The 144,179-nt window shown below is 41.6% G+C and overlaps 2 protein-coding genes across 4 annotated transcripts; both read right to left on the reverse strand.

Annotated features, from left to right (window-relative positions):
* Positions 1-3,778: 3,778 nt before the first annotated feature.
* On the reverse strand, positions 3,779-86,495 carry VGLL4 (vestigial like family member 4). Of its 3 annotated transcripts, none has more exons than XM_086618878.1 (5): positions 86,426-86,495; positions 29,476-29,665; positions 11,786-12,008; positions 8,505-8,625; positions 3,779-6,606 (listed from the first exon to the last, which is right to left on the reverse strand). In XM_086618878.1, the coding sequence occupies exons 1-5, from the start codon at positions 86,487-86,489 to the stop codon at positions 6,338-6,340; spliced, it is 867 nt and encodes a 288-aa protein (XP_086475004.1). In that variant the 5' UTR covers positions 86,490-86,495; the 3' UTR covers positions 3,779-6,337. The 3 variants fall into 3 exon arrangements, with proteins under 3 accessions (XP_086475004.1, XP_086475002.1, XP_086475003.1); XM_086618876.1 differs by lacking the exon at positions 86,426-86,495 and adding an exon at positions 50,574-50,917; XM_086618877.1 differs by lacking the exon at positions 86,426-86,495 and adding an exon at positions 32,533-32,671.
* A 21,695-nt stretch (positions 86,496-108,190) lies between these two features.
* On the reverse strand, positions 108,191-131,948 carry TAMM41 (TAM41 mitochondrial translocator assembly and maintenance homolog). The gene is made up of 8 exons (XM_086619076.1): positions 131,863-131,948; positions 130,267-130,446; positions 128,409-128,501; positions 123,519-123,669; positions 121,018-121,163; positions 118,655-118,820; positions 116,394-116,456; positions 108,191-108,294 (listed from the first exon to the last, which is right to left on the reverse strand). Exons 2-8 carry the CDS (start codon positions 130,438-130,440, stop codon positions 108,218-108,220), a joined length of 870 nt encoding a protein of 289 aa, XP_086475202.1. The 5' UTR covers positions 130,441-130,446; positions 131,863-131,948; the 3' UTR covers positions 108,191-108,217.
* Between the last annotated feature and the right edge of the window lie 12,231 nt (positions 131,949-144,179).

Genomic DNA, 144,179 nt, shown 5'->3' on the forward strand with positions numbered 1-144,179 from the left:
ACAAACACAGAGGAAGCGCATCACCTGATTAAGATTTTTTGTGGAAGACTAAAGACTTGGGAATTCAAACTGTAGCTTTGAACTAAAAGCTCCAGAGCTCCGTGGAAGATTCCGAGCTGCTGCGAGGTGCTCCTCCTACCAGTTTTGTGTCAGATAAAAGGTACCAGGACCAAATTTGTCCTTGGGGTTTTAATTTAAAAACAAAGTTTAGTTTATTGTCTTGCAGTTCGACCACTGCTTTTGCAATGGCTGTTCTACACTGGACTTAGTCTTCTGCTGCACCTTTCTTTCAGCCCGTGCTGAGGGTGCTATTAAAACACCTGAGTTTGCTGTAAACTATTAAATGTCTCAGAGAAAGTCTGAAATTAGAGAGCTGGAGAAAGAAGTGATGGCTGTGGCTTTAGATCAAAGATGAATGATCCAAGGTCCCTTCCAACCCTAACCATTCTATGATTCTATGAAATGACTTGCTCTCCCCTTAGCTTTTCTGACAGCATCTCCCTGGGACAATGGTTGGGCAGGATTAGGCTTGAATGCACTTGGGAAATTCCCTACAGTCAAGAAGATTCTAAGACTGAAGGTTGAGCACCAGCGGGAAGGCCGTGCGCTGAAGGGGTTACATTCCTGGTTTTGCTGTACATGCAAAGGTAAGTCACAGCGGCGCAGGTCTGCTGGTCTCTTTCAAGGCTTGTGCCCCGCTAGTGGAGAAAAAAAACCCCTATGTGTATTGAATGGCACTCGGTGAGAAGTGCTGCCTCCGTGAGCCTCCCAGCACCAGCCTTGGGTGTAAAAGCCATAGAAAACCTCTCTTCCCCGGGAGGTGAACATACTCCTGAGACAGAGCAGGAGCTCTCCCTCCTGCACCTCTGGAGACTCGTAGGGCTGTCGCCTTGTGTGCTGCGTCGGGAGAGCACCACAGGGAAACAGGAGAGCTTTGTCTGAAGCACAAGGCAGCTGCTGTAGCACTATATGTCACTGCAGTTTAAAAAGAAGCAATTAAATTATCTATCTTGGCTATCTTATACCCAAGAAATGCACTTGAGATAGCTGTTCCACTGAGAGCGGCAGAATGTTGCCATTAAAGGTTAAAAAATTATTTCTTTATGAAATTGGTGTATTTTCTGTCATGGGCCCTTCAGGGATAAAGTGTGCTTCACCACACAACATAACCCAGCTGTGCAGTAACTGTCTGCTGAGGGAAGAGAGCTGGAGACACCCTTCAGACGCTGCACCTAACGGACTCGGCTCCGTACCCACACCAGACGAAATGGAAGCTCCTGTACATCAGGAAGATGCAGACTGGTTTCTTATTTCACTCTTCCTCAAGAAGGATCTAAAGATAGTGCTGAGCGTTCCCCTCAGCCAAGCGTAAGCCTGCCAACTCTGGTGAGTAGAGCTCCTACACAAATAACATTTAAAATACTTCTGAGGTGTTTTGCCAGGGTATCACGTTAAGCAACAAGCCATACTGGCATGGTGTTTGGATACTGGAGAAGTCTTCATTCACACAGCCATTGTGGATCACCTCTTCTGTAATGTAAGTAGTTAGCACAGTGTAAGCAGCGAGCTCTCCTAACTCTGCTGTTGCACAGGCTTCTGAGTGAGGCTCAAAGACAATTTTACATCTTTTCTCTGTTGATTTGGCCTCCTAGGAACAGCTGGATTTGTTCCCACCCCCAGCAGTCCCCTGCGCCCCTCGGGGAGCGTTCAGCCCAGCTGCAGTGACAGTTCAGCAGCTTCTGAACTGGTGCAGTTACAGCTCCGATCTGCCATGGTGAACTGGTTACAATTTTGAGTTTTGTGCGTGTGCCAGTTTTAAAGTCTAACAGTTCAGTTACACTGTGCAGTGGTGTAGCTGCTTCATGAGCAGCCGAGCAGCCGCAGTAGTTGCGTGCTGAGCTCCCTGCAGCAGTGGCAGGAACCCCTACAGCCATCTGAGAGCAGTATGCCAGCGTGTGGGATCCAGGCTGAGCTCCGCACTGCCTAGGAACTCCCTTTGCTGCTTCACGTGTTTGTAGCTTTAAAGGAAACAAACGTGCTGGGTCCCTTCAGCCCTACTGGGTAAGCACAGGCTGCTGGAGAGCTCACTGGTTATTTACCAATAATGCTGTTTTAGTACAGGTTGATGTACTGCCTCTGTACTCCTGTTGTACTGCTCGTGCGTCACACTGTCGCTGGCCTCCCCTCCTGTTTGTACGTAAAGAAGTTCATTTTCACAACTAAAGCACCTTGAAATACATAGAAACTGTATTTGGGAGAGGGCACTCACTGAGCTATGCAGAAAGCGCCAAACTCAGTCTCTAGTATTTTTGTGATGTCAGGTCTGTTATCTAAAATTTAAATTCTCTTTGAATTAAATTAGCAAAAATAATGGGGGTGGGGGGAGGAGTGTGGTGAGATTACAGCTGCGTAGCTGGAAGTTGCCTTTAATTTAGCTAATTCAGCTCGCAGAAGGCGGCCATCCCAAAGAGCATCGAACTTCATACGAAATATGTGTGCACGGTCCAGTTTTTCTAGGCTGCAGCACTACCCCTTTGTGCAAAATTACTGCTTGCTGCTAATTGGAAAAATCGTGGTAGGAAGAAAAAAACTCTGTGTTTTTCCTTTACCATGTAGAAGAATAGAACACTCTGTAAGTTACTGCTTTCAGGTCACTGCTGCTGGTCCTGTTTCGTGTAGTCCCCAAAATGTTGATGTAGGGATGACTTTTTCCTAAAAGGAAACCAGCTCCCTTCAGAAAGCAGACTGAGAGGCGTGTGAGGCTTGTTGTAGTTGGCCTCCCTCCCAAAAGCTCTTAAAGCATGTATTTAGGCTTCTTTCCACGGGTAGTGGGAGAGGGATGTTTTTCAGATGTGTTAAACTAATCATTCTACGTGTGTTCTCCTGGAATCCCCCCCGCCCCAAAATGGCCGTTCCCTTCAACAATGTACATGCAGGTCCTGCCGCCTTTGTTTTTCAAACCATTTCAGCACTTCTAATACAATACTTGTACCTCTTTATTTTTAGGGGTTCCTTTTTTAATTTTGGCGACACCTCTACTACATTGAGTTGAAATTCCTCTGAAGGCTCTTGCCTGGTTCACCGAACTTTCTCAAAATCAGGTAATTAGAACACTTGTTTTTAAGGATTAACCATCGCCAGTCAAATGAGTGAATGACCTTCTGTTGAAATGCTGCCCACCCCAAACACAAGAGCGTGGGCGGCTGCATTTGAAACACAGCTGTCATTTGAAATACAGCTGTCTTCTTTGGGGAGTAATTTCTGTTCTCTAGGCAAAACTTGAAGTTGAGGGACAGAACAAAAGGAAAGAAAGTTTAGATATTGGTCTTTTCCTAAACAAACAGTACAGAAATGCTTGAGTAGCTGCTATTTTCCAATACAGTCACTGTTCAGGAGCTGCTACTGGTGAGCTACAGTCGGAACAGCTGCTTCATCCCTCTGCGGAGAGCAAAGACCTGGTCAGTGTGCTCAGTGAGCGGCCCAAGATGGCCTTCCTCCTAAAGCCAGAGGTACTTCTGCCCATCTCTGCCGCGGCAGCAACAAGTTCTCCGTATAAACACTGTTTCTTGACAAACTCCTGAACTCGTAGGGAAAAAAAACCCAACAGACTATTGCTATGCCAGCCCCTTCCGTGGGGTACCAGTCCTAAACAAGAAGGGTTCCCTCAGAAGGAAAACATGGCGTGAACAGAAGTTTGTTCCTGCTTCCAGCTGATGAAGTATAGAAACCAGCGTCTTCCTCTCTTACCAAACAATACAGAAGAGTATGTACACACCTGTGATTTAAGAGCACTTTATTGTTCTTTAAGGCTACTTTTAAGTACAAAAAAAAAGATGGCCTGCCAAACCTTTTTTTTTCCCAGGTGAAACAAGGCCACAAAAGAATGGTATATTACAGATTTACAAACACAGAGAGAATCTTTCAAACTGAACTGTAGAGAACCTGGCTCTGTGAAGAAACTTCACCACGTCTCATGATGGTGAGTTCGGTTTAGTTTCCTTCCACCTCCCCCCAACCCTTTGGCTTTCAGGACATTATTGTGTCTCATATATGTTTCACTGGACATATCACATTAAATCTTTATTGCCCTCGAATCCATTTACCTATCTCAGATAAGTAAATGTAACCTTGTAAAACAGCTATTATTGAAAATATTAGCTTTAAAAACATTATTTGTGTTTACAAAGAAATATAGGAGTCACATTTTCCACAGAGTCCATCTACAGTATTAGTATTTTACTGTTATACTGCTCAGTAGCCTGTAGCAATAACAAACTAGTGGCTATTAATGCTAATGCAGTGTCCTCATAGAATAACTGTGTTCCTGCACTTTTACTGTATTACAGACAAATCTACAACAAAAAAAAAGATCAACTTTTTTCTCCAAACAAAAAAATGAATGATTACAATAAAGGAAAGGGAAAAATTAAATAGCTACATATCATTAACAAATTAATTGTTCCTCAAAAAATACCTACAAATTTCTCTGTACATTCTTTACGCACAGCGTAACGATGGTCTTAAAGTTACCTATATAAAAAAGTGTTCTTTTAACAATCTTCCTACAGAGAGTAGGGTACTGAATGCCAAAGCAAGTAAGCGTTGACTACCCAGTAAGATGGTAGTGAAATGTGTAAAACTGGGGGCTTAGGTGGTTTGTTTTTTGTGGTTTTTTAAATTTTTTTTTAAAGAAAATTGAGCAGCCACCTTCCCAACAAGAGTAAGAGCCAATCTCCCGATCTCTTTCTACCCTGCACCTTTTCCAAATTAAATAGCTTACCTTTAAAAAAAAAACAACATAAAATAAAAGCCACAATGGACCCAATACTGTAACATAGTCCATAATACATCACGTGTAGTTCATCTTCCAACTAGTTCTAACTTTCTACACTGAACCAATCGTTTCAGGTAACCCAGTATAAAAAAAAAAGCCCTAGTTGCAACTGTACTGGGAAGATGGAATGTATGGGGGAGAGTAGTTACACTTAACAAGAAGAAGAGAAGCTCTTAGTACTAGCACAGCTGTGGTTTTACGCCTGCCTCTATTGCCTAATTTCTAGTTAGTAGCTATTAATATAGCAAATGATAATAAATGCAGTAATACCTGTATAAAGTTTTCTAATGGAGGAATGTATGCTGCAACTTGGCGTAGCTTTATGAATAAGCTTAAAAAAATTAAAGGTCGTATTTCACAAACTGTAACAATCTGTTGTCCAGCCAAGATACGTAACGGTAGCAGTTTCTGCAGCGAGTTAAAGGTGGATTACACAGTTTTAGGAAGCAAATTCCTGCTAAGCAGACAGTGCTGCAGACAGAAACAATTACTCAGTCATGCGCAAAGCTATAGCATCCTGTACCACGCATCGTGTAGCTCTAAACTGCGTCGTTTGAGGCCTGTCCTGAGGCTGTCCTCTTTTGCTGGCTGCTACTAAAGTGAATATCAAATACAAATATCGTAGAGTACAACTGTACCAGCAGTAAGTATATCTAGGATTGTTACTGACAAAAATAAACTAATTCTGAAGAAAAGCTAATAAGTATTATGATTCTTACTGTCTATACATTAATAGATACCAGCTATTTTTCATAAAACATGCATCGTTAAGCACTATTGAACCCTCCAACCTCAGCTCTATTCTAACAAACTGCAGTGTTTAGGAAGAAATGCCCGTGTTCTGTAAATTATGCAGTCCAGTTGCAAGCACTAAGCACCTGAAATCTAAAGAGAGAAAGACCTATAACCTGTATGAGACTTCCCCTTCCAAAGCTGTTTTGCTTTAAGAAAAATCAAACTGATAGAAATGTCATCCTTAAACCCTTTTTTCAGCAGTTTGCCCTCAAAAATATTAGCGTCTTCCAGAAAGTTGCTATGCAACTTCAGTCCTCCTCCAATAGTGCAAATCATACATGACAGTTCTTTTCAAGTATATACATACAAAATTACTTCACAGAGAGGGAGGGAAAAAAAAAAAAAAGGCGTTGTAAGCAAACCAGACAAATTCTAGTCTCGAGAAGCTAATAAAAGCAAAAAGCATTTGGGTCAACCAACTAAGTGTAATGGCTTTTGTGGATTAGCGTGCATTATTTTTTTTTTCAGGGGCAGCAGATTTGCATCAGAGGTTTCTTTGGTAATTGAGGCAGGAAAAAAAGGATGCTACATCATATGAATCTTTATGAAATAGTTCCTGCTATCGTCGTTAAGGGCACCCTTTTACAAATAAAACGTGAGTACACGAAAACATGTGTGAAAACTAATCTCCCCTCCCCCAACACTACTTTAAGCACTGTTCAAAGCTCAGTCAAACCATGCAAATTCACCAACGTAACGGTCCTCTCCTCAGGAGACTACAGAGGGCGAGTGATTATGATTGACCATATGAGAGGAAGGGGAAGACTGGCCCCGCCGTGACGCAGACTCGGGACTGCTGGAGACCCCGTCCTTCGCAGCTTTGATCTGCAGCCACGTATCCCCAAGTGCTTTGGCAAAGTGGTCGTCGACTGATCCTGTGATGGACACAGAGTTTGCCACTGGCTCAGGCTCCTTGTAGTTCTTGCCAAGGCTTCGGCGGAAGTGCTCTTCCACCACGGGGTCGCAGGCAGTGGTAGCTAGACGGGAAAGGAGGCAGAAGGTGCGTTATTTCCGTGCAGAGTCCTGGCACCAAGCAACCCACTCGGAACCTGCACTTTCTCCCTTTTTCCTACCGTGTCAGCAGAACGCAAGCCTTCTTTACAACACTACAGAACTAGCAGTGAACAAGGTGGGGAAGATGGGAGGAGTTTAAATTTAAAAAAAAAAATGTAATAAATGGAGTTAAATATTTTTGCATTTCTGTGACCTGCAGCAGGTAAGCATTTTATATACAATTACAGTTCTCCCTCTGGCTCATAACAGCTAGAGCTCTGATTCTGTGGAAAACCTCTCCCGAAACAATCACCTAGAACTTACATTTAGGCTTAAATAGAATTAAGGATGGAAAGAGTTCCTTAAAATCAGCTCCCAAGCCTGCGGATACCAGTCAGATGTGAGGAGACCCCACTCTAAATTCCAGCATGCCAAACGCTGATTTCAGGGTTTCATCTTACTGGACATAATTGTGCCAGGAGCTGGTCGGAAAACTAAATGGATCATTACCTCTGCATTGGGTGCTACAAGCACTAAAATGGTGTAATACTAATACAAGAGGAACGAAGAACCCTAAAAATCAGGTTTTGAATGATAATAGTAAAAATTGCTCAGACTAAAGATGACGGAGTTGCAGTTTTACAATTTAGAAACAGCATCTGTGTGTCTGAAGGAGATTTATCTTTCAAAAACACTTAAAAGTGTCGGGATCCATGCCATTGTCCTTCATGATACAGAAAGGCTTGATGGATCCCAAAATCCATGTAAGTGTCATGCACAAAGACCTCTTCAAGTGACAAAGGACAAGTATTTTCTGAAAACATTTACCACTGTTCCAAAGCCCACGTAAATACAGCTGGGCTCTCCATGTAGTGGCTCTCCTTAGAGAAGTAACAGCGGTTTTTTTTAGAAAACATCTAACATCTTAGATCCTTAACTATTGATTTCTCCGAAAGTGTAAATATATCCTCCAGGGTCTTGCTTCAGCGTCTAACTCTAGTTTTCTGCAATGTACTGCTCTTTTAAAAATAATGATAAATAAATAAATAAATACCCTACACTATGGACTTCCTACCGCCGTCATACTGGTATTGTTACACTGACACATTCTGGGTGACGACGCCTCACTGCCCTGCACCTTGGGAAATGCCGTGTATTAAAGCTGTGCAGCAGCAGGTGTATGACCTGAAATGCAAGGTCTGTGTTTTCCCCTGCTCACACAGCGAGGGAAAGCGAAGAGAAACATCCCAAGGTTTCCCAGCAAGTACTGCATGAAAAGATTTCATGAAAAGTACTAATTGCACAGAAGGTAGAAAGCTAAAGCTCCCTGCTTGGGTTGCTATAGCAACTGCCCTCCCAAAGCTCTTTGTGTTATCCATGCAGAGAAAGGTGGAGGGCATGTGCTTTGGGAGAGCATTTGTATCTGCAGGAAAAGATTTTCGTGACTGCAGCTGAATCATAAAAGTCCACTGGCTACTGAAAGACTGGAGAAACTACAGCTCCTAAAACGAGAGCAGGGTTGGATCCGCTGGCCCTGTCTGCTGTTTGTCAGTTAGACTAAAATAAATATAATGACTTATTTGTCTGTGTGGGGTGTTTGTTTTTTTAAAGCAGCTTTTCAAAACAAGGAAAAAGAACACCCCTCTCTCCCTAATCTTGAATTGGTATTTTCTACTGTGGCACAGGACTGATGGCTAAAAAGACTGCAGCGGGGATCTGTGCCAGCACGTCTCTGGGCAGACGGGATACAAAGAGGTGTCTGTTGTTTCACCTCCTTTTATTCCTGTTCATACATCAGTGCCTACACAGAGAAGGTCAGCGAGAGGATTTTGCTCCCCTCAAATTCCAACCAGGCAGTGAAGAGCGCGGCCGCGTCACTTACTGCTGGAGGGTCGCCGGTAGGCGGGCATCGCCGCGCCGCAGCCGCTGTGCGCCACGGGGCAGTGGGAGAGGTTACAGTTCCGGTTGTTGGCAGAAGCACAGGTGATTACGGATGGACGGTTCTGATGGGGAAGGAAAAAGACAACTGTCACTCACGAAGGCAGTCGGCCAAAGCCACATGAGCAGCAATTCACTGCGTAATCACTCGAGATGTACAGCGAAATACCCCACGACCTGCCCCATTCAATAAAGCACGTTAAACCCCCAAACATTCAGACACACGCATGGCATTTCCATAATGGCTCTTAGTTATTTCAGGGGCAAGCAACTGTACAGAAAAAGGGCAGTTTAAAAGCAAATCATCAAAAGCATTGAAGTGATTTTACAGTGACTGTTACAGTGACTGTTTCGACTTCACAGGCATTACATATGCAGAACTAAATGTCAACACATGAAATGGTGGTTTCATTCTATGTCCACATATCCTTGTGATTCCAGGACTCAAAAGGGCTTTACGAATTTTACAGATATTTGTCGTCTTAGTGTTAATCAAGTTTTAATGTTATCGTTTTCCAGTGGGAAGTGAAGTTTTCCTTGCCTGATGACCTCTGTATTCTGTACTCCCGCCACAAAACAATAAGCCCTTAAGATGTAAAATACAAAGAGCTCCTGAGCGAGTCTTGACCACAAGCACTTTTCTGTTGTAATTCATCTGCCTTTCCAGCACTACGTAATAAACATCGTCCTTCTTCATTCTCAACACCTGCAAATTCCTCCAAATCTCTATTCACATATTCTTAACTCCGCAATGGATACTGTGTACAAAGTATAAACACAAAACACTCTAGTTGTTTATGATGAAATGTTACATTGGAACAAGGCCTTAGGAATCCCAGCTTCTCCAGGTGGCTGAAGGGAAGTAACACTGGTACTGAACTACTTTTGGTTTGTGTTTTGGCTATATTTTATGATGCAGGGAGTCCCTTTTGCTACACTCAATGCAAGTTAAGTGTCCAAAAGATTAACAGAATCACTGTAACTAACACAATTTAAACGTCTTGTCCATTTTACAAATCTGTGCAGCAATCTCACAAAAATCACTACTTTACCTACCACCACACAAAGTCAACGAGGAACGGAAGAGTTTTCATTGTTTAGTGGCACGTCAGTCTAGACAGGGTAAGAGCAAGACCAAAGTAAAGAGATGAGCTTGCAAGGGGAGGTTTAACAGTTTCTCTAGACACAACAGGAATGATGCCATTTACATCTTTCTTATTTTTTTTTACTTTGCTGTCAGCGCAGCTAAGAAAAAAAGCGAACTATTCGATTTTTGTGGAGGTATTTATTTTCTTTTTTATAGGGGCCAAGTTTTTTTGAGTCTGTGAAGCAGTTTTTGAGTAGTGTATACAGCCTTATTGCCTCAGAAGAGTATTTTAGACACGCGAGAGGCGGGAATTAGAGAGAGATGGGTCATAAGAGAGCGTGTCTCAAGAATGCACGTACCAACACCACAAAGGATCTGAGAGGCAGGATGAGGCCCTGGTATGCTTCTGTGGCTACAGCTGCACTGAGCACACTATACATATTTATATGAAAATACTGAGATAACCTGAGAGTTTAATAACAGTGACTACAGCAGCTGAATAACCTTACACTGCCTAAAAAACAAAGGTATTTTTTCCCACCTCTTCACAAGAAACAGAGTAAGATGGAATCCCATTCAATACATTAAGGTTAAAAAAAAACCAAACCAAAAACAAACAAAACACCAAAAGAAAAGAACAAACCATCAAGCTAGGGTTTCTTATTTTCAAGACACTTTTTTCTTTGTATGATTTCTACTCTGCTCTTAGCAAGGTCTTACCTCAACATTCTATTTTCCCAAGAAAACAGATTGTAATCTAGCTCGAAACATCAACGATAACAAAAGTGAGAGGATTCCAGTAATGGGCAACAGGAATCAGCCCAAGTCAAACACACCGAACAGAAGAGTGCCAGTGGTGGTCGCTGCTAAGCTGAGCTGCAGCCGAAACGTTATCAGAGGGCACCGGTGTCGTCAGTGGAAGCCTGTCCCTTCCTGCTCTGTCATCACTGAACGCTGACAGCAAAGAAGAGCCGTTGTGCACAGAACAATAACTCTTCAATCTGCCTGCCAAATGATGCAAGATACCAGCAACGCTCGTGTAGAGCCGGGCGTTTTGGCGTAGCCAAATGTAAAAGACTGGCGCACGTCGCCAACCACCGTGACAATCTGCACGGTGCATGTAAAGTGTACGGCTCCAGTGGAAAAAAAGCTTTCATATACTGCATATGAAAAATCCCAACCTCTGAAAGATCACCTGCTCCAAGTGTTTACCCTTTGCAAGGCATCGCAGTAGGGAGGAAGGAAGGACGGAAGGAAGGAAGGGCAAGCTTGGGTACATGGGCCAGTTTAATTTCTCAACGCTACAGCTCATCATAACTCAGTTATCTGGCTTTGTCTCTCCACTTGAGAGAGGGATAAAGGTGACTCTGACACATAAGAAAACTTATTCCATAGAGATGGCTCACCTTCAGCAGTTCTGAGGGAAAACAAATACAACTTCCAAGATAGCAAGCCAAAACCCAAACAATCAGCCAAAACCAAACCAAACCAACAACAACAACAAAAAACATTCCAGCGTATGGAAGTCAACTATAGAATAATCAAAAATCATTACTTTGCTTTAGGAAAAGTAATTATGAAGCAGTGATACAACATCGCTTTGAACAGCACACTGAATGCTTTTGGCTGGCTAAAACAAGTAGGTCACTCTGGCTTCTTTCACCTGGAAAATTCTGTACAAAATTCTCCCTTACGCCCTTTGTGCTGTACCTCTTCTTCAGCAGTCCCAGCGGGAGCCAGCTGGGACAGAGAAGCACACACTGATTGCCAAGAGGAGCGCGGATGAACGCCCTCTTCCCTGTGAACTGCATCAGTTGTTGCCTAGCAGGTACCAGAGGTTCACTCAACCACACACTTTGCACTCCCAGTTACAGCACATGCATTCACAAAGCACCAGAAAAAGCAGAAGCCCAAGAAACCTCTGACAGATACATTTAAACATCAGCAATTTAGTCACATGAACCACAACGAGCTGTGACATTCACTGTGTGTTTTTAAAACACATTTTGCCAGAAGGATGGTTATCGCCTACCCACTGTAACTCAATCCATTCTGCTTACATCTGGGAAGTCCTCGCTGTGCCTACAGCAAGGTTCCTACAACCACCCCGAGTTTCTCGTCAGCCTGGAAGCCAGTACCTGCTGCCGTTCCACAGAAGTCAGTGTAGGTGCGATGCCAACTGTCCGGGTTGCATCCATGCTGTTTTTGGTCAGTGCTAGAGGTTGATCCATGGTCAAGCTGGGGATTGAGGCATACATGTGATTGGCATGAAGGCTCATTGTTGGGGCAGCCGCCCTCTCTATTGGGCTGCGACTCCTCTCTCTGTGCTCCTTCCGGTAATCTCCGTTGGCAGTCTTGTTTCTAATGCATGAAAGAAAAAAGGTCAAAGGACTTAGTATTGTTACAAGGTGTAATGACACATGGAACATTCAGTCCCTTTCAGAAACATGAGGCCAGGCCTTTCGCTTGGTTGTGAGAAGGGGTACAGGATCCCTCAGGGAGGCACCCCTGGGATCTCCAGCCACCTCCCTGGCAAAGACAGGCCAATGATTTACAGTTGCAACCTCTGGCAACCAACATTTTTCTTCAGCCTAGAATTTCTTCAGCTACTTACCTAAGTTAAAGTAACAACTGATCGTGCTTCATTAAGATCAGACACCTCCTCATGTAACATACTATTAATCCCACTCTGTCTCCTAACACCACAATATTCTCTATGCGTTGCTGAAGCCCAAGAAAAGTTTATTTACTCGAAAGACATGGTTGATACTGGCAAAACGCAGTGAGCCAAAGCAGGCTGCAAAATCTTCAGAGCAGAAAACAAAGGAAAAGCAAACTACACCGCACTTGTCTCAGAATCATTGAATTGCAGCTGTTCTTTATAGGAGTAATTTCGAACTGCTACTGAGCAGTACGTCTCAGTGGATGCACTCACGTAATTAACCTATCATTCACCGCAGCTAAAATAACACCCAGTTTGTACTTAAGTACGAGCTATTTCAGTTTCCATACAGCAAAATAATGGTGATTAGAGGGAATACAGAGAATCAAAGGACAGGTACTTCATTCACACCGGTGACAGCAGTCATCCTCACCGCTCACCCAGGTAAGCGTGGGCACCAGCGGCAGTCTGGAACGCACCGGCATGACACGCGTTCACACGCTGCCATACCTGGTGCCTGCGTGCGAGACAGCCAGCTCGGGCTGCCTGTCATGTGAGAGGGAGCTGAGGGAAAAGCTGGTTCTGTGGGACATTCTGTCTGCAGAACATTCTTGAAGTAACAGTGAAATGTCCTATATGTCCTGTGTGTAGGTGGGTAAAATCCATTTACGAGGGTTGTTCCCCAACTTTTTAAGCATATCATAGGATCTGATGTGCAGGAGCAATCTTTAAAAGTGCTCTGATGAATATTAGGCAGAAACAGAAAAGGAATAATGTTTTCTCTAATACCAGAAATTAAGATGTACAAATAGTATTCAGCATTGACATAAATTACAACTCCAAGAAGCTACTGCCTATTTTAATATCTGAGAAAGTCTCTCGAAAAGGAATGCTAACAGCTAAGGGGAAAAAAAAAGCCCTGCCAACAGAGGAAGATAAAGAACCCCAAAGCTCATCAACAAAAATGCTATAGGAAAACCTTGCAGGTTTATACAAATGAAATAATTACTTACATTTATCTAACGTTTACTTTCTGATAGTTAAAAGCAGACAATAACATGATGCTGTCTTGGAGTTGATTTCTCCCTATCATCTAAAATCCACCAGCACTGGTGCTCACATTGCCCCTCCGACACCACCCCGCTACCTCCCCTGCTCACACCCCACAGCTTGGCCATGGGGCCGTGCTGGCAGCCGCAAGGAGAAGCTAAAACCCCAACAGGGAGCGGTGCGGCGCAGGGATGCTCTGCCATAACCCTGCCCCGGGAGCCAGGGCTGGTCGCTGTGTTGCTCAGCATCTATTTAAGTGCCCCTTCAGACCACTTGAGCATCCTGTGGCAATGGATTCCACGGTTTAAACTGCATGCTTTCTTAGTACCTTTTCTTGACAGGCTCTTTTTTATTTAGTTTTAACGTAAAATCTAATGGCTTGGTCTGCTATTGCCCCAGTTCTTACCTTAGGAGAGAGAGAAAGCCATCGCTCCCTGCTCATCATCCTCGTGGCACTCCTGAGTTTGTCTCTCTGTTCAACCTTTCTTCCCCGGGGTACTACTTTCCTCAGAAAAAAACTGTTCCCATACCTTTGTCACCCTTGTGGCCTCTCTCACGTGAGAGATAGAAAAGTTGTAACCTTTCTTGAGATGGGGGTGCAGATGTCTGTGTTCAGGAACAGGACCTTTGCTGAAATAATCCCAAGCCTTCAGTGCTATTCTTCAGCTTGCTCAAGAGTCACTTGGACGTACAGACATCGCTATTGCTGCCTGAATCAAAACTCAACTAATTTATCCTGGTACATGCCAGGGTTAACGCGGTACCAGGCAACCAGTGACTTGAGAACCTCAGGACACAGCTTACTCTCTGTGCCAAATTCCCCTGGCATGCTTCGGGGGGAACAGCCAACAGAATAACAATGCAGTCTGTATCCCCCTCTCCACCCCCCCACCTATCGCTCGTCCCTTTAACTAATTACAAATTAGCACTTGCCGATTAGCAGAATCGACCATAAAATCCGACCTTTAACGTTTCACAGCTGCCGTTCAAGATGTTCTCTGAAAATCATGTTTTTCTTGAGTCCTTCTTTATAGGCCAGATTCAGAGCCAACAAAGCAGCGCACGAAGCACCAGGAAACACTCTCGGAGCGCTCCATTTCCATCTCGTGCCAGCTTTGGTACCAAGGCTGCTTCACGAGGTCGGCATTCAGAAGAAAGAAGTTAGAATTGCAGCGCTCTGAGCTAAGGACGGACGCAAACGTGTGACTTCATGGCAGCACAACAGGCTCTATATTTGAAGTACAGTGGCCACAGCTTGAATTACAGTGCTGAAACAGCTACTGAACACAACCAGCTCATCCTTCACCACCCGTGAGGAAGCAAGCACGGAACTTCACCAACAGCACACCTTTGCAGGCAGGGTTGGTACCTGGAGAAGAGCCACTCGACACCCTGGGAAACAACAACATGAAAAGACGTTGCTAAAATCGTGTTGGAGTGATGAAGGCAACGCCGCGTAGAGGTGGCTGGTTCTTCTTGCTGCAATGCCATATCTTTGGTGGCTGCAAGCCAAAAATCTTACTTTTCAACTAAGTATTATCGGGTCTACTATGATTTAAACAACCATTTGGAGGCTGCAAAACCACATTACGGCTCCAGTAGGTTCCTACTTTTTGCTGGCTCAAAGAAAAAAAAATAATCCCTGTTCCGAATGATAATATTTTGTTTTAATAAGCTGAAACTGATTTTCAAAGGAAAAACCTTGTTTCCTCCACCAAAGATACTTGTAACATTAAACAAAAAATGTAGCTACACCAGTTGTTGTTTTGGTGTTTTTTTTTTCTCAGAACTGGGATTTCAACAACTGGGTGCTGCACTTCCTGGGGGGCAGGGCTGCCAAGTGACCAGGGATGAACAAACCTCCTGAAATTCCCAAGCACGAGACATTTTCCATTTTACACACCACCACGTATTTCACTCATCCTTGCTTTAAACAAGAAGTCATAGCCCTAAATATTGGTGAACTGGTAGTTTTGCTGCCCCAAAAAAACCCACCCAAACTAAAAGAGAAAAAAAAAAACACCACAAACCAACAAAACTTTTCTGCAAAGCTTTTTGGAAGAAGGGCCCGAGAAACTGGGATGAGTCTGATGCCAGGAAGCACAGCACAGTGGGCAGACCTTCCCTAAAGATACCTAAAATTATTGAGTTATCTCAGTAATCTCAGCAGACCACACCCTCACCCTTTCAGTAGGCAAATAATTCCCTCTTCCTAAATTAGAACAACTCCTCTTCCAGGCAGGGAACAGTTTATACTCCACTCCTCAAAAACACTCTCCTCAATTCATCTACCTTCAACTATATAGTCTTGGCAAAAAATGAAAAATCCCTGAAGTTTCTACTTCCACAGCAGATACTGTTTTTTTTCTGAGCCCAGCTGAACATTTTACAGCACGGTGTAGTAACATGATAGCTCTGCCCTTGTGGAAATACACCAGCCCTTCTGAGTCCCTCCTGTTTAAATATAAATAGCAAATCCTACAGATATCTGACTCCACTTGTAAAACAACTATACGACAAATTATTTATAGAGTATTCATCAATTTCACATTATTAAATCATTTTAGTTTAAAATGTAACTTTAAAAATAATTTTTTGTTATAAACTGAAAGTTTATTACAATTTATTATTATTAAGAGAAGTCATTCTTGTTTCGATATTAGGTGCTTTGTCTGGAGGAGCAATCAGAACTGCATGTGTCTGGAGATAACTGCATTTCATTAAAGCACATTAGCTACAAAATTCCACACGCACTGAACCAAGTACAGAGATGCATCTCTTGGGTCAAACACAAGGGCAGAAAGTTACAAAGAAGGATTTCTGACCATGTTTGAAAAATAACTTAAAAATATATACTGCAAATAAATCCATCTGTCCAAACAGCTTTACCATCCCCCTCACCCCACTCCGTCTTAAAAACCAGCGTATGTAACTCCAGACTCCATCTCCAGTGGTGAAGATGCCAGTGCAACTCCACTGGCTTAAAAACTGGCTGGCAGTTACTACGGCGAGCAAACATCAGGCAGTGGGACGCCGTCACATCAGCCATACCCATCGCCCTCACTCCCCTTCTGCCAGAGGCATTCGAGCTACTCGCAGGTTTATTTTAGCAGAATTACACACGACTGCAGCCTCCATTTCTCCGACACTCGAAAAACAGACATTGTTTTCCATGTTTCTCCCCAGTGAATCATAACCGAGGCTCCAGCACTTACCAAGCATCATGTGCTCGGATGGATGTCATACCAAAACCACACACATCCTGACTGTGCGCTGAGAGCCTGCTCCAGCTTGGTTCCAGATAGTGGTTGTGAGTGGAAAGCAATGTTTCAGACCTCAGGAACCCCTTCGGAGGCACTTAAAACACATTGTTCTGAATAATTTTTTGTTGTGCACCCTTTAAAGGCGGCTGTTCTGTTCACTGGCACAGAGCGGCGGTAACTCGCGCTCATCCTACAGGAACAGGCTGCCAGCTGCTTAAGGAAAAGGGAAAAAAAAAAAAAAAAAGAGAGGCCCACTGAAGGGGACAGTTTTGCTTGCACTCACTTCCAGCCTGCAGATCCTTAAGGAACGGACGCCAAAAGTATTACTGTACCTCCGAGTGCAGAAATCACAGACGTTTCACACTCCCTTTGGCAGAGGCAGAGCTCTAACTTGAAATGGTTGTTCTGCAGGAGCGCGTTTCGCTGGCAGGAAGGACAAGTACCCGCTTACCGTGCTTTTTCGTGATCGTGTAAGATGTTTCTCTTCATACAAACACAATGCATAATATTGCTTAAGAGCAACCTTTCATTTGTTTAACTTAATTCAAATGTGATTTTAGTATTTTCAGCATCTTTATAATATTTGGGTTTTAACTTCTTTTACTTGTATTTATTCACAAACTCTTAAGTCTGAAAGAAGACAGCTGCTTTTGTTAAAGACTACTTAAGGATTTATAATCCACTGACATAAATTATCTTCTCCACACCATGGGGATCATTTCCTGCAAAAGTATCTACTTGCATACCTTGATTCTGTTACTGCGAGGTGGGAAAACAAGAATTTAAGGCGATATTTCAAAAGACAAAGGTATATATCCAGAGGGAAAAATCCTAAGTGTTCCTTACTCAGCATTTTTTGAGCAATCCAAATTCACTAAAAGAACCCAAACAAAACCTGAAAGTATTAGCAGTCTGCTCTTTGAGTGTCAGCCAATTATCTGAGGTATTCATAACATGAAAAAAATCCTCCAAACAGCCCAATACACTCTTCAAACCACATCTCCTTTGAATGGCTGCCACCTGAATACATAACCCTTTTCCATCCCCTTTTATTAGCTTTATGCTTCCCTGGTACTTGGAGTAGCCTTTTCCTTTAATGGCTTAGTACTCCATCCCAAAAAGCTTTCAAGTGGCCAACTTGCAAGAATCCCTTCCACCGCAGAACCTGGACATCTGATACGGTTTCCCGAGAAAGATAAAGAACGTCCCTCCTTTTTGCCACTGCTCTTAGTTAAAACATTATTTGTAGAGCGTATTCCCTCCTGCAGGAAATCTTTTGGACAAACTAAAGATCGTGTTCAGCCCAATGCACGGATGAAGCTGACGACTGATCTTCCATTAACGCCTTTCTCGAAGCGGCACAACAGCAGCTACACCTCCTGCTACGGTTCCGGGGGCTCCAGCCCAGCAGTTTGCCAGCCAGCTGGCTACCCAGAGGTTCTGTAACCCAGGTCCGGAGCTGGCAAACCTTTTGATTCTTCTCCCTCCCCTCAAGTGTGGTTAACAAGGAGAGAAGCAGGTGGCAAAGTTTTCACTTTCTGCCTCAGGCTAGAAACAACTGGCAAAGGCACCCAAGATTTTAAGCACCGCCTCCAAGCTTCTCCAGCCATCAATAATTAAACTTAACTCTTCCCAGAAAAGAGCTTTTCTTCTTTTGAATTTTTCAACTTGAGCTCATCAGGCCCAGTCTGGAGAACTGGGCATCATATTCACACGAATTCTTTCAGAGTCAGTTCTGCAGTTCCTTCCTTTAAAAAATTTCAATTAATGAAATTTTTTTTTCAGCTTACTTCTACACCTTTGAGATGAGAAGTCAAAATAAAACCATTGATAATGTCAAAATAAAACAACTGAAAACATCCTAACAAGAAATAGGATAATCTTACACACAAACATAGGTCAGACTTTCTATATTTATCCTCATCAAAACAAGATTTTTCAGAGTTAAAACTTTGGACCAGATAGTTACTTGCAAATGTGATCAACCAGGAGAACACATTTCACAGTAAAAGAAATAAATGAATAATAAGCTGTGAAATGCATAAAGGAGTGTCCCATTACTGCCTGCACCAAGCAAAAACACTCGGATGCAGAAGCGCTTCCCTTCCTGAAGGCTTAATATTCTCATGGATGAAAGAATGCAGGAGAACCGCATGATGTAAGACCGTAGTCAAAAGCCAAACCCACAAAACTGAAATCTAAATCTAATGTACAGTAAAATCAATTAACACAATCTCAGATCCTACTTAATTTTCTCACAGGAGGTTTTTTTTGTTGTTGTTTGGCCGTCTTTGCTCCGAGGCTCACAGGATAGTTTTAAAAGGTAGTGCGGGTTGCTTTGTAACGGTAATCACTCGTTCCATGCGTAAGCAAAATTCTGGGATTTATTAAATGAAAAACTGTGTCACTGCTGGAACACATGCATACACATACAATCCAGAAATGATGAGTTATCTTACCGCAGCAGGTGCAGGCTGCAGGTTACCTGGAAAAATCAAAATCTGCAATTCAACTTTAAAAAAAAAAAGAAAAGAAAAAAAGGAAAGAAATCACCCCATAACCTCTGCTCACCCACTAATTGCTCTGCACTTCTCCTGCCTGCTCACCCAACTCCAAGCCTCCTACATTTAGGTTCCCATTTTGTGTGGTACACCTGACGGTTCATTTTAAAGTCTCATGATTTTTGGAAGAGGTTTTATGCGAGGCCATACCTGAGATGTAAGCAACAAAACTGTAACATATAATAAATACCTGGAAAAATTCGGAAATGGTAAGTGATCTCATTAATTCTGCTGAGGTTACTGTAAATATGAACTAGCCTGTTAGGAAAATTAAATTATTTTTTTAAAAAAAAAAATCGCTAATGGCTCAAAAAGTGGAGCTGAAACAATAGGAAGTTCCAGTGTTACCACAATAACAAGTGTTGAGGCATAACTGGACATTGCAGTAACTATAAAAAATTTCCTAAAATGCACTGTGATTTCTGGAGCGTAAACGTAAGCCCACTGCCACTCTTCCAAGTTTTGTTAAACTGTGTGTAGGTGGAACCAACCGCTGAGTTCAACTCCCTCAGCTCTGAGACTTCCAGGACTGAGGACAGAAACTCGTGGTAGCCAAAGAGGAGAACCTTCCTGATCCTCTGACCTGCACCGTGGCACCGCCGGCTTCCCTGTCCTAACGCCGGTCAGAGAGCCCGTCGGAGGAACAGCACGTCTCGTGGAAAGGGGGCGGGAGAAGCGACCAAACCTTTCAGATTTATCTGATTCAGCCACCTCCCCTTAACGCTCTCCAAAGAACACCAGGAGCTCCAGTTGCCTCTGAAAAACCCGCACGACACACCAGAGAAACGCGTAAGCAAAGAACTTTTCCTGCCGACCGCGGCGACCAAGAGACGGGGGCTGCGAACGGCTCCGGAGCTGACGGCCCTGCGGAGGACTCGGCCTGTGGTCAGGAGACGCTGCTACTACGGTTACAGGAAGCGCTCTGGTTTTGGGAGACAGTTGCAGCAGAACTGCAACACTCAGACGCGCCAACGCACACCTGAAACTCAATCCTCTGGCTGCCAGGCAGGGCCCAGAACGAAGGTCTCAATTCTGGCTCAGAAGTCAACTACTCAGAAGCCAAGACAGGACCTGGGTGCTTTTGTATGGAAGGCACAATAACCTTATTCTGAGAAACTCAAACAAAGCCAGTGAAGCGGAGCGGAGCGTGCCAGCGCTCACATCTGGAGAGCAAGTCAGGCTACTGCATACGTTGGGACGAGCAGAACATCATCTAGAAAGGTGAATCACCACTGGAATGGAAACTAAAAGCATCCCTGCAGAAGTCTGAACTGTTTTTCAAGTCCCTAAGGCACTCTGAATTGCTCAGAGGGGAAAAACATCCAGAAAAGCCAATGATAAAAGATGAGGTTAAAGGGACACTCCAAACTTTCCCTAAAATTTCTAACAAGTGGGAAGGAAAACCTGACAGCGTAAGGAAAGAGCAGAGAGGCTTCCATGAGAACAGCTAGAGGGTCAGAGGTGTTACTGGAAAGATTCGGAGGCAGCTACAAAATGATTAATTTGTACTCGACCGCAATGCCCACCCAAGCACCTCTGGCAGGCACTTCCTCTCGCGTTCTACCAGTTCACGTGCTGGGTCACACGAAGCTTTTATAATTCAGCCATGTTAATATTCGTCTGAAGTCAAACTTGACACATGCCACAAACCTTTTATACTGAGTCATTAGAAAATACTGTAAAAACTATTTATGATCACACGGAGAAAACTATGGGCCAACATCAGGAAAGACACAGCAGCGGGTCGTGTCCTAGTGCTACGAGATCGGCCACAGACACGCGTGCTCAGTATCGCCCGGGTACATCGGTCTGTTCTGCAGGCTCTGGGAAAACTTGGTGGTGTTGAAACTCAGTGGTGAAACTGTGCAGGACTGTTAGAGGAAATAAAAAATTGCCGTTATTTTCTTACAGTATTGTCTGAGTTGTTCCTTAGAATAATTTTCTGCTTTTTTAGTTGGAAAAAATACTTTTGTTCATCAGCCAGTCAATGCCTGTCATGGAACTATGTTTGTAAAAGTGGGTACCAGCTTAAGTCAATCTGTAAACCCCAAATTCTCAAAAGTTTATGGGATTTTATTTAGTTCAATCACCTACAAGATTGCATCAGGTAGAATCTGATGGTAGAGGAGCAGCAGATTAATCATTTTCTTCAAATAGGTAATGCGGAGGTAAAAAGTATGAACAATGTGAGAATGTCAAGTGTATTTAGTAAATAAAGAGCTTTAACAACACAAGCCAGTCTCCGAAAATAAGATCATAGCACTGGAATGAAATGTGTCAAATTGTCAGGAGATGGGACTGTAGAGTTTTCTTTTCCAGCTTCAGTGGTTCTTATGAGAAACAGGGTGAAGGGCCTGGATCATTAAAGTTCACAAATTATGGTCTCTATCCATCAGATACACAACATAACATTAGCTGATGTGAAGCAGGAAAAGCTGAGAAGTACATTAATTCACTTTCAGAGGGAAATTTCAAAAGTTCTCAAAAACCCCAGGCTTTAGACTGAGAACGGTGTTCAAATAATGGGTTTTAAGAAATGAGATTTTTTTCACGGGCTGTTTTATAAAAGGAATAAACATTTCATTAGAAGTTTATTGAAGCTGTTTGTAATTGCTAATAAAACCTGAAGTACTGAAACCTCCAGAAGCACCATAAATACAATAACAGCTTCATTATGTTTTGCAGAACTATTCACACCGACGTAGTAAAATAATTCCTTTGAAAACCGATAACCAAACCGACCACAGCCGCAGCAGCTCAGGGTTTGAAAAGTTACTTAGAATCATGGAATCATGGAATGGTTTGGGTTGGAAGGGACCTCACAGACCATCCAGTTCCAACCCCCTGCCATGGGCAGGGACACCCTCCACTACACCCGGTTGCCCAAAGCCCCATCCAGCCTGGCCTTGCGCAGCTGAAGCGCCCAAGCGAACCATCGGACCCGACACCCGACAGTGCCCTCTCCCAGAAACTCCTGGTTTAAGGGAGACTTCAGTCAGAAAAGCGCATCACGAGCAAAAACGTTCGGGGTTTTTATTCCCCCTCCTTCTGAAACGCCTGATTTATCAACACTGAAGGCTGCTGATTAAAACCCTGGCAAAAGGCTCGGGAAGCACGCGGGAGCGGAGAGCCGGACACGGCTCCGTGCCCGCGTCCCGCCGCACGCTGGGGACGGTGCGGACCCTGTGGAGGGGAGATGCTGCAGGGCCCGTTCGCAGCGCGACCGGCGTGACGCGGGAAACTTAAGGGCCGGCCGGATGCCGTCGGACACGGGCACCCACCCTCGGGGCACCTACCAGGCGCCAGCGGGTGCCAGCCGCGCTTCCCGGCGCGGGGAGCGGTCGCACAACTGAGGCCCAAGCCCCTTCATTCCCTCCGACGTCCCCTCTCGGGAGCGATCCCGCAGGCACACCGCCCCGCCCGCCCCCCTCCGCGGGCCTCACTGACAGGGCGCGCGGCGCCCGCCGCCTCGTCACGATAAGAGTCCCCGTGTCCCCGTCCCCCCCCGGCGCGACGCCACCGCCCCGCCCGCCCGGGAAGCAGCCCCGCCGCGGCGGGCTCGGGCCGGCCCCGGGGGCGGTGGGGCGGCCCGGGCTGCTGGAACGCGGCGGGACAGGACGCGAGATCAGCTCCCCTTCCCCCCCCCCCGAGTCGTTTTTCGGGAGTGAGGAGCGCGGAGCCAGCCGCGCCGCGGTGCAGCGGCCGCGCCCGCCTTCCCCCTCCAGCCCCTCGCGCCCGGCTTCGCACTAATTCCGGGTGTAACGGCGGTAGGAACGGGCGGGGGAGCGCTCCCGGGAGCGCTTCCCGCCCCGCTCGCCCGGAGTCAGCGCTCGGCAGTTTGGCAGGAAAGGGTTAACGCCGGTTGGCGGGTTTGTGCAGCGCACGGCAGCAGGAGGGAAAACGAAAGGAGCCTGCCCGGGCCAGCACCTTCGGCCTGGGGAAAAACATTTACTTATTCAACTAGAAATTAATGCAACATTTTATTCCAAATCTTACCCTCGCAGAGCCACTGTCTATAGCAACCGTGTCCATAACATTCTAATTCTCAAGAGCGCAACTTTCTAGTAAATGGTACATCTGTCAAACTGCAGGAAACATCTGGGAAAACGGTTAAATAAAAAGAAGCGAGATTGAACTTTTGTTTCCATATGGTTGGGATATACATCTAGAATGTGTTTGTAAACGTTACTGGTTCTTCCCTTGCCTCCTGCTTTCCTATCAGACTTTTGGATCGGTGCTGAATTACACCTCGATGCAGCCACAGGAGAATTTGCCCAACATTAAATCTCCCCGGGACGAAGATGAGGAACGGCCCCTTGGGCAAAAAGACAGCGCTGGGGCTCGAGGGAGCCACTGGGCTCAGTCACCTGAGGGAGCGGGGGGTTCCCAGTGCCTGAGCTGGTACCCCTGTGCAGGGACCGCACAGCCTCGTGCTTCGCAAGGCAGCCCCGAGCCTTAGTGTCCTACACAACTTCTCTGCTCCTTTACAAAAGGAGGGACATGAAAGCAGAAAACCTTCTATCATCAAAGCAGGATTCTGGGGCTGGCTATCCAAACCTTTGTGTTTGCAAGAGGAGACACCTGAGCTAACATTGCCTGATTTTTCCAATACTTAAACGTAGACCCAAATTTTGACAGATCAGGTCTTTCTGTGAAGGATCGATAAGCGATCAATCAATTTTTGGCCCTGCAACTGTTCGTTACAAGCATTTCACGTGTGTTTGGCTACACCCTCCTGAACAGAACGGGGCCCGAGTACTTTCTGAAATTCCCCCTTGGGTAAGAACTCCTGCAAAACTCAGTGTTAAATATTAACTCGGATACATTAGCTCTTTCAAGTCCATCTCTGAAGGTTCAATTTAATGTGCGTTTGTTGGAAACAATTTCAGAATGATTTCGTGTAGCACGTGACCTCCATTAACAGATAAGAAAATGCATCTGATCGATTTGGTCCATCATTCAAGCAACACATACAAGAAAAAAAACCAAAAAAAACCTACTAAGAAAAACAGTTTGAAACCTGCTCTGTAGTCCTTTGTCCACTGTAATCAACAAGAGCCACATTGTACCAGTTCAACTGGCAGTACAGAGGATTTCAGCCTCAACAGGACCGCTTTGAAAACACCAGGTTAAAACACTTCAAAGGCATATTCGTGCCAGCAGAACTGAGTGAGGATGCCTGCAAGGCAAACGAGAGACATTTTGGGTGTTCCGAGTTGTGTGTGTTGGGGTTTTTCTTTTTTTCAATTCCAATTTGTCACAATAAAATGACAGTGCAAACATATTTCTTAATACCACAAGAACTTTGGAACCAAAAAAGCAGTAGTTAGCAGCAAAGAGCTTCCCTGAGGACTCCCACGCTACCCCTGCAACCCAGGTCTAAATCTTTTCAAGCTCTCTTTGGGGCTGGAGCCAGCCTCCGCCATGACAAGGACCTGTTTTTCTGCAGAACATTTCCACCCTGCATTCTCAGCCGAGGTCAGGGAATGGTAAGGAGGAAGGTGACGAGTCCTCCTCTAATAAAGAGCGTTGTTTATTGAGTACTCCAGATCTTACTCAAAATCCCTTGCTTTGAGCTACTACAAGCTTGAAGAGGACACAGCTGACCCTGCTTAGAGCAGGAGGTTGGATGAAATGACCTCCTCAAGTCTGTTCTAACGTGAATTATTCTGCAATCTTCAAATCCAGGTAACTTTCAGGACAGATTTTTAAAAAAGGGTGCCAATGTCGCTTCTATTACGGTGTCATTAAAGTACGCAAATTCCATTGGATGTTCACGGTAGAACCTTAGGATGTACAGCAGCTTCCGAACTCCAGGAATCTGGCCTGGCTTTATGGATTGGATTTGCCATGATTCTTCACTGTAACAAAAGTGAAGACACAATCTAGAATCTGAAACACAAGTGTCTGGGTCTGCATGGTATGTCCAAAACTAAACATCACATTAAACTGCCTTAGTTGTGTGCAGACCTTTCTTTCACGACAAGAAAAAGCCAAACTGTGTATCGCACAAATGCAGAGATGATTATTCCTCAGACATTTACTTAACAGTGGCAAATTTTTGCCACAGGATGATTTTCATTTAGAAATTCATTTTCATTGCGATCCTAACGCCACCAAACCAAATGGGAATCGTGACAAGGAGATGGAGAGGAAAATACTCCGTTCACGAGCCTGCGCATCCCGAACCAAAAATGCTCACTTTCAGCCTGACACACCCGACAAGCGAACAAAAACAGTCTGATACAAATTCGAACAGTCGGTTTCACATATTATTTATACCAGTCGTGCAAAATCTGAATCTTTTGAAGATGCCAGTGACATCAGTTCACTCCAGCCTTCAATGTAACGATTCGATCCCACAACTTGCTGCCACGCAAACTTATTTTTGAAACTGCTGCACCACCGGAATAAAGCGTTAGCCACGACTGTCCCTTGCCCAGCAGCGAGGTGAGCGTCCGACGAACCAGAGAGGCAAAACCAGCCCAGCACCGCTGCTTTTAGAAGAAAGTAAAAGCTCGTGCTCTTTTACTCGTTCACCCGTGTTCTTGGCTGCTTGGCAGAGGGAAGGTCGGGAGAAGGAACTGGGGCTCGCGGACTCTTACGGCAGAACTGGCGCCCGCTGGGAAAAGGCTGATGTCAGCTCCTCCGGCTCCTGCTCGGAGAAGGCGGCCTTTGTTTTCAGCTGAACTGTGAAAATGAGAAAAATGCCTCCAGCCTGACAAACAAGAAACCCACATAAGACAGGTCAGGCCCCAGATCTCCGCTTAAAGGTACAACCCACCGCGGCCGCCTTCCCCTGGCACCGCTGCGCCCGCGGGGAGCTCGCGGCTCGGCACCCACGACTCGCCACGGAACGCGGAATGCACCTTGGGAATCACACAAAGCAGCTCCGCGCGCTAAAACAGACCGGTACAGCTCTCCAGCCGCTTTACTCATACATAAAGCGCTCGTAATTCTTCTATAAATCAAGTTCCTAATTACTCTTCTGTAAATCGAGGCGATTTTAGTGAGGTCATACGGAAACAAAGGCATGTTTCAACTCGAGGCTTAAAGTAAGCTTGCTCCTCCTTCACAAAGCACCAGAAAATAACGTAGGGTACAAAAAGCACGTTCTGCTTCAGCAAGATTATACTTTAGCAAACGCATCTGAACTAAAACATTTGAGGGAGGGACATAGAAGAAAGTGTGAAATGCAAATAAAGGAATTTCGTAATACAGTGCCTAGGCTCTAATTTGGGGTGGAAGTATTCATTTTTCCCAAGTGAGGAGCTTATGGGTGTAATCCCGCTGACCACAAAAATACAGAAGCTGTATAAATACAGTCAAGTACGCTGCTGTAAGAAAGCCAGTTTCACATACTGATTTTTTTTTTTAAAAGAAAAAAAGGCAATCCACAAGACCTCGAGTGTATTTTATTATCCTAAAGCTGAGGATTATCTCCTCTGAAAAACAGACCCTTTGACAAACTGTTCTTTGCACAAGAATTCCATTACATATTTTAGAAACGTAGCAAGATTGCCAGGGTATTTGATTCACTTGTACTCCAATAGTTGTGTTTTTCCACGATAAAAGTAAACGCACCCAAGTACAACTCAAAGAACCTGATCACAGAAGATGCATCAGGGAGTCACACCTGAGCAGGGAGGATCTCAAAGCACTCCATTCCAGAAGAGAAGGCTGGCATCACCGGATCTCTAATAAAACACCCAAAGCATTTAAACAGATTCATGCCCACTAAAGCACAGTGAGGGAGATGCCAGGGTGCTGGCACCGAAGAGTTAACATCAAATGGCTAACAAAAAGTTTTACCATTTACAATGAACCACAGCACACAATTCTTGTCCTATTTAATTATGTTTCCAACCACAATATGCCGGTGTGCAGAGGATGAATATACAACTGCTTCACGGTTCTATCAATGCAATCACAAGGACCCAAACGACTGAACATGAGCTGCTCTTGGTTACAGAGACTTCTAAGTATCAGCTTCCACAGGAAAAAGATCTGCCCATTCGGGACGTTTAGAATAACTGGAGACACTCAACTAGATGAACGTGGATTTAAACACCATTACGTGGCAAAGATGTGCAGTCGGTTGCCCTAACGTTGACCGAGGCAGCTATGCCCAGGAACAGGTTTTGGATCATCGACTCTTTCATCCTGTGCTTTCAGGGGACTTTGTCCTGAAAAGTTCAAAATACATAGACTGACTCCAAACTTCATCTTTATAGTCCAAATCACGAAAATGTCTTTGCTATCACCAAAGATACCATGCCATCTAGTCTCCACATCTCTCACCGATTTGGTTTGCTAAACTCAATGTTGTCAAACTTACGCTTCTAGAACCTCCGAGTCACTGCAATGTGACTGCCATTATCGTGTTCTAGAAAGTAGTTCTTTCCCCAAATCTACTGTCTTTTCTTTACGGTGAACAGGTCAAGCTTCCACAACACGCTTCTCGTTTCCAAAACAAAATTTTTAGGACGGTTCCACAAAGTTTGAGTAATCCGTTTCTGTTGTTGAACCAGAATGCCATAATCCAAAAAAGACAGAAAATAGGAAAAACATTCAAAAAAATAGTATCAGTGGTGATGGTGGCAGGGAAATGGGAGCAAAATTCAGAGAACCTTTGTGAACTTTTCTGATGTATCTGAAATACATAAATATTCAGCTATTTCAGGTATATCACTAAAGCCTGAGTTTTTGCAATACTCAGTTGAAAACATTATTTTCATATGGTTAGATTAAACTTACAAAATAAGTAGAAAAAACATGGCCTCGGGGATGCTGCTTTAGATTAAGATCCATCTGCAGGAGATGGTTGAATTGAAATAGATGAAGTCTCATCACATGAACACTAGGCAAACAATGAGTGCTTTTTATCATAGGATGCAAATTTCATATACAAAATCACAGAAAGAATCTATTGAGTGAAAACATACCATACTGGAAAAGACCAGACAGCTTTAAAATAGATCTAGGGATCACATGGAGTAACTGCCTGGATCGCTTAGTTTTGAAACTGGGTTGCACATGAGTCTGTTGGTTCAGACTTCATTACTTTTATGGCCTCCACTGTATAAAGCGCTATAATGTATGTAACTGCCAGCTGTGATTGATTTTGTCACTAACAAATGAGTTTTTTTAAAAAAAAAAAATCACGGCTTTCCCCACAAGGTTACACAATAATTCAAAACCACCATAAATTTCCTCAGTTGTGTCACGCGTGTATGCCACAGAAACACAGCGTATGGTTCCTTCCAACACCAGCATCCTCAGCTCCAAGGAAAGGCTACAAATAGTTAAGTTTTTAGGAGAAAGAAGGAGGTATGCCGTAAAGGAGAAGTCTCTCTCTGCTCGTGAGCTTTTATTGTTTTGCATTACTTCAGCGCTGGATTCCTGATTTGTAACAAATTCCAAGACTGCAGACTACAGGCCCAGCCTCTGACTAAGGCTGTGGTGATTTATTTGAGGATAAATACCTCCGTCCGCATCTTATGACTGAACACAACACTCCACAGCAGCGTGGAACGCCAGGAATGCAGAGGCTGCAGGAGCTGAGGCAGCAGGGAAAGGCGCTCGGCTCTGGGGCTGCCCTGGACTGCTCAACCGCTCCCATCGCTTCCTCCAGTCAAGAATGAACGGAATTCTCTAAGCCTGGACTCCGTGCCAAGCGGGCTCGCGTTCCCAGGAAGGAGAACGCAGCAGGAATGGCATTTGATGATTACCCAACACATGCACCTAGCTCATCGACACCTTACCTGCACGAAAAATTCCACATCTGACTGCCAGAGCCGCGGTGCAATCCTTTAAGTAACGTTTAGCAACAACTGCAGCTCGCCCAGTTGTCGAGGCAGACTTAGGGAGCAGCTGGCTCGCAATCTCCCGGCCTCGGAAAAATGCGAAGCACTTCTGTTTCCCTTCCTTCTGCTTCCCCACCCCCAGCAGCGAGGAGCACAGAGCGCCCGGAGTCGGGGGGAGCGAAAGGAGCGGAGGACAAAGGACAAACCAACAATGCTTTTCCAAATGGCAAGGTGAATACGTATGGTTTACTATAAATAGCAAAGCCGGGCTAATTCCTGTCACCGCATGCTGTATGGAAACAAAAGGAAACACGAAGCCACCCATCTAACGGCACCGGCCTCTGCGCAGCTCTTCCGTGCAGGCTGGAACAAAGGGGAAATCATCTGGCACAGAGTTTCAGAGGCAGCAGGGTTTTAGCAGGCACCCACCCGAAGAGGACAGCGTTAAACTCGAGGAAGCAGAGGCAATAAAAGCAAGCCACTTACAGATGCGGATTGAACATTCGACTCATTTTAGAAACATGGTCACTTTCACAGTCTAGCTCCTCGTCCCCTTGGTCCATGCTGAGCTTTCTCTTGTTGGGACTGATAGGAGGAGGGCCTGTTCGGTGGTTGGTTAGGGCAGAGGATACTGGAAGAGACTGCATTCGGGGCTCACCTCTTAGAGCTGCTTCACCTACGGGAAGAAGACAAGTGAGAATGAACACGATGGGGAACAGAGAGGCAAACCAGCATGCTCTTGGAAAACGTTCTCGCGGAAAAATGTCCCAACCAGATACCAGGTCTGCACGGGCACGTTTAAGACACGGTTGTAAGATAAATACGGCATCATAAACCACACTCGAGTGCTCTACGCTGGAATAAACAGTAGAGAAAAGGTAACATGAGAGGCGTCGGCGCAGCCCAGATGATCTGAAAGGTTGCACTGACGCTTCTTTCCAACAGCGTTTTTATTCAGGAGCGTTCCTTCTTACAAGCTGCCATTCCAACACTGAACTTTCATTACCTCATTCTGCAAAGCATGACTATTCGCAATGAAACACGCTTTGTGCTTCTGCTTATGGTTGTGGTTAGAAATTCCAGCACTACAGTCCACGCGTATGCCAAATATTCAAGGTCTAAAACTGAATAAATGTTCAAATTCCCAAATTATTCCTTTTCGAACAAGCTTTCCAAAACAAGCTTGTCTGGTATATAACTAGGCACAGTAAAAATTAGGGGAAAAATTAAACTGGAACTTGCTGATGCAAGTGTAAGTTTGTCCTTAGATGTCCTTCTCTATACTTTCAAACTGTGTTGGGAGCAACGAACGAAAGCGCACACCTCTTCGGCACAAGAATCACAAAACTTCCATTTTCAGAATGCTCGTTTTCAACTGAGCAGACTGGTGGCAGAGTACTGGGTAGAATATAAATTTTATATACTCTAACGCTTATCAGAAGATGCCATTCCATTCACAGCACGTGGGAGCTGCGTAGGAATAATTCCAGAAATGCCACGATTAGCTCAGACAAACACATTCGCATACTGGTACTACACGTGCACTAAAGTGTGACCACAGCGCTGTTCCCGTTTCAGTTTAACGTCTCGCTAAACAGAGCACCCAAAGCACGGCGCTGCGTTTCACCGGCACTTACGGACTTTACGGGAACTCACATCCTTATAGCCACAGGTCATATTTAGATCTCAGATTTGAAGATGTTAAAAAAAAGCTTTTGGGGCTTCACAAGACACTCAGAGAGGAGCTGAATCAACCAGGGTTACCTATTCTGGTAAGATCCCTGAATAGCCACTTTTGCTAGAGTTTAAAATTTGTATTTTTCCTACACTGCCAGAAGCATTTTGTTTTCTACATGGCCATAATTTCCAGAACTAAAATTAGGATAAAGTCAACTCCATCTACAGCCCTGAAGTACCTGACAATGGAAATCTTTGTACGCCACCACACATTTTCACATCATCGCCGAGGCAGATGATTTATAAAACGTTGCCCTAATTCCACACACAACAAACACTATTTTGTTGGGAAAAGAGCGCGCAAGGAGAAAACCTCCTGAATGTTTACCAGTAAAAATAAGCATTTTGCCAATTTAGTCAGCATAATATAAACTAGCAAACATACACTGACCTATAATATACCACGAGTCAGGATTTCTATTAAAGACTCTGGCACCAAACCTCAATAGGAACTTTCCATCTCAGCCCTCACAAGTAAAAACTGCTCCACTGCAAGTGCTCCGAGGCAGACACCCAGACCCTCTCCTGTTCGAAACAGCCAAAGCGTTACTTGGGAAGCCCTCCCAAGACCACTCTTAATGTCGCAACAGAAGCTTTTATCAAAAAGACCGCTCACATGAATCAATTTTCATACCAGTAAAATTTCTGCATTTTTTCTCCTGCCTTTGTATTTTGCCAGTAGAAACCTCCACCGACATAATGTTCATATCCTAAACTTTGGAAGTCAACCACATCATGCCAGTCACTTCCATCAACTAAGGTCTGCGATACCTTCATGCCACCCATATGCCTTCACTCTCCTCTCTGCAGTATTTCAGACCACTTGCGAAGACTCGAACACAAAGTTCCATTAGAGGAATTACAAATTCCATGTAGGCACCTAACTCCTACTGACTTCTCCTGAGCAATTCCTGACAGGAACATGGGCAATTTGAATAGCCATGTAAAGCTAACTCTGGTGTTTACGGAACACCAAAATCTCTAGACATTGTCCAATTTAGTAAGTTAGAAACATTTCCTTTTTCCCAAACAGCGGGCTAGGAGCCTGACACTATGCAATTACCTCAATGGGGTTTTTCCCTCTAATAAAAATTTATAAAAAATTCATCTTACTATATGTATGGTAACAAGAGCATTTAGATATTAACATCCAGAGTGAGTAGAAAATCAGGTAAAAATACCACTGCTATCATACGTTGGAATTAAACCCATTTTAAGGAAATTTAGCAAAGAAAGGAATGGCTTCTAACGAAAGCCTGTCCAATTTGGTAATGCATTTTCCTAACCATAAAGTAACACGGTAATTATGCAGGGGACACCGAGGATTCAGATACCTTCCAGTATGTTTATCTGCACCACCACAGAGCCATTTGGCCAAAATTAATCAAATTAATCAAACTTTGCACAGGTGGCAGTGGTGAGCAGGTAGGAAGGAGCAGCAAGAGCTCTTGGATAATGGCTTGGAAGACCCTGAGCACCTCCTCATGAGGACACAGGTGGCGGGTGCTCAGCATCTTGTATCTTGCACCATCCGGCAGACACAAGGTAAGCGGAGAACATCGGACAAGCGTCCAGATAGCAGGGTAAGATCAAGAGGAAAAATAACCTGACATTGTTTATGGGGACAAATCGCATATTCATACCCTTTGTACTGCACCAGGAGTTCCCATGTGGCTGGTGAGTTTGATAAGGGCTAAGCTAAAACTCCTTTTTCCTTAAATAAAAAGGCAACTTCTTTCCCCACTGCTTTCCTCCTTACCAAACACGAATTTAAACCAGAGAAGGAGAACCCACAGCAGAGCCTACCGCCCAAAACGCTGGTTCGCTGCCGAGATGCGTCTCCCCCGGCTGACCGCGCTCCATGGTAACCAGACTCGCATCCCACAGCTGGCGACGCGCCGCTCCGATAAAACAACTGCGTCTTATGAAATTCCCCGAGCCGAAACTCCACTCTTCAAACTCCATTACTGTGACGGCTTGTGCCTGCGCTGCGGCCGAGAGCGGAGATAGCGGGCGCAGCGACTGCGCCTCTCACAATACTGCTCTTTGTTTCGGCAAGCAGCTGCGGTAAGGCACTCCAGATCTGCTGCTTTCAGATAGCTCTACTTACAACTATTCATACTAGTCTTTTTTTTTTTTTTTTTTGTCTTTTTTTTTTTTATTAAAACTGTTAGGCAACATGATAAAGCACAGGCAAGCTAAGCAGAGATAACGCCGTGACGTAGCGTCTGCCCATACAGCAGCACGGCAGCAGTGCGCCCAGTTGACGGAAGCCCATGCAGTCTGCAAGAACGTTCTGTATTTTAACCACTTAGAAGCCTACACAGCACAGCTCTGTTCAGACACATGCCCCACCAGGAGAGTTCTCTGTGAACAGGGGATCTTCAGCCCCGTGTGCCTTCCTCCCGCTGCTCCGTCGGCAGTATCTGCGTCCCTGCTGAAGCCTCCGTGCAATACAAACATCGCGACAGCGAAAGTCGTGTTTTTACAAGTGTGCATTTGATAGCAAGACACCAGAGAAGTCTTAAGATATGTCTGAGAACTGCAGGAGTTACCAAAGAATGGAAAAAAAAATATACGCTATTTTGGCAGCTAGCTTCCTTCCTCTCTGATCCAGCAACTCCGTATGGGCCACACTAAGACATGGCTACCATATCCTACTCCCCCTCCCAATTTCCTCTCCCCTGCTGCCTACTATTAAAGCATAAAATCTGAGCACTAATTACAATCCAGAAATGAAAGGCTTCGTCTTTCCAACTGAAGACTGACATGATACAGACCTTAAGACCAATTGAAATAAAACTCCTTGAAAGAAAATTCCAGCACTGCCCATTCTACCTCTCCGTTCTGCATCTGACAAATGGATTTGTCCACAAGAGTAAATTCCTGACACATTTATTAACTTTGAGGGAAAAATAAACAACAAAATAAAAAGCATCAGTTGTGGTGTCTGTCAACAGAGTCCTTACCTTTAAGGTCTCGGATTGAATTACCATGACCTCAGGCCACTCAATTAATTAATAAAATCATGGGCACGAGAGTTTAACAGGCTTTAATTAACATGCATTACACCTTTAATTACCTTTTCCAATACCTCCATGAAGAAAAACTCTCATTAGTAAAAGGAGCTGCCTCATGTTCTTAGGGCCAGACATTCCCAGGAATCAATGGTACATGAAGATCTTCAAGGGCAGTTTTCTCTACTGATCCAAGACCAAAATCTAGCCCTCCTGACACTTGAAGCATTTCTGCTGAAAAGCCAAGACATTCACAAAAGCTCTGTATGCATGTGAAACGGATACTCTAAAATGAAATTTGTTGCATGTTCTACTCCTATATTCTAACAATCATGAGATTAAATTGCAAATAGATTGGAAAGAATTTATAAACTATTGTGTGTTTTCTTCCACTATCTCAAACACAGAAGTCAGTCTGCGCCAACTTAAAGTGGGATAAATGGCATCAAAATTCCAATTCATGGACAAAAATCTCATGATTTGAGATACCAAATACCGAGCAGGGAAGTCACCGCAAACTACTCAATAAAACAAATCATCAAAACAACTTATCAAAACAAAAGAATCGCAATACACTACCGCAGAATTAATCTGCAGATGTTGTCAGCTGCCCAGTTTGGGTATTACTTCACAGCACACTATACACTGTAAGAGGACTGATATCCTTGAAACTGTGAAATTCCCCAGAAATTAAATCTGTGTGAAACAGTTTGACTACAATCTTAAAAGTATGTAATTTAAGGCAGACTTACTCACTTGCTTGACCAAAGAAAATGAATTAATCCATTCAGACTCCTCAGTAGCCAATCTTGGGTGTTCATGATAAAAGATAGCTTAAGAAGCAGTCACAAATGGTATTATGTATATAATTGCTGAACACTTCTATGACCCCCCACTCAAACAAAATCCCTCATGTAAAAACATCGTTTTGTACCACTACCTCATTTCTGGTTTGCAGTTTCTATAAAAGACATGATTTAAGCTCAGCTTAAATAAGATTTAATTCTGAGTAGCAGTCTGCCAAACACTGTCAAAGTCACAGTAGTCTGTACTTCCTGTAGAGTATATAAACCAGGCCTACCTGGAGTGCATAATAAACCAGCAAACTGCAGGAACAACAAAAAATTAAGTATTAATGGGAACAGTCTAATCATAAAACGCTGCTATAAAATCAGATCTTGGAAATATTTTTTATTATAATTGATAGATTTCTTTCAGCAGCCAACTTACCGATTCACTTATCCGACACGTATTTTACTGACTTTCTTGTAAGATGGCAAAAAGCTAATTCAGGAAACCAAAAAGTCACATACACGTGTGCAGAAAAATTGGCAAAAGCCTGCTCTCCTCCGTTTACAAAACATATGAAAAGCGCTTTCTCCTGGAACTAAGCTCTGGCTACCACTGCGCAGAGATATGTACGCCAGAAAACTCATGGCCAAAAACAAAATACAGTGATTAAATCGACTGTTCTGTTCTGGCTCCTCCATCTGACCATGCCTGCCAACGAGGGACACGTTATGCCTGACATTGCGAGCAGGAACATAAAATAGTGACCTCTGCATTCAATCATCTCCACCCACCTTCTCCTCTTTCATTCGAAAGACTGCACAAAGAAAGGCGCCCGAGGTCCGGTACGGCGGGATCGCTTGCAGATCCTTTCGAAACACACACCGTGCTCCTGGGAGCTGAGCAGCACAGGTTAAAGCAGATTTCAACTTAATAGGTCTTGAAAGTGCCATATTATATACAAAACACTCAATTGCGACAGGCAGAAAATGGCAAAATTGCCTCCCCGAACCTCACGGTACCTGTACTTGCTGCTTCAAATGTACTGTGAAAAACTGACTACATCACCTTATGTTCTCTCTCATCATACTGCAAAAGCATCGCTGTACAAAATGGCACGCCCATACTCTCTTATATAAATGGGCTTAATAGGGATAACTCTTTCACTCCTACAAACTACTTCATAAATACGAGAGACACAAAAAGTCACTGCTGACCACTTAAACTAGGATTGAAATAAATTCTCTTCACTCTGCTAACCAGGTACCAACTGAAAGCATCCCCTTTGAGTACGTTTTTGATGTTGAGTTTAAAGAAAAATGAACTGTAAAAAAAGTATCTTGGTAAGAAGGCAAGAAAATGATGGCACGGAGAGAAGTAGGGCAGCAGATATGCCACAAAGAAAGCAGGATGGAATAAATTTTAATGCTCTGGTCTGGCAGAACTCCTTAATATTTCCTCTGTCAAATTTCAATTTTCACACCTCAACAGTTGTGACTGTTGAGCTGGGTTCAGTTCCAGCCCAACAACGAACGCAGACTTAGGTCTAATTGTAGAGCTGAGTCTACTTCACAAATTTGCAGCTCTCCCTTTAGGATAAGGGCCCATTTAGCCAACTCTAGCAGCACCTGCCTGAGCTGCAAGTCTAAGAAATGTTCCTTTCTTCTGCTTAGAGTACCTGTACTCATGTAAACTATGGCTTAAAAAATATTCCAATTATCTGGCAGACAAGATTTAAATGCAACCAGTTCTAAACTACTCTAACCTCCAGATAAACAGCACCAGGGACGACTACAGCTTTCCAGTACCTAAAGGGGGCCTACAGGAAAGCTGGAGAGGGACTTCTTACAAGGGTGTGTAGTGATAGGACAAGGGGCAACGGATTTAAACTTAAAGAGGGCAGATTTAGGTTAGATATTAAGAAATTCTTTACATTGAGGGTGGTGAGGTACTGGAACAGGTTGCCCAGAGAAGTTGTGGATGCCCCATCCCTGGAAGTGTTCAAGGCCAGGTTGGATGAGGCTTTGGGCAACCTGGTGTAGTGGAGGATTTCCCTGCCCATGGCAGGGGGGTTGGAACTAGATGATCTTTGAGGTCCCTTCCAACCCTAACCATTCTATGATTCTACAATACTTGTTACCATTGATGCCAATAAGGGATTCCCTCAGTTCCAGACTGAGGATGGCGTTTTGCTCAGGACGCAGGGTTGCTCCCAAAGAGTGCTCATTTCTGAGCCTTTTTGCCAGCTCTCCCAGGAAAAACCTGTGCCCAACAGCTGAAGTCAGTTAAGAGGGACTAAAAATTAACACCAAGCTATCGTTTTCTGTTTGTACTTCCTACGCAGAACGCTGCAGGTTACTTGGATTTGGTGCAGAACAGCGTGGCCCAACAAGGGAGGGAACAGAGGAGAAAAGAAGACAAAGGAAGAAGCATCATTTACATTTTCTGAAAAAAAACCAGTAAATTTCACGTTCTTGTATTTGCTTAGAAAACACAGCATTAGTACTTACTGGTCAGCAAAATATATATGATCCATTCAGTTCTCTGGCAAATCATAGTGCATTGTAAGTATTATAAGCAGTTCTGGTGCATCCCTACACCATCCTCCATGTATAGTAATAGTATAGTGATAGTAATGTTGTCATTTCCATTTCTCCAGTGTGAGGTAACGTTTTCTGCTCCATGCAGTTGAAATCTAGTCTAAAGATCCCAGGTGAGCGTCTGCGGGCTAGACCCACGGAGAGAGGTGAAGTCTCACCAGTCCCAGTGCCTCAAGGCAGGACACTGTCATTTTCACCTTGGAACCTGGCTAGGATGCCTATGGGGGACACACGTTTGGGAAAGCAGGAAACTAAGACCATGCTGGGTAGAGTAAGTCCTGATACAGAAAACAATTCCACCACGCAAAGTTTAAATAATAAGCATATCATCAGAATTCAGCTTTAATTTATTTGCAAAACTATCACACAGCATTCTCTCATGCTTCTGGTAAGTAGATTTTTAAAGCTGTCAAATAAAAAGGTGTATTTTTATGAGTGTGATACTGTGATTTTATTAAAAATGTAAAAACACTATCAATAAAAACTTGTGAATGAAATAGAACTGTAACATGTCGAAGACATTGCTTTCCAAAATGATGGTGGTCAGCAATGTAGATACTCAGGTCTGAAACACCACCACCTGCTCCAATGGCTGATATTCCATGGATACGGTCCTGCAACAGAAATTAAAGTAGAGTGTTCCACTGGGTAATCAATGTCTCATGTGGATATGAGCACAGTCAGCATGTTCTAAGACAACAATGCTTAAAACATTAATTTTTAAATGTTTTCTTGTAACAGGGTCCTATTAAAATTAAATCCAATAAATTGTGCACTGTTTCTTTCATAAGGATTTGAAGCAAAAGGTACTGTGCTATGTTAAAAAAAATAATACATTCCACTTATTTAAATTGGAGCCTGGTTTTAGATATACTGCAAGCTTTTATTGTAGTTTACTATAAACATGCCCCAAACACCTTTCCTGACATTATTCTCCTTTATTACATGTGGAAAAATCCAGAGTATCAATAAAAATGAGCTTTCTAAAAGGGCCGCGAAATTTAATATTTCACTTTGAAGCAATGCTGCTTTTACTCCCATTTTACTTTTCCCCAAATTCCCTATCTGGAAGGTAGAAGGCCCTCGAGAGAGGATATAAATCCTGTATTTTTAAAATACAAACACGAAAGCAAACATATTCAAACTGTTAGTAGAAGATCTGCACACATGGGTGGCTCCCTTTGGAATGGATGTGGGAAAACGCAGGGTCTCTGGTTAGACCACGGTACTGCGGGCGAGCCCTGCAAAGCTTAGTGCTAAGTTCCCTGACTGGATTCCCCAAGAGACCTCAAAATGGCAAGGAGAAAAAAAAAAAAAAACCATAAAAAGCACCGAAATCTTGGCTACTGCATTTTCCCCCTCACGGCACGTGGCCAAGCAGCCAAACACCCAAAGCTGCCGCCACAGGGCAGGAGGAGATGGGGCCGGAGAAAGCCTTCATCATCACGCGCACATGGACACCAACTGGGAGCTGCTGCCACCTTCGTGGTCACCAACGGGATAATCTCTTCCTAAACCGAGGTGACCAATGAACACAGGAAAAACATCAATTTCAGTTTTGGTCTTCTGCTACCTGGCAGCAGCCTGTGTGAAGAAGACTCACGTATCTAAGGAACACAGAACCCCCTCAACCAAGCTGGAGAGAATATTGAAGACTTTCATCCACAAAGCGTCAGAACAATTCCAACTCATGTCTCACAAAGAATCCATTGTGAAGAACAAAACCCCTTTGTCCTTCAAAACGGGCTCCAAAACCCCTCTACGAAGGGACAGCAAGAGAGCAGTGACAAGTGCGCAGGGCAGTCGAGCACTCCGAACCCAACAGCAAACTACATGAGCCATTCAGATGAAAACAACATCGTCTTTTGATCATGCTATTTACACAGAAAAGGAGGAGGACACGTCAGCTTGCCAACTCCAAATTTGCAGGGTTTTACTGTAACTGATGGCAGTAGGCTGAGATATGACACTGCCAGTGCCTCATCCAGAGGAGAATGAATTCAAGCTCATCATAAGCACCACATGGTTGGATAATACAGAGCCTTCGACCCGCTGGCTTTGTATTATTCTGAGACACAACCCTATAGTCTTCCTCAGATGTTGCTCACATGTAGCGTTGCAACAACCAAAAACTTGTGAAGGCTTCATCTTCTAGAAAAGTCCAGAGAACAGTCTGGCTCATGAGATGAAGAGGAAAGGATGCCATATAATTTCTCCAGAAGTATAGGTGCGGGTATAAAGCAACATACTTAAAAAAAAAATCCAAAATATCCCCATTGTGCCCAAAAGGACTGTCTTCCAAAACAAACAAACAGGCACACACCACCACTAAGGAAAAAGATAAAAATAATTTAGTTCATCTGACACAGCAGTTTTTAATCTTGGGTTCATGGCATGCAACTAAGACAAGTAATTTCACTGAGGGAAAAAAACCTCGCTATGAAGAGATCCACAGAAAAATTTTAGGTAACCATAGAGCACTGTGCAACCACAGGAAACTGTTGTTCCACTAAAAGATTCAGTTGTGAAAAACCTGGTACTAGAGAACATTCTTAATTCCTCCTGCAAAGGCCTGACCATACTGGGTCTGAATCAAGGCTCCTGCCCACTCCAACAGTCAGCACAGGGACTGGGAGCGTGAGGGGGGGTGGGATTCCGAGAGAGAAAAAGGGAGAGAACCCTACGGCACGAAGGGACAGACGGGAGCACTGTCTAAATCAGAGCTGGAGCGTTTATTTCACAAGAAGGAGGGTGGTTTGTGGGGCCAAGCTGCAGGGTCACTTAAAATAAACGGTGTCTCCAGGGGAAGCTAAGGCAGGAAAGATAGAGGGAGGGATTGTGTTTGCTACCAAGAAATTACATGCTGCCTGGACAGCCTTTCTCACAGTTTTCTGGGCACTGAGGGCAGGTTTTCCAGAACTCTTGGAAAAGCAAGGAACAAGCAGAAATTCATATTTTTAAAGTTATCTTGGCAGTCATGGGATCAGAATGGGTAAGCAGTACCAAAGCTACACTCTGCTTCTCAAAGACCTTTAATTAGGGCTTCATCTTCCTCCTCCTACACCTACTAGTCTTTAGTTCAATCTTCTTTTTGATTAACTTAACACCAGGGTCCTTGTTTGTTTATTTCAAAGTTGCAGAAGCAACTCATTCCTGACAAAATGCAAAAAAAAAGACAGGGAAGTGCAGACATTGATAAAACGAAGACAACAAAAATGTCAGTTGTATGTCTGTGTCCCACCATTCACATGATGGGTCTTCATAAGACCCAGAAATTACATCTCTCACTGCATTACTATGGTATCACTCCCCAGTTAATTATCTGTCCAATTCTTCCCCATTTTACCTGAACGATGTACATCCTAAACGTTTCTGCACATCTCTACCCTCCATTACACATTAAAGATGTCCCACCCCATAATTAAGCAGGCACTTTACTAATACCACTGTGAAGTTTTTAATGGAACCAAACAGCCACTTCAGGGGCAGTGAGACACTGTATTAATTAAAAAGGTTTGGAAGCACTGCCTTAGGTCAGAAATGGGTTATCAGCTTGCCTGTATCATTGCATGACCACAGCTGGACTGCTATTTAATTGAAGTTTCATACCTCAGCTCATCTTCTGAAGAGAATACAAAATTAACTGCTGGCATCAGTGGGCACATGCCTTTTATGCAACTCAACAGGCCTCAAATATAAAAGCACAGACCCGCAGAGGTCCTGCTGCTGAAACAGGGAATTTAAAATTCTTCCATCCCAACTATTCTTTATAAGTGCTCATTCCTTGGATCAGCTAAAAAGATTCAACCTCTTCCACCAAAACGGATTTCATCATCTCAGTTTAGAAGGGGTCCACCACAGATGAACCACAGTCACAGGAGACTCCAATCTAAAAGCTCCTGTTCCCTTCGTGACTGCCGAGCAGAAAGCGAGCATCTAGTCCATACATCATCAGTCCAAGTCTCAGAGATGAAAGGATTTTATCTGTTTAGCTGATTAACTACAATTTTTATTTGCACATCTCAAAGCAAACACATAAAAGCACTTTTTGTTTACTAACAGATCACAGCAGGGTTTAGCAGCTACAGCAAAGTATTACAATCCAGGCACTCCCAATGTTGCTGTCAGCTTTATCCCTGACTTGTGTGCATTTAACCAATTACAGCTCTTTTTCCCCTTTGAAAATAAGCATCTTGTTCATTATTTATTTCATGGGGGCAGCTGACCATTGGATTTAACTAGGCTTCTGTGAGGATCAGGATTCTGCAGAGAGGATTATATATACATATACACACACAAATACATTGCAATGAGTATTAAAACGTTTGTTATCATACTTGCTTCTAAACAGACTCATTGAGAAACACTCGAAACCAAACAGGGTAGTGTTCAACCTACTGTACTACACAGAAACACTCAGTACAACCTCAGACGAGCTGTTAAGGCAAGCACAACGTACCTCGGAGCAGTTACAGTCTTAGAAATTAGGGCTTTTAAGGATTTTTTTAAAAGAAGAGAACTTTCTTTTTTTTTCTGATGAGCTAAGTTAGATATATTGAATATATCATTGATAAGAGAAGCTTTTTCTAAGAGACACAAACCAGTCAAGAACCTGTAAACATCATTGGTAATACTGGAATTCCTATTTTTGCCGCCTTTGGTAAGGAGCTCAGTACGGTGCCTGCAGCAAGACAAGAGCAAAGCGTTCACCTCTTTCACTGTAGCCACCAGTTTGAGAGCATTCAGCAGGAAAAGTGTGCACGTCAGCATCCTCCCAGCTGGCTCCGGGAGATTTCATTTACGCCAACCACAGAGCGACTGCGATAGCGCTCTGAGATGCCACAGCATGAAAACTGAAGGGTGGGGGTTAAACAAGCAGCAATGCACACCAGATGTCTGAGGAGGACATCTAAAAGACCCAGAGCACAAGGAAGCATATTAAAAAAAAAAATCCCCTTCAATGCCATAAATATTTATACTAAATCCAAGAAACTGGCTGAGTTCAAACTTGTCCTGTATGAATCATACAGCAGTTCCCTCACCCCATCTTCATTTAATGCGTTCTGTATAAAACCACCACAAAGGAGGTGCTGTAGTTATGTCAACTTTCTTTTCTATATGCTAAGAGTACTTTTTGTAGGGCTCCTGCTTTAGACCAGATTACTTTCCAAAGAACATAAACAGAACAACTAAACAGTCTTATTTTACTTGGCTAGCTCCTGTGTGGCATTTACTGGCCTTCCTAGACAATTTAGATTCATAGAAATAGTTTCCTTTCGACTGGACAACTTTGATTTTCTTCATACGGCCATTTAATTACAATTAGCAATGCATCACAGAGAAAACAACTCCAATTCAGTAATCTGGAGCCAAGAAACAATTTTCTGAAAGGTTGTGCTCTGAAAGCAGCAAAACCTGCTAATGCTACAAATATCTAAATTTACTTTCAGAAGGGAGACATATTAAACATGAGCAATTCAATAACAAAACTGGAAGTCACAATACGATCTCTAAAGCGCAGCTGAAGTGTGCCAATGCCATTTGTAAAACAAGTAAATACTCATTCCCAACAAGTTAACAGGCTATTCCAAAAGATCCACTTAGCAGCTTTGGTTTTCACTCTTCTTACACAAAGGATTGCTGGGCTGGGCACTTCGTAGATGGCAATTACAAAGGCTACTGCCAATCTGCTGTTCTGTGATTTTTTTGATAAAACAAAACATAATAAATATTTCAATATTGGCTTAAATCCCCGTACAGCAGTGCCATTCCTATCCTGGGGGAAAAAAAAAAAAAAAAAAAAAAGATAGGCTTTTGTACTAAATCGCTCTTAATTCTAACTATAACTCATGTTTAAAGGCAAAAAACCTGTTTCTGCATGCTGAGGAATAAATATTAAGCCTTGCAAACCAAAGAGGCGTAATGCCGAGTGGTTTCCATGCCTGCCCTGTCAAATGAGTTTCCAGGAAAAACTCCTGCTTTTTAAACATAACCGGTTCCAAACTTTTCCTGGGAGAGCACATATATTTCCTGGAACCTGCCAGCAACGTTTGGAAGAATAGGAGGAAAGTTATACACTACAATGCTGGATTCTCACAGTTGACAAGGAACACTCCACAACGATGAGGAATGAAAAAGAACATGCCTTGAAGTAATCCAAGATACTCTTGTAACAATGAAAAGACAGGAGTCACACTTTTTGTCAAGGAACTACGCTGAGGGCTTAAGTTCTTTCCTCCTCCTCTGCCACAAAGGTTATAACATCCCACTTTATCCCAAATCTTATCCACCTCCATCCATGTACACCATGCCGTGATCTTTTCCTCCGAAGACAAAACAAGGCACAAAGTGTCAAGTAATATTTCTAGAGGAAAACGATTCATTTTCCTTTAAAAGGAAAAGAATCCTCTTTCTCTTTTTTCCTCTAAAAAAGACTCGCCGTGCACTATGTTTAACCAGTCCTTCTTTTTAACACTAGCAACAACAAAGTCAAAAAGCAAAGAAAAAAGAACAGCATTACTTTAAAAGATCTGATACCAAACAGTGCCATGAAACTCAGGTAACCCCGTTTCAGGCTTTTTTCGTCCCATACTTGTACTACTTTTTACCCGAGACTTTCAGGACTTACATTCCTATTACACCAGGTATTTAAAGATCTCTGATGAAGACTCGCCACATCACTGAAGTTTCTGAATGACTTTATCTTCAGCTAGAACCAACCCAGGTGGCCCCAGGCATGTCAATTCTTCAGTTGCACCAAGGCTACCCAAGGAAAAGCTGCATGGAGCTCCTTCCTACCAACCGCGGCGCTCCAAGCTTGCCTTACCTTACAATCAGTGCCAAACTACTACTGATGCTAAGAATAACACTCTTCCAACTCCATCCTTCTGTAACATGAGGTTTCCAGGCTGACAGAGATAACCCTAATTAAGAGCTCAACCGCCTGTTCCAAACTGCACTCGTGCCGGATGATCTACAGCCTCTCCTTCTGTCCCACCAAGGCTCCCAAGATACTGGCCAGCGCGCACCAGGCTGCACGCACCATCACACCGACTTGCAGAGAGAGGCACGAGGACGCCAGCTCGCTCTTAACAAAAGCTGTCAGATGAAGCACCAAGGGAGATCTGCCTCCAAGAAATTCACGGCACTCCCGGCGTACCCGTTACCGTGCCCGCGGCCTCGGCACAGCGCTTCGTACGACAACATCCAGCAGTGCTGCACCGCGCACTCCGCTATCTTCCGAAGCCATGGCTTTCGCTGGAAGGGAGAGGAAACAATGGCTCTGTGTGTCCAGCAATCGTTCCGTGCTGATTGGGAAAGTAATTTTCAGGGAGACAATACAGACTGCACGATGAAGACAAAATTGGCTGGCTTTAAAAAAAGAAATTAAAACCAAATACACTCATGATTCTTTACCACTGGAAAAGTGTAATACCATTTTTGTAAACACTCCTCCAGAAACTTGTTGTATTCCTCACTACCTCATACCATTATCAGTGAAAAATCAGAGCCTCTGTCCTGCTGGATTACTGTTAGTGTAAACAACTTTGCTAAATTGCTTGGCACGCTGTCTGCACGCAGCATGTTCAAACTCTGTAGTCTATTCAGCCAAAATCAAATATAAAGCCCCATCTGTATTAATCCTCAAGAAGAAATTAATAGACGACTATTTGCATGCAAAGCAGATATTTAAAAAAGGCAAAACCGATACATATGGATGAACTTTTTCATTCATAATTCTAGATGCCACACAATTAAGACTGTTGTTTAAGCTTTATTTTTTTTCTCTAACAGTTCTCCATACAATACAGTGCATTGTTCAAACTCTGGAGCAATTTAAGCTTTTTCAATGTCTCCTAAAATCGCTGGATTTATATCCGAAGAGACCTGGCACTGTAACAAATTTGACTTGTGAGTAACAAGTTACAGCCTTTAAGCAAATTGCTCATTAACACAGAATTCAACTTCCTGCTACAAACCTCACTACTTTTATCTCAAGAAAAAATGTGCTGCCTATCTTATCTATTGAAAGTTGTGGGATAACCCACTATTATATTTGGGTTTTTAATTTCCTTGTTTGACTTCTCAGTACAAATGCTGAACCAGCATCAAGGGTGAGGAGAACAACAGAACTCCAGGGAAAAAAAATGCTTAAGGATGACCTAAATCTATTTTGCCTTTGATGAATGAGGAAAATAAACTGAATTTTGATCTCAGTACTGAAAAGGATATTCCCAACTTCATGCTAGGAGGAAATGAGTAAGAAAAGCCCAACTGTGAAGCTGGAGCTCTTTGTTTTTTCCTGGAGATAAAAAACATTGAAAAAGCAAAACCCACAGAAAGTTCTGTAACTGGGGAACATTCTGTAGGTGCGTCTTAATTTACATGACTTTGAACAGAAAATTTTACACTGCATTACAAATAAGAACACTTAATTCACCATGAAGGAGAATTTTATCCCATTTAACATTCCACTAATTCTTAACAGAAGAACAGTGTTAAAGTCATTTTATATATTTAGAAACTAACCCAAACTTCAGAGTTAATAGGAGAAGCTGATGTTACCAACCCAGACTAAAATGCAAGGTCAGCAAAGAAAACGGATGGAAACTATTCTTCAGAACTTAAGAAAACACGTCACATCTCGTTAAAAGGCAAATGAAGTTAGCAGAATCCGTTTCAGGCTCCTTGTTTGATATCACACATCTAAACTGGGCTTTTTGGGAAGCTATAGATACATTTGAAACACCTTGCAGCACCCCAAGACGACACACAGCTACGCAAGCGCGGTGCCGTAGCCAGCTAACGCTCCATCGTCACAGGAACTCAGTGAAATAACTACGTAATGTGCCACTAACTCATGTAAGCTGTCCTGAAACCAAAAAGGGGTGTTTTTCTACAAATCTGGATCCAATTTTCTTCATTAAAAAAAAAAAAAATCCAGTCTTTGAGACTGTCCAGAGAACTCTATAACTATTTTGAGTGCTCCAAGTCTCATAACATGCCTGGGGGATTTCTTAGCATCTTACTGCGTTTCTTTATACCTTTCCCAGCAGAGCAGCCCAGGCCCTGAGAAGGCAGCAATAACACAAAGCATTTGGAAACGGGAGAGAGAGGAAGGAAGGCAGAAATCCGCCTTCCAACACACAACCATCTGTCCGCTCCCTCAGATAAACAACTCGACGAAACAGATCTTCCACTTGGAGACTGCACCTTCTCATACATATTCCATCGGAAACGAGGAGCCAAAACTCCCTGGGCTGCCCCTGCACTCGCGAAAGAGCAGGATCACCTACCTGAGACTTATTTTGTTTCGCCCTGAGCCCTCCTGCCATTACCTCACCCACGAGTCTCTGGGAGAAAGAACATTCAGCTAAAGCGAAGCGTGTTTCCACTGCAAAACAAGATGCAGATGTTCTACCTCGGAATAGCCGCCCAGATCAAGCGCCTGTCATTTGATAGGAAGCACTGGGAATGCCAGACTGGTACAGAATGGTTCTGCGGAATGGCCTCTGCACCTCAGCAAGGACGACAGTCTCCCAAGAGTTTTCCGATGTCTCTGAGCTCATTAGGAAGAAACCAATGATACCAAAGCACTACTCGTTAAATCATCCATCATTGGTAACTGGCAGCAAAGGTTGAGTAGGAGGGTATCAGATGTATTCATGCTAAAAATCGGCGCCCAGATGCCGAGTCAACAATTCTCTAATTATCTCTTCTCTTCTTTCTTATTGCACCAAATATATTACAATAAATGGTTTGACATGGTTGATCATTGCTGATATAACTGTCCCTTTCCCACTGGCGAAGACTAAACATCTCATTTGAATGATTCCAAAATTTTTTTCCACCAGAGAGGGAGACAAAAATCCAATGTTCTTTTTTATGCTGCTTGTTAAAAAAGCCATTATTTTGTTAAAACTAAGATTTTCCTCTAAAAGCATCAATTAGAGTTGAGATGATCATGGGGCACCATGAGGAGCTCAAAGCTAGTAATAATATTAAGAAAACACTCAAAAGGACACAAATTATCAGTATAAAACGACCAACCCTGAGAAAAGGAAATGGCTTTATTCTGGGGTTCAAGGTTATGGACTTCCTTTCAAAACCCCTTTCACCTCGTCTCTGGTTACAAGCCTTTCGCAGGCTATGGCTGTCTTAAGTATTTGAGTGTGCAGAACCTCCCATCCTGTTACGGAATCACAGAAGCGTTGAGGCTAGAAGGCACCTCTGGAGATCATCTAGTCTGAACCTCCTGCTCAAAAACAGGCTCAACTAGGGCAGGTTGCTCAGGGTCGTGTCCAGCCGGGTTTTGAGTATCTCCAAAGATGGGAGTCTCCACAACCTCTGTGGACCACTGTTAGATCAACCTCCCAGAAAAAAAAAAAAAAAATTTAAAATTCTTACGTTTGAGAAAACAATCAACTTCAGTGAAGTTTCCACACTACAAAGCGGCCAGCTAAACCTGCATTTCTTAACGGTTAATGGGAGAACTTCTATATCTCCCATTCCCCCCAACCTCAGCAAAAGGACACTTTTCTGTCTATAAAGCAGAACCCATCTCTACTAGTGACCATTCTACCTTCTTCCCCCAGACCTCCACTGAGTGAGCCAAGATCAGAAACATGTTTCATGAACCGAACAGCACTCTGTCAGTAAACGTTCCCACACTCCCTGGAGCACGATCACCAATGACACTACCTCAGAACAGAGATGAAGACATAGTCGAGGTTTCTTGCACCTACCAGTGAAGGAAGACTTAACCAAGTGCTGGCATTAACTCCGTAGCCTGAAGCTTGCAGATAACAAAATTGTTCTCCGTAACTCTTGCTGGCAAGAAAAAGCAGGACTCATCTTGGGATCCAAATTATATTCTTCTACTCTTATAGTATTCTATTATATTATAGAATACTATAATATTATTATAGTATATATATTATATTATATTCTTCTACATATTCTTCTACTACGTTGTACTAAAGGGCTGCCAAATGTACACAATGGAAGAATCTCCCTGTTTCTTATGTACCAATACATCTCTTATCCATCAGCTGCAGCTACAAATCAATGGCGCATAGTTCCCGTGGCTGGTGCCAGAGGTGAAAGATTAAAACCACTGGTAAACCTCGTAAAACGATAACGATGCATTTCACCAGCACACCAATTATCTCAAAAAGCAAAAGCAAGTGTTGCAAGAGACAATCTAAAGGAATGAGGAACTCATCTCCTTTACTTCCTGTGGCGTCTAACAGGTCCATAATTCTTCCCTCTGAAATTTCAAACCTGTTTTCACATCATATAATGTATGTGTATCTTATCCTACATCTGCAAAAGTACTTTTCAGGAAGGCATCTATTTATAAGTAGTTCAAGTATGACCCTCAATAAATTCTAATTAATTGAGTTTAAAGGAGCACTTTGTTGTCCATATAGTTGCTATCGCAGCAGCATCTTTGAAAAGACAAGATCCATCACTGCTGACACAGCTCGCTTACAAAATAAGTAAGAGCTGTCTCCCACTCTGGCAGAGGCATGGGAGATCTGTAGGCATCTCAAACACCCTTCGAGTTCAGTGCAGATGTTGCCAGTGTTTATACTTTTTAAACCACTGGGACGTAAACACCTCACTATAAACACCACTGAAGTTTTGCTTTTCTTTTCTTGATTTTGTGTGTGTTTATTTTAGTGTTAAAAACGTTAACTTCCATAATAAAGAAAACAGCAACAGATGTTTAAGGTAAACAAAGACTGCTATAGTAGAGTGTATTCCTTAAGCTGTTCTTTTGCTTTGGAACTATTAAAGCTAAGATCTGGTTAAATAACAATTATTGGAGAAGAGGGTGGGGAAAAAAAAAAGGGTCTGGAAAGAATCTTCCATAAATTTTAGGCATTATTATAATGAATCGAACTACTGAGCCAAAACTACAGTTTTTTTCTGCCTTAGTCAACAAAACACTCAGGGACATGCACCACGTAAGCAGAATTTCACGCGAAACTTCATGGTCTTCACCAGAAGTTGTCAATTGCTTCCAAGGAAAGCACTGGTTACCACAGAGAGCAATGAAAAAGTTAAAGGATCCTGCAAGTTCCTTTTTCTTTTTTTTTTCCTTTCTTTTTAAAAACTGGTTCTCTTGTTGTAATGAAGAAACCACAGGACAAGAAAGAGCTTGAAAATTTAACTCTATTGAATCCCAGCTCTATACTGTTCAGTACCGATGGGCAAGCTCAGCCTTCTGCAAAAGAGCTTTATTCAAGCAAATATATGCGTATTTGTGCAGCAAAGAAAAAGAAAAAAGAAATGGAGATACTAACAGTTCTACAGGGAGCTCCTCCACTTCCTGAAGGAAAGAAACGTGGCCATGCTGATTTAATGATAGGAAAAGGCAGTGTTGTCCGAAGTGAGGTTCAGCTCCCTGTTTTCTGGCCTAGTCTCTTTGTGGAGAGCATGAACAGACAGCTCCTGCTCCTATCCATACTTCCGATTGTGTCTTCCCTGACAACTGCAGCAAGTCTGTTTTCCAAACGAGGACGGAAAACGTTCCTGCTGAATCAGAAGAAAGCTTTCTGCAAGGCCTGTGTGCGGCTACAGCAAAAGCAGTTCTCCTGCCAAGCTGAATTAGCTCAGTGGTGCCTTCCTCCCCAGCCAAAGCCATAACCACTTCTCCAAACTGCACGTAGATAAAACTCCACCAGCTCAGGAAACTGATTTCACCCTGTTACCTCCAGCAACTTCCAAACGGGGCCGTTCAGGCCGACACGAGGAAGGGCACCCCCCAGCCTGCACGAGCTGCAGGCGACACAAGCAACACCCAGCGCCCGGCAAAGCGTAAAAACCCTCCGTGTTCCAGCGCGTTGTGTAATTCCTCCCGCGGGGGACGGGAGCGCGGGTGGTTCTCGGGAGGGAGTGAGGGAGGGCGGGCTGTGCGGGGGGAGGCACCGCGCCGCCGAGCGCAGGGGAAGGCGGCGGCAGACAATGGGCCGCGGGAGCCGCCCCCGGGCCCCGCTGCCGAACCGGGCCGGGCCGGGCCGGGCCGCCCCCGCGGCCTCGGGGCCCCAAGGCGCCGGTCGCGTCCGGCAGCGCCTGGGCCAACCCGCGGCACCTCTCACGCCCATCCCGCAAACCGGTTCTTGAACAGCTGCACGAATTCCCAACAAAAACCCTCCCCGCCGCAAAAGCGACCCGGGCCCTCGCACTCATCTCGCCGATGCTATCTTTAAGAAACAACAACATCAAGGCTAAAAATACCTCTTTTAAAAACAAAAACACGGAAAAATCAGACGAAAAGCAAAAAATTCCTTCCCTTCAACAAAGCTCCGACCATACAGACTGCGAAGTATCTCCCACCCGGGAGCACAGATTTCCTTTCGGGAGGCGCAATCCCGGCTGGCGACCGACAGAAAAGACGCCCGAGGAAAGGCGCTTGGCGGAGCGAACGCGTTACCTTCGTAGCACAGAATGCCGATATTGTTGTTCATCTTGTCCAAGTATTGGTAGTTCAACAGGTCCATCTTCATAAACAGCATTTATCGGGCTAGCAAAAAAGACCAGCTCGTTTGCTTTCGCCCGGGTTCAGGGAGGAGGAGGCCGGGCAAACGGCGCCGAGTTCCCAAACTTCCCTGCACAAGGCCCAGCCTTCGGCTACTCAAAGTACACGAAAGGCGAATCGGAGGGGTTAAACCACGCGCACACGCTCTTCCCTTCCGAACTTCTGCAAGCTAAAGTGTACTGCGTCCTTCAACACAAAGACGACTGTCTAAAAACTTTTCAAGTCTTTTTCCAATGTAAAAAAAAAAAAAAACAAAACAAAAAAAAAACACACACACAAACAAAACACAACCAAGAAAAGAGGGGAGGGGAAAAGAAAATTAAAAAAAAAAAAAAGAAGGATAAGCGCAGGAAGGGAGGTTTCGGCGGACAAAGGCTGGCCGGCGGCGCTCACAGCCCGCTGCGAGCCCCGGCTCTGACATGCGGACTATGCCCGGAATGACTCCGGCGCGCGCCGCTTCCTCTCCCCGCGGGCGGGGGGCTGCGCATGCGCCCCGCGGCCCCGCAAATGTCAGGGATATTTTCTGCACAACATCAGCCTCCAAATGCGCCGGGTGTTTGAAAGGAAGAGGCGGCGGCGGAGGGGGCCGGGCCGGAGCCGCTCCTGACGGGAAGCAGCGCTGCCACTGCCCGGCGGGGGGAGGAGGAGGAGGAGGGGAGGAAGCAGGGGCAGCCCGGGGAGCAGAGGGGCCTCCCCCGGACACGGGGCAGGAGCCGAGCTGTGCGAGGCACTGAGCTCCAGAGTCACTGCTGGCCCGCGCTGCTGAGCAGGAGAACTGAGCTGAATCCAGCTGTTCAAAGTTAATTCTATTTTTTTGTTTTTCTTCATTTCCTAGCACGGCCGCAGGCACATCCCAAGGGTGTTGCAGTGAAAACCGATGCTGGTTTACTGCAATGGACCAGAACAGCAGCTCTGGTGTGACGGAGACAATTAAAATTAAAGAAGTGAGGCGCAGCGGGTACACCCGTACGCATATAGACTCTATACTCACACGCACTCTCACAATTCAACCTGTACACTATCACATGGGATTTTTTTAAGGGCTATCAGCAGTTAAACATTCTGGATTTCTTACAGTTGTTAAAGCTCCAGTTTAGATGACAAAAACGATGGAGATTTTCACAGCAGTTGCTCTCATCTCAGGACACGGTCTGCCCTTCTGCAGCCCAACCATGATCACAGAGACCCAAGCTGCTTATACAGATGTGCCCCATCCCTGGAAGTGTTCAAGGTCAGGTTGGATGAGGCTTTGGGCAACCTGGTGTAGTGGAGAGTTTCCCTGCCCATGGCAGGGGGGTTGGAACTAGATGATCTTTAAGGTCCCTTCCAACCCAAACCATTCTGTGATTCTACGATTCTGTGTGTACAGCTCGTCATAAGAGGGCAGAACATCTGCATGGGTGTAAGCATGTGCTAACCATGGGCAGCAGTTTGCATTTCCTGCAGCTGATCAGCACTTGAAGTCTAATTTGACAGAAAAAGAGAAAAATACCAGGGAAGTTTGGTTTCAGACAAACAAAAAACAAGCTGATGAGGTCTAATCTTCCTTCTGCCCCGTGCCTTGAAACATAACTCATCTCAGCCATCCTGGGATGGAGAATTTTAACAGTACACACAAGAAGATACAGTCAGTGAGAACCAGTAACAAACTTTCATCTCCATTTTGAGAATTTCTCCCCTCTGTTAGAAAAGGGGAAGATATTACATTTCAGAGACAACTCCTGAAGTGACATTTTGTCAAGGCATTTTGAAAAGTACCGTTTGAATGTTCTGGATGTTTCCGTGAGACAAGGTAATTTAGTTAAAGTTACGACTGAGAAATAGAATTAACAAAATTTATCATCAAGGAAGATTCCCTAGAACCCAAATAAGGTTTCTCCTCACTTCAGATACAAGAAGTAGTCCTGTGCATCATCTACCTATATGCTTCAATTGAAGGACAATGTCCACCAACAGTGCTGAATTCAATGTAGAGGGAAACAAATTACCTGAAAGGAATTCTGCGTTGCTGGGAAGATGAAGGTCAAGAAGCCTTTTATTGATTATTCATATGGAAAAGGGGTACTCTCCTAATTGGAAGTGCCATTAATCTTTAAGACTTCAACACGGTGTAAAAACTTACAGGTACTTAACGCTGAGGTAACAGTACAGTACATTTCTTGGATGGTACCTAACGAAAGAGTTGCAGGGTTTTTTTTGCCTCACAGCATTTGTTACCACAAAAGTTGCAACCACATGTCTGCAGACTAAAGTAGTGCATGGCATGTTCTAGAAAGAGATATGTTTTTAATAAAGAGAAAAGCATTATCATTTTAAAGCAGGGGGACAAAGATTTTCTATACCAATGCTTCAGATTAAACCAGTCATTTAACAAAGGCATCAAAAGAAGTCCGTCCTTTAAGATGAAAACTGATAAAAATCTATACCTACAACATTAACAAAAGAGAGGCACACTTCTTCAGCATGAAGGGGGTTGAAACTAGATGATCTTTAAGGTCCCTTCCAACCCTAACCATTCTATGATTCTGTGAAATGCAAGTTTCTTATGTAAGAATGCCAAAGCTTTTGGGGGAAATATTTCTGATATGTACAGTTTTTAGTATAGAGAGCATCCCTAAGAGATAAGTATTTAATTTTTCCAATTTAAAATATGTAAATTTTTTGCGGGAAGTGCAGATGAGGAGGAAGAAAAGAAAGCAGTATGCTAAGCTTCTTTAGAGCAGTGGACTGCAAGACAGGGTTTGCACATATTGGGGCAAGGCAGTATAGTTTGAAGTCCAATATAACTTCTCATCTATATTCATAGATATATGTTTCTTCAAGATGATACTGTCTACAAAGCAGTGACGGCTCAGTATTGCTGTCCAGACACTAATAAAGAAGTTACATCTAATAAAGAAGTTACATCTTCTTTATTAGACCAGTCGTCACTGGTCTGTAGGTTTTTAGACAGCGATGATCACTTTATTATGTGAAGTGCTTTCGTCAGTACAGCACACACTATGATTAAAACTAGTCAAACATTGCGTAATGAACAACTTAGATGCTTCACATTAAATAATAATAAACTGGTACCAAACACTGGGAGCTTGTCCTGGTTTCGGCTGGGGTAGAGTTAATTTTCAGCCTAGTAGCTGGTACAGTGCTGTGGTCTGGATTTAGGATGAGAATTACGTGGATAACACACGGCTGTTTCAGTTGTTGCTGAGCAGCGCTCACACTCAGTTACAGACTTCTCAGCTTCCCGTGCTCTGCCAGCGAGGAGGTGCGCAAGCAGCTGGGAGGGGACACAGCTGGGACAGCTGACCCCCCTGGCCGAAGGGATATGCCATACCATATGACGTCACGCTCTGTATATACACTGGGGGAGTTGGCCGGGGCAGCCGCGACTGCTGCTCAGGGACCAGCTGGGCATCGCTCAGCAGGTGGTGAGCAGTTGCATTGTACATCACTTGTTTTGTGTATGTATTGTTATCTTCCTTCTTTTTCTGTCCCATGAAACTGGTTTTATCTCAACCTGTGAGTTTTACATTTATTTCCAGTTCTCTCCCCCATCCCACTGTGGGGGGAATGAGCAAATGGCTGTGTGGTGTTTAGCTGCCTTCGGGTTAAACCACGACAGAGCTTTATGAATTTCTGAATTAAAATATCTATACTGAAAGCAAGGCAAAGTCTAGTGAAAGAATAGGGGGAGAAATTATCAATGTAAATTTGCCTCAAGCATTCTAAACCCAAAATCCATTCATAGGAAACCTTTCTTTGAAAGAAAACAGCTTAACAAAATTCAAGTCCAGCAGATATTAACCTTAAATACTGACAGGGTCACCATAGAATCATAGAAGTACTCTGTTCTTGACAGCAAAGAACTCCCAATCGCTTGATGCAACCGCTGTTCGTCAAGCTCTTCACCAGTTTGTGATACTTTTCACCGAACTGAACCCAATAATCAATGCATCAGCAGGTGAGATGCTACACACACAGGAAAACAAGCTATTAACATCACCCCGGGACCTTTGCTAGTTTGTTCTGTTCTACATACGGATAGTTGCAAACGATTATGTGCAGTAGTATCTCATGTTGCTAGAGTACTTCCTACAGGATCGCACACACTTTTGTCTGTAAGGCAGATAAATACCCCTATCTCTATATAAAAATGTTTAAAACACTGGAACTTCTAACACAACAGCATCCCCTAGAGGTAACTGAAAACCCACATGTAGCTTTCCCAATCGCCCCGGACTTCACACCAAAACGCATTCATTTGATTCTCATTAGCCCACATAGCGGATGAGATAGTTCAACCTCTTAGTGGTCTTCTGGTTCTCTTTAATACAGAAAAAAATCAGCCTTCACACAAGAAGGACTTATCACAGAAGTACTGTGAGGCAAAGAAAGCAAACAAGGAGGGAAAAAAAAAAAAGGCAGTTCTAATGAGTAGGTAAATCACCATTGTCAAAACCAGGAGGCTAAACATGTATTTTGACAGCTAGTCCCTGCGTTAGGGTGGACTTTGACAAGATTTCCATGCTGCTCTTCTACAATTCTCACAACAAGAAAATACCAAAACTCTCCCTCTCGGAGAACACAGCAGTATTTCTATGGAAGTCGCGTGAAGCAACTGGTGCGGTGGACTCAACCATCTGCACCCCACCTGTTTTCTCCAGATTAGCTTCTGTCTGGTCAGATGGGCCGCCGTCCCCTGGCAGCTGGAGCACACTGCGGGCACTCCTGGCGCACCTCGTTTGTCGGAACAGAGTCTTGGTTATGGCTGAGACCACTCTGTGATGCCGACCAAAGAAGGACCATCAGGAGATTCCCTCCGAAAGCAAACATCTGCCCCAACTAAAGCACTGATGCGGATGTACCAATGGCTGATGAGGACAACAGAGCATTTTTCAGATTTAAAAAATAAAAAGCTTGAGAAACTTACCTTTTCAAAGAGTTACAGTGCATGTTATGAGTGTAGGACGTTATCGTGTCACTGGTTCCTAAACACTGATAAAACTTTTCCATTACAAAAATATGTGCGTCCAGGCTTATTTGAGGAATAATAGGACCTAATATAAAAATAAATCCTTACAGTTGTGCATTATTCACCTACATTTTTGCAGGAAAAACTGGCAATTTGTTAATATATCAAGTCCATAATATCTGAATTGACAGTAAGAGTTTATATGGTTTTTACAGCACTGATACTGAGATGCTTTAGAACAAAGGTTTTCAAGCAAGCTACAGCAGAGCACTCCTGCCTGCCTTCTGCTGTCCTCAACCCTGCCCAGTCCTCTGCTCTACCACCACCCTCCCCTCGCCTCTCCTGGCTCTTCTGCCATGCTGGCCACTGCCTCAGGCAGCAGCGCCGACGAGCCTGAGGAGATGGTTTTGGTGCATTTTCAGTAGCTTGGTCTGCGCCCCATACCACACAACGTCTTTCAGTGGGAAAACGCGTGATGCTGGCCAAGAATCAACACCGTGGAAGAACGATGTTCACGCCGTTGACTTGGACACAACTGAAATTTCACCCTTGACGATCATCAGCAAAGAGGAACTAATTCTACAGTGACCAATTTTGCAACTGAGAGGAAAAAATACAGTCTTTATAGAAGTGAGACACACTCTGATGTAAAACACCATCGAGTATTGCTCAGTGTAATTCCTTTTTTGAATGGGCAAAAATCTCTGTTGCAGCTCCTGAGGTCAGACAGGCATTTTTAATATACCACCTATTAGCTCATATCTCAATATGCTCCAAGAAGGAGGTGAAGGAATAAAAGCAAGAGTACTTAAAAAGGTTTTACGTTTCTTCTTTAACTAAAAAATGAGGGAATTGGAGGTAACAGCTGCTAGGTGGCGATGTGCCTGAAGGAAAAACACTGCTTTTCCTTTTCCACCCACTCAACTGCAGAGTTGCTGCACTTATCACCCCCATTTTTATGATTTCGATTAGAAGACATTTCACAGAAAAAAAAGTGAACAAAAATTCTCATTTAAGCAAGATGGAGTGCTTTCTTTTAAATACATTCAGATACGATAAGAAAATACAGTTAAAATGTATTAAACATGCAGGAAGTTGAGATGCATGGTAAGGAAAACGACATCTGAAGTTTCTTGCTAACAGCTATCTCAACAGCTGTGCCTCCGAGATCCACAGAGTAACACACAACTACACTCTTCACTCAGGGAATCAAATGCCACAAAACATACCAACCGTATATACTTTTTACAAAGCATTAAGTAATGACGATTGCATCAGAGAACAAAAGATATCAAAACCCCACGGCAGTTCCTCGAAGATCATCTAGTTCCAATCCCCCTGCCATGGGGGGTTGGAACTAGATGATCTTTGAGGTCCCTTCCAACCCAAACCATTCTGTGATTCTATGCTTCTAAAACACACATTCTTCCAAATGACCTTTTTTTAAAAAAAACCCACAAACATAAAGGTACATTGCAAACAGATTTTAATCACATCAAACTACCTTCTCCCTTTCACAGCCTTTAAAAAAAAAAAAACCCACACAACAGAGAAAAAAGCCCCACCAGGTAGAACATCTCTGGACTGAAGCTAGCACATGCCTCCTAGTTTCACCTGTCCTTCACTAGCTAGTTTTCAACAATACGCCAGACGTTACAGAACACAAAAGATGTTTTTGTCATTATCAGTGGAGTTCCTCAAGACTGAAATATTAGACTCACGCCCAATATTAAGTTGTAGCAAAATAATTTGTATATTCTCTTTCATTCTTATCATACCCTAACTTACGCAATGCTGCTTGAAAAACAAATACAGTAATATCTAGTACGGAAATCTGTTTACGAGCGTGCACCCGCGCTCGTAAACTGCTGGGTAACTCAAGTGATGAAGCTGTCTATTGCCTGGAGGACCAAGCCAGCAGGCATCGTGGCTGGATGTTGTCTTAAAAGTTCCAGTGTTTTAAATATTTTATATATAGATATGGGTATTTGTCTGCCTTACCAAAGAGAACTGCCAAGGAAACCAAAACTACAGTGATGGCCAGGAACATCAAGAGTGCCAAGCTCTCCCAGGACCTAGCTAATGGCTTGCCTGGACTGGGAGCTGGATTTTTTCTGAAATTTTTAAAAAACGTTTAGCAGTACTGCAGTCCTTATTCTGTGTTACTCACTGTTTGAAGACAGAGATTTTAAACAGCATATCACTGTGAACATAAATTAAAAAATCAGATGGCTTATTTGTAAATATTTAGCAATTTAGAATCAGCCATTTCATACCCGATCAAAAAGCTGAGACATTTAACAAAAAGCTTTTGGCTAATTAAAGCCTGCCCTCATCAGCAAGAACCCTCTCCCTCTGCTCTCCATCACCTCCAGAAAGCTGTTTGTCTCCTACTCCAAACTCAACGCCCCCTTCTATTGCACCACGGACCATTGCCAGGAAGGACGCAAGGGAAGGGTAGGAGGACAGAAAAGCCAAGGACAAAGGCAGGGCACGGACAAGCCCTCACTGCCACTCTCACTTGGTTGTGGCGGTTTATTGGGGCTTTTTTTTTTGGCAAAAGCTGTAACTCCTGGTTGTTTTAAAGCTTGAAGTGTTTTTAAAAGCTTTATAATGAATGGTGGGCAGGAGCACGTGGAGTACACATTCCATCCATCTTTCTAAAACTAAATAAGGATTTCACAATCACTGCAGACTGCAGGGCAGGGGAGGCAATGAACCAGGTGAGCTCTGCCAAGTTCTACGAGGTGAAATACAAACGAGAAAATGTTCAATAGCACCTGATTTGTCTTGACCTCATTCTCTGACTGCGCACTCCAACTGAACAGCAGGTGAGGAAGATCAGAGTTACCAAGAATATTTTTCATTTCTCAGTAGTACCTTGCAATTCACAATTTGCTGGTGTTTATTTATCCTCTTGGGGCTAAGGACACTTTAAAAATGCAGCTAGAATACATAACAGATAAATCTAGTTTATCTAGGTTGAAAAATTGTTGTTTGCTAATTAAAATCTTGATAATCTTTCCTGTTATTTGCATACTAATTTAAATTTCTGATGATAATCACAAACATAATTTGTCTTGAACTACAAAGAGTCTCAAACACCATCAGAGCCTCCAAATGCAAACAGTGAAGCGTTAGCTTTGCCATGCCCTAATATTGTGTCAACAGGGCAAAGAAAATCCTTTATTTTTTTGCAGTATAAGAAATGAGAAGGAAAAAAAAAAAAAGCAATGTACTAAAGAAGAAAAGCCAATTCTAAGTCAGCTTGATGCTCAGGCATCTAAAAGACTCTTTACTTACAAAAGTTAGGAGCCAGACCACGTTTAGAGGCTAGATTTCAAAATTGCTGTTCATACCCCTCAGCTTTGGGAAGAAGCAAATCCAGTTTCCAGCAACCACTGATTACAGGGTTCAGAAATAAAGCAAGGAGCTCCAAGACTGCTAAAGTCTTTGAAAAGATTTCCCCTTTATAGCTAGCTTGGCGAGACATCAGATATACTCACAGGGCCTAACTCAACTTCGATGTCAACGTATGTAAACGTGCTGAAGTGTGTGGAGCTGACCTTGCTTGCACAAAGACCGAGTATGACAGGCAACTACCTTATAAATGAGATAAACCCATGACTCCCAACGCTGCCTTGCTAAGAACCATGCAGGAAAATCAATTACAACTTTTGTTACATAACAAATTAATTTTGGCTTTTAAACATTAAAGTAATTACTTATCCTAAGCATTAGGATGAAAATGTTAATAAATACCTATTACAGAACCCAATTATATAACCTGCAACCTACAACTTCATTAAATTACAATAAAATTTCATTCAAGTTCTAAGTCGACTCTCTTACAGTTGAGGGTCTTGTTCTCTACCATTTAAAAAGTATTTGACCTTAATAAATTATTTTACCACACTAAAAAAAAACCCCAAAACCCCAACAACCCTAAAAACATACTTACTTATCCCAAATCATAGTGCTCACAAAAACTCCAGCTACCCAGAGAAGAGCACCTTTGCTTGAGATGCTGATGGATCAATTGTCCTCTGGATTGTCCTCTGGATCGGGTACCATAGAATCATAGAATGGTTAGGGTTGGAAGGGACTTTGAAGATCATCTGGTTCTAACACCCCTGCCATGGGCAGGGACACCTTCCACTAGATTAGGTTGCTTAAAGAGAGTAGGAGAAAGAACGAGTAGGAGAAAGAACCATCACATTCAGCTACCAACGTGCTGCCCTTGCATTGTTTGAAGTAGTCATACAGGAAAGAACGTGTTTTAACTGTGGATGATACACACATGCGCACACACACGTGTGTGTGTAGCATTATGTAACACACACTGGGAATGTTAGAAATTGTACTAATTCCAGTAGCTACTACACAGAGTGCCCTCACAGTCCATAGTACAAACGTACAGTTATTAGAAGCAGAGAAATAACACCCCCAGCAACCCCTTTACAAGGGAGAACCTCTCAGAAGTAGCTGGCCCTTCCTGCTCCAAAACACAACCACGACCTTCCAAAGTCCGTGCTCTCAAGCCTTGACCAGTACTGACTCTGAATGCTGTGACGTTACCAGGAAGCTGACACCCTACTTTTTTCCAGTATATCAAAGTTATCATTTCCAATTCTACGGGTACACAAGGCAAGACATTCTTCCTTCCAGAAAGGTAATTTTTAGTCTTCAAATCAAACCCAGAGATTGCTGAAAGCTCTCCATCAAGACTATTTTTCAATAGAAACAGCCCTACCTTTTCTCCTTTTTACTTTCTTTACTTTTACTTATTTTAATTGTTACTAACTTCCAGCTTTTTGACAAAACAGCAAGTCTTGGGAATTGTATTTACATGTACTTCATATGGCTTCCCGGCTCTGCACAGCTGGCACTAGCTGCCTTTTCTTCGGGAACACAGTGGTCACAACGATCACACACCATCTTTAACAGAAGAGACCATTGCACAGGATGGGAAGCGTAACAGCAACACGGGGCTTCTAAACTACAATGCTAAAAACAGCATTTTGAAACCAAAGGTTAGTTTTTGATTTAGCACAAAGTCAAATCTCCCGCCAATGAACGCTGCCCATGCCATGGGTTTTACTCAGTGTTACGTGGAAGCACAGACAAATGCAGCAGTAACTCGAGTGTGAACAGTACCAGAGCACAAAGCTCGGTCATTTTTTTATCACTTGCTTGTTTTCAATGCAGTTTTCAGGGAAAACATCTGTCATACAACCACACCTCCCGCCACTCTCCTTACCCCAAACTTCGAAATAGTGGGCAAGCTTCAATCATACACCAAAGGCAGCGTGTCCTCAAAGATAACCCCGCTCTGGTCCCTTCTCTGCAAACAGTTGGCAGGGAGAGAAGACTGACCACCGACAATGTCATCGCTTGGGGAAAAGCAAGAACTCCACTGCTGTGCGTTCTGTTCGGTGGCAGCTCAGCTGAGGGCCACCAGGAACAAGCAGGCGAACCCCAGTTACTGAGGGGGGAAAAAAAAGGTAGAGAGGAAAGGATCAAAACTACCAAATTTTTAAGGATAAAGAAGGACTTGAGGAGACAGACATATGGGCACATGCGAAGTCTTCCCAAGACTCATACTCACCACCCCTCCAATTCCTGACATTCAGTGCTTCCCAAACAAGACAAATATTCTGTAACATCCTCAAAATTTCCTCAGCCTTTTAAAGTGTTTCCCATCTTAACATCCCCTTTCACATATCTACAAGCTTCTCTCTCTCCTTCCAACAATCTCGACATCTTTACTCAAAGTATGTTCTCCAACTGCCCTAAATTCCATCCCTCTTGTCCTGCACTAAGCACCTACTTTTCTCATCAACCTCAACTTACTGATCACCCCAGAGCCTCCCATCCTCTCTCACATGACTTCCCAGCCCTTCCCCATCAAAGTCCAACACTTCGTAACTCAGGCCTCAAAATTCACTCTGACTTTTCACCTCTACACCCGCTGCAGCTGCTAGCTTTCTCTAGTTCTGGTTGCTACCCATCCTGAAGCAACAAGACAGGCCTAAGCATACCAAATATCAATATCAAATACCATCAATATCAAAAGATGCACAATCCTGAGGCACTGATATCCCAAAAATGAAAGGGCAGATCATGCTTTCAGCTTTATACCATCTTATCTGTCTCTGCCTTGGTCTTTTGCCTCTTGACCTTTTACTTCCTTTCTCTGAGCTATAGGAACAAAGACTCAAGCAATGTTTGCTTCTACTAACCTGGTAACGTACCATCTTCTTCCTAAAGTGCTGGAAAAAGGCAGAGTCATCCTGGGTATAATAGAGTTTACATACTCCTCCTTCAAAAGGAGAGGGTAAAAAAGGCATTATTTTGTGATGGGACTGGTGGCTAAAGAGGAAGAGGTCCTTATGGTCCCAACATCTCCCTCTGATAAAGACTCCATTGTAGATAAAATTACCCTATAGACAGATCTCAGCTCCCAAGCAACAAAAAAAATCAGCTGTAAGAGGTGAGCTGAGAGACTTACTGTCTAAACCCATCTAGTCCTCACATATTTCTTGCACAGTAGACTGAAGAATATCACAATGTACATGTTTGGGTTTGGTATGGTAAGAGAATCCAAACAGTTACTTCCTATAATCACTGCTGCTGTTCCATTCACGCTCCTCAGCTCTCACCCATTAGGCTGCTAGTCGGTAGGTCACTCCTGTCTTCTACTGTGGTCAACCAAACCTGTCCTCTTTACATGGCTTATCCTGCAGAAATAAGCCCAGGACACCATCTTAGGGATTCAAAAAATGTAGGCATAAACCATCTTGATTAAAAATCTGCATGGACATGTACCTTGAGGGCAGGGGAAATAAAAATAATAAAAATAAAAATAAAAATAAAAATAAAAATAAAAATAAAAATAAAAATAAAAATAAAAATAAAATAAAAATAAAAATAAAAATAAAAATAAAAATATTTTTAAAGGCAGCTCTAGGTCAACAGCATATAAAAATACAGTGCATCACTCCAGCACACACAGTGTTATTGACAGAGAACACCTTCCTCACTTTACCATTGCAAAAAGCTAAATTTGTGAACGTAAGGTTCAAAGGTTCAAAAGCACCATTCTCATGGAAAGTAACACCTAGAATTCACTGTCCTACAACAACATAATAAGATGTTGCGTAAATCTCATTTGCTTTTAAAATGCTGCCTTAATCTATCTCAATTGACCAAATTCAGGTCATCAGTCTGGGTTGACAACACATTAGACAGACCTACTACAAAGCATTCATTATATCACACAATCTCACCTGGCTGGAGAAGTCTGTAGCACCTGAATGCAATGATTCCTTTTCCTTTTATGAATCGAAGGCATATAAAAGATGATGCATTACTGAAACAAACATTTCTTTCAGAGACACAGAACATGAAATTTATTAACATCGCGGGGTATCTCGTAGGTGCAAGGGTCATGAGCATGCCTTACAATGAAATAATTGTATAGGTAAAATACATTAACCAGGTATTTTCCACACTTGGCTTGTAAATCAGAAGACTCTCTACAAACATAGCATGCTGGAAGGTTGTGGTGATTAGGACTGGTCCCAGTGGTCCCCTTATTTTCCATAAAGCAATGAACAGATTGCACAGAGACAACAGTATCCATCTTGAATGAAAATATTAGCTTAATGCTAATGGTATTTATACAAGGTGAATATCCATCTATCTCAGGCCTACATTCAGAAACTTAAGAAAAATCACCTTAAAAAAAAACAACCAACCAAAGGCATTTGCAGTTAGCACATTTTTTTTTGAAAAAGATTCATTTCCATAACAAACAAAGCAGATCTTTTTTTTCCTAATCACATCACGCAAATGCTAAATGAGGATCCTAATATCACTGACACTGCTATGCGGCAAACCTTATTAGCCAAATCTAACTAAGAATATTAATGTATTAATTAAGACTTAGGTAATGACCATAGGCCAGTGTGGAACTGGAATTGAATTGTCTAGATATCCACTGCACAGAATTTCCAGCACTCTGCCCTTTCACAAACCTAGAACTTGGCAGGACAGAAAAGACATTGTACTTAACTCTTCAGTTTTACCTTCCACCCATAACACAAAATTATGCCTCATACTTACTATATCGAGGTCCATTTTGAGACATGGTTAGAAATGAAAGCAATCCAATCCCATCGTGAAATAAAGCAGTAGAGAATTACTAAGTTCTACAATGAGGCTAAACTTTTCCTAGACCTTATTTCAGCAGAAACATCCTGTTAGCATGACACCATACAATACAGCGAGCACTAGTAAGAATGCAATATGCAAACTAATTCACTATACAAAATATTACTGTTTGCCTACAGGCAATTCTTAGAAAAAGAAAACTTGTAGTCTTTATCAACTCTTGTTTGAAGATCGCCAATATTATAACTCTCCAACCAACTTAAGAATGTAATTTATGTAGCCATACATAATAACAAGAAAACCATTAAAAACGATTTTTATATTTGAAAGGGTAACGAGAGCCTTTTCTTGAGGTCATGCTTAGGAGCCAGGACGGAGAATCCCATTTAAGCCTGGTTACTGTGGTTTCAAGATAAACTATGTTTTCGGTCCTTCACAAGTACATTTCTCTGGAGGCCAACGGTAGGGCAAAAGCCTAATTACATAAGTCATATTACTGCCAAAAATTCTGGGCTTGCCGTTTCCAGAAGTTAGAGAAATTGAACCGTCATATGGAAACGATTGCTCAGGCTGGGTCAGGACAATTAAATAAAGAGTCATATCATTGGTCTGAACTGCTGATTTGTTGAAACGATGATAAATGAACAGACAAACAGGCACAACATGCACCAACAAGCACTCAAACCATGCACGAAAGTATGATACTGTATCCTCAAAAATCAAAGGCTCTCAGTTTACAGCCTTAATGTTCAGCATAACTGAGTTTATGTCAGTCTTGGTAATCAGTCCAGGAGCCAGACTCCAACGTGTGCGAGCAGCCCTGACTACCCTGCCCTGTGATCTACATGGCACTGACACGCACACGCCAGCACGCAGTCTGGTTTCGCCAGTATTCTTAGCTGAGCTGGTTTTCTTTGGTTTGGTTTTAAAAGAAGTAGCAAAAAGGTTACAAAACATAATAAATCAAAAAGCCAAAAAGCCTGAGCTAGAGATGTTGTACTTTTTCCATTACATGTCTTCAGAAGCTGTTTTCAGGATGAATAACATTATACATGCTTCTTAACATACAAAAACGTTTAAAGAGTATCTCAGTGATTGTAAAAATCAAACGCTCGCAAATTAAAAAATGCCAGGAAAAGGGTTTTTTGGGGTAACCCTGGTTTGCCACCCTTAAGCAGCTGTACTGCATACTCCCATTTGATTACCTTGCAGACTATATTCCCACAGGACCTCACCTCATTTTGTGTAAAGAAAGATTTACTGGCCCTGGTCCTGAATAATGACTGAATTGAATCACATCAAAGAGGTGTCGTAAAGATTAATTAAAGGTTTATGACGCTTTGTGGCAGCACAGTGATAAGTGTCATATGAAAACCTACGATGAATTGAATAATCCTGCCTGTTGAGTTTTGTTTGAATAGTGGGCAGAAAATAAAATTCAGACTCCACTAAGTGATGCAAAAAAACCCACCCAAATATCAAACAATTCTTTCCGTAGGCACTGTCCCTCTCACTAAATGAGACTAAGGCTTTACGTGAAAAATAGCTGGTGTTAAGGAGTGCTCTATACCACCCATTTTTAATATAGAAGCTGAATTTAATTGCCACCTTCAAAATTTCTTTCAACGCAGTATTTCAGTACAGATGATTTTCCTAAAAAGGCACGTTAAAAAGAAAAGAGCCACCCCCCAGCACTATCCCCACTATTCCACAGAACTCGTACCCGCAAGAACTAACAGTGAGGTTGAACTGCTTATATCTGCCAAGCAGGCAAAATGCTTCCCTGCCCCTTCTGCCTTGTCCCCTTTTCAGCCCAGCAGACACCCCTCTCCGGCTGCTCTCCGACCTCCGGTCCAGCCTCGCTCCCCTCCTGCAGCCAGGCCTATTATCCGAGTCTGACTCCCGTGTTCATCTCCAACACTCTTTGACTAGTGCCTACTTGTCCCAAGCTCTTGCCCAACCAGTCCCAACTCCCCTCTTCTCCTGCCAACATCCCTTCCTGCCTCCCGCAGCACGCCCTGCGCTCAGACACTCACCCCGCTCCGCTTGCCCCTCTCGCTGCCTCCGCTCCCGCGCCGGAGGAGCTCCGCGCCGGAGACACCCAAGCCAGGCAGCTCCTTCTGCTCGGCCAGGGCCTGGGTCAGGATTAACGCTGCCACTCTCGCTCTGCCTCGCAGGCTGCAGCCCAGTCGGCTCCGCTCACCTTAGGAAGCACTTATGTTCAACGCAGGCAGAAATATTCAGAATTTAGCACCTAAACAGATTTTTACATTGGCAGTAGAAAGTACACAAAGGTCAGACTTCGAATCCCTCCTCCAGAACAGGTGGTCACCAGAATTAACGGGAGTTTTGAACACAGAGAAAACTATTCCTACTTTTTCCTATTATTTCCTGCTTTATTTCCTATCTTAACTTTGTTTTTTTGAGATAGATAACTCCTTCTGAATGAAGTTACAGGAAAAGAGTTTGGTGTTTGGTTTTTTTTTTTAAATAAGAGTTTTTAAAAAAAGCCACAGCACCTTACTCTAGACCTTTAGCATGGAAAAAAAAAACACATCCCAGTCTTTTAAAGTCCATTGACTATACAATTAATTGAGATTAGGATTTTAATAAGCATCTAGTCACTAAAAATAATCAGTGCTACTTATTCCGGCTATGTTTTTGTACATATGTACATACATGTCCATGTACACATGTATGTATCTATAATGACTTCTAAAACACAGGGTCATTTTTCTCTATACCACCATTGCCTCAGTTTATTGAAGCACAACTGATGTGAAGCACATTTCCCCATGCATGCTATCAGCTTAATTAAAAATAAACAAACAAATAAATAAAATCTTAGCAATATACAGTTTCGTGAAAGAGAGTTGATGACCTGACCTATTTTCCTTCTTTTGGAAACGCTTAGTTTTATTTATCTCACACTTTATTCATGTAGATGTTCTACTAAATCATTCCACATTCCCAAAAGTATTTTGAAATACACTTTTTACAACACCACTCAGTGGAATAAGAACAAAAAATGTTAAAAGTGTTTACAACAGGAAAAATTAAAATCGTTTCTCTTTTCCTATTTTCGATCTAAACATACAGAAATCAAATCTTCCATGAAGCAACGTTAAGATCCTGTATCAAAGAAAGCAAAGCAAAACTGCCATCAAAATTAATCCTACAGGCTGTAGTGGAAGAGGATTAGCAAAACAATTCGCCGCATCTCCTGTAAGTCACAATGTGTTTGTCACACCAAGTAATAAAACCCTGTGATGTCTACGCACATGTTGCAGCCGACAAAGGACAATGACAACTATTTGCAATTAAAAGAGAAACGCAACAAAACCAGCAAACAGTCGCCATTTCCCAGCGTTCCACCCCTTTGAGTCCTTCCTCTGCTGGTCGTTTTGGTCGTGGATTTAAACATCTAAGTGGGGAAGCTGCGCCGAGAGGAAAAAAGCAATCCTCAAAAAAAAAAAAAAAAAAAGAAAAAACAACCATAAAAAAAAAAAAAAAAGAGCTCTCTACACAAAGACAAACTGTGTTCCAGCTGTCCTCTGCTGAGCAGCAGAACCAGCCCCAGCTTCAACTCCCAACACGTTCTGCTGGTGCTGCTCGTGTGTTGGGCTGCCAAGCGGGCCGCCGGCGCGCTGCCCGCAGCAGCTGGCGGGCAGGGCGAGAGCGCGCCGCCACAGCTGGCGAAGCGCCTGCGCCCTGCTCCGCTGCGCTGCCATCGCACCCTCCTGCCCGCACTCGCAGTCACTGAAAGGCAAATCACAAGATATGTGGAGGAATGACTAACGATTTGAACCCGTGGCACTGGAACTGCAGGAGATTCCCAACTATTTCATACATTTGTCCTAAGAAAAATCAAGTATAGCAGAAACATGGCAGCACCGGGGCCCACAGAACAAAATCCTGATGTGCCCAGAACAGTATTTAAGTTTCATATTTCCAATTATAACAGACCCTGTAAAAAAGCGAAATAAGGAGACTCCGCTACCAAAAAACTAGAACCTAGTAGTGACCTTGCCCCGTTTTTTTCCCCATGTTCTTTATGTTGCAATTCCATAATATTGCAAAGTTTTGCAATACTGTTGTTTCCCTTAAAGCCCCGTTTCACCCAAGGGCATCCGAAGATATTGCACACAATTTGTTTTTATTTTTTAAGCTTTGAATTCTAACAGATAAACAAAGAATCATATAAATTACACCTCCAAGTGAGTCCAAAAGCTTGAAACTAGAAAGCAGTGAAAACTTTATAACAGAACAATTCTGAAGGCCAATCTTGAAATGCAAAAATGTTTGGGTTTGGCAGAACACAAAAGCTTTAAAAAGAGTGTAGATGGGTAAGAGCTGTAAAAATACATTTTCTTCTTCGGTGTCTCGTTCATCAAATGCACTCAATCATTTAGATACCTGTTGTCACAGGGCAAATTCACTATCTTAAGCTTTCTCTGAAGTCAGATATTCAGACACCCGTAACACAAAACTGAAGAAATTATCCTATGGAAATGTTTGTGATAGAGGTCCTAAGAGGGCATTTTCCAGCCGCTTTCGACAAAGAGGAGAAAGAACGCAACTAAACTAAACTGCAGCCATGTGATCAGCATTTTTCTTTTAAAATATTTACTAAAAAGGTTCATTTTCTAATATCTAATACAGACAACACACTCGAAATATTACGTGCAGAGAAGTTCTGTCTCCAAGGAACCTTGCAAAGACGAATACGTTCGGTTTCCTCCTGAGGCAAGGATCACACCTATAGCGCCGCTGGAGAAAGCGGGGCAGGAAGATGAGATTTACCCGAAGGCATAGAAGCCAGTCAGCTCCTGACTCCCTGCGCCGGGCCAAGGACCACACCTTGCTTTCATCCACTCTAGTAATTAAGAATAAAAGAATTCTTGGTCTGTATAGTCTTTTCAGGCAGAACCTGTCTGACCTGTTAATTTACTGACAACGTATTTAAAAAGTCACAAGCCAGTGGAGAACCTGTACTAAAAGAACCCCGGTACTACATGTTTCCTGTAGAATACCCACCTCTTTTTCCTTACTCTGGACTGCGTTCATTCTGCAAACCACTCTCTTTAGTCTTGGATGATGGGGGATAATAAATTGTGCCAGATTCTTGTTCTAACGAGGGAACAACTTCTCAAAACATTGCTTACAAGAAGACAAAGAAATGAATTCAGTCATCAGGAATCAAAGAAATAAATACAGGACTGTATTATGCCTTTCTCTGACCAAGGCAGAATGAAATGTAAAAAAAAAGAAACTGCAAAGTGGTAGAAATTCCCAGAAAAAATACTGGTGGAGTGCAAGTTCCTGCAGGGACCAAGATGGAGAAGATCTGATCTCCTTAGACTTAAGTGCAGCATTCATCTACTCTCTGCAAAGCCAACTAGACTGATAAAAGCGAGTGCAGGCAGCTAATTCTTGCCTGTAAGTCCTGATTTGCAAGCCCAGCATTGCGTCAACTAAAAAGTTGCTGTGGACAGCCCTGGGGAAGCTTGTTGAATTGCACATCTTCTGACACTCTTGGATTCTTCTTGAGAACCTTTGCATATCCTGGCGATCACAATCTGGTTCTTTAGTTTAACTGGAAAAATCATAGTCTGATTTCAGTCTCAGAAAGACTTCCTTCCACAGTTTCTTTGCATTTAAATTTGGATATGTCTGACTCCACCCAGATAAAATGTAAGAAAGCTAGTGAAAATGAGGACTCCATATCCACATACATCACATTAATTCCACAATACTGTTCATGGGAATAAGCACTGGCAAGATTGCAGCTTCGGTAAAAAAAATCTGCCGTACAGATGATCCCAAGATCAAAGTTCACCTTACAGACTTAGCAGCAGCAGGATTCAGCTACAAAGGGAAACATACCATCAGAGTTACATCACATATCCCCACCAACACAGCTCTCCATGTGTACACATCACGTCCTTGGGGAAAAGTACCCTCCTGGGGTAGCCTGAAGAACATAAAGAGGGTGCTGAAGCCATGCCTTTCAATTTTCCTAAACGGATAATCCTCCCAACTCAAAAGCCAAGCGCCTTATATTTTGTCAGACTGCAGCAGATACGTCACAAATAAATTCCTGTCGCAGACCAACTGAGCTGCCAGTGTAAAACAGACTTACATATTAATCCTTGTCAAAACTGCTGCCTGATTTTTATTTCTATTGAATTTTACACCACCAAGAAAATCCATGTCTGACGAGGTATCTACCATCTCTACATTGCTCCATTTTTCTCTGAACACAAACATGTGCATGGATTTTCAAAAGTAGTGACACTCTGCTCCCACTGCAGTCACTCTTCTCATTCTTATTTACTGATAGGTGGCAATAGCTTCATTTTATACACCGCTTTCTCCTGAGGTTTTCCACGTACTTAGCAAGTACTGAACACTCAAAGCTCTTCTAGCTTCAGCAGAGTTGGTAACCTGCCTCTGCTGATTGAAACTTCTCTCCAGTTAGACTAAGGCAAGAGATGTTATTCTCTAATGCAATGGCTATTTGAGCAGTAGGGTTTCTGTATCACAGGAATTGTGCTAATTTAGGCTTTATTCTGTACTCCCCGACAAACCAACCAACTCATGTTAAAGCCTACATGATTTGGGTTTCCTTTGCTTGCCTGAAGATGGAACTTGTGTCAGGAATGTCTGCGCAGTGAAGACAATCCCAAAGAAATCAATTAGCCTGCACAGCAGCTGGCTTGGAATTAGATATCAAGAATGCATTCTGAGCGCTGTCAGAGGTTATTATATATCTGACAATTTGCAAAGTTTTGAGGAAAAAAATTACCATCACAAAAAAAATTGACACAACTCAGGTAACTGTGTTGCATAACAAATGTTCAAAATAAATTCTGTATCTTTGGATGCCAGAGCAAGAACTTGTGTAACATCGTTTACCATAAACTCAGCAAGACAGCGATTCTGCATACACAGCTCTAACTGCAGAATGTCAGCAGGTGCCAGTGAGGCCTCTCAAATGAAATCAGCAAATACAAACTCTAAGAGAAACATCAAGTTCTTGTCTTCACACACTTACATATATATCCTTCTAATATTCCAACTAAAAAGTTTATTCTTGATCTGATTTGGTTCAACTGCAGCACGCCCTGTGAAGACTTGAATCAATTAAAATGGTTGTATATTGATGTAGCATGTGCTAATCACAAGTAAACCCTGAACTGATACTACTTTGTCATCATAAGGGTCTGCACCAGTGCCACAAAGCTGTTTTTTTTTATATTGGTTTCCAAGTAAAACTGATGTAACATCTGCACACAGCCTAAAACTGGAAACAAACTGGGAGGGAATATGACATCAATATCTGACTGTTTAAATAAATAAATTCTGATTCCCTTGCAGCTGTGGAGAATCCTGCTTTCCTCAACGCGCATGGTGGAAAGGAACCAGAAAAAAAAATAACATCCTCAGCATAAGTGCTGACTTGGCCTCAGAGGATGAATCGCAGACAACTACTCAGTAACGTTTCTGAAAGGCAAGGGTCTCTGCCCCACGCTGCGGAAAGAGCCTGACCGACCCTTGTGCAAGGCAGGGATTCCCATGCCAGCAGATAATCCGGGAGTAGGCAGGCACACCACCTTCACTGCTTTCCACTGAAACATCTTTTAATAGAGTAACACACGGATCTCCGTCCAAACGGTGACTACCACTTGCTTGAAGTTTAGCCTAAAACCTGTGGCCACTCGGACAATTCTTGTTAAAATAATTATTAATTAAAGTTTTGCTGCACAGTTGTAAATAAGTTAGGAATGAAGCTTGATGTTCTAGTCGTGTGTGCACTGCATATCGGCTGAAAAAATCCTTATCAGCTAAAATATGCCTGTAATAGACTGTAAGAAATAACACTGCAGCTCTTAAAGGATTGATTAAGTCATCAACCCCTTTCTCCCCACCTCCTCAACTTCCGGCTTAATTCCCTACAGAATTCCCTATGCTTTTCCAGTTTTCTCCTCATACATTTACTTCAGAATGACCTGGATATTATGCCTTATAAAAACATTGAGATACCTAAACTCTTAGGAATTATAGGCTAAAACAGCCCTTCGATAATTCACACCACCGCAAAGAAATTGTCCTAAATGTGCTGAAAATGTCACGACACAGGGCAGCCTCTCTTATCATCCCTCCACCCCCATTTCACCCTATTTTTCACCCCATCTTTTGCTCACTGTTAGCAATACACCTCTAAAAAAGCCACTCTCGAATTGCAGTGAGGTGCCTTTCAGTTCAAGCTGATGACACAAACCTCTGTTCCACTGTTTCTCAACTGGAACTAAGTATCTTCCGATTATTTCTTGCTATTGCAGCAAAATGCAAAAGAAAGTCACATTGAAAAAAATCTAGACTAGCCACTGCTTAATTATTGGATAAAAGGATTTAATATTTAAAATATTTCATTATACTAATACCATTAATTTCAGTGCAATTTCTTGAACTGTAAGTAATCTCAGTCACTTTACAAATGACATTAAGTGGACTTCCTTACAGCCATACAAACACCAAAAGACAGTCATTCACATGGAACACTTAATTAAATAGTTAGCCCACAGAACTTAATTCCAACAATAAGTTGCACGTTCATTTTCAGCCTGCAATCTATTACCCAGAGGCACAAAGAACAAAAGAATAACCACGCGGTGCTGCAGGGAGAAAGAAAATTAAAAGACAGACCTCAGAGCATGCAGAGGGCCGATTCTGGAAAAGGACCCGATACGCTGATCACAAACACTAGAACTGCAATTTACAGTCATAACTGTAAATAACAAACCCTTTTTGCTCTGTGTCATCTTTTTTTCTTTATTTTCTCTTTTTTTAAAAAAAAAATGAATACAGGTGTGCAAATATTTGCCTTCATATGTTTGTATTTAACCATTGGCTTAAAAAAAAATCTAAAAAATAAAGCACATCTCAAACCTACTGGAGAAATTAATTATCTTTTTTGTGTAATAACACTCAAAGGAAAAGAAGTCACAAAGTAGCATCATTTGTACAAATATTTTCCACTTACTCAAATGAACACACAATTTCAGCCATAAAAGGAAAATGAAAACCTTTCTCACTTAATGGAGAACAAGGATCCAAAGAGGAAAAGGAAATAAAGAGTATATAAAAATATATTTGAATCCAAATTGAGAAATATATAAAAGGTCTTCCACTAAAAATCTGTCTTTAGTACTTTAGACATGTTCAGTATGTTCATAAAATATGCACAGAATCCCATACTACACCACAGGCTATAAAAGTCTACTGAAGCGGTCAGGAGACTCTTCACCCCAGTCAACTACCTCCTATCTTGCTGGCACGTCACCTTTCAGCTTTTTATAACCACCGTCATGTCTATTATAACCCCAGGACATCTCACCTCACACTTCAGCCAGAAGACCTAACCCGGACCTCCACTTGTGAGCAGCGCGCACGTATTTCCCCGGGCAGCTCCCACCACTGTCACGTTCTGCTGGAGATCACCCGACTCTGTTCTACCACAAAGTCCATCTCTGCCACTCCATAACAAATTCTTCAGGCTTGTCATATTCATCCCATGCTGGACCCTTGCTCTCATAATTTTATTTCCAGTACAACATTGCAAGGCAGCGAGTGAATCTCTCTCCTGTTTCAAAAGTGACTTGAAATGACTTGAGTGCTACCAGAAAGTACAAATCTACTGTTAGTAATCACCGACATAGGTAAAGACAGCACAAGCATCCAAGTTTCAACAGATGAGTGATTCGTTAGGAGTGAATATCCAGAAGTAGTAGAAGACCTACATTTTTCTATTGTCATAATCTTCTCATGACTAATTAATATTTGCGTATGATTGACAGCAGAAAGACGGCAGCATTAATGTGACTGCATTAAGGTCAGTGGAACAGCTCATAATACCTCTGTGCCCTAGTTCTGAGAAGTAAAAGGAAAAATAATTTTAAAATAGGCCTGCCAGATTATCAAAAGATCAGACAGACAAAGGGATGCGAATATGAACAGATCACCATAAAAAAAAAAAAAACAGCCTAGCTAGGAAGATCTATACTGGAAATTAATTACAGCTAAATAAGATTGAAGTTGTTATTTCAGCATGACGCTGTAGTTGTCATGTGGGTGTACCCAATTTGTTTGCTCCTTCTCTACCTACAGAAGTGGAGATATTCAGTTTTGAAGGCGGAGTTTAGTGAAGAAATATGGTAATTTTTCCCTCTCCTGAATGCAATAGAGTTCTTGAACCCTTCAGGAACACTGCTGGTGTAAGAAACCAATTTTGTGTGGGATTATTTTACTAACACCGATATTTATTAGTGGCAACAAAATACTGAAATTTTCATGCAGCAGATTGACAAAACATATACACATATGCCAAATGACATTGTAAATGACATCACAGTGTAAAAACTCATACTATTGAGCACCGTAATGAGCACAGCAGTAATTCACACGTGCGAGCCTACTACATGTTCTTTCACATAACCCACAATCAATCTGGGAAACGAAGTCACAAGAGACTTGCAGGAACCCCGACGGACATTCACCATCCCAGTTCCGTCAGACCGGCGAAGCTGGCGTGCTTCAGGTGTGAGCCAACAAGTAACGGTCCACGGTTCAGAAAAAATTTCCTCTGAAATACCTACTACAGGCTTTGGCCAGGCACAAGATGCGTAATTCCGCCGCGGTAAAACACACCTCCTACGCCAACAGAGAAGCACATCATGACTCTCCCTGAAAATACTTCATGATACAAACGTTCCTGATTTTAAGAGCTAACAGTTTCCAGCTAAGAGCTCACAGTTTGCCGAAACTTCACGCCTTTCTCTGGTGTTCAGAGGGCAAATTTTCTTGCCACTTCCGTTTTCAAGAATGGTGTTTGATTCCATTAATTGACCAACCTTCTGTGGCTGTTTTCAGTATCAAACGCAGATATGCACACCATGCATTTTGGATGGGGAATTTAATTACACATAGTTTTCAACGCCTAGCACAGCCACACTTCCATACACTACTGTAATACAAGTGTACATTATGAAAACACACCCCTCAGAACTTCAATGATTCTGCTTTAAACTATTCCAAATACCAACACGTTCTAATTCTGCACATAATCTTTTTCTTCCACCATTGTATTATCCTTGCAAAATAGTCCCTGCCAGCTGTTACGAAAGTGAGTATCGTGAAATTTGGCTGAATAACTAAGGAAGTGAAAAAGAAATTCATGAAATTTCATTCCTGATGTCAAACCGCATTCCAGTTCTGAACTATGTTGGCATGCTCTGGGAAGCAAGGAGCTAGTCTGGTCAGAAAGTTAAACTGACCTTTAAAGGCAAAACATCTGTTGGGAGTCACGAGAAGTTCAGTCAAAGGGATTAAGGCAGCTGACCCGCTGCCTCACGGAACCGCCACATACTCATGTAACCAGTTATTGCCATTAACTCAGATAAAGTCTATCAAGTACTTTAGTCAACAAGCCAGACAGCTCAAGGTTTCCACTGAGATTAGTTAACTATTATTCTACTGAAAAAAACCCCAACAATATGTTTATCTAGATTTTTGTAAAAAGGATAGACTGAAAATTTCCAAATTGCTTTTCCTTTCCACAGAAAAAGACAGTGGAAAGCCCCTTACTTTCCTCTACATTCAAACATTGAGAAACGACATTCTCAAGCCTAAGTTTCTCACATATTTTGAGAAGAATAATAATATCATCAATATATAACAATTCTATTAAGGACTACTATAACTGTTAACACATTTAAAGCTAATTAACAATTCAACTATACTTCTGAAAACGAGCTCATCGTTTTGAACTAAAAGAATAGTTTGGTTAGGTCAAGATGACAACACACAAAACAATGCCGTTATGGTACGTGCCAGCATTGTGCAATAAATATATTCCAAAATTCTCACAAAGACCGAGGCCCCTGCACAGTAAGACCACGGATTTCAATCAGAGGCCAACGAGGCTGAACTGTAACGTATTTGAAATCTGGATCACTCTTGGAAAACCACTCTATTGTCTACTGATGAGAGAACTCCGAGGATAAAAAACTACTGAAAGAGGTCCTTAATGTTTGGAGGTGAGTTCAGAGGGGAACGTAACATTTTTGCATGTTTCTATAACCAAATGCTTTCCAGGTCAGGCTAAGCAAGAGGTGCATTAAAAACTGGAAAGAGGGACAGATGGAGCCATAGATGAACTGTCACTCTTTTGTTATTATGAGCCAGATATATCCGGCTCTAAAGAAAGCAAATAAAGGCCAGAGATTTACAGTAATAAAGTTACAACTGTAACACACAGATGTTTTCACATGAACCAAACAGACCACGTGGGCATGACCCAGAAAATAAAAGCAGTTGCTGCTATTGTCACAGTTTCAGGAAAATTAAGCCTAGTGCATGTGCTAAAATGATTCTATGATTTAAAACACGAACACACAAAAGACACTCTCTGTCCAAGTATTGTTTATAATTTCTCTCTCTTGCAAAGCAATTAATACATACCCAAAGCAAACTTAATTCCAGTGTTATGAAAATATTATCACCTCATACAATACTGTTGGAGTGGATGGACAAAAACACTCTTGCAATACAGTGCAGCGTTTTTGGGGACCTTTTAATGGATGTGTCATTAAGTTTAAAATCACAACAGAAGGGGGAAAAAAAAAATCAGAGGAGAGTAATAAATCACTCTTCACTCTTCAATTTCTAAATAAGAAGCATTCTCCTTTTAAGCTTACGGATGACAGAAGTCTCTGTAGTGACATTGTTTATAGCTGCACAGCAGATCTGTAGCCAGAATTATGCTTACACAAGTCATTGATTTCTGCTTCAGCAGCAAAAGAGGGGAAAATCTAAAAGCAAGTAATTTTAGTGTTTGCTTCTTGGGGGAGAAATATGTTCTCTTCAGTCTGAAACAAAGTATTGGTTTTTTGTTTGTTTTTTTTTTAAAAAAAAAAAACTTAACAGAACAAAAGGCATGAGTTAGTAAAACAGTGTGATAATCGACTGTATCCTCTTTTTATTTCATAAGCCGCTAATTAGAACACTCACCTTGGACTGAAAAATCCATCTTCAGATCCCTTCTCCTTCAGGTGAGAATCTGAATGGCACACCACAGCTAAAGTCTGAGTTCCCAGCAAGGGAAAAGAAAATTCCAAACATATGCTCATTAACTAAGAACTTGCATATTTCTGTTTACAGTAGAACTGTAAATATTCTATGATCGTTTCACTAAAGACTGCATAACTGAGAAAGAAGGAAAGATTGTATAGGACCACCTCAATTTTAACAATGCACTGCTTCTAGAGGAATTGATTTACAACATTAATACCATTTTAACATACTCTGTGTGTATTAAAACTACGTATTTCACTAAAATCACCTTTTTTTCAGCATAGGGTTTTAAAACCTTAACTGAACACACAGTTTACTCAGTCCTCCTTTCTTACATATAATCTTTTCATTTGCTTACAGAAAAAGGTACCTCCAGATTTCCCTGCCTGCATAACAAAACTAAGAATTGCTAACGTTGCTCCAAAGACATTCTCTTTCCCGAAAAGCCCTGCTTTGCCATCTGGAAAATGAATTACAGTCACTCCAGAATGTATGGCATCTGGCAGGTAGAACCTGAGCAATGGGAGGGACAGCAAGGCCAATGGCAAGAGGCGGCGAGGAAGTTGTAAGGCACTCGCTTTCTAACCCTTCCAGACACACGGATAAATAGGTACCTACAAAACCAATTAAATAAGGAAAAGTAGATAAACAATAGTAAATATACTGAATCCAAAGTCTTTCTGAAGTATTTTAACTCCTTTCCTCTTACTAGTTCGCCCCAAACGAACACTAGCTTTTCGTGTGGCACAAATTTCCAAGCTTGTCCTGATTCTCCGCGCTCTTAGATGTGTGGAAAGAATATCCTGGGAAAGCACCAAGTCAGCCTGCAGTATTTTTGATTAAGGAAGAATGGAGTTTTTTTAAATGAAATAAGCCCAATAATATTTACCACATGAAGAATGGTCAGATTTTCACATGCTACTATAGTCCTGCCCAGCTGTTAAAAATAATCAATCCATTCATGTAGTCTCAGTCACTGCCAGAAAACTTAACAGACAAAGCCCAGTGACTGTATATTTCCCTGCGTTGTTTCAACATTCAGGACGTAACAAATATACATGATTGTCAAAATATACAAACTGAGCACAAGCTCCAAGTAGCTCCATTCAGAAACACAATGGTTTAGAAGCACGTGCACTGACAAGTTCCACATGGTTACGAACGTGCTATCACGCTGCGTAACACCGAACTCAGTCAGCTGCAATTTTCAGAGCAATGGCTGGTGTCTGATAACAGATTCCATTCCAGCAGGGAAGATTCCTTCCTCTCCATTTGCCAATAATATTTAAAGAGATAGTGTTTCTGCAAAACATCCTTTACTTGGAGGTAATACCACCCATCACTGCCAATATTTTACCACCCATTAGCTAAAAAGGACTCGGAAAGAAAAGCCGTATTGTCCGGCTGACATTGCTCAGGAACTTGAGCAGCCCGTGTCCTGAGCTGGTGCAGCTTGGGTAGAAACATCTGGTATGCTGAAGGATGCTACAACATGTTTACAAACTGTAGGCAGCTGAAGCTCTTGCAAACGTTTTTTTGAAATTAATTCGGAAATAATGTTTAGACACTTTTGTTCCTGAAGGCATTACCATCACTCCACTGACCATGCTAATGGTGTTCAAGTGTTTATTAAACTACATCCAGGCGCCAAGCAGACAATTGCCCCATTTTCCAGCCTATTTAACCAGCTGAAAACATAACTCTACTCATTCTTTATTTCCCTGCTACGATAAACTTGGAGAAAAAAAGGGTGAAGCTTTGCGGAGGTAAGATAATTTTTATTTGAAAAACAAAACAAAACAACCCAAACAACCAGTTATCCAATTTAACACTCCTACTTTTAAGAAACCCCTAAAAATGACAAAATGAAGCTACCCTGTGAAATACTGATAATACAAACAGCTAAACACTTTTGAAAGACGAAAAGCAGAAGGTCAACAATTCAACCATTCGAGCGTTTAGTGAAAAACAGCTTAACTGATATTTAAAACAGAGAAGATATTAGTATTTCCTGTCTGTAATGGCTCATCAATTTAAAAGCAGAACATTATGCGTGTTATTACTCGTAGAGTTTTATTATTTAAAGCTTTTGGTATTCATACAGCAAGACAGATGATTCAGGCTGCATCGCAATGACTGAGCCACATATGTTTCTCCATCCCATTATTACTAAACTGAAACATCACACTTCTATATTTTCACCTTTCAGTAAAAAAAAAAAAAGATGATTTATGCCACAATTCTTGCTTCAAAACTAACAAAATTCCCTCTCTTCCCTACCATTGATTAAACATTAGTAAATGACTAGCTGACAAATCTACTTTAACACTCCTCATAGTTGTTGAGGGACTATAACATAGAGTTTTGCTGATACTGCCTCTTAGAATTTAGCCTTTCCTCTAGAAAATTAGTTCTCTTTTGCTAGACATCACAGATATGCTCTGACCACAGGCATACTTGCCAATTCATAAAAGCTATTCAATTACTTAATTGTGCATTATTTCTGCAGTTAAAAATTTCAGTGTATAAACTGAGTCACAGAACACCAAAGTCTAACCATACCTTTAATTTTCAAGACCTAACTCTCGCCTATATCAAACATCTATGTCTTCTCTGAACCAACAGACATATTCACCCAATCTGGTAGAAACATAACCAAATCAATATTTTATTTACCATAAAAGAAGAAACAAACATCCACATGGGAGAATCCACTTATTTTCAGACAAGAAATAATCACAAAGCACTTTTACTACTCCTTTCAACCCAATAAGGGAAAGTCTTCTGAAGAAGTCAAGCTCTCAATGAAAGAATGCACCGACTTGGTTAGTAAGAGACATCCAAAAGTTGACAAAACCTGATTAAAAATCTCCAAACTTCAAAAGCACTGAAGAACAACATGGATACAAAATACTGTTAAATTATTCACAGAATGCAAAAGACAAATCTGGGTAACATGGTTGTGTTGCCCTCAACCTAGCCAAGCTGGATTGCAGCAAGTATTGTCCTGCAAAAACGAAAATAGGTTAAGATCAAAAAATGACTCCTCCATTTTGTTTTGTAGGACAATACATACCATTTAACTGGAGGAAGTCCTGAAGGAGGTCTGTCAGAGCAGGGACTGCCTTTTCCCAGGGGCTTGTACAGCACCAAGTACTACAGATCATGCCAACATTCTCAACGTTGTGACAGTGAAAAAAAATAATCAAGCTCAGAAATAATGCAAAACAAGAAACAGAGAAGGGGTGACGTACTAAACTATTTAGTGTATTATACCTCTTACTGGGGATACAAAATAAGAATTCTAGCATGACGGGAAAATAGTTTAACCATCAAACAGTCTATATGAGAATTAAGGTTTCAGTACACAAACACATTTTTAGATTTCAAAAGAACTCTGTAAACATGCCCCAGGTTGCCCTTATTGAACCAATTGTGATTCCCCTCCAACCCTAAAAGAAACGTTCCATAAACAAGAAGTAGCTCTGAAATCTCTCTTAACTACAACCAGCTAAGACTTCTCCCATTATTTCTTCGTTACAAGGTGTGCTAATTTGGACATACGTGTGCAAATAAAAACACAAAGGGCAAGTCACAGGACAAGATTATGCTCTACTGGAAATTTTCCACCTTGTTTTAAGTAATACTTTTGCTTTATAATATTATCATCCTTACTACAAGCATGCATTATTCCTCCCAGTTCTACCCGGAATGGGGCAAATTTAGGAACAGAAAATAAACGAGAACCGTGACATGGTACGCTATTCACTTCCAGGTGAACATGTTATCACTGTTTCCCATTTTCTAAAGCAAATTAATCTCTAGTGAAAAAAAAAAAATAAAAAACACCAACAAAAACCCAAACCAAACAAAACCCCAAGAAAGAAAACCCAACCCTCCAAAAAAAGGAGCAAACCTCAAATCAAACTGATAATTCAGATTGTCCTTTGTACTAATTTCATTTCTACAGAAAGTTCAGGCAATTCCATCACTTTCAGCCAGTCCAAACCTTCAGGGTCTTAAACATTTTTCAGTGCTGATTCAAGCGTTCACACAGTAGGATGGAAGCTATTTAAAACTTCTGGCAAACATTGATATTAAAAAACTGCCTCAGGCTGGTTTTATAGCCCATATTTGCTATAAATTTACAAAACAAACAGTAGTGTGGGTGAAAAGTCCTGGTGATGCTAGAAATACTTCATCACTAATCTTCAGCACAAAATAGCCACATTCAAGTCCAATTCTACTACAAATATTAATTGTTTTCTATTTAAAGACAATAAGCTTACAAGAGTCACCATCCTCTTCAAAAGCATTAAAAAAACAATACATTTCTCTCAACTCAGCCTTAAGGACTATCTTTTTTAGGATCAGCTATCCAAACAACCAATCGTTGCATATTTATTAATTACAAGACGGTAGCCAGCATAAATTCATTATCCTAACTGAACTGATTGATAGGAATGCAGACAGTAAAAAACTGATCTGTAGGTTCTTGTCTACAGGAGGATTTTATTACAAGTAGATTAGGGCAGGGATTTTAAGGCACAGCAATTCCTCTGTACTAGAAATATTAACTGTATGGTCCTAGCTTAATTACCTGCAGCTGATTACACGGAACTATATAAAAGAAACTGTTGTCAAACAATAATAGTGGTCAGAGGCAAGAAGTGGGGAATAGCATTCCAGGCTTCCAAGGATGACACATGCGACTATATGGTACATGTGCAAGAAGCATGGCTTGATCAAAGATCATGGTTTGTTTCCTTTTTTAAAAAAAAAAACCAACAAAAAAAACCCCACAAAAATGTAGTCCTGTACCAGTTTTTCAAAACATAAATCAAGACTCAACAGGTATGGATTTGGGCAGAATGTGTTAGAATGCAAGGCTATTACCCAGGATTTATCTGTGCCATTATTAGCTGTTTCCAAACTTTTCATTTCCTTGTGGAAGTATATTTTCTTCTGCTTGCCAGCAACAGACTTTTCCACTGTATTATCCTGAGAGAGTAAGAAACATGTTTTTTCTCATTCATTCCCATATTCTTGAACTGGACAAGCATATTGGAGGGAGGTTAAGTAAAGTGTCCCTGTAAAATCAGCACAGGCTGACAACACAGTGCTTTCAACACATTCTGCAAGTGTGAGTCCTTATTAGCACTTTCCTTCACTATTTTCTCAATAACAAGATGGTGCTTTTAAACACCCGCTTATAATGAAGACCAGTTCCCAACCCTTTATTTTTCAATATGAGATAAATTCCAATTATATCCTCCTTAATGCTTTGAACCTGCTGTTCACACAATTATGGGAAGAAAACTGTACTTTCAGTAATTCTTTGGTTTTATATAAATGCTACCAGCTACACTGTGGTATTCCAAAAATAGCCAACTTTAATCCCGAAGGTACGAGAAATCGGTACAACCTCAGTAAGAACACTATAGGGAAAGAAGAGGAACAGAAGAGTGATGAGTAGCATCAAGCAACTCGTCGTAAACTTGATTTTTGCAATTGTACGATAACCTAAAGGAGATAAGGCCCACTTCTGAAGCACTGAAAAAAACCCAGCAACACCTCACAGATGCCACTTACAGATAAAATAGTGGCACACTACCTACTCCAGCACCCAACATCTGCTCATCAACAGCACAGACTTTCTATATCCTTTCCCTTCGCTACTGGCAAGCGAGCAATTAGTGACAAGCTCAAGATGACTGGGTAATAATTCCATCACGGTATGCTTTCCTTCCACTGAAACCAAACACCAAGTCTGGACAATAAGTAATGGACTCCATTAGAAAACAACTTTTTCCTCTCCTTTAACCGTTATCACCTCTAAAGGAGTGTCTGTCTTCTTTTGTTCAGCTTTTTTTGGTTTGTTTTGTTTTTTTTTTAAATACAGATCCCCTATATCATAAGCTTAAATAACTGTTTGCATTACAGTGGTAACAGTTACAAATACAAAATTAAATGACAATAATCGTTTCTTCTCCATAATTGCTAATTTCCACGACACAGTAGTTAACCTAGTGTGTTTCATAAATTTTCTTTAATGATTTAATCTGGGAGCTGTTGAAATATAGCATATGGTATAGTTTATGAAAGAAAACAGAGATGCAATGAAAGCAAGATATAGTGCAAACATCACTGAAGGTCAACCTTATTGACATAGGTGCTGCTGCTAAAAAAAAAAACCCACAACAAATCAAAAAACCTCAAGGTCATATTTGCTTAAGAAACCAATAACCATTCTGGGAAATTTACAGCCATACATCTCATTCATTTCTTTAAGTGCTGGTAAGTTTGGGGGTTTTTTTAAACAGACTGTGATTTTTATATTTATGTTAGAAAGAATTGAATTCATAAATACTGGTAATATTCCTCCTCTGAATACACCCAGAAGAACAAGAATAAAACTAAATACCTACCAGCTTCAGGAAATAAACCTTATTTTTTAACAAGAACCTGTAATTGCACTGCTTGGATTCAGTAAATGCACTTGAAGACTACTGGTTTATATAAATTAGGTTGAAGTTGATTGAGGTAGAGATGGGATTAAAGCATCTCAGCATATGAAAGTTTGCAATTTAAGACATCTGCAAGGCGACCAAGGGTTTGTGTACAAATAGTACTAACGCTTTCAAGAGGAGAAGTAGTGAAAAATATTGATATTTATGAAGAAGACGACTAACAACTTCAGCTGACTTGTATACCTCATGTAGGAGCGTACACAGTCTAGCGTCAAAAATTTTATACACATTATGCATATACTTCTCACACTAGCAGACAGAGAAACGTTAAGACTACCTTTATTTTTCTTATAAAAACTGTAATGGCAAACTACTTTGAAGAGCAATAATTTTGAGATATTGTAGTTAAAATGGATATCTTAATTGCTTAAATTATCTTTTAAAAGTGGCAAACTAGCAGTTTTCAACTCTTACATGGCATACAGCTTAGATGAGCATATCTGAGATGAGTTGAATCATCTTAACAAGTAGATTTTATTTCACTAGTGGAACCTAACCTCTGGTTACCTGGTAGCACTGGCACATCAGAATATATAGCCACATTTCCTTTGCTCTCCATTCAAAATATAGGATAAAACGTTGACCATGAAACGCACAAAGGGCATCAGGAGTTATCTGTTAGACAAATTTCTATTCCAGCACAAAATTAAAAGACTCAGGGTAAGACAGAAATGTTTCAGAAACTAAATTAATCTTAAATCCTTATTCAAAACTCTGGAATCAGGAAACTTCATGATATCATTAAAAATGTCAAAAACCCATTGGAATTTTTTCCAATGAATCAACAATGAAATTACCTGTACGTATTACTTAAGTACAAGAAACGACACTGAAATAAATTCAATAGTTTGTTCAGATAGTGAGTATCTAAATGTAATCTGATTTAAAGGGAAAAAAAAATCCAAAATACAGACAGGGCCACTGTTAGACCCCAGGAGCAGCATGCAGGCACTTCCCTGGAAAGCTCAAGGATAATTGCTAAATTTAGGATTAAGACTAACTTCAAGCCGTTAGCATCCACTGCAACACAGAGTGACGTCTGGCTGGTGTCGTTTCCACAAAAACTGACAGAAAAAAAGTGCAAGTTCAGTGACCAGTCTGGACTACTCATTTCCTTCTTTTTACCAGCTTTTCCTCCCATAGCATTCTTGGCGTGCAAGATGCACAACAACAGGACCAACTCGGAGACGGCATCAATTAGAAGCCGCAGAGTGGCATAAATCTAATTAAGCCTAAGTGGGAAGACTAAAGGAATGTAAATTAGAACCAGATAGTATCAGCTTCTTCACATGCAAGTTGCACTGAATCAGACTTCCTCTGGATTCTCTAAATCCAGCCCAACATTCCTACCCTGTGGAACTCCAAATCAAACTAGAGTCTTAGGCAACAGTTAACCAAAACCAAGCTTAGGAAAATTGACAATACACATTCAAATATATATTAAAAATGCACTCAAAATAAATTAGGTTAAGCTTTTGCCTTTTCTACAAATACATAAGGTAGACAAGAGAAATCCCCCCAGGCCAAAGTCACAGTTGAACTTATTTCCTCAAGGACTTCCCCTGCTGTTCATTTTACCAGTAATAGTCAATAACTGTAGCAATTAACCAAATCATCCTACCACAGTGGGATCAGTAAAAGCTTGGTACTTATCCAGCAGCAAGGTGAACATGAAAGAACAACAAAACCAACATTCATCTTAAAGCTACGAGCCAATAATACAGAAGAGCTCATCAGAGTATGAAACCTTCATTGTATGAACTTCTGAAAGAGCTAGCTACTGGTATCTTGACTGTTTGAAAATATACACAAAAATTCTGGGACTTGTCCAAATCCAGTGTTTCTTTACTTTGCAATTACTTAGCAATGGCAATAATACAATTATTTTAGTCATCATTTAAGGCAAGTACTTTTCAAGAAATATATAAAGAATAAGGGAACAAAGATCAGAAAAAGAAAAGCTGAATTCATCTTAAAAGGTGATTTTATGCACAGAAGCTACACACAAAACCAATCTGAAACCCAAAATACCGTTTTTCTAGTTAGCATCTGTTCAGGTTGATACCCAAGACGCACACACTTCCTGAGTGCCTACACTACTCAGAAAAAAAATGCCAAAGACATTTATTCCTAAGCATGGAGGTAACACTCTGATCTACAGAGGAGCACTGCAATTTGAATTGAAAATATCATTCTAACCTTAGTTAACTCATCTTGAACATTTATTGTGAATGCTGAAAGCAAAATATTACCCAAATGATTGGCAACACGAGCCTCTGGAGCTGCAACTGGCATCATTTACAGTGTTAATATCCTGTCCTCATCTTCTAGCAGCAGTGAAAGGAAAATTAGGTGCTCATTACTAACAATAACAGTCGTTCCTAAAAAAAAAATCATTTTTTTATGAACTGAAAAAGGAATCTTTGCAACCCACTCATGCCCACCCAGTTCTGTGTTCCTAAACGGGGACAGCAGCACGAGTTCTCAAATCATCCTCAGTCTGACAGTTCCATTACAATTTTTTGTCTCCTAACAGTGCAAATGCAATCGGGAAAAGAGGTGCACCTTTATATGAATTAAGTACATTTTCAAAATAACAGCAACGATTCTCTCTTGCATACCAACCAATTTAAATGCAATGTCTTCCTCGGGTTCAAACCCAATACAACCTTTTAAGGGCTTCCGAAGACATTTTTCTACATGTCTGAGATTCAGTAAAAGCAGAGATCATAGGACCATAGAACAATTTAGGTTGGAAAGGAGCTTAAAGATCATCCAGTTCCAACCTCCCTGCAATGGGCAGGGACACCTTCCACTAGACCAGGTTGCTCAAAGCTTCAAATAATGATCAATAAAGCCAGCATCTAGGCTGATTACATAGTGCAAACATGAAGCATCTGGATCCATTAAAGCAGAGAACTAAGTTTCAGACTTACGTTTCTCATCATCAGCATGTACTAGAGATGCTGCTCTCGACAAAACATCCAATGGAGTCTCCATTCCTCTCTGGATCCTGGAAAATTCAGAGTCAAAGTTTCAAAGAGTAAACTCACAGAGTCCTTACCACAACATAGTAGGTGGTGTGCCACTTGTTCATACCATACACACACCAAGCTTTAGAGAAGGAAGTAGCAATGAGCAACAAGAGCATGACAGCAGAAAGAATCTAAAATCCAGGAGTTTGCTGCTCTTTTCACATTATACCAGCACAGGATCTGTTAAAACGAAGTCATTGCTGAAAACAAGGAAACATTGGAATTAGCTTTCCCACCAACTATTCATCCAAAACAATCCAGAAGACCAAATTCCCAAGTACTTGATTGACGACCATCTGCTATATGTTGTAAGCGTTTCTGCCTCTCGTGCTGAACTTCCATCCCAATAAATAGCTACATGAGACAATAGCCAAAGATGCAATTCATCTGAAGTGAAGATGACAGCTGCTCTGACCACCTATATGAGCATAAGATTGCTTTAGATCCATAGTATTCAATAAACTTGCACTCCATACTCTCCTATGTCCAAAGTGGAATCACCACAGCTTATGAGTCATTAAGACATTTTCTTACTCATGACCATATAGTTGTACACCGGGCATGTGTATATAAAACACAAGACAGAAAATTGCAACTTGTATGATCATAATCACACCTCAGTAGCTGCTTTTCCCTGTTTTTCTCCCCTTACCACACGTAATTCCCATAAATGCAAAATTAACCCCATCAGATAAAAATGCACATTTCAGCACCACACTATGCAAGACTCTCCCATTACAAAAAAATAAATTGTATTACAGCTTACATAAGCCTCTCAAAGTTTCACAGGAATTGCTTCAAAACTAAAAAACAAGTTCCAATAAGAAATTCCAAAAGATATGAAAGGGAAAGGAACGAAGAGAGTAACGCATTGTCAAGATGCTTTTGCTAAAAGGCCAACTGCTTATATGTGTTTTTAAATAAGATGGCAACAGCATAGGCAGAACCGTTAAGAAAAAACCCAGGACTGCTAACAATTCCATTGGGTTTTTCTCCCCGCAAAACTAGCATGCCATTCTGTCATAAGAACTGTTCACTGTAACTAACTTTACAGTATGATCTTAAAAAAAAAGAAAAAGGTAGTGGCAACTACAGAAATCTCAAACACATGATATCGACTTAACAACAAGCATGTTTGGGAAGCAATTTCCTTGACTTTGCACTATAAATAATATACCTCACTATCCTCCCTCCCTCTTCCAAACTAACGTCAAAGACTTTAAAACTAACCAAAGATTTTAAAGTGTAAGAGAAAGGATTTTTAAAGTATTTTCAAGTTTTTTAAAAAAAGATATTTTCAGTAAATAATTAAATCCAGTCTTGTTTCCATACAACTGTAGAAGAGGAGACATACTTGAAATAACTAAGCGTAGCGCTTGAGGATAAAAACATGCATCTTCCCTCCGTCAGAATCAGCTTTTGCTCAAGAACAGTATTTTAACTCAACTTATAAAACCAGTTAACTCTTCCATTTAAAGACAGTACGCATGGGCAAGAGGCTTTGGAAAACCAGATCTTAGGTTCTTATTTTCCTAACTCTGTCTTCATTAAATATTTCTTTGTATCATGTTTGGCCACAGTCTCTTTCAAATCAGTGGAAAGATTCCACTGAAGAAGCCTTCAGCATCATTCTCCTTCGATCCCTTAGACCTTGATGCTTGGTTTCTTTCCTGTTTTTTGTTTTCTTTGAGTTCAAAATAGCACCACTTTATTTCTCCTCAGACTGTTGATTACTGACCTTCTCACACAAATTCCTCCAACAGAGTGAAAATTCAGTTGGAAAAAAGATTAAAATATGTTCGATCAGGTGATGCAGCTACACCGAACTGATGGCTAACTCATGATTTAGCACTAACCAGCTTTGTTCTAAATTTCAAAGACAGTAATACAAAGCCTTTTGGTCAACTCTTTAGAAAAACTCTCTTCATAAAGACCAATGCAAAGGATATTAAGATCTCCTTTATTGAAAACAAATTGCTGTTTCTTTAAGTTTCTCAGTAATTTTCAAATAACGGGAGTAGCAGATGCCCAATCCCTTTCCGGAACATGCTCCTAGTAAGAGAATTAGCTGGGGACAGAAGTCCACATTGAGAGAAGGAAACAGGAACACAGTCTTAATTCTATTCAGGAAATTGGACACTTCAGAAACAACTTCTCTAAAACTGGCCTCGATATAGTCTTGTAGCTTTGCATATTATTAAGGTTCATACCATGACAGTGCTGCAGAAGTGCTCCTCTAACAGTTAAGGTCTTGTGAAGAGTGTTGCATCCATCCAAGAGCTTCTTTGAGGGGATGTTTCCAATATAGAGATTTGCAAATTCCAGGGTGCAATACCACACATGCCGGGACATTTCAAACATGCTGCACACATTTACAGTTATGAAAATTACCTTCACGGAGCTATAAACTTCCAGATTATTTTACAAACAATACGAATATCTCTCTATCCCCAAATTCAACTAACAAGTCAGGGATAACAGTTCAGGAAAGAAATAAAGGTTGCCTAGGAGAATGAGAGAGGAGGAATCTTCTCTCAGGCAGTTCCAAGCTTAAAATTCCATGTGAGCCAGGATGGCAACTGCTACAGCTACTCCAAGGCAGCCTTCAGAGGACAGCCCCGTCATCCTCAGGAGTCACGTTTCAGAAAAAAAAAGAACAGTTCAATTTCCAAGGTTCTGACAAAAGCCAGTTAAAAAGCAGACTGGTGTCCAATGCCAGCTAACTCTGTGTGACACACAAACCTGTCTATGCAGCAGAAACAAACCCGAATCAATGCTGAATTCTTAGAACTATCTCCATCAAAAACCAACTCTTCAGCCCACGTGCCAGTATTGCTCTATACCCAGATCTTGTAAGCGAGAACAAGTGACTGGTGAAATACAAGTACAGAACTTCCTCTGGATAGATCTGATCCAAACACTATGGAAACAGTTTCCTAAGTGTCTGTCTTGTTCCAGAAACTTAACTCTTAGCTTTAAAGAGACACAAGCCAAAAGCACTGTTTCAGGAGTTCAAGCAATTTTTATCTACTGTAAGTTTAACTATTAGTTTAATATCTTACACATTCCTTTTATTTACCAGCTACTGCTTCCACTCAACATTCCCCTAGTCTGTCATCTCATGACAATGAAGAAACATTCTGAGAAACAGACACAGAACGTAAAATTGTAAAGATTCAATGTCTGAAAGACAACTAAGTTCCTAAACACTGATCCACAAGCAAGTTTTTTAGGCAACACTCAAAGAACACAACACCCACAAGTGTAACGAAACAGCATACTACTTTCCCTCTCCTTTTCAAGATTTTGCAAATTCCGTGCACACATGGAGCACTCTCAGCTTAGAAAAGGCCTGTTAACACTTTTTTGAAGACTATAGAGAAATTAAGGCTTTTGAAAATGAACAGTTAAGTGATTTCATGGATTTATACAGCACCTTCCAAGCATCAGAGAAAAACCCTAAAGTTGCTCGTTTGAAACTTCAGTAAAGAGGCGGTAAAGAAGCTGGCACCAGGGACTAACTGCACACTGAACAATGAGACAGTTATTCAATCCCATGGAAGTTATTAATCGCACTGGAGTATGTCAGGAAAGGTCTGAAATAAGGAGTATTATATATCAGTAAAAAAAAAAAAAGAGGAATAGCAAAGGAAAGAGAAACCTAAAAGATGATGTTTGCAGCAGTAATCTCCATTTCAGAGATATGGTGGCGTTTGTCTAGAACGGATCTTAACCAGTAACCGAAGTAACAAGTTGGATGACAGAAACAAGGTAAGAGTTGGGTGAGGAGAACAGAAGGGCTGTACAAAAGACACGCTGTGCAGATAAGAAAAACCAGAAGAAATCAGACACAGTTTGGACATGAAGCTCTGAAGAGAGGTCACAGCCATCGGGATACTTGGATTACAGGTGTGACTGACAAACAGAACAGCAGCACGGCCAACAGCCATTGCAAACACGTGAAGAAGAAACACCTGAAAGCAGACACTAGTAAAAGGTCTCTCTTAAACTTGCTGAGTGTGAACTGGAGATAGACATCTGCACAATGCCAAGGAGAAAGACTGAACTTTTCAATGATGTAGAGAAAACTCCAATACTTGAATTCATACGTCTGGTGAAACGACAGAGATAAAGTTGGAGGGAGAAGAAGTGGATTAACAAACAAAGCCCGCTATAACAATGACAAAAATGAGACAAGAACAACAAGACACTCAAGAGACAATCAAGAGTGAGGACTAAAGTGAAGTAAGTGTAGATAAACACAAGTATAGAGAAACCAGGATTAATTGAAGGGGACGGTCGAAAGCAGCTGGCATCTAGGAAGATAAAGGCACCTACTTCCCAGTCAAATTCATAACCAGCAGTACCTAGAGAAAGAGACTCCAGTTGATTTCAATGGAAGAAAGCTGAACTGAAGAGAAAATCCAGACACAACTTATCAGCACAATCAATAAGTCCACAGGGCAAAGGAAGATAAAGCAACAGTTTGATGCAAACCAGGGCAACATCTTTTATTTTTTGAGATAGGAGAGAGTAAAGCGTATTTGTACTGCGAATGAGAATAACGATAAGCACATTGTATTCGATACGTGCCCTCAGTACATTTAAATTCCTTCAACTGCACCTAGATCAGAGCTTCTATGTGTGGATACATAAATCCCGTGTGGAGATACCCATGCAAAATGTTCACTGCAAGTGCTCAGTTTAGATTGTGACCACCGTGTAGCGGCGATCATCCTTCTGCATTTACAGCTCACAGTCTTCAGAGTGAGTTCAGGCTACTTGGCCAAAGGAATCATTGAAACACCAGTTTTTTTACAAAATGTATTTATTTCAGTACTTCGGGGTTTTTTACCATGCCTGTTTTACACGTGAAAAATGTGTTCCAACAGGCAAATCCTCAAACAGAAACAATTATTTAACTTATCAAACAGAAAAATATAAGCTTAAAGCAAAGCTTTTGCATTTCACCTTGTGCTTTTTGTTTTGCTGTTGCACAAATCCTCTTTAATAAGGCAACATTCTAAAAAGAAAGCTATTAACAATGGTATTTGAATTAAAAGCTAACAAACATAAGAAATTAAAGGCAGAAAAATCTAATCTGATCATTACAAGGCCAACATCCTACACGTTGTACATTCTGTTGCAAACATATTATGCAACATCTAACCATAGTAAAAGGAACTGAACCAAAACTACCTTTTATTATAGAAAACTTTCAAACGTACCTGAAAACAAATTAACCTTCTCAGTGTCTCCATATTGTATTAGTTATCAAAGCTACATATTTTAAACAAGAACTTTCTGATGCTCATGAACGTGTCTTCAATTGACATGCCCCAAAGGTCTGTATCAGTGATTCTTCATCCTGTTTTAGCTACTGGCTATTTTATACTTCCAGATTGTCAGATCTACCCCTCGGAGCACCACTTGTGGGTGCTCATCACTCAGAGAACTGGCCCAATTCCTACTCTAAGGTGGGTGTAAAAGCTCGGTGGTACCATTCGTCTCACGGAGTCGTTACTGAGCAGAGATAAGGAAGGCTGCACCACAGCATCCCGCACTGAAGCACCCTGTCCCCATTCCCCACTACGTGCTGGTGATTCAGCAACAACTGTTTCAGCCCAGCCCAGTCGTTTGGCTCAAAAAGCAATGCAAACATACCAGGAGCCTAACGGACCAAACTGTGTTTTATCTGTGACTGAAAGTAGCTCCTGTGACTGATCCCAAAAAGCCTCGTAGCCTGATCCCAAATATCGAGACTATAACTGGTGCATCAATGAGAAGAGAGAGGATTTAAGCAGAAAACACTCTACATGAAAAATATCCTCACAAGTAGGGAGATGGAAAAATAGAAATAAAGATCAAAAAGTTTGGAGAAGAGTCTTAAAAAAGAAGTTTACTATTATTAAGGCACGAGAGGAAGACTGCTGCCAGATTTCATTCACTTTTGTATCTAAGGCTTCTTAATATCCCTGCCTGCAAAGAGAATTTCACTCGGGTTTCACAACCTACAGCTTGTTCCTCTATGAGGAACACTTTTTAAACAACTCCCTACTCTACAGCTGGAGAAAACCTGATCAGAAAAATTACGCTGCAGGAGAAATCCTGCAGCTCTTGGTGAGTTAGTCCTCTGGTTTAACTAAAAAAAAAGTCCATTATTTCTTGTTTCTGATAATCCTCAAGCAACCCTGAGTGTAAAAGGGCAGTGAGTGGCTTCACGGTTTCTCAAACGTCGGTGGGAACGGTTGTTAAATTCCCGTCCGTTGCACCTTCAGAAAAGGGATGTGCTGGTGTCACGTGCCATCAGCTTGACTGGGAAAATTAATTACTTCTGATTACATCTGGGAAACATAAAGCCAGCCTGACTGAACAGATTGAAATCGCACTGCTAAAGACGAAAAAAAAAACCTCTGCACACACAATATACAAAATGCAGAGGCAAAAGCTCCGACAGTGCCCTCCGGACTCGTTCTAGAAGGTTTTCACCTCAGGTCCCGCTGCTCCCGGTGAAATTCCAGAGACTTTCTCTGGGAGGAACACAGCCCCCCTCGAAGCCAAGGTGTGAATTTAAGATGGCAGTCAAAACACTCCCCGCTCGCTCCTACCGCTCCGAAATAACTTTCCGGATAGGAACTTACGTCAGGATGTTTCCTCGCAGTTCCCTTCCACACCGCCCGCGGGAACCTGCGCGGCGCCCCGGGCCGCCGAGGCTCCGGCCCGCGATCCCCGCCCGCGGACACGGCGCTGCGCGGGAGCGGCGCGCTCCCGCCGCCGTCCCTCAGCCCGGACAGCACCCCGGACAACACCCGGCCCCGCCGCCCGCCCGGAGGGCTGCCCCGCTCCCCTTCGCCAGAGCCGCGGGCCCAGCGAGCTCGGAACGCCCCGCGGCCGCAGGGCGGCTCGGTTCCGCCCCGTCCCGAGAGCCCTGCGGCTCGGAGGTGGTTCTCCCTCCGCTGCTCGCCCTCCCCCGCGGGCCACCGCGGCTCCCGCGGGGCGACACGGAGGCGGCTCGGCTCCGCCGCCCGCTCCCAGCACCAGCGCGGTGCGCGGCGCTGGGAAAACCCCGCAGCGCGGAGGACGAGACCGGGGCTCCCCCGTCCCGTCCCGTCAGGGCGGCGGCGTCCCACCTGTCAGCGCCTCCGGGGCGCTGCTCCCCGCCCCGCCGACACTCCCCCCGGCCGCCGCCGAGAGCGAGGGACACGCTCCTTCGGGCTGAGCGCCGGGGCAGCGGGGCCGGCCACCCCGCCGCGGCCCGCCGCACCCGCGGGGGCACCTGTCCCCTTCCTCCCGCCTCCAACCTTCCAGCCGGCCGCCCCGGCCAAGGCCGGGCTGCGCTCCGCGCCGCTCCCCCTCTCGCGGGCTCACTCACCAGTGTGCTCCCGCGGGGGCGGCGGCGAGCGGCGGCGGCAGCAGCAGCGTGGCGCGGCGCGCGGCGCCCGGCGAGCGGCTGGCGGCGGCGGCCGGGGGGCGGCTTGTTTACTCCCGGGCCAGGGCCAGGGCCGGGGCCGGGGCGGCGAGCCCGGGAGCGGAGCGGAGCAGGCGCCGCTGGCCCCGGCGCCGCTCGCTGCACGGGCCCGGGGAGGAATCCCAGGAATGATGGAATTCTCCTCCTAGCAGGTGGGGAGAGCGGGGCGGCCCCATTGGCTGGGCCCAGCTATGAGGTCAGCATAATTAGGCTAATGAGGCGCTGACATCACATCCTCGCAGGTAGGCACGGCGCGGCGCAGCCGGCGCGGAGGACGCGAGAGCCGCGCCGCGACAGGCCCCGCCCCCCGGCGGCCGGAGGCGGGGCGCCCTCCGCGCGCACAAAGCGGCCCCGCCCCCTGCGGCCCGGGGGGGGGAGCGGAGCCGGGAGCTCCCGCCGCCCGGGGCAGAGGGGCGGGCGGAGGGAGACACGGGGAGAGCGCCCTGCCGGCTGCTGGAAAGCCGGGAGCGGCCAGGGAAGCAGGGCGGCAGGGAAAACACACCGAGAAACCCCCCTGCGGCTGTGCCCGGGAGAGGAAGGCAGGTGGGAAGGGAGAACGCGGCCCTTCCCTGCCGCGGTCGCAAGCGTGCTTGGAAAAGCTTGCCTAGAACTAAGGGAAAACAAGAAAATAGTTTCTCTTTAGAAAGGGGTTTGCTTTGTGCTGAAGGCAGAGATGCACCACGTGTGCCTCACATGAAAACGCACCGTCATTTGGCACCTGAACCGGCTCCATCGTCACACGCACCCTGAAACACGCACAAACGACGAACCCCAAGCCTTTCGGCGTCTGAGGTAGCGTGTGGAGGATGAGGGAGATGAAATTCACGTACGCCAGACGATTCGCAGACACTAGGTCTGAACAGAAGTAGCGTTTCCCTATTTCCCCTTCACGGGTAGCTCTCCTGAAGCACGATTTTACAGAATCCCTTCCTGCCTTGATCCAACTCCTTCGGCCATCTGAGGAAACAGCCAAAAGTCAGGCTCGTGTGAAACTACAGCTGAGCTATCACTGTGGTCAGAGCACTCCACTACCCTTCTGCTTCCGGAGTATGAGCCCCCTTTATCATCACAGGGATCCAGCCACATGCCAGGAGCCAGAAGGATCCAGACCTCACAACTGGACTACTGCAAAAAGCAAGGACACACCTGCCCCCGCCATCCCAGCGCATCCTCAGGCCTCCCCGGGGCCTTGCAGCAGTGTTCAGTCCAAGTTTGATGTTTTCGAGACTCGAGCAATTCAGGAGCACGTCTTGCTAAAGCACTGCGCCTGTTTGGGGTAATTTCATGAAATTAAAGTGTCAGTTTGTACGTATGAAACAAGCACTTCTCAGAAAACAAGCTAAGACTTACCAACGGGCTCTTAAGAACCTGGTAATGCTGTTTTCTGCAACAGGCATTTCACTTGCATAAATTAATTGTAATCAATTAGCAGGATACGGAAAAGCACTGTACTCATGTTCTGTTGTCCACTGTGAACATCAGTCATCTTCTAGAGAAGATTAGGTCCCATAACGCTACATTTTACCTTCACAAATGCCACAAGGAACTGAGGTTGCTTCAGGTGCTCTTGGGAGTCCCTGCAAAGGGAAAGGAAGGGACAACAAATCATAGAATCATGGAATGGTTTGGGTTGGAAGGGACCTTAAAGATCATCTAGTTCCAATGCCCTTGCCATGGCCAACCTGAGCCCCACAAGGAGCCTCAGGGTTGCAGATTTGTGGCAGAACCTGCAAAAAGCAGAAGGTGAGAGAAGTACAAAGTGTCTCCATGCAGTTCCGCTCATGGTATTTCTCCTATTCAGCTCCTCCTCCCTTCTCTCAATGTGACAGACGTTTGTGCTAATAAACGTAAGTATATAAATGGCAGCACAACTGTCTTGTTTTCTCAAGAAAAAAAAGTACCAAGACACAGCAAGGTTTATTTTAGATCCTGAAACTGAGATTTATGTTTGAAATAGCGGAGGGAGCACAGCTCCCACATTTACCCAGAGGTGCAGCCAAAGCAGCCCAGCCAAGCGGTGTGGGAGGCTGCGCGGAAGGGAACGGTCGGGGATGGATCCACACCCCTTGCATTTTGATTCCTTGAGAGATTCGGAGCCCATGAAGGGGTCTGCACTGTCCAATTCCAATTTAAAAAAATCTATCGAAATCATGCAAGGATAACTGATATTGAAGGATTTTCATATCCTTGCAAGGACAGGTCATGAGATCTCAGGGCCATCAAAGCCAGCCAAAAACGCGTGCCAAACACTAAATGAGAACCAGATTCGGACTCAACACACTTAGATATCTAATAGAAAGATTTGGTTGCTAAAATAACTGAAAGGCATGTAGTCTTAGAACAACCATAAACACTGTTTTCTACATTTCTTAAACTCTTAATCTATGACATTTATAACAATATGGTAATATTTGTTGGGGTTTTCTTAAGTTGATATTGTAGTAATAGACTACAGGAAAATATTTTCGTTACCAGCAAGCAGAACAGGAGTTTGATGATCTAATATTTGGAAAAATGGCAGTCAAAATAGTAATGGAATAATTATTTGAGAAAAAAAACCCGGGCAAGAAAAATACTATGAAATATGAAGAAGAGAGCCAAATTAGACATTGGTTCATATCATGAGAGTGAATTGCTGCAGACTAATTACAAACCTTTTTAACATGTATCTTCAAGAAAAAAGTACACCACTCCTGTTTGCAACTGCTGGAGGGGAAGAGGTAGGAAGAGTTTCTTTGTTTAAAGAGACAGAGCTCCTGGGACGAGGAGGAGCTTCAGAAAGGAGAGGTCAAAACAGCTTTTGATCCTTTGGATATGCTATTACAGCTCTCAGCAAAAGTTTTTAACAAATACCCTGTTTGAACATCTAAAGATTCTGAGGGAAATCAGCTTTCTGGGAACGATGACCCTGTGCATTCCTGTGCAAACACTGCTGGTACAGACAGACTTCCCAACTAAAGTTAGGTGTCAATGTTTGTCAAAACAAAAAATCAAGTGCAAATTATCAAACATTTGAAATCTTTGAAAGCAAATCTCAACAGCTAACATGCCAGAAAACAACCTTGTTGAAGCTGTTGAGCTCCACACATGCTAAAGCTCAGCCAACCTGTTAAAAGGCAAATTCACAAATTAGTAAAGCAAAACCAATCCTGCTTGATGAACCATATTTCGGTTTGCTTGAGTGTTAAAATTTGTTTTTCATTGTGCATGTACTTCATAACCGAATGATGTCAAAGGCTCTTTGCTGACTCAGGTACCAGCAGAAACATACTTTGCTGAAACACAAACACTGACCCAGATAGTTGAGGGTTTGTACCTGAACTAAAACAAAAGTAGCGCTTTGGCCCAAACTCAGACACCCTGGTAGAGCGCCCAAGGTACAACTGGAATCCTGGGACAGGCTCCAGTTGCTACTCCTGTTCCATATGTATATTAATCACTGAAAAACCAGTGACATTCTCCATACAGTATAACCAATGCAACAGAAGAAGATTTAAGCACTGCGTGAGGGAGCCAGGATTGTGAACGACCGCGCATCTCAGCTGTGGCAGTATCAGCAGCGTCTCCTAACTCCTAACCACTGCTCCACAACTTGTTTTAAGATTTTTTTTTTTTTAAATGTAGAGGACAAAAGGACCTGAAAGCAGAAGGGAAAAATACAGATATGACATCAAGTGCAGTTGCAGTCTATAGGGAGATCTGATGGCCTGGTTCTACAGACCATACTCAACCATTAATTGTGTAATTATCATTGAAATTAAGCCTGACATCTGTTCCATGACCAACTAAGAAAATAAAACATTTCCACTATAACAACAGTTGATTAAAAACGCCTTGGGCAAGCGTCTCCCTACACATGGGCCACAGCAGCCATATGCCTCTTGTGAAAGACTTCAGTGTTTAGACACGGACACTCAATGTGGAAGGGGGCTCAAACCTGTTTTGTTAAGCTCTTTTCAAGTGATTTCAGCTTGTAAGACTGGCAGCAGGGGGGCACATGTTGAGTGTTGCTTCAATCAACAGTAAAAGTGTAAAGCTACAGATTTTTTTTTTTTTTTCTTTAGGTGCTCATCTAAGGAAGTGATTTCACTGCATGGAAAAGAGGAATTTATCAGAGTTCTTCCAGCTTCTTACTGCAATCTCTCTTTTGTTTTACAAACCCCAGCAATGCAGGTACTTCTGTTACAATGGACACATGAAGTTGCCTTAGGTCTGAGGAGAAGCCCAAGATGTACTAAACTCTGCACAAAGATGATTTTCAGGTTTGTGCCACAAGCAAACGCTTTTTGCAAAGCTAGCACAAAACACCAGTGTTTGTCACAGGCTTAATAAGGTATGTCATTGCTTCACAATACCTGTCAGTACAATTACAACGCATACCTCCATCTATCCACATCATCTTTTAATAAAATAGGTTGATTTTACACCAAAAACAGCAGCTTTTCAAATCGTATCTCAAAATACATTTTATCAAAACCAAATTCTGGTAGCCTCACAAGCAAACATCTTTTCTTCAGTATGAACACTGCTAAGCTCTAAATCTAAAACTCTTCCCTGCAAAAAGCTAGGCTCATTTGCACTGCACCTCAAAGCTACCTTACAGAAAAACACACCCAAATTCAAAACACTGTAGCACATAAGATTTAAAAAGACACTTGAAATTTTTTTTGAAGATGGTTTATTATTTCATTAGACCATAATGTGTTAAATTGCAGTAATTCCAGACAAACGAGTTGATCCAAACTTTAAGTTGATGGAGATGGTTATTTATTACCTGCTTCAAGACAAAGCTTGCCCTCTTCGTAATTGTCTGCCCCATCATCCAAAGGAAGATGAAAAGAGACAGTATAATTTCAGTTGGAGCAAGGTCATAACAGCAGCATAATCTTCAAGCAAACAATGAGATACTTTCAGAGTCGAACAGAAATATGAACACCACTAACTCTGTTCTTTCAGAACATTTAACCACAAGTACTTTTTGCTCGCTTTGTTCTGGAGAAGAGGAAGATTCCACCCCATAGAGGTTCCCATAAGATGCAGACAGACAAGATAGCTGAGCGCAAAAAAAAAAAAGGGAGTGTCAGATTAACAAATTAGAAGCACCCTTCAGCCATAACCCACTGGTTTTAATTTGTTAAAGTTTTGTTAAACACCAATAAAATGACCACAGCTGGTTCACAGCAAAACTCAGAATGGCCAACTCAGTGTAAAAGAAAGGTCAGCATAGTCAGTGACACACCGATGTAGGTAAATATTCGGAGTAACCTGTTTATTATAAACTTTTTTCCTGATCCTGCCCCTCTTCTTGTGCAGTAAACACATTCATACAATAGATTTAACTTCCTATTAGAGTTGTAGCCTGACTTTTACACAGAGCAAGAGAAACTTTAGTGCAACTGGGATCATTAAAATCGTGAACAGGTTGCAGTTCATGATTAGATGCAAAATTATTTTATGAGTTCACATACGAACTCATTGAACGCTACAAAATTTACGTACATTTCAAGGCTGTAAGAAAAGGTCGTTTAGTCACCAGAATTTCTTCTAAACCAAAGACACCAGCCGTAGGTCACTGGATCAAAGTAACACGCCTGCCTAAAGGAACTGGACACCCAAAGACTGCCTAAAGCTCTTCTGAACATCCCCACCTATCAGCTCAAAGATGCATCAGGGAATCGCACTGGAAGAATCGAGTTTGGTCACATTTGTTGGATGAGAAAACCCACCCCAACTTTAATGTGCCAACTTCACAGCTCTTACTGTCTGATCCGGGTAATTACTGAGGACTTTAGATTCTTACTGACTAGCAATTTCTAGACTGAGGTCAGTTATCTCCTCAGAGGTGGGCTTCCTCCTCAGGTTTCCAGATGTGCCCTTCCCCACCACGATGTCAGAAGGCTGCAGGTGACCCCAGCACAGCCTTGCTGCCTGGGGTCCCTGGGTTCATCAGGGATAGGAACGGGGCTGGAAGGCACTGCTTGGGCAGCTGCGCTAACACCAGTGGACCATCAGACAGCCATCAGATCATTCTAGCCATGAACTCAGGAGGAGAGAAGGGTTTGGGTTTTCTTCTGCTGTTTTTAATAGAAATAACACACTCCTTTTCAATTTTATATTGGAAAGAGAATCCTGCTGAAATTAGTCACAAATAAACTAGACAAGGAACAGAAGACATTCTGTAAACAACAAGAAGTAAAACAGAAGAAAGCAGATGCTTTACTTTAAAAGCACCTTTGCAAGTACAACCTTTAAATACAATCAACCATAAAATGTTATAAGAATTTAAAGCACGGTGATGAAGTTTCATCATCTACTGTTGTCTGTACAAACTTGCCTTCAAACTGTCTAGGGATGGCCCCAATACCAGACTTTGGAGGGGAAAAAAAAAAAAAAAGATTGGATAGATTTTGTTGTGAAAATCATTTGGTTTTAAATAGCCTTGCCCCAGACTGTCATGCTGAAGCACCACAACAGCATGATGAGACAGACGTTGGAAGGCTGCTTTGTGTCAGCTCTTCCTCCTCTCCTGCACCACTTCTTGAAGCATTCTAAGAAGCTGCTGACTTCTTGGCTCTTGCTATTGTCTTGTACAGGGAGTGAGCCAGATATTTCATCACTGCATAGGAACAAGACAACTTGAGGATGGCAACATTAAAAAAAAAACAAACCAAAACTGCAAACAAACCAAAAAAACACACTGAATGCCCCCTTCTCATGCTTCACTTCTAATTTTAAAATAGGAGGTTTGGAGAAACTTTAGCAGAAGGCAGAGATTAAAAAAGAATCCACTGTGGGAACACAAGCTTTCAAATTTACCAACTATACCACAGAGCTAGATGGATTCCATGTAAGAGAAGTAAGACAAATTAATTCAATAAAGCCAAAATGAGATTTAACTAAACTATTTACTTAGCTTGTTTCATTGAGCAGGGAAGGCATCTTAAACATCAGGCTGATATCCTTCAAAGAAGGTTTCATGGTGCGACAAAGGCAAGTGAAGGAACCAAAAGACAGTGCTATGACCATTTTAAAAAGACAGTCCCTTATGGTTGCAAACTCCTAAGAATCAAATTCTGTTTGAACTTAAAACCTGGAAAAACCTCTATGGCCATTACACTTGCATGAAGTTTCAGTCAGATCAGAATATTGGTCTTCGCAGCTGCGTGACCTTCATTTTCTCAGAAAAAAATATGCATAAATGTCAAAAAGCCATCCACCATTAATGAAAAGGTTTCGGCAGAATGCTATATTCTGAAGGCAAAACCAGCATGTAAGTTCTTCGACTAAAGATGTAGCTGAAATACTTGGAGGTTTTACGAATAATTTTTAGAATGTATAGTCTGAAAGCTTCTTGTTCGTGTACTAAAACTTAATCCATTTCTTAATATTCGTTTTAAGTCTGAGTAAGGTTTAAAATGAGCAAGAGTAACACGATTGCAGCCTCTCCCCAAAGCAGTCATTAAGTTCAGGATCAGTTAGCAACTGTGCTGCAGATTTTTATCTACAAAAACAGGTAAATAACGTCACTGCAAAATTTATGAAACCACAGTATCAAAAGTGATTAGAGCGCTGTCACTCTAACAGAAAATATAGCAGAAAATAGCTATACAAAGGTAACGTCTCTTCTTCCTGCAGTAGAAAGACAAAGAAAATTCATTTTCTACACATCCAGAATATATGACCAGCAGAAGTGAATTTGAAAATGAAGACTGCTTTGTCCTCTGTGAACACCTTACCCCTGAAAAACTATCAGACACACACTGACCTGACATTCTGACCTTCAAGCATATTTCAATTTCAATTCTATTTTTAAATTAATTGCTGGGAAAAGGCATGAGTCACAACTCTGCTTGGATCCCCCTCTACTGGACACTCACCAAGCGCTATGTTTATTCTGAGTTTCCCAAGTCAGAGCAGGCTCTAGCATTTTGCACTTTAGCAAAAGTGCTATTGCTTGAGGAATGCTAAATGCAAGCAATTTAAAGAACGTGGACCTTACAGTTCAGTCTCTAAGCCACCCAGGAATACCGGCCTCTATATCCATCCTTATCTTCCCAGTTTGGCAAAGATGGTAGTGGCAAACATCAGAAGCTCTGGGATACTCTAAAGTCCGTCTCTCTAACAGAAAGGAAACACATTCCTTCAGCTGTATGGTACCACCTAGAGTCACCTTGTTGATGATAAGGTTGCAGCTGCTACTCTGAAATTGAAGGTCAACCCAATCTAAAGAGAAATCCCACGGAAGCACAGGGTGACATACAGTCTCCACAGCTGAAACAAAGTCAGGTGCATTCAATATAGCCGGTACTTGAAGGGTCATATGGCCCAAACACCTGGAGGAACACACTACTCACATACTGGGAAAAAAGGGGAAAGGAGCAAGCGATAAAGAACACATCTCCACACATGTTGATGGAGGAAGTCAGCACCCTCTGTGGTACTTTTACACACTCCTCAAATGTGAAGTTTAGGAGCAGCCAGACATCATACTGCTGGCCAAATGGGTTGCTCACAACGGTAGGCAAGTTATAAAGGGACACAATATTGAGATTAAAGATTGTAAAGAGAAGTGGAAAGCAGAATCTACGGTTATGTGTCCAGTCAAATTCTGATTTCCCATTCAGCCTGTGTCATCTAGTTATTCCCAGCTGAAGCACGAGACAGTTATGCACTTCACTGGCACTGCCGCGCTCAGAGCCAGCTGGGCCCATGCTGCTGACTCACCTACGGAAAGCCTTAGTAGTTTGATTGGGTCCAGGCTTTTCGTTACAAAGAAGCCTTTTAAGACATCAAGAAATAAATCATCTGCTTGGTTGCCTGTAAGGAAAGCACTGTTACACAGGAAAAGAGGGGATGGAGCATGAAACAATATCCACGGTGGAACAGCCAAACCAGAAAAGAGGGAGGTCTGAAGAACGGAATGGAAGCCTTGAGAATTAAGTCCAGAGGAGAAACAATAAAACAATAAATCAGTATGGAAATGGAGCAGGTATAAACAGGAAAGTTACAAATAGAATGAAAAGCTGAAGTGACTATTTTTTTGTGAAAGAACAAACACACCTCGTTACGACAAAGGGTCAGTAACATATTCCCATGTACTAACTTCCCGTGCAACAATCACCAGTTATTTTAGTGGATTACGGCTGTACGACCGTAAGAAAATCATTTCCACATACTGTTGAGGAACTTCAAAAGCAACTAACAAGTCTGAAATCAATCTCTCTTCTCTTGAAAGTTTTACACAGCAAAACACTGTAACAACTGCATAAAGTATTTATGTGAACAATGGAGAGGAGTTCAGCCTGTGAGCTGCTCTAGGCTATGATTCATTCGTGGCGCTCTGCCAGAAAAATAAATACATTCAAGACCGATGGCCTCAAGGGAAAGGTAGGCCACTTTTGAAAAGCAGAGAGATAAATGATTTACAGAACAGAATACAGCTTAAGATTTCAGATGATGAGGAAGGACTTTCTTACGTCTCCCACAGATTTACCGCGCAGACTTGAATACCGGCCACGTATCACCAGATGGAGCGAACTGGGAACTGTTAACTGGGATTCGCAAAACTCTCTCCAAAGAGCAGAGAAATGACCCATTACATCGCTCTACACAAAGGAATTCCGTAAAGCCAACGGAGATATGCCGCGGGGACGTCAGCCACGCCAGGCACACACGGCCGGTTCCGGTTACAGCCGCGCTCTGCGGCACAGCGACACCTTTACAGGGAAAGCCCAGTCCCCTGCAGCAGGACAAGCAGTTGCAAGGCTGGGAGGGGCTGATGCCACGCAGCATCTGCGCACATAAAAATGGTTAATTAGCTGCTAAACAGCAAGCAGTAGATTCCTGTTTTTTTCTGCGAGAACATTGTTTCTTGACTAAACGCCCTTGCGTAGCCAGCGAGGTTCAGGACGAAGATCGCTGTTTCACTACGGAGCTGAGGCCAACTCATTCTCACATGTCACATCCACTTCTAATTGACTTCTAACATTTCGAACCATTTCCGTAGCAAGCACCTTCTGAAACACCAAAACCACCTTTAAATCATATAATCACAGAATGGTTTGGGTGGAAGGGACCTCAAGATCATCTAGTTCCAACCCCCCTGCCATGGGCAGGGACGCCCTCCACTACACCAGGTTGCTCAAAGCATCCAACCTGGCCTTGAACACTTCCAGGGATGGGGCATCTACAACTTCTCTGGTCAACCTGTGCCAGTGCCTCACCACCCTCTGAGTGAAAAAAATGTCTTACGTTAATATTCAGAACATTAACTGTATTGCTAATGGCTTTTAAAAGAAAGCTGCTCTTTTAAATGCCTCCTTAGAGTTACAACTGCATTTCATCATTTAAAAAAATTCTAGATTTAACTGCTGCGCATCCCCAAACTTAGCAGTAGTGAGGAACTGCAGAGCAGGACAAACACTGAGCCTCTTAGGATGCAAGATACCCTCACAGGCTATTCTATTTGAAGTTTGGGTACACACACAGCTCCAGGGTACCCATTCTCAATAAAAGGGAAAGCAGCCCCAGCTTCAAGATAACAAATAAAATCCAACAAAGGGAACGAGCTGTTAGAATCCAACCTTCATTCAGGCTGCAGCCACATCCCAAGTGGGGTTCAGCAGTGTCCAACCGTACTGAGACATCACAGATTTTTAAAAATTGTTTTACTTCTGTAGATTCAAGCCCAAGCTATACATTGCCATTGGTCTCAAAAAGAAATTCCATACCTATTCAGCAACGGTAGTAATGTATGCATTTTAAGTCAGGCGTGTGATTAAATGCTCTGCAAGTAAGAATTCTCAACCAGATGTTGGGCAATCTTATGACACACGATCTCTCCCAACCAGTGCTTGAAGCAGTTACAATTTATGAGCTGGTGGTTTCACATCCTGTGGTGCTGTTATTTAACCAGGTTTAAAAAGCCCCATCATCACCTTTTAGTTAAAAAAAAAAAAAGTACAAGTCAGTCGGGCTGGTTTTGTTCGCTGATGTTACTTCCCAATATGGCTCATGATGTAAAGCTTCACTTAACTGCACTATTACAGGAGGAAGGAATAAGCTCCTTAAAAGTTAGAGTGCCTAGTTTTGCCACTGCCTACTTTTTTTTTTTTTTTAATTTAGTCATATTGCTTATTCTGTGGCTAAGTTTTTGCTCCATCTGTACACCACAGATGTGTCTTTTTTGTTTCAGCTCATACATTTCTATACAGCACCTAGGAAAGCCTGCATCCTTGAGGGAATTATGGGAATTACAAAAATGCAATTGTTACATTTTCATTTACAGATATAAAGAGGAGATAAATGAGGCAAAATTTGGAATAACATTTTAGTTGTTAGCCTCAATTATCTGGTAATGCAGTCAGTACATGGAATAAATTTCTAACAATCTAGTGTGCAGCAACAGGCATTAAAAAAAAAACATAACTATATTTTTCTGCTTACAGTATTCATTTTCCAAAGTTGACTGCAGGAACAGAATTCGTACACACATACACAGAGAAAAATACAATTTCACTAAGAGTGATCTCGATGAATTTATTGAGGGCAAATCCTCACCAGTGGTGAGCATCCTCTCCTTTAGGAGGAGTTAAAGCTCACTTTCCCACACAGCCTTCAAAGAAAATAAACACAACTACAAAGGGAAGCCCAGAATATATAAAATGTAGTTACATTAAAAATAAATAAATCAACAAAGCATTCTGCTCACTATTCATGCAGAGGGTTATTTTTGAAATGGTCCCGTTTCCTACAAGGAGTTGACATACCATGTGCTGTCAATTACAGTTTCCAAATATTTTTGCATCGTAAGACTTTTGCAGATGAGGATTTCCACCCCACCTTCCCCAAATAACACAGTGGATATTTGCTAACACCAAATTGCTGGTGTAAAATCAGTCTTTTGCCCATGCTCCTGCCCAAACGCAGTTTCCTCTACAGAGTACTTCATTTGGGAATGAAAAAATAAAAGCTGTTACCTCGTTCGATGACTAAGCCAGGCAGCTCTGCCAGCACTGCACCTCTTACCTGGTAACTATTTCATTCAGAAGGTCATGACTCCATCCAGAATCTTTTCTCGTGCTGTTCATTTGTCCAAAAGCTCTGTATCTGTCGGGGTCTGTTTCTACCACTGGGATCAGTATTCTCTGTTCTTAAGAATTTTCCACTGAGCATACCTAAGTAAGTCAACATCTGATTTGAGATTTCTTTTACTAGAGCTTGTGCTGAAATGTAAAAAAAAAAACTGTATGGCTATTTCAAGTCTTCACTACATATGAAGTTAATTTTAAGGTGGATAGGGTATACTGTGTGTAAAAGACTTTTAGATTATCCAGAAAGGAACCTCCTCATCCAAATAAAAAAATCCAGCCAAAACCCAAGGTTAATTTAATTTAAGCAGTGGCTTAAATTCCCTAGCTCCGTTTCTTATAATATAAACTTGTCAAATTGGGGACTTTGGCCTCTTACTAATAGGGACAGAGAATGCCAGTACCATACATATAAACGTTCTCTAGTTGAAGTCACTTCTTTTGCAGAATGTGCCACCATAAAAGGATTGTCAGCCTCCTCATATCAGAACAGAGACATCTGAGGGGCTTTGTCACACAAACTATAGATCGATCATCAACGGATAATGCAAAACGTTAGGAATCTGCCTAGGACCACAGAAAATCACTATCTCGTAGTAATAATATTTTCCAATAAAATAAAAATAAATAAATAAATGGATACATTTATTTTCTGATTCTGGATTCAAATTTTGCCACTTTAAACTGAAATATTTTGAAATATCAATATTTAATAGCTCCTCTGTGATTAAAATAAGCCTTAATGAGTCATGTTACATACATAAATATATTTTCTGTCTTCTGTCTTAAATTTATGCTTTGAACTGCTCCCTGGAAACAATTAGCAGCCAATTTCATTCCAATTTTTTTTTTTTTAAGGGAGGTCACTAAATCAAATGTAGCTTGAGAGATGGCCTTACAGATCACATAATACACAAGAGAAAAAATACATGCTAATCAGGAAAGATGCATTTTATTTCCATTTTTTGTCTTGAAATTATTTTTATCATTGACACTCTCACAAATAAAATTAAGCGTCCTCTCAACTTATTAAGAAAAACATCCAAAATATCAAACCCACCTGAGTCAGTGCAAAAAACAATCTATTTACAACAGATGCTCCAAATTTATTGCATCATATATGAAAACTGACAATAAATGTCCATTCTTTAATAGCGTGATTAATGTAACATGTTACATAAAAGTCCAATTTCCTTTAGTTTAGCTAATTTAATTAAGCAAAGGAGGCCAAGTTTTATCTTTGTGGACAGTATTTTCAGGAAAAAAAATAATAAAAGACTCAAACAATAGGTACTTTTTGTTCATAAATTCCCAACTTCAAAGCACTTATAATCTTCTGCCAAACACCACAGATTTCATAAATCTGCACAAGTAGGCCCTGAAGGGCAGTGCAAGTATGACTTTCCTTCCAACCGTGACACTTCTGACAACGCTTAGCCAGGAGCTGGGCAGTTGTTGTCTTGGTCTCATGAAAGGAACATTCAATTTTTATGAAAGGATCTGATACCTGACAAGCTTCTCATTTTAAACACTCTTTCCCAGACTGAAAGTCGTTGTCGAAGTTTTGGGATTCAGAATGTCACACATCTGAGAAAAAAATTTACTCTTCATGAAGTGTATACCCTGCAGCAGCACCCAGCAAGAATCCTCCAAAGAACTCTAAGGATGAACTTCTAAGTGCAGAAATACTGTATTTTGAGAGAACAGTTCCATATCTACTTAAAACTCAACGGACTCTCCAGTTCCTTAAGTCCCTGACAGAACTAAAATTGGGACAGTGAATATTTTTAAAGACCCTGAGGTTATTTTGGAAAATAAAGCTAGCAATACATAGAAAATGAGTGGCTTTGGTTTTTAATTTATATGTACAATCAATTCTTTTTACTTAAGGTTTGTAAAACTCCAAGCTATAGTAAAAGCTTAGTATTTACACGGTATAATTCCTTTGCCCTATTACCATTGACTTCCCCCACTAACAAAAGTTCCTATTTCAGTAGTAAAATTGGGCATGTAAATTATTAGAACAGACTTCTTAAATGCACTTTCATGTTCTCAAGCAGGCAAAGCGACATCTGCAAAATATTTAGAGAAAAGTACCATTTATTACCCATACACAGTATGTCAAGACTCAAGATGTCAAGATGTCTTCCTTAACCATCCCTTTGTCATTTTATATAATTTCTTCATACTGTAAGTTACAGATTTCTTCGCCCCTAAACAAAAAAAAAAAAACCACAAAACTCAGAAAACATCAGTATTTAGGAAGGCCAACTCAAATACTAGGTTCTTAATACATTAAGTAAAGTATTTCCCTGGACATGCAAATAACCTTCTTGTCATACGCATAACACAGTAAATAATGACACAAAAAGATACTTTTCATAGTATGAAAGCACGCAAAATAGAACAGGTTCAGCCTGAAGGCCTGACAACGTTGCACACAAGCACATTCTATAGACAATGACCAAGGTAGAGCAAACGTAGGTATTCATGATGAAACTCTTAACTAATGCAGAGGGAAGCTTCTAAATTACATCTTTGTTTCTAAATGCTAAATACAGGAAGGCTTTTAAGCCATCCGTGTCTACTGAAGACCTCACCAAGCCCATACATAATGCTTTTCAAGCCCTTTCTGATCTCCTGCTAGGGAGCGTGTCCAGCTGGGCAGGATGGTACTCTGGGCTGCGAACGGACACCATCAACCTGACAGACGACATTCTGCAGCCGGAGACTCGAGCGGCACTCTTTAGAGAAATCCAGGGTGTTAGGTGTGCAGGTTCATTAGCTGGCCACATCTGTGAGAAGAATCTAGATGTCTCAGCATTTCAGCTCTTGAGACAGGAGCCCACCACTAGATCCTGTAGATCAGATGAGGCCTAATCATCAAGAACCACAGCTATGCCCAAAGCTGTGCAGCCAAAATTTTACAGAAGGGATAAAGGGGAAGGGGAGAGAGAAAGAGAGGGGGGGGGGTGAACCAGGACAAACAAACAGTCTGCTCAAGCAAGACAAGCAAACTCTCCGTGACTGGTAGAAAACAAGCTTTATACTTGTAAATCCTACTTTATCAATTTCTTCTGCTAATTAGACTTTAGTTAGCCTTGCTTGATGCTATGCATCAGGCACTTAGTTGCCTTGTTGTAGACCAATTCTACGCACTTAGAACTGCGAAGCATCATGCTGATGCCCGTCTTGATTAAATGTAATCAAACACTGCACACCACCAGCAGCTTTCCAGGACAAACCAACCCAGAGTGTTGCTATTCAAAGGCTTGTGAATTAAAAATTTAAACAGAGAATTGTTTTTTTTCATAGGAGATGCGCTGCTGACTGTTGAGGTGGAAATCTGTTCTGGTTTCAACAAGTCATAAAATACATTATAACCTCCTTGAATATTTTGTGATTGCCTCATCTAGTGGCAGCTACCATTTCATAACTGAGAGAATAGCACATCTGCAAGAGAATAAAACTGCTTGACTTGCATAATGAAATGACATCTGTGTCCTTCAGCAAAAAAAGGTTATACTGAAATGATGATGGCTATGGAACATGAGATTAATAAGGCATATACTCAGGGGAACTGAAAGAAGCAAAAATAACACGATGATGACAAACAGCTATAATTTGGCAACACTGCCAATATCAGAAGTGTATCCCGGACACCAGTGTGAATACCCTGTCACAGAGATGTTGTCTGGACCAATTTTGCTTCAGAGTAACCTGCCTGTCAATTGTTTATGATAAAACTCATATGAAGCCAGAATAGCTGTCCTACTCTAGCATCATCCTGCAGTAGCCCACCAGTACGGAACTTTGGTAAATCCCGTACCGTTACACTAGGCCTACAATGAAGGAAGGCATTTCTCAATTTTCACAAAGATACAGAAGGATTTTGCAGCCATCATTGCCTCCAAGCTTTTACAAGTTTTACATACGAAGGGACTGAAGATGACTCCCACACAATTTTTAAAGTTTGTCCTTAAATACTTCGCCAAGTTCTACCAGACATGAGACTCCTCTTAGAGACCTGGCATAAAAAAAAAGACACAGCCTTTTGCTAGGTTTAGTCATCTACTATTTGGAAACTTAAAAACAAAATATTGTTGGTCTTGGCATTTCGGTGAGGTTCTGAGATCCCAGCCAGTGGAGTGACTTATTTATCCTCCTTCCAGCTTTTTTTGATTAAAAAAAAACCACCTCAAAACCAAACAAAAAAAAAAAAACACAAAAAAACAAACAACATAAAACACAGAGCGACTTTTCAGATTACAACAGAGTCTAATCACACCCTTACAAATTCAAAACTGAAAAGGCAAGTTTTTAATGCTGCACAGAAAGCTTTAATTTTGACACTTACATGTGCAGATTAAAAAGTATGGTAAGTTATACTAACTACAATCTTTCTTATGTTCATTTAATAGAATGCTGTTTACCTGACAAGACTGACTAAAAGTAAACAGAAGCAATATAGCCAAAAGTCACAGTGTGACACACCAGAACACAAGGAAAGATCCTCTGGAACAAAGGAGCAACTTAGCACCAGGCTTAGCCATCTATCGCACTGGCCTTTTTTTGAGGGGGGGGGGGGAAAGGGTATGATAATATTTGATTTTGAAATGACCTTAGAAAGTAATCAAATTAAGAGAAATACTTTAAGGGAAAGTGCATGTAGTATTAGCAGTCTCCAGTCACAAGAAGTCAGAGGAGTAGGCAGTAATAAGGAAAAGTGCACGCTCTATTTCTGAAGGAATGTGACGGAGAGTAAAAAGCCTATCACAACAACCAGGCTGCATTTAAGCAGTTTTGCACTTCTGTCTCTAATTACAATTCAAATAAACTCAACTTTACCTTTTGAAAGGAATCATCCACATATATATTTTCAACTTACAAAACCATGTGCATCCCATATGTAAGCTCAAACTTTTCGATCTTTAATAGGTTTTTGCTAAGAGCAAGCACATTGATGAAGTCACGATGCGCTTTTCTTTGCAGCATCTCAAATAACAAGTAGACAGTCATGTGAATCCCGAAGCGCCTCACACATCTGCATTAAAATTGCACACAGTGTAAGAATTCCAGTTGCAGAACAAGGCCAGACTGAGCTCAGGCACAGCACAGAAACGAAAGAACTGGTTCCAGTCTCCAAAGCTGAAAATTCCTGTCCCATCTCCTAGGTACTGTACTTCCAGGATACAGCCCCTTGAATACTGAAATTGCTCCACCAGAATCGATGTTGTTCTGCCATTCCAACGAAGGCAGTGTACTTCTGGAAGCACAGCGGAGCACGCGGCACATCGACAGTAACACAGCCGATACCGCCCTGCAGGACTGGCATTAACTGGGCCGGCGCTGCAGCCTGCACGTCAGCTTGTTCTATCAGCTTGCCAGCCTACTCTGCCTCTTGCAGCAGCTCAGCATAAAGAGATTTTTCTCCTTCGTCTTTTCCCCCTGCCGGGAGCACTCTGCTGAACTCCACCCGCTCGAGCCCTGTGTAACAGGGCGCTTACATTTCTGCCCTAGCACATCATGCTACAAAGCAAAATACAGGTTTATACATACAGCTGGTTTCTTAAAGCAGCCCTCAGGGTGATGAGTCACATCTGTAGTAAAAGTTAATGGTTGTAATTATGGCTCAGTCTCAGAATCTGAAGCAGTTGGACCACATGAAAATGTCTTTCTACTTTAGCTATGAATCTATGATTTGGTGGTTCCACTTCCCCTTTAGATTTTTCCACTATATGATACAGAACAAAGACCTAATGCACATGGAATCAAGACCACAAAATTTCAGTGTAAACATAAGTTGTATCTGGTTTTACTTAACAATCCCAAGTTCATTTTTTTGGAAGCGTTAGTGTGATAAGATAGTAATTTGGCTATAACAGAAGACCCCAGAGTTTCCCAGTAGATATGCCTGGCTATAGAATTTTTTATTTCCTGTTGAAAAGAAAAACTAATGCAGATACTGCTGAAGAGCTGTCATGTGGAGGCAAATAGTTATATATTTTTCATGTATCACGCACAGACACATGTAAACTTTACACGTATTTACAGTGAAGTGCAGTGGTACGCACTATCGGCTGAGGCAGCTGGTGAAGACAGCAGTTACCATAAATCCACAGAATATTTTATATGTAAAGCTGTTCCTTCTAGTTTTTAAAAAAAAAAAAAAAAAAATCCTTAAAGACCTAGTATACTAACATCCCAATTCTAAGAAACCCAATGTTATTCAGAGCAGCTACAAGCGTTTGTGCTAATTCAAAAGAATCTTGAACAATTGCTTCAACTGATGATTTAATTCACAGTATTTTATTTATAAGAGATTTTCAAGGCTTGAAGCATTCCTCTAGTAAGATATAAAGAAGAAATCGAAGCTAAAGAAGCATCAACTGCTCATTCAGAGGAGCTAAATATAAGAACTTCAGAGTTAGTTCCCAAGGACCGTGCAGACTCTGGCTATGTGGGAAAATAAATCAAACGATGGTGCCATCTCTAATGGGAAACAGAGAGGCAATCTCACCACAGACTCGAAGAAATACATAGGCACATTTTCAAAAACTAAATAGGGTATTTAACAACAAACAAAAACACAGAGCTTGAGCTCAACTTTAAAACCACATTGGCAGAGAAGGATGAAAAAAGTTCTCTTAAATGGGTTGAAATTCTTTATTTTGCTTGTGCTCCTTGCCAATAATGTTAATACACAGCATGCCATCTCAGCAGCAACTATTCTTGATTTAACATTTCATTTAGAAACATGCTGTACGTTGGACTACCAAGCTACAGACCACAGTGTAGGCATTTAACTTGTTGTTGTTATGATGAAACAATCAGCTAAGGAAATAATTTTGCATCCCCCACTACATTTGAAAAAGAATGATGGCCATGTAAAGAAAACTAATTCTTTTGCAAGCAGACATAGGACAAAGTACTTGTACAGTTACTAGGAACAGCAAGAAAAAGTAGCCAGAGCTTATATAATGAAGCCACTGATTTAATAAATCTCTTTCATAACTCTCTTATTTTAGCTACTACTCTTAACATAAGCACTGCAGAAGGACAAAGCCATAAAACTTTTCCTAAAGTCTCTACTAGAAAGTATGAAAATGAGTCTTAGGGGAAGAGAACATTAGACAAGATTTGGTTAAATAATGAAGAAACACAGCATCCTTAGGGATTAAATTTAAAAGCTCAACACTTTCCTGTAATACACATTCCTTGCAGGAGTCAAGCAAATACTTTCTGTGTAGGAGCCACAACGTTTTGTCTGCGTATAGTATGTACCTATGTGAGTATTAGCTGGTAAGAGCCCCAAGAAATGGCAAAGCAAGGTGCCCAGCAGCAACGTGTGCCCTCTAGTGACAAGTATTTTAAATTGAGAAGCTGGGATCGGGAGAAAAATCTTCATTAAAAGATACAGCAAGATTTAACATAAACTCAGTCATAAATGTTTGGAGAGAAGTATTTAGAAAAAAAAAAAAAAGAACAACAATAAAACAAAACAGCCAAAAGGCTTCTACTAAATAGCTCCTAAACCTGTCCCTCCTAAATCCCAGGGAAAATCACCAAAGACCATACAAACATCACAACTGGAAGACACTGAGGTCACAGCATCAGTCAGTTAAATTTAATTTCTTCTTTACTACGCACTGCAAGGTAGGTTTCTAGTACAGCAGCACTATCCATGTGCTTCTGCCCATGGTGAGCGAGCGACAGTGGTGGTGCCCTGGCACGGCCATGCAGAGGCTCGCCAGGAGGCAGGGCTATGCCTACACTGACCTGAGTGTTGTCCCACTTGCTGGGTGCAGCAGCACACGTTTCGGACGCGCTCCTGATCCCACCTGAAGCAGCAGGACTGCCTGTCCCCAGCCCCGGCGGCTGCACAGCCACGCTCAGGAAGGTCAGCTCCGCAGGCAAGCTTTGCATCCCTTAAATGACCTTCAGAGGTTAGGAAACGCCAGAAACAGTCCTTTTCCAAATCTAACGCATTTCCCTCAGCACATAATCTGCAAGGAACCCCCACAAGATCGATCCTGAATTCTCATGTTACCGGTTTTGGCTAGAATTCCGGCAGAAGTGCATCAATATGGTTAAAATAAAACAAACTACATGATGCTAAAAGAAAACTGAAATCTCCCAAGCCTCACTCAAATTTAGTTTGTGTTTGAGGCAAAGGATCACAATAGCTTTTCTCTACCTGAATCAAGCTGCAAAGATGCATTTTCGATGCTGAAAGCACTGGCAGAAAATACATGTTTTTAAGAGTAAGTGTTACTCTATCTAACTGGCTGGTTAGGAGACAAATAAATTTTGTTTTAAAATTTAAAAAAACGCACAAAAAAACCCACAAAACCACACTATATATAAACCAAAAAGCACTTAAGACAAAGAGAAGAAGTGTCATTTTACAAATACCTAGTTTCAGGTGCACAGAACAGAAAACATTATAAAAACCACAAATCCTATTAAAAGATGCATTAGGACCTCCCAAAAGTCCTATTAACAGTATAGGCTGTAAGTGATTTACTGCCCGACACGCAAAAGGAGCTAATGATTCCCAGAGGTGATTTTCTGTCGATCAGAACAGACAGAAGGGGAGCATGAAGAATCTGACAAAGCTTAACTACTTTTATTCCTACTCTCGCAGTTAGACACAGACAGCTTTGCTCCCCGGGTCGGTCGGGCTGCCAACTTTCACAAACACTGAATTCAACATGATAATGCTGTCTTGGACCCCTCCCCTCCATTTATTTTGCTCTACAAAAGCTACTCTCCATGGATTTAGAAACAGGTAGGTTACAAGCTGATATTTCTAAAAGAGACATGTTGCAATACAAGAAGTCTTGACCGCTAGCAGGTAATTTTGACAACAAATCCTAAAAGAAAAACCTTACATTAGAAACTCATATCTGCAATACACCTAACTCATAAAACAAAAAATTTGCTTGTCTCAGTTGGAGTTATGTCCTTAGTCTCCTCCAGCTACTAAACAAAGTCAGGCAATAGTTTTGTTATACCTCTCCCAGTTAACAGAACCAGACTATTAATGGAGGCATATAAAAAGTACAACTGTTCCTGCTTATTTGACTCAGCAGACCACTAACGGTCCTGAACACTGCAACTTGTGTTTCTTTACAAGGAGAGAGGAAATATAACATGGAGCCACCAGCTTTAATACTAAATGGGAAGGGAACAGCAGCTGTACAAGTCTGGATGAGGATTGCTCAGCAGGGAACTATACAGCTGCTTTTAAAACCAGTAATGGCATCATTTGTATATAATTGCTTTTGTGGAAGAACTAGGAATGGGTATGAATGAGTTCAGAAAGTTATGTGAGCAACTTCAGGCAAGCAGCAAGGATTTTTCACTTTGCAGGAATTAACACCATCTCCTGATCAGAGTTTTAAGTAAATGAAGGCTCAGGTCTTGAGTCTGTCTTTAAAACTGAGCTGCAGTGCTTTCAGCTTTGTAATATTTAAAAATCAGAGCACCTTAAAATTAGATTTATTCCAAAACTCAGAAAAATAGGGTGAAGCTCCAACTAGGTAACTGACAGTAACTTTCATTCAGTTAGAAAGACTTTGATAGCTGAAAAGCATCCTTAGTTTTCCCATGTTTCCACACTAAAGTCCTTTTTTTCCCCTTCTACACTGTCTCTCACATTGACTGTGACTCAATTCTTTTGCTAAAGTAATAATTTTGAATGAGAGGTACAGTAATATCCCATGCTCACCAAGTATAGGCTCAGTTTGGGACACATGATGCCTTCCAATACACACCTGTCTTCCAAGCCTGATGAAAACATCAGATCCTGTCAAAGTTCTCTCCCTCAAAAGTCTTTCCCTCCTTTATTTTATGATGAAATAACCTGACAGACTATATAACACACCAATACGGTACTGATCGTTTAGGGATCCACTTGCATGTAGAAAGCCAGAGTGAATTATAAAGTAATTTTCTCAATTTTTTTAATACAAAAAGAGCAGACCTAGTGCACATCAGCCAAATCTGGCCCACATATAAAACGAAACTGAAGTCAGAAGTTGTTTTTTTGTTACTTTTGGGTTGTTGGCAGGGTTGGTTGGTTTGTTTGAGAGTCATACAGCCTCCAATTCCTTTGGGCATTTTACAATTTCTCAATAGCTATATAGAACTTCTACTTTCAATATTACCTTTATTTTCCAGGGGCTTTCAATCAGACACCCAAAAAGTTTATTCTTTAAACTCTTGTTACAAGACAATGTTGGGGCCTATGATTTTTACTTTGTGAAATCAGAAGGCCTATGTTGATAGAAATCACACACATTCTCACCAGCTGTTAGTATGGTTTTCGCACTCTGGGATATACTGGAAGATCTCACAATTCCCGAAATGCCTGCAGATAGAAAAGCACACAGATGTTACCCATCTTCGCAGTTTTGTGGGGATTTTTTATCCTCCGACATACACAAAAAAGTCAAATATTTTTCCAATTATACAATCAAGCCAGCCTGCAAGTAAAACATACGCTTGAGCTGAGCTTGTTTCTGTTCTGCTTTGTCATACTAATTGAAAATATTCTCAAAGCTACTTTAAATTATTTTATATACAACACACACAAAAAAACCCCAACAAATCAATATTAAAACAGGTAACAACCAGTAGGAATTGATCAAATTAATTCATTTAGTGTTCCCGTTATTTCTGCACTAAGATGATCAGTCACAAAGGATTCAGAGTTGTTTCATTTAAGTACTGGCATATTAACTTTCTAGAGCAGAACAAATTATGCTCATTGTTTACTTCAGTATAAAATTGGGCTTTTGCACTTCTCTGATCAAGAAGAGATGATTATTTGTGCAATGTTTGTCTGGCTTTTTTACATTATCAGTTTTTGGAGATACAGCTTGTTCACCACTTTGCACTGCAGCACATTCAGTTCTCATTGTACAGTGGATGTTAGGGATTAATGGAAAAATATATAAAACATTAAAACTTTTTTGAAATGTATTCAGTTTTATCTGTTCTAACACATCTATATAAAAGCATACTGATGTGTGCAGAACAAAACCACTGTACATTAGTAAATACTTAAAAACGTAGAAATGCAGCAGTCCCAGTTAGTCTTCCAAACTAAAAGTTATTCTTCTGCATTGACCAGAATGTAAAAGATAATTTCAAATATTATTTTTAAATCTTTATTTCAAAGCTACTTTTATAACGCGGACCAAAGGTTAGGGAAATCCATGAGTAAGTAAGAGGGATACAGCATTCCACCATAAAGCAGTTTGGGGCAGTAGGGGTGGGGCAGGAACAAATCATGTTGAGTTAGTAGAATACCTAGGGACAATACAACACGACTTGTCTTGTAGGATTACCAAACGGCCTACCCTGTCCTTTATCCAGATTCTCGAATTAGGACAATCTTTTGGTCACAAAAGTGAAAGAGGGGTTTCGATTTGTTCTCCTAAGAGGATAAACTGCTTGGCTTGGGAAGACAAACCCATCCAATGTTCTGACCCTGAGCGGCCGCCCCATGGCGTACAGCCCCCGGTCACAGCCATGCCTGCAGCACCCAACGCACACCGAGCCACAAGGACCGTCAGCTCAGGGTGGACAACTCGGAGCTCTGAAACTACCTGCTGCTCCCAACCCCTGCCACTCCTGCTCCCAGATTCAGCAATTACTGCATTACTGTTGCAGTTGAGCCACAGGAGCACAGAAGCCGCCAGAGACTGACGTGAAAGATGACGGGCACCTTGATGTCCAGGTGCAATTCATCCTATACTGTCAATGGAGAACTGCAACTCTCAGGAGCTTTATTTGCCCAAACTGAAATCGGCGTTGAGAGCTCCCTCAGCTAGTTAGCTAGTGTCTCGTGGCTCTCAGGCTTCCAGGGAGTTTTTGCTGTGCTCAAGGAGCTTGCAAAATTGGCCACCTGGAACTAAGACGTGTCAAGTTCTTTAAAGATGTAAAGGACTCTTCAAGTACTCAACAGTTTCATTTTTCTGCAGAATAATAAAACAGGGATGTCTGCAGCATAAGCTTTATCTTGCTCATACAACATTATCTTGCCTCAGAGAAGGTACCTGTGATGATGAGAAACATCTCAATCTTTTTCCTTAAAGCCAGAGTTCTTTACCAGAACTCACATATCTGGACTAACTATGGAAATTGAGAAAGATAATACCAGCAAGCTAGAAAATTAACTCAGCATTGCAATATACGACTTGTAGGACATATAGCTTAATATTTCAATTAAGTTATGCCAGCCAATGAAATCCTGAAGGTACAAGCATCCCAGAGGCAGATGGTCTAAGCAGGCCACACTAATTCCTAAAGACTATTTCTTTCAGAATCCAAACCAAAACATAACTTGCTGTATTAGTAGGAATGCTATTTGCTATTATTTCAGAAAACCTGTCTGCAATCAAACAAATCTAAACCCATACTTTTAGGAATGTATCTCAAGATTAACTTCTTGTTTCGTTGTCCTGCTCTCTAAATCATCCTCCTGAACTCGAAGAACATGTACAATAAGTCTGTATATCTATCATGTCCTAAAGCAGATTATAGACACTGATCTAGGCCTACCTTCATGCACCACAAATCCACAGTCGGGGTCATGGGCAACTTGCAGTAAAATTTCTTCCACATCTCTGTTTTTTCCAGGAGGGTCTACCAGAGAAGTTATCTTTTGTTGCAGAGTCCTTGGCAAAGCCATTAGTTGTGTAAATTGACCTTCTGGACTTTTATCAATCTGAATGTTATAAAAAAAAAATAAGACAGTAAAAATATTCAGTGTTAGTAAAGCAAGTTCTCTTTTCGAAGAAGGCAGAAAAGTCTTCTGGCTATCTTTGACCTCTGATAAATATCATAAAGAACACAATCCATTTCACTTGTAAAAGTCATTGACAGCCCTAATGAAAACTTCCCAAACACAGGGAAATGCAGTGTCTCAGTTCTGAACCTGAAGAATAACTCAATGCAAAGATGTTAATTTTTATCTAAGGGAAGATTAATGTACAATCATGATCTTGCTGCCTCTGCAAGCAACTTTTCATTGAAACTGTATAATTTCTGCTCTAATTTCCTTTGGAAACACAAGTACACTACAATGAAAAAAAAAGTTCCCAAAGGATCACTTAGCTCAGTTTCTTCTGCCTGAGTATAATCAAACTATACACACACACACACACACACATTTTCTCTGCTTTAAACTCAAACCACATCTGGTTTGTATAATTTGAAGGAAACATTCATTCCACATTTTCCAATTGAAATCAGAAATTCAATGACCCTTTTTTTTGAATACAGTGATACCAACTTGCAGGCCTGTACACATTCATACAAAATGTAAGCACAAATACTGAAAAATGCATAATGGAGCAGATCTCTCCAGAGCTGGAGGAAAATATGAAGAGCTTGATTCCTCCCACACGACTTTTTAGACAGTTCATGGAGACGTCAGACAGGAGTCTAGTTGCCCTACACGCTCTCTTGAGTCAAGGGGGAGAAAATGATATCCAGATGAATCACCCACTGATTACAGAGGGAGCCGACGATGAGCAGGCTCTCAACAGTATGTGGGAGGAATCCACGCCTGAACCAGAGCTATAAGAACTAGTGTTTGCCTTCAATTGTTTCTGAGGAATCTTTTAAGAAATAATTTTCTCTGTAAGTCTCTGAAGACTTATGCTTGGAGAAGGGGTTTCTGTTCTGCGTTGCGCAGCGCTTCTGATAGCAGTTATCCTCTCCAGTCGGCAATAACCAGACCAAGGTGTAAGGAACACATTACTGTTGATTTTTAGCAAAGTGCTTTAATAAAGTGATGGCATTTAATCAAAAGTCTCGATGACTATTATAGAATTACAGACAGATTTATTATCCTACAATGTATTTGTAGTATGCTACCAGGATTTGTTTGAAGGTAACACAACAGGGAGTATTGTTCTAACTAGCCATTTTCTTGGAGAAAGGATTACTGATTCTTTTCAAATTCATTTAAATACTTCTTCCACTAAACTGTTCAAAAGGACATGGATAAGAAAACATGGAGACAGCTGCAGTATAATACAGATTCTCCTACGCTGTACTCCAAAGTGTTGCAGTAGAACTGTTTACTGTACTCAAGCTTGCTTATATCTGTACTTCAGTTTCTAACAAAGATGCATCCTAAAAGGAGGCATTCATGAGATAATTACCAAGGTGCCAAGGTGACTTGAGGATAAAGAGATACCCATGTCCATGAGACAAGCCATGCTATTTGTAACTTCACGTTGAAATGTCTGTCACACTTGAATATTCACATCCAGACCTGCACACTACAAGAGGCCAAATTGCTATTGGACCGCTGACCTCTTCCCTAATTGCAATGTTAAACTTACACCTCATGCCAGAAAGATGGAATTCAAGATACCGGTCATTTTGGATACCTGTTTCCCAAACACTAATAAAAAAATGGTTTAGTATGGGTATTTAAAGATAATGCCAGAATTTCATTTGGTTTTAGTCAACTGATCTTCATAACTAGCACTTTAGGGTTGGGTTTTTTTTTGTGAGATGTAGTTTTTGATCGCAGAAAGTTGCACCTCTAAGTTACAGGCTAATCTTTTTAACACAAACCATATGTTTATTCATCACTTCCTAGACTGTTGCTTCCATATGGTAGTCATTAGAACACATGTTTTTAAACGATCTTCTCTTGTTCCTGTGCTAGGGCTCTAGTTCTGCACCCGTATTCAAAGAAAATGAACAGTAGTTACTACATATGCAGGGACTGGTATTTAAGGCAAGTCTTCTGGTTGCAGAATTAACTAAACAACAGAAACATAACAAATAGCAAGTACGGTGACTAAAACTGCTCATGTTAGTGTATGGCATAATTCTTGCCTTCTGTCAATGTGATAAAGTACAAACACTTGCTTGTTTAAAAAAATGTTTTGAAGAACACTTGCCTCTAGCCTTCCCAGATGGTGCTTGTATACCACTTGAGGGCAGTCCTGTAATATGTTACTGTACAGCTTCTGAAAATGGGGAACATTAGGTTTCACTATGTTCTGCACTTTCGATCTGTCTTCTCCTATTATCATTCTGAAATCACCTAGGCAAGAAAAACAAAAACAGCTAATTAATTAGGAAAAAACTAAAAACTCAAATAATATAACAGAAACCAACACAGTACAAGGCTGTCATCTAAAACTCCAAAATAAATTGGAGAATAACTCCAACTCTACCTATGCCTATATAAACCACAACAAGGTTCACCTTCTAATAGTCTCAAAAGACTATTCCAATACCTTCAAGCACAGAAAATGAGATCCAGAATTGCTACATGGCCTCTGATATGCTGCAATGTCATCAACCCATGTGTCCACGTTTTCACTTGGACAACGAAAAAATCCCAGCTGTCAAGCTCAGCCTCCAAAGCAGCAGTAAATAGTTATATTCTTTGCAACCATACACCAGTTCCAACAGATTACTAAACAGGTGACCAGCTCCAATACTTTGTATCCAGAAACCAATACCCTTCAATTTTCCCGTATTGAAAGAAAATAATTTGCATTGTCTGCACTTCCAAGTGCAATACCTGAAGCACAGCTAATGGCAGTCATAGTAAGACGACAGTATCACCTTTTCCTCTTAGCCATGTTTTGGGTTTTTTTTTTAGTAGTTTCAAAAGCAACTTCCTTTAAAGCCATTGTTACACTACTGACCTTTACGCTTTCTTTTATGATACACAAGTGAAAAGTTTCAGAAAGAGTAGGTAAAAAGAAGGTCAGTCTGTAATAGAGCATTCATCTACCTCTGTTAGATACTACCTTGGGAGCTTCCAGGGTTACCAACCAGGAGTTAGAGGCTCAGTGCAGCATGTATCAACAAACAAAATTCTGAATCAATTCATTTTCCCTACTTCCCATATTCAGGAGATAAATGCTGTTGCAAGGTGGCAACTTGCTAGCACTACTTGGTTTATTTCAATTTATGCCAAGCCACAAAATAAACACTTCCATATAAATGGTACTGACTCATTCTCTCAAAAAAATGCATCAAAAAATAAAAGGATAAACATTTTCCAAATTAGAGCATGAACAACTCTCTTCAGCAGTCTCAAGGAGACTGATTAGAGTAAGACATAACATCAATTTTGTGGACTAGTATACCCTCTGAAAAGTTTAAACCTTAACAAAATGGCAGCAAAATAAAACATGCACAAACATGTCATTGACAGCCTTTTTCTTGAACATTCCCAACTGGGAATCTTACTGCTTTAGTTTTGTTCACACAGCAGAGCCAATTTCAACATCTTACAGCATGGCAACTGATCTCCCACATTTTTGGTTAATTGCACTGTTTCGAAGGACATACAAAAAAGTATCCTGGTCATTAGTGCCCACCAAGAACCTAATGACATTCCTGGACAGGTTTGAGGTGGGCAGATATGCAGCCCTGCAGCAAACATCCCTGGTCAGCAACTTTTAGCTGTCCCACTGTCAGTACCCTCTTTACTGACACTTTCGAACAGGCAACAGCTCAGAAGAAAACTGCTAAGGAAAAGATGAACAAGTCACAGTCTAAACTGACCAGAGAAGTACCAGGTAAAGAACAGTAACGCTCCTCAGTGAAGCCAAGCTGCAACTTATAAACCCTACCTGCCTATCTGTGCTTTTTTTTTTTTAAAAAAAAAAAAAGCCAAACTTGCATTTCTATATGAGCAAAGAAAGTGCTGTGTGAAGTACAACTCCAATCAAACTTGTTCATAGTCATTTCGTTAAGGATATCAACATTTAAAAAGCAATGCTGAATTAAATCGTAACAATTAAATCTTGTATTGAGGAGTCATTTGAAGTAATTTCTTAAATGTTTTTCAGTACCAATTCATACCATTTTCGTAACTAAAGAAAGGAGGAAATTCTCTTAACAAAAAAAAAGTCAAATATCAACCAGGAGGTGAGTTAAATGTTCAATATATATTGAAGGATCATAATCTGGATATTTAAGTTAACTAAATAAGAACCTTAAACACAGCACATTCAAAAAGGAAGCGATGACAAAGCATGGGTCAGACTATCAGATGAATCAACATTACACTGAGAGTGAAAAGAAAAAAATTTTCCAAGGTTTGGAACCATTAAAACCAAAACACGATCCCTACAAACAGAAAAACACCACCAAACATTATTTCACCGTATTCAATCACCTACACTTCTTATACCTGCTTGGTTTATGCACAGCTAAGTTTTGCTTATGTACCTACACCTATTTTCTATGAACAAGCACAATTAGTCTTTCCCAGCTGTTCTGCAACACAGCAGTAAAACACAGTTATTGGAGCACACAACAGTGTAGGCCCAAAGCAAGGGAGCAGATGACTTATTCCACATTAGACTTCCTACTGTGGGACAACAGCTCCAACTACAGCTTTCCTCCTCAAAAATTCTAGACACCGTATACTAACCAGAATAGGAGAGTCCTGCAATCTGCATATAGAGGTCTTCTTCAGAGAAACTTTCTGGTAACATGAGGAACGCTGCCGTGACTGCACTCTTCAGGTTGCTAACGAGAGCAGCTTGCAGCTTGCTATTCTCATTCTGTGTCAGTATTTTCACCTGAAAAAGCAGAGTCATCGGAAGCAAGGCTTCAGGAAAGTGCTGCTGAAGATGGAGCTAGAAATGTTACTCAATCCAACATGACAAAAGAAATAAGAAATTTATTTAAGATTAGATCCTATTATTATAGTACAGTGATTAGATCCTATTATTACAGTACAATAAAGACTACGGTGTCGCCTTTTGTTTACACAGTGGGGGAGAGAGGAACATCTTTTTAAAGTATTAACAGCCTGCTACAAAAGGCTGTTTTTACAAACACTTTGGGAATTGCTATAAGGAACAGCTATTAACTAATCTCTGAAGAGCTATTCACCTTCTCATACTCATGAATTCAGAATTAATCAAAGAGTAAATACAAATGCATTAACAGAAATACCTCATATGTGATTGTGCAACAAGAAAAAAAGACCAGTCACACTCAAAGACAATGGAATACCAGAAAAAGAGGTAAGTTTTCCTATTCATCTACATTATTTTTTTTTTTTAATAGAAGACTCCTCTATCATATGCTTCAAGTAGTTTCTCAGACACTACTTGTCCTCCTAGAAGAAGCAGAGCTTTGATTTGCACTTTGTATGAGCAGAATACGAACACCATGGGAACTTCACACATGCATAAAGACCAGATCACTGAAGTTGAGTGCTTCCACGTGCCACAAAGAGAAGTTAATTTTTAGTAAACATTCAAACTGTTCAAGACCAACTACAGACTCCAGTCACCTAGGATATGGAAATAAACTGGAATAAAAAGCAGATCTTCAGTAAGAACTGAGTACAGAAACGTATTATTCTAGAACATTAGACAGATGAAGTCAGCCTGGTTTACAAGATGGCCAACTACGCTCTTTCCAAAAGAGCTCTCCCAAGAACACCTGCCTGTTGTGAGTTTGTCTTTTTCAAGTGTTCTGATTAAGCAATACTGTCTCCCTTATAAAGGGCAGCTTCTTAATGTTTGTTCACTCTTGAGCCCCTTAAAGTGAAGACCCACTGGCAGTTATGTACAAATGTATCCAACTGACTTTGACTCCCCAAAAGCCCATTCCCACACAAATGAGTTCCAATATTACTTGAATTTCTGCCTCCAAATATAACCCGAAAGAGCTAAGGTATATTTTCAAGTAAATATTCTCCTTTAGGAATGTAAACACTCTGTTAATGAAGACCCAAAAAAAAAAAAAAAAAAAAAGAGAACACAGATTCAGTACAGTAAGAAAGAGAATCAGACGCATCTTCCACACAAAATTCTTCTTATAGAAAGGACATTGACAAAGCAATGGCATAGCTGGCCAATACAAATTCGAAACATAATTTTTAATTACGGTGAAATCTTTAAGAGGGGTAAAACTAGAACAATATCTCATTTTGGTATGGTGGTGAATGTAACAGTATACAGGCTGCTTGTTTCTATCATTCTGCACTAAAGCATGGGTTTGCCTAACATCAAATCTATACGATAGTCTGGAATTGGTCCACGGTGGATTTTTGAAGGATGCTTTCCCTTCTTCAATAATCATTTTAAAAACAAAGAGTTCACTGTACAAGTGAGCACTTCAGAATTCCCAGGATAAACTAATATTTAAAATCTCATCAACTAATTCACTTATATGTACTTTCGTAACTTGCTGCTACAGGGAAACTGTAAGGAAAGAGGGAAGAGAGAAGCCTGAGGCACCCCAGGCAGTCACACAAACTGCTTATACCTTAGGGTAGCCCTGGAAATAACAGCAAGTTATTGACATGTTTTAAGAACATCACAGTTACAGCCTTTTAAAATGTGAAACTCAGCAGAGACGCTATTCCTCCTCAGGGAAGACCGCAGACTCACTTTAGTGAAGTAAAACGAATAATCTCCTCCTTTGCTAAAAATACTCCCTAACATAAACCAGATTTTTTTTAAAGGGAAATAATATGCCAGGCTTCAAAATTTAAACACATGAAACACTACAATAGTGATACCATTTATGAACAAATTTTAAAGGGTTCAGGTAGCTAGAAATCTTCCAGGAAGACAGAGTGCAATAGCTATTGTCAAGGTATGCCAAGGATTCATGGTGATTCTTGGGGTAAATCTGAAAGATAATCAAAGTTAAGGAAGGCTTTTTCACAGTAAGAAAGCTTATGAACTAGTCACTGTCTCATATCACGTAAGGGGGAAGGAAGTAGTCAATTTATTCTGGTTTTACAGAATACAGAGAATTCAGTTAACTAAGTGCAGTTGAGACTTTAAATTATTAAATATTTTAACTGATGGATATATTCAATTTTATGAATAAGCATGACCTTCAGTCATCACCACAGTTTAAAGTGGGAAATGTACTACCTTCACTGCTAGGAAGTTCATACACAAGAAACTGCAGGCACATGTACAAGAAGATACTTACAGACAAACAAAATACACAAAGAAAATCTCATTATAGGATGAAGGGTGTCAAAAGCACTATTCCAGTTTGCATTTTGCCACATCCACACTCTGCTAAGTATCACGATAAGAGGATTTTTCCATTCTCTTTCAAAAAATGTTTCTACAGATCTGGACAACTGAAAAATTCTGTAAGAAAATATGTGCTCTGTCACTCCTTCATGGGAATTTTTATAGTATAAAACAACCTAAACCTTCCAAGACTGCTTTAAAAAGCACAAGATATTCCTAAACACTATTCATACTCCTCTCTCTCCTCCATCTCACTTCAATTTATTAAACACTTCCTTCTCTTTAATAGTTTCTCCAGGACAAGAGTAAATTCAGCTGCTCACACTAAAGCAGTTACTTACATTCTATGTTTAACAAAAATTCAGTAACGATTCAGGTACTTTTAAAATCTTTTCCTCTGAAAACCAATTATGTGTCACTTGTGCTTATTTATTTTACTTTTCAGGTACAGCATTATTTTTTTTTATTTCCAGGAAATCTGTCAGTTACGGAGAAATTACAACTAAGTTTGTTCAATTTTTCAACACAGTTAAATGGGAATTTAGCTGATCAGTGTTATAAGTTTCATATAGAATGAAAAGCCAATAAACTTCTAACACAAACAAAGAAGCCTGGGAAGAAAAGTTAGCATCTCTAAGTGGCAATTCCAAATTCCATCTATTCCGCCAAACATTCTGGAAAGATTACTTGGTCAAGGCAACCAGTTTATAACAGAAACAAAACCTCCAGCGAAAATTAAGCCAAGATTTTCAAGCCAGAGCAAATGTTTTAGCTCATGTGCTCGAATGGCTTGGATAGCTTTCACTCAGAGTGACAGCTTTGTAATGAAACACCAGAAAGGCGCTGAGCTCTTCCTCCTCTGTGCGAGAGTGAGGAGGAAATTCCCAAATGAACTGTTAAACAATATTAATTTGTTTTCAGTCAACCATGTCCAGGGCTAGCACAAGTGGCAAACGGTATGTAAGGGATTATAGCGTGTGAGAAAAGAAACCTAACCCTGTGTCCCCTCCAAAAGCAGCTGATTGTACATTTTTAAGGAGGCAGGAAAAGCTTTCTGTTGCTACCACTCACAACACGTATATCAAAACATCAAACCAGTTGTGAAGCCAGAATCAGCAGACATTTGAAACCCATCTAAGAGATCTAAGCAAATTATTTGGTCATTTCTGGTCAACACAGTACAACATTCAGAATCCTAGTTGGCAATTTCACAAATCCTACAGGAACAGACAGTTTAAACATTCACCAAGTAATCTTTTTCGGTCCAAGTCTAGTGTAAGCTCTGCAGTCTTTACTGAATGCAAATTTCTGTGAGCTTTAAGAAATCAATCTGGACTGATTTCTTCTGTTATCTATTCTGCCTTCCTGTGCAAGTATGTACTTCCACTGAATTTAACCAAAAGATACAAAGCACAATTTACATATACAAAAATGAAAAATTCTAAAACAAATCAAAGCAGCAGCAAATGCAGTTACAATGACAATTCAGTATTCATCATTAATGTGAAATCAGAATTCTTCCTTCAGTTATTTTTCTCAATGTATTAAGTTTCATTCAAAGATCATTCAAAGACAACAGCTATTCTAACCTGTATCATGCTACAATACGTCCCCGAAGACAGAGAAAAGCCAGCAGTGCTGAGACAATCTATTCAAACTTTCACCCCAAAATTTTAGTTAAAAACATAATTAACTTCTGTTCTAAGACTTGAACAGAGTTCTTCTCTTAAGAAATTTTAGCAGCACTGCTGCCACCTGCTGAAAGCACACTGAATCAGGCACTCACAGGAAAGCAAAGACGTCATATTTTTTATGACACAAACACGGAGGAGAAAAAACAACATGCTTAACACATGGTTCGGTCAATTAGAGATAATTTAAGAAGACAATGAACTATACGGTAACTGCACAGCAAAGCAGCTTTCATCTTTAAAGATTTCCATTATCTAACTGAGTTAAATTTTGGTGACTCCTGTAATTTGTGACGAAAGGTAAAAAGTGCATTTAACATTAAAGGGACTTCGAGTTAATATAGTCCAGTTATTCAAGATTTACTACAGGCAGAAAACTATAATTAATACACTTACCTTTTTTTTTTTTTTCACACATAACAGAATATCATTAAACACTACATTTAACTTCCTGAGAGATTATCCCTTCAGGACTAGACCCCTAAAATCAGGGCAGATTTGGTCAGCACTGACGCATAGATCCTTAACAGTTAAAGTTAAAGCTACAACTGATAATTTTCCAGCCCTGTAATTTCCTGCATTTCAAGACAGATAACTGAACAGACTAACAGTTACCGGTTTTTGTAGGCGTCCAGCGACGTAGAGGGTTTTCCAGTGAAGTAAATCATCAATCAGGGTATCAGTGCTAATTACACCATATTTTATCATCTGGAGAAAAGCAAAATAAAGGCTTTTGAAAAACCATATACCTGCACCGTTTTTACTATATGAAACTTAGTACTCACTATAACTGTCATTAATTCTAAGGAACACAACCTCCAATAAAACACTGAACACATAGCACTAAAACATTTTAATGTTTTAATAAACACAGGAGGTAAACAAAACTCCTATTTACATGCAAACTTCTGAAGGAAAAAAAAAAGTGGAACATGAAGATGTACAGAATTCTCTAAGATCCTTTCTAGAATCAAAGTTAAAGTAAAGTCACCCCCAGATCAACCACTAAAGCAAAAGAGTTACATCTCAAAGAAATCTAGTCTAGACAGATGTTGACACTGAAGAGATCTGAACATAAGAATACAGCTGTTCACAAGAAGATTTTGGAAAGGTTATGATCAGTTTTGAACCACCCAAACATTACAATAGTTGGCATAATCAAACAGTATCCTTTATGATATTGAAAGCACTCAATAAATAGTTTGTCAAAGATCTAAAAATCAACAAAACTTAGATATTTATGTGTACCGTTATTGAGGGGTGGGGTGCATATCAGGGAGTTTTTTCTTTTGCTCTTTGATGTTAGAACACAAATGGTGATTTTGTAGTTCATTTTATGTAAGTGGAAAAAAAGATGAACTTTCAACAGTTTGTTACAAATCTGCACTTCTTGAGTTTCCAAAGACTATCATCACAGCAAGGCAGCCAACTCCAGAATTTCTGGATAACAATGGACCATAGACTGTGGTACGATCGAGTCATTACCGCATGATATAAGAGCATAAAGAGCCAAGACGACCAGAATTCCAAAGCAAAGATCATTGGTCCTTAAAATAAAATCCCAAAATCTCTTTTTACATAAAGTGAACAAGGTTTAAACCGCAAATTCTTGCCTCATACAGATACATTTAAACAAAATAGCAAGTACGTAATAGACTACTTTATCTACCTCTCCAACTTTCTCTCAAGAATTCCGACACACCCAACATTACTGCAACCATGTGTGCTCTGAGAAACTTCAGTTAGGTATAGACTGCTCACACGGCATTTTTCCATGATTATCCCTCATTTCATTTCATTTCCCATCTTTCTTGAAAGAACTTGCTTTCCCTACGTACAGTTTGTTACCACACAGCAGAAGTTACTCAGAATCAACACCACGACAGACAGCCAGCGTTTCCCTCCCCTGACTCCCATCAGCGCTCCTTACCAAACACACTCTGCACACAGATGCAGGGGTAGGACTTGCTGGACAAGTACTGCTCACCTAGAATTATTAATCATACTCAAGCTTCACAGGTCAGGATGTTAGCCATTAAATAACACATGCCAATTCCATCTCACTATGTTAAATATTTGCATTTTACGTCAAACAAGCAGTAAGAATCCACTTTGCTACTACTATGTGGTCAACTGCTGAAATTAAGGCCCTGCTTCCCCACATGATACACTTACAACCACCAAAACTGGCAGGCAGCAAGCAAAAAGGAGTATAAATTCAGTTTCTGAAGTGCTTTGGTCGTAAATCGCAAACATTGCTCACTTTTAAAGCGCAAGGGCAGCCGCTCTGATTGCGTTTTAATTAACGTGCTATTTGTGAAACAGTTTGAGGTATAAATATTGAAGATACCTCAAGTTAAGGACCATTTGCAATCCACATTTTCTTTCTGCACAGAAATACGCTTTAAGCTAATCATTTTAATACTTCACGCACAAACATTTGACTTTATTTACTCAAATTACTTGTACTTACCCTACCGTTACAGGGCACTAAAGTATTGTAGTAAATCCCTGCTCCATAGCTCTGTATACTAGTTATTTGTTTTGGTCCAAAGACTTTTAGGAAGGAATAATGACTCCTGTTCTTTAACAAGTTCATCATATGCCAGGTCACAGAATCATCAACAGCAAACACGAAGTCCAGCATGTTGTTCTGTGGATAAGGAGAAAAGTATTGGGGTTTATATGTCAGGAAGCAACAAATGTTAATCATATTAATCTAAAATACACATAGTATCGAACTACCAGCTAACCATTTTTCACGAGAAAAAGTAAAATAAAACCAAAACACAAGCATTAACGTCAAACACAGTTTAAAGGTTCTGATGAAGTCGTAAGCTTTCTAGTCAGTCTGGCAGAGGTGGTTCAAAGTTTTCCTGTCCTCCTGGTTAAGTGGCCAACCTTCAGCATTCCGAAATAGGGGAGCACATGGTGAGAACTGTCATCCCAGTTCACAGCTCAGCGTTAACAGCTTAAACTGTGAATGAACAGGACTTTCGCTAATATGTGAGGCCACGAACTGGGAGGTGTGGGCAGATAAAGTCAGCTGGCAGCAAGAAACTGCACTTCCAGTGTATTCATTTGCTCTTGTCGACACAACAATCCAAACTCCAAAGACTTCTAATGTGCCTTGCGTGCCCTGCTCTGCTGAAGAAATCAGTCCACACGTTCCCTGCGCGCAGACAGGTCAGAAGTTCACAACTCACACTTAGAACGAACTAATGTTTGGAGTGATGCCGCTTCAAATTCACTAAGTCTGCCTCTCTCTGGGGCTTACTAATTCTGGGCTGCATCTTGGCTAACCAGTTAATAGTACTAAAAAGATGGTCTATTAACTACCTTTTTTTCCCCATTCTTTTGGGTGAAGATGAGATGCTGTTACAGCTCTGAAATTCTTATTATCTTATTTTTCTCTTTTCAGAAAGGAAAACGAAACACGTTTAAAGACACATTTGCGGGGAGCACTTCATCGGCAAGCCATAACAAGCAATACTGCCTATTATCAATCTTATAAAGGTCGAATACATACATACACACGGACACAAAAATAAAATAACCCCCCACACACACTATTTCCAAGCAGCTTGACCACCGAACGATGAGGAAGCACCAAGACCGCCACTTCGGTGCAGCTACTTCTTGTGCCTCGTAGGGTGCGCGGTGACCCCCCCGGACGAGCTGCGACTCTTCTCCGAAGCCACCAGCGAACGCGCCGGGACACACCGCGGGCAGCGCCCGGGCCGAGGGGCCGCCGGCACCGCTCGCGGCCATAAAACGGCTGTCGGGACCCCCCGGGCAGCCCGCAGACCCCCACGGCCTGCCTCGGCGCGCACCGGGACGCCCGCCCGCCGCCTCGCTTATCCGGTAAGGGACGCGGGGGGGTTCGCCCCTTTTCGTGCGCAACCACAGGCCCAGAGGCAGCCCCAGGCAACGCGCTTCGCCCCTCCGGCGCCGGGAACCGACACGCGCAAGGCCCGCGGCCGCGGCGGCCCTCCCGCTTGCCCCCGCCGGCTCGGGGGGAGCCCGAGGGGTTGCGCCGTCCCGGGGGCGGCCGCCTCACGGCGCTCACCTCGCCGTGCCCGGCCGGGGCCCCTGCCTGCTGGAAGACGCCGGACCCGTAGGCGAAGGCCAGGCTGAGCTCCTGAGGGAAGTGCGCCAGGACTCGCCGGAACTTCACCCCCGAGCTCGACAGCACCGGCAGCGCCGGCAGCGCCATGGCGGGCAGCGCCGGCCCGGCCCGCCGCGCCTTCCCGCCCCACGCTTCACCCCGCCCCGCCCGCTGAGGCGGCGGCGCGAAGAGAGGCCGCGGCGGGGCGGGAGCGGCGGAGCCGGCGCACAGCGCGCCCTGCCGGCGCGGGGGTGGCGGCGGCGGGAGGAGGAGCTCTCCTCAGGGCGGGCGGCGGCGGCGGCTGAGCCCGGGGTCCCCCTCGGCGTCGCGGAGCCGCGGGGCAGCGCGTTCCCGCGGTAAGGCCCGTGGGGGCGTCGGGGGGCGGGCCCCGGTGCCCGGCAGGCCGAGCCGTGCTGTCCCGCCCGAGCCGGCAGGGCCCGTCAGGCGGAGCAGCGCCGGCCCGGGCAGGGGGTTACCGTCAGCGAACCGGTTTAACTTTCCCGTCTTCCTCCCCCATCCTCCTTTCAGTTTAATTCTTTTAAATCATCGCAGTCTGTGTCCCCTCCCCCCCCGCTTCGATTATTTTTCCTTTTTTTCTTTTCCCCCGTATTTTGCACTGATTGGAGGCGTCCCTCAGGAATTGTCACAGCTTTCTGCTCCCTCACACATCCCCCGTGCCCGGAAAGCCCACCGCGTTCAACCATCGCGTTCGTGCCGGCCGTTGTGTCACGCTCTCCTCGTGCCGAGCCTGACGTGCTTTTAATTTTCAAGTCCGACATAATAAACTCATCTCTGAACTCAGTGAGAGCACTGAATGTGTAAAAACGGCTCACGAGATTGAAGCATATTTTATATTCTCTCTGTTTTATCTTATCATAGAATCACAGAATGGTTTGGGTTGGAAGGGACCTTAGAGACCATCCAGTTCCAACCCCCCTGCCACGGGCAGGGACACCCTCCACTACACCAGGTTGCCCAAAGCCTCATGCAACCTGGCCTTGAACACTGCCAGAGATGGGGCAGCCACAGCTTCTCTGGGCAACCTGTGCCAGTGCCTCACCACCCTCTGAGTGAAAAATTTCTTCCTTAGATCTAATCTAAATCTCCCCTCTTTCAGTTTAAAGCCATTGCCCCTTGTCCTGTCACTACAAGCCCTTGTAAAAAGCCCCTCTCCAGCTTTCCTGTAGCCCCTTTAAGTACTGGAAGACGGCAATAAGATCACCCTGGAGCCTTCTCTTCTCCAGGCTGAACAACTCCAACTCTCCCAGCCTGTCTCCATAGCAGAGGTGCTCCAGCCCTCAGATCATCTTCGTGGCCTCCTCTGGACCCGCTCCAGCAGCTCGATGTCCTTCTTGTGTTGGGTACCTTCCCTGCGTCCGTCTTCCCAAAGATGACATTTTATCTTCCCTGGCTTTATGGCTTTCCAAATACCCTATTTGTGCTGTTCTGGGGAAGTGCTGAGGGGTCGTGCCCAGTCCAAGACATGGCTGAGCTGGATTTCACACTCGCACTAAATTTCAAACATGCTCAGGTCTTTAGACATGGCTGAACTCATAACGTCTCCTTAAAACAAACATATAAAGGGTTTGTAACTCAGAAACGGCAGAAAACACAGTTTGACACACACAGTTAACTCACCGCCTGTACGATTGTTTTCGTGATGATAAATTAGCGGATGAGAAATTGGCGTGTGTGTGAACGTGGCCATTAGGAATATTGGGAGGGAGCACCTGAGGCAAGAGAACAATCCTTGTTGCTGCTGGCAAATAATAGAGAATTTTAACTATGTGAGGCCGGTGCCATCGTAAAACTGCGGCAGACCTCAGCTTTTCTACACCAAATGGAATCTCCACTCCAAACACACACTTTCAGAAGAGGAAACATAGTATACTAAAAGGAATGTGTGTTTAGGTGAGAAATAGTCACATTGTAACTAACTGAATTTTCACCATTCTGAATAGTAAGGTCCCAAAAGTCCAACAATGCCTGCGGTTTGGGGACTTTTGTTTTCCTCTAAAATTGTGATTCAGTGCCCTGTAGTGTCTTTGCACTGATTTAACTAGTCCTAAATCAGATCATGGACCTTGTTCTTCCCTCAGTAATAGTATTTTTATTATTCTCTGTATTAATACTATATTTATATTAATTTTTATATCAATCGGTATTGTCCCTGCTGATGCCAGGGGAGTTGGAACTAGATGATCTTTAAGGTCCCTTCCAACCCAAACCATTCTATGATTCTACTGTAAATAATGTTTATTATTTAAAAACTTCGTGGCACACAGTATGAAGACCAGTACATTTGTTGAGTTCACGTTTGAATCTCTTCCCTACTGCTTTGGTTAGCAAAAGGTTTTGCATTATTTTTGAAAGGAGGATCTAACTCTATAAAGCCCAAATTATGGAAGTATCCAAAGAAACGTTTTTGTGAGATTATCTGATATTTGTCATCCTGACTTAAATGTTGGCGTGCAAAATATATTAGAAGATAGTTCATCCATTTAAGTATTGGCTTTACGTAGTTTCTTAACTAGTTGTACTAAACTTGGCACGTTTTCAAACAGCAGTGTGAATAAGTTTACTAAATGTTCCATTTTTTAGTATATTAACTGAAACTTAAAAGAGTCACCTTTAAATGATGAGACAGTGTTTGTTGTATTCTGCTATAAGTGGTAACTCCTGCTTGGTTAGTAAACCACCTCATTTGATTACTTAAGAATTTAAATTAGCAGACAGACAAAAGTAGTGTGAATAGCAGGTATTGCTCAACTAGTTGTTCTGGTCACCACTTAGAAAGCTTAACGAGAAAGCTTTCAAATAGCTACACACACTTATTGGTCAAGTTTAGTTTTTAAATTCTATTCATCTTCTTTATAGCTACCTGCAAGCTCAAGAAGAAAAGAGATCCATGATTATCCATCTCTAATTTTCTCAAAAAGACAATCAGAAGTGAACAGGACAACAGTGGCTCATTCTTAGGAGGAAAGCATGAAAAGCATGAGTAAGGAGAAGGTATAAAAATGTTTAATTGAGATAAGGTGTTACGAATGAGAATGATTAGCTAATAAGGAAGACCCCTATCCCAGCCTGCCTTTAAATTGCATTCAGGAGCTTAATTAAATTGGAAGTAACTTGGAGCTAAGGAAAAGGCTGCTATGCTTCTATGAATTCCCCATGCTGAATTTATGATGCTTCTTTGCTTGGTAAGTCTTAAATCTGCAGCCCTGAAAAATAGGCAACTTTTTAAGATGAGTCTAATTTCATGAAATCAAAATAAAAGCAAAAGATCATTAAATATATTTTCACTTAAGGAATGAATGGATGGTATTGACTAGAGTGCGCTATTCTAATAATTAAGTAAAAAAGAGAAAGGTTGTTTGAAAATAAACAGACTGATAATCTCTCAGAAGGAAGTTATTATACTGTTGGCTAATATTTAAAATATGGTAACAAAGCAAATTCTTGAGGGGGAATAAGATATCTGGAGCATTTTTGTTTGAGTGTCTGTATATTAGAGAAAACCTGGGGAGCAAGGCTAGCAGAGCATTGCAGAATTGTCCACCTCAATCTTTATCTTACCCATTCAAAATCTCTCCTTGAAGCCTTCAAGGTGGATTTTGTTCTTATAACTCAAAGGCCTTGTTTTCCAGCTTTCCTACATCTGTGTTCTTTGCTCTATTTCCTTTACTGGCTTTTATGTATTTTAGGTTAAATCTAAGATTTGTTTCTTGTATCTATTACTGACTTTTAAATGCCTTTTGTGTCCAATAGTGCAGTTAGTTTTGAGGCTAATAGCTTGTGATTTGGGACAAAATTTTGAGAGTCTGTAAAGAGTTTATCTGAATGTTGATGTAAAATCATGTTATGTCTTGTACTGGTTTTGAACTTGGTCTCTAATCTGTTTTTCAGTCTGACTTTCGCTTTGCTAACTTTGGTAAGAAAGTCTGCAAACACCAGAAGGTCTTAAGTTTCACTTACACTTTCAGCCAGCACTGCTGTTGAAGGGAGCAGTTTTCTTCTAGCCGCTTGTACCAGCGTGGGTGTTTGCATGGCTGCGTATCAGAACAGATTGAGGGATTGATGTGGGTTAAAACCAACTGTGGTTTGGATTTCTGCTTGTTTTTTTTTTTTTAAAAAAAAAAAAACCCACAGTCTAGTTTTAACCAGGTCAGCAATGTGCTTTACCACACATGCTTGTGTTGGTACAAGCAAGAGAGCTGATAAGATTCCTTTTCTGTTGACAGTGCTGGTTCAAAAGAAACAAGTACTTGTTTTTTTATAGCACTTTCTCACTTAAAATCTTGGCTGCAATTGATTCCTCGCATTAAAGTTGTGTAAGGAAGGGTGCAATATTCTGTATGTTGCACAGTCATGTTTTGCTTTGAGTCCTTCTTATTCTGTCAAGCAAGTTCGAACACTTCCTGCAGTATATTTCTCATGATAGACCATGACAAAGGTCTGACCTTGAGCCTTTATTTCAGCTTTTCCCACGGGCAATAAGACGTGTACTTTGAATAGCCCCCATGTAACTAGAAAGCTTGTCTGCAGGTATAGTTTTTGTGCTCTCCTGAGAGCCAAGGAGTCTCAGAGAGGTTGACTTTGCTCAGTGTCTGAATTTCAAGCAGTATATGCAGCTCAACAAATACATAATATTATAGAAGGCTTCAGTGTTCAATCTTCGCAGAGTTATCTTAATATCAGCATCTTCAGCGAAGAGTAGCAATTTTCCCTAGCTTAATATGGAGATCTAAATACTTACAGTCTGTCCATCTGTGAGTTGATCTGGCAGTCCGGAACTGGGCTCAGCTCTCCTGTGCACTTCTGTATGTTCTTCTCCACTGCCTCAGAAAGGCTGTGGTTTAGGTGGTGGTAAGTACATCACTTGCAGTGGCACTGCTTCCCAAGAATAAGCTCATTCCTGTTCTTCCTCTGCTCTTGCCTCTGGATATTCCTCCAACAAAACTGACAACTTTGTGTCCTTTAGTTTTTCGGTAGTGGGAAATGTGTCCTACTTTTCTATAGCATCTGTCTGTTGGAGGTGGCAGCCTCCTATGATCATGGAGCTGCTACTTCTTATGTGTTTAACCATTATAACCCTGTACAGAGTGAATTTCATAAAGTAGTGGCAGCATCTGGAACCAGAAACTCATATCATATTGTTTGCTTTAAATTTCCATGTGTTTCTGTGATTGTATTTTAAATTCTCCATCACTTACCTCTTTTTTCGCTTGTTTAGAGCATGGATTACAGTAATTGCTGCTGGTGCAGCTGCACACGCATGTGAATTGGCTTGCTGTTTGTGTACCACCAGGTGTCCTCTGTTCCTGTATCAGGCCTGAATTAGTTCCTGCAGATCTTCCTCTGGTTTCTGTCTGAAAATATTGATTTTAAACAAACCAAAGGGGGAGGAGAGAGGGTATGCAAACCTCTGTGCTTAGTTTTGAAGAGGCTGAGGTCTGAAGATGCTTGGAAGTGCTTAGGGAATGTGTGCTATTTATTACATTTTGTTAGTAAAGCTTCCCCACGCCCCCGCAAGCTTATTTGTGACCCTGTGACTCATCAGTATCCAAGGGATTATTTTCGAACCAGGACAGAGAAATAGCTGGATATTTCTAGCTGTCTCCTCCAGACCTGTTGCTGAAATCATCTCAGTCATTGCCACACAAAGACTTACCCTTCTCTTGCTGAGAGATTATTACTAGGCAACACTTAGAATCCATCAACAAGTGGATTTTTACCGGGCAACAATAATAGTCAAGATAATAGAAACAAAAATTAGTATGCAAGTTGGTTAAATACTGAAATTTGTGGCTTTTCTTCTTATCTTGGTTCTGTCTGCTTGCTCGTTCTAGTCAGGAAAGGATTTCTGTGACAGACTGGCAATGTGTGAGAAAACATATTTTTACACAGCAACACTAATCGTTCTGTGGGATGCAGTGAAACATTGTGAGACAAAAATCGTGATGTGTTCCTGCGGGCTGTGTGCTGCAGGCTGTTTCACCCCAGGCCAAGTAGTTATTTTGGCTTTGCACTCCGGAGTTGTTAACAGCCCTGGCTCTGAAAAGGTAACAGAACTCCAGCTGTATTCTCAGTGGCATTAACCAGGTGCCCCTCCACTCTGCTCTTGTGAGACCTCACCTGGAGTACTGCATTCAACTCTGGAGTCCCCAGCACAAGAAGGACATGGAGCTCTTGGAGCAGATCCAGAGGAGGCCACAAAGATGATCCAAAGGCTGGAGCACCTCTAATACGAAGACAGGCTTAGAGAGTTGGGGCTGTTCAGCCTGGAGAAGAGAAGGCTCCGGGATGACCTTCTAGCAGCCTTCCAGTACTGAGAGGGGCTTTTTACAAGGGCATGTAGTGACAGGACACAGGACAATGGCTTTAAACTGAAAGAGGGGAGACTGAGATTAGATCTAAGGAAAAAATTCTTCCCTATGAGGGTGATGAAGCACTGGCACAGGTTGCCCAGAGAAGTTGTGGCTGCCCCATCCCTGAAAGTGTTCAAGGCCAGGTTGGTGTAGTGTTGGCCACTACCTGGTGTAGTGGTAGGTGTCCCCCCCATGGCAGGGGGGTTGGAACTAGATGGTCTCTAAGGTCCCTTCCAACCCAAACCATTCAACGTTCAATACCAGACACTGGCTCACCGGTGGCTCTATTCATTAGGAGTAGTGAGGCAAGTGATGAAACACCATGTGACTTCAGTAACAAGTACTTTCAATAGTAATAATGCTTGCAGGGGCAATGACTGTGACAGGATGTTTTCTTACCATCCTTTCTTTTAGTTCCATTTTGTGAGCATTTCTAATTGAAAGAGTATATTGTGTAATTAACCATAATGTTTATTAAGGACTTTTTTTTCCTGTGATATGTGTAGATGGTAATAAGTCATATCATGTGTATTAGGCTAAGAGTGTGATGGTCTGAGGTTTGGAATATCCGTCGTGTATTCCTGGAGTGCTTCTTTGGTATTTCTGTGCATTTTAGTTGACCAACTGTTAACTACAGCTTAGCTGCATTTCATTACGTAATAGTTTGTGAAAGTGAGTTAGATTTTGTAGTTTGCTTGTACAATTTGTGTGTTGGAGGAAATTTGTTGTACAACAGCTTGAATTCAAGTGTATTTAACTGCCTAAATCATCACTAATACACTCATATCTTTGAATCTGTTCATAAGCAAGGCAGTTATAGCTTCAATACAGTATGTTAGTTATTAGCCTAATAATTGTAGCCACTAAACTGCATATTCTCATCATCGTCTGTTACTAGAGCAGTATTGAAATTCTGTGCACACACACGAAAAAAGGAAGGACCATTAAGCAGAATAAACAGCAAGTGACAGTGAAAAATACATTACCGTGATATTTTAAGCTGATGTTTGCGTGGGCTGTGTGAAAGCACAAGGAGTTTATCTCCTACAATCCTTTTTGCAGTTCTGCTACTAAACAGGTAGTTTGTGCTGCTGCTTTCCTTCACCTGGCTAGGGTCAGTGAGGCCCTTCATGTCCCGGAGAGAGAGAGGAGAGCAAGATGATAGAACCACAAAATGGGATGAAGATGAGTGAAGGTGTTGACCTAGAAAACAACTGACACACAATTAATGACCTTGTCTTCAAAAATGTTGTTTTAAGACAACTTATTTTGTTTTTCATAAAGGTTGGCCTTAATCAGGGGGAATTTTTTGTCCCTCATATCATCTTAATTTCTGCTCTTATCCTTTCTAGGTTCTAGTCCCAATGGAGACGTGAGATTGTACGAAAGGGCAAATTGTCATTGTAGCTCCTCGTTTATGAAAATATTCATTCGTATTATATTGTTATCAGTGGAACCCTAGCTTTTCTCATCTCTATAGTGGGAGATGCAGTCTGTGAAATTCAAATTCTGAAAATTGAAGCTTTTAATATTGACTATAGTTTATAATGTCATGGCGATAACATATCATATTCGTGAAAACTGAGAATGTATTTTTTGTATGCTAGTTTAGAAATGACCATGCTTATCTGCCTTTCACATGGACTTTGATATCTGTAGTGGATATGAAAAATGTTTAAAAGGGCATTTTCGTGTAGCTGGTGAGTCCTATAGGGTTAATGTTTCATTTCTTTCATCACAAATGCTGCTCCTTGAAGTGCCTCAGTAGATGTCAGAAATGTTTACTGTTCACATTTGCGGTTCACCTGCGTAGTGGTTTTATTTACTTTCTTATTCTGCGTTTAATTCCATAGGGCTTTGTTTTCTTTATTTAGAAGAATCTCAGAGGATTTGAATTATTTGCAGAGCAGCAATTATAAGCTGTATCTTTTTTGTGATGAATATTTCTCTTTTGGTCTCTCTTGTAGTTTCAAAATCTTTGAAGAATATAGTATCTTAACCTTCAGTGCACTCAGAATTGGATAAATAGAAAAAAGAAACAGCTGAATTTTCATTTCTGTTAAAAAGGTTTTTCTTTCCTTTCACTTAAAGGTTTAAAAACTGTTGCAAAATTCAGACCATGAGCATATTTTGCCACAGGCTCACAAGCTGCCTTGTTGGTTTGCTTATGGTGCTGTGTCTTATGTGATATATATTTAACACAGCCATGTAAGAAAATAGTTCAAATTTTGCTTGTGAATGGGGAAGACTGCCTGTAATTATTAAAAATACATTAATCTCTTAGTTAGTTTGACTTAAAAATCATGATATAGAATGGACTTAGTTAGTCATTCGTAAGTGTTTTGCATATTTTGTGTATGCCATGAATGGATGCATTCACTTTGGCTGCCACAATATCTTTGTTGATGAACTGGTAAGATGTGGACTGGAGCAGAGGTGTGAAAACTGCCTGAACTTCCAAGCTCAAAGGGTAGTGGTTAGTGACTCAAAGCTAAACTGGCAGCTGGCCACAAGTATAGCTCTTCAGGGGACATAACTGAGTCCAGTATCATCCAGTATCTTTGTGAAGATCATACAAGGTCATAAAATCTGCGTGACTGGACTGAATGCGTAATCATGCAGTTTGCAAATTATTCTAAACTCATTTTTTGATCCAGCTGGTTAACTGTCTGGGAGCAGGTGATGCTTCACTCATGTCAGTATTTGCTGATGTTTGCCAAAGCCAAATCGGACTGTTGCCATTTTTCTTAGATAATTATGTTTCTGTGAATGATTGGAATTTATTTACCTTTTAAATATCTTGGTGCTGAAATAGTATATGGATATAGATCACTGAGCCTTCCAGTGTGGCTAATTAGAGTTTTCTTTTTATATATGTATAAGAGTTTTTTGTTGCCAGAGGATAAGTTATTAGATGTTCTTGGGTTTGGCCTTGTTAGCACTTTGAGATTCTCAATAATCATTTTGCTGTCTCTCTTCGTTTATGCATATGTTTTGCATAAAATATCCTTTGGATTTTGAGTCTTTCCTATGTTTCAAAACAAAAGAGGTCATTAGTGTTGAATTTCCTTGAAGATTTTGTGATGAGCTGATAAAACCCAACTCTTGCACATATGTGAAATGCTAAAGCAAGAAATGAATAGTATAGATCTGTAAGAATCTATCTTCTTCAATGTTGGTGTCATAGCTGATGTAAAAGTAATAATAGATTCTTAAGTATGGAGAAATCTTTTCATTAAAAATTATTTTTTCCTATGAATCCTAAGTTTAAGACTTCATCCCTCATCTTTGAGATTCTCTAGATGAGTGTTAAATTATCTGACATAATGATTTAAAATCAGAACGTTTCACAAAATCTCATTAGTGTGTTATGAAGGAAATGGTATCAAATGGTACCGGCAAGATCTGAAACTTGTCCTGATTGCATAGCCCGTGTGTATACCTAGGGACGGTAACTCACTGTCCAGTTTTCTTCAGGTTAACTTGTTTGAATGCAATTATGCAGCTGTGGAAAAAGCAACATAAAATCTATCCTTTTTCAGGTACTAAACCTGAGAAAATTAATTCCTGATTGTTGGAGTTTCTCTGACTTGAAGGGATATGGTTACTCTTTTCTGGCTGTAACATGACCATGGTTCACGTGCCATCTCCACTGAGCCACTACATAGACGGAGGCACATAAAGTTGAACAGTCTGCTGTCAGTGAAGTTCAGCTTACTTGTAGTTCTTAAACACTTGTTTATTTTGCAAAAATTCTGTATTCCAAAGGCTGAGAACTACATAATGAAAGCCAGTAAAAAGCAGCAAACAGTAGGTAAGCAATTAAATTCAAAACTAAATAAAAGATTATTAAAGGAGCTTGAAGTGCTTTTGAAATTTTTTTCTGAGCTCTGAAGCCACAGCTTTGTACTTGGTATCTTAAATTTGAGTCCCACTTGCATGATGCTCTGCTGCCCTGATGTTTAGGATTAGTAGGAAACTCTGCTACTTGTCAGAGAATCAGAAGTTTTGAAAGATGTGAAGGATCAGGATGCACATCACCTTGGTCTAGCCAGATGTACATAAAATGCTCTTTCTGACATTTTCTGTAAAATAATTCTTTTTTACTTGTACACAGGGTTATTAAAATTATAACTTAAAAAATATAGTCTGTATTACTTAGACTTTTTTATCCTACATGTACTTTATATTATCAATTCCTGTTTGGATCTTTTCTAAGACTACTCTTGTTAGCTAAACAATTACTAGACTTATAAGCAAACTTTTCACAAGATTATTAGGCACTTTTTCCTACTAGAGTGGAACCTTGCTTTGCTTTAGTTTTGCCCAGGAACTTGTCATTAATTCTTTTTCTAATTTCTCTTTGTTCTAACTATGCATTTGAGTGTCTGAAAATTGTTCAGCAAGCTGATGTTCTTCTGATTCCCTTCTTTTATGTGTTAACAATTGGAAAAATAGTGTTATATCATTCTAACAAATCTCACTTTGTCAGAAATGAAAAGGAATAGTTTACTTGTATTTTATTTGATTTCTCCATAATTTTCCCTAGATAGAGATTTTTAGCTATTGTCTGTGAGTGTAGGTAGCTGTAGAACTGGAGAAAACTGAAGAGTAATTGAATAATACAGGCATATGAATCCTGTGTCCAGTAAAACCTCCTAAGTGTTGAGATCATATCTCAGTTTAATCTCGAACAACAGTAATATTGAAGTGTTGTAGGATGCACAGAGCAAAAATTTCCATTTTTTCTGATCTGGTAGTGTTCTTGAAATTTTCCCTTTTTTTTATTTACTTATTGCAATATTGCTTCTTTCACTTTGTTTTGTCAAAGCCAAAACAGACTTTTACCAGAAGCCTGAAAACACAAAAAAGCTTTTGCTTAAAAAAAAAAAAATCACTTGTAGTTAGTGGACCTGGAATAGAGATCAGAAGAGCTGTTTTCCCAGCAACTGGAAACTACTGCTTTCTGGATACATCAAGGTTTGGATGTTCGCTCTGTTCACTGAATTCCTCAATGACCTATCAATTATTTGTTCTCAGGAGGGGGAAAAAGAAAATCCACTCATCTTAGTTATCCACCTTATTTAGGAAAAAATCGTTCTTGTACGTGACAGTGTTGGGAAGGGCGCACATTGAAAGCAGTCGTGTTAGTCACTGCTTCCAAGTCAGCACAGAAGGTTCCCGCGTGGAATCAGGGAGCTGTCAGCTGCATGTCTGGGTATTTTTGGTACTTTTCCTAGGTTTCAATTACTGACGTCTTAAAACACAGTTAAAAATCAGATGATTCGTGGACTAGCTGTTTATCTTCATAGTAAATGAGAATAACAAGTGTTTCTTAGCAGAAAAATGTGTGTATTTGACTTCCCATTTTTTAAAGGTTTGGGCATGACTAGGTTCCTTTCTCTATACTTAGCTTGTTTTAGGCTGCTTAGGGGTAAGCGCTTTAAGGTTTGTATTTCAATATGTGCTAACAAGTCTATAGGTTAGCTTTTTTTGGTAGACTTAATTATGCATTACTAAGGAGAAAAAGATTCCTGGTTAAGTAAAAGATATCTTTCATCTTTACAGGTATCTTGGATTTAAAAAGTAGGACAAGGAGAATCCTGTACGTATATGTACACCTATACTGGATCATTAAAGGGAACAGACATAACTGTTTGTCCAGTGACTGGAATGTCTTTCATATGGGAGGTGACCATGTTTGGCCATGTGAAATCTGTCTGGCTCATAACTTGTTCTTGATATATCCACAGAAAGTATTCCTATAGAATGTGTACATTTTTACTATTATTATCAGTCTGATTAATTAAAATTGTCTGATAACAAGCCATCTAGGAAGGCATTTCTCAAGGTGAACACTGCAGCTCCTTGGCAGATGTACAGAAGAATTTAGTACAGCTACTTCAT

This window comes from Tauraco erythrolophus, chromosome 12 (genome assembly GCF_009769465.1).
Source record: "Tauraco erythrolophus isolate bTauEry1 chromosome 12, bTauEry1.pri, whole genome shotgun sequence".
Lineage (NCBI taxonomy): Eukaryota > Metazoa > Chordata > Aves > Musophagiformes > Musophagidae > Tauraco > Tauraco erythrolophus.

What these genes read in the sequence shown, in the direction of transcription:
- VGLL4 (XM_086618876.1), bottom strand. Translation starts at nt 50,655, where the DNA reads ATGCTGTTTATGAAGATGGACCTGTTGAACTACCAATACTTGGACAAG. An exon ending in CGGCATTCTGTGCTACGAAG is followed by an intron (nt 29,666 to 50,573) that starts GTAACGCGTTCG and finishes TTCTTCCCGTAG; the next exon opens with GTGAAGCAGCTCTAAGAGGT. An exon ending in CTTCTGTGGAACGGCAGCAG is followed by an intron (nt 8,626 to 11,785) that starts GTACTGGCTTCC and finishes CTTCCCCATCAG; the next exon opens with AACCGTCCATCCGTAATCAC.
- TAMM41 (XM_086619076.1), bottom strand. Translation starts at nt 130,440, where the DNA reads ATGCTGGACTTCGTGTTTGCTGTTGATGATTCTGTGACCTGGCATATG. An exon ending in TGCAGGACTCTCCTATTCTG is followed by an intron (nt 121,164 to 123,518) that starts GTTAGTATACGG and finishes TTTCTTGCCTAG; the next exon opens with GTGATTTCAGAATGATAATA. An exon ending in TGGATTTGTGGTGCATGAAG is followed by an intron (nt 116,457 to 118,654) that starts GTAGGCCTAGAT and finishes TTCTATCTGCAG; the next exon opens with GCATTTCGGGAATTGTGAGA.